The 139,997-nt window shown below is 36.6% G+C and overlaps 3 protein-coding genes and 3 pseudogenes across 3 annotated transcripts; 4 read left to right on the top strand and 2 right to left on the bottom strand.

Annotated features, from left to right (window-relative positions):
• Positions 1–21,336: 21,336 nt before the first annotated feature.
• On the bottom strand, positions 21,337–22,269 carry LOC106145537 (vomeronasal type-1 receptor 90-like). The gene has a single exon (XM_078027822.1). It carries the CDS (start codon positions 22,267–22,269, stop codon positions 21,337–21,339), a length of 933 nt encoding a protein of 310 aa, XP_077883948.1.
• A 16,879-nt stretch (positions 22,270–39,148) lies between these two features.
• LOC144368665 (uncharacterized) lies at positions 39,149–63,229 on the top strand. The gene is made up of 6 exons (XM_078027821.1): positions 39,149–39,242; positions 39,596–39,704; positions 40,346–40,514; positions 50,791–50,885; positions 61,775–61,837; positions 62,045–63,229. Exons 1-6 carry the CDS (start codon positions 39,149–39,151, stop codon positions 63,192–63,194), a joined length of 1,680 nt encoding a protein of 559 aa, XP_077883947.1. The 3' UTR covers positions 63,195–63,229.
• Positions 63,230–77,242: 14,013 nt separating this feature from the next.
• On the top strand, positions 77,243–79,425 carry LOC144368664 (transcription factor JunD-like; annotated as a pseudogene).
• A 20,951-nt stretch (positions 79,426–100,376) lies between these two features.
• Positions 100,377–101,439, bottom strand: LOC144368663 (vomeronasal type-1 receptor 90-like; annotated as a pseudogene).
• A 109-nt stretch (positions 101,440–101,548) lies between these two features.
• LOC144368317 (pre-mRNA-splicing regulator WTAP-like) lies at positions 101,549–102,330 on the top strand (annotated as a pseudogene).
• Positions 102,331–123,434: 21,104 nt separating this feature from the next.
• On the top strand, positions 123,435–124,421 carry LOC144368662 (putative vomeronasal receptor-like protein 4). The gene has a single exon (XM_078027820.1). It carries the CDS (start codon positions 123,435–123,437, stop codon positions 124,419–124,421), a length of 987 nt encoding a protein of 328 aa, XP_077883946.1.
• The last annotated feature ends 15,576 nt before the right edge of the window (positions 124,422–139,997 follow it).

Raw genomic sequence — 139,997 nt, 5'->3', positions numbered from 1 at the left:
TAAAAATTTTATTTAATATTTCTGTTCTCTGGTATTATGAGAAAACATCTTGAGATTTCTAATCATAAGTAATTCCCTGAGGCAGCAATGTCCCTCCTCCCCTAAAAATATGGGGCACAAATAAAATTTAATGTTTCTAGTATTAACATTAAAATGAAAAAAAAAAAAAAGATGGAGGGTGCAAGGTCTATAGATCTTTCAGTATCCCAGACTATGGAGTATAAAAAATAAAAAACAAACTTATTTGCAATGTTTCTTTGAGCCTAGTGGTAGGATTATGCTGTCTTTTTTTCCCTCTTTGGTATGGGGTACTATGAGAATATGAATCACAGGCATATATATATATATATATATATATATATATATATATATATATATATATATATGTGTGTGTGTGTGTGTGTGTGTGTATAGTTAGATATAGATATAAATATAGATATTTTTTTCTATAGTTCAGTACAGCCCATTAACAAAGTCAACTTTAAATTTAAATTAAAAAAATTAAATCTCTATTTCTAGGGTCAAGCCCTAGCAGAGATCTAGGGGTCCAGAAGGATAAGTGGCTTAGGTGAAAGAAGAGGAGGCAGAACTACAGTTGCAAGTTACAAGAAGCCTTCAGAAGTATCTGAAGCCATAGAGGGGCTTTTATTTTTATACCTTTTTTATAGGTATTTATTCATGTAGTTAATGGGTAGCTTCAAAGCTCCAACCTTTTTTGATTTTCATAATTTTCAAGAGTTACAATAGTTTCAGACATGTATTAATTACCTAAGATATTGAGTACATTGTTTAAAATATTTTTCTGTAATCTTTGCCAATCATGATTAAGCTCAATCACTAGGTGCTAGACTACGCAACTGGACTACATGTATCTTGACCTATTATTAATTTTAATTTTAAACATACCTATAATTATATCATTAACCTTTAACTTTAAAGCATACCTATGATTATTGGTAAGCTTTCTTACGTCTAAAGTCCCAATAAAACACACTTAAAATAGTGAAAACCAATTTTTCAAGAGCCTACTAATCTAAAGTGCCTCTAAAATATATGTATATTAATTTTATATTATTCTATTTTTAATTTCCAAGGTAATTTTCTTTTTTTTATTTATGACCTATTTAACTGATTTCTTAAAGAGTTTCTTTGATCCTTGGTGAAATACAACAATTCTTACATCTTTGTAATCTTTAACAAAAGAGCAGTTCTTCACCTTAACCCATTTGCCATTAATATTAACAATGTGTTTCCTATTTTTATCATGAATTCCTGTGTAAGGCAAAGGAGGGTCTGTTAGTGGGGGGAATGTATGTTGCACAGATTGTAGCTTTAGAATGTGGGGCTTAGTGTAAATTGTTAAGCTTTTCTCAAGAACCTTGATTTTCAATCTTTTCTTCATAAATTTCTTGAGGAATAACACTATCTGTTTGTATCCTGAGAGATATTAAAACACATCTCTGAAAGGGTAAAGTTTCTAAGCTGCAAAGCCTGAATTAAAATGTAAAAGACTAGGTATTGTTAAGTTCCTCTGCTATACCCAGAACCTGAAATTCCTGAGATAGTTAAGATAATGCCCTACTGGCCATTTAGCCTAGGGCCCTGTGCAGTTTGTCACAGGGCCCAAACCAATCAGTTTGAATGTGTACCCTGCTTAGGAGTGACCAATCACCCCCGCCCGACCTGTTCCCCCCAATGAATGTGCTAATCATGTCTCAGAGTTGTTGTTCAGTTTTGCCATGCCTCATGATGATTTGTTCTGATGTATGCAAAGCTCCTGACCCTCCCCAAAAAAGTGTACTTAAGCTCTGCTTGACCTCTGCTCTGGGCTCTGGGCTACTCTCCCTTCCTGAGTGAGCCTTGAGCCCCAGCATGCTGGTTCAATAAATCCCTTTTGCCAATTGCATGAAGCCAGTCTTTTTTGTGGTCTCTTTCTCCGAAGCTTCACTGGACCCTTACATTTGGTGTGTTGGCCAGGAAATGCGCATTGCCAGACAGGGAGACCCCAAGGGACTGCTTTAGGGGATAAGTAAGTAAGGTGCCTCTCTCTCTCTCTCTCTCTCTCTCTCTCTCTCTCTCTCCTCCTTATCCTTCTTCTCCTCTCCTCATGACCTTGTGCAAGAAGACAAGTACTTTGCATTTGAAGTCACCTGGAATGTCCTGTGTTTCCCAAATGTCTGTAGACACTAAAAGGCCCATGGTGAGGAGCATGAGGATATGAGTTAGGGCCAAGTGGGTGAGAGGGAGGTCGGTGAGCCTGGGCTTGGGCCCATAAAGACTGTGGCAATGTGAAGGCAAAGCAGAAAGGTGTTAGCTGCAATCTGAATGCCAGCCTGGGGATAGAAAGCTTTTCTTAGGGCAACATGACGGAAATGTTGGTCCATCTTCATGGGGAATCTGGGGAGCAAAACAGGGGCAGTGGAGAGCAACACCTTTTTTATTGCCATGCTTCCAGTTCTACCTTCCCTTACAATCTCTAGAATTATCATTTAACAAAACAACAAAATCTTTGTGAGTAAGGTAGGCTCTTAGACTTAATGTTAATTTCAAATCAATGGTTCGTGGTGGCTCCATGGTAGAGGGCTGGCTTAGCATGAATAAAGCTCTGGTTCCATGCAAATCACTGAAAGAGAAAAGAAAAAGTAAGTAAAAAATAAATTTAACCTTAAGCATCATGCATTCTTCTGAAGAATGATTTTGCATACCTCCCATTCATCACTTGGAAGTGATGAGATTTCATGCCTCTCTTTGAGCCTGTATACACCATGTTTGGATACGCAGAAATCAGAATCCTTCAGGAAAATAGTACCAACAAGCCTATTCCCATGATTTCTTTATTCAAGTGCAGAATTTTAAAGAATTTAGTAATTTCTGTCCTCTTCTCCCATGACCTTCATTTATCTCAAGCCCCAGCATTTATTAGCTGGGGGAATGCTTTCACTTCACATAGGTTTCAATTGATTTCATGGGCAAATATCAATCAGCTTACACTTACCTTGTAGGATTTTTGAAGTGAGTAATTAGATATGTGTCTGACACATATGAAGCACTGTAATACTGTTCATAACTTTTTCTCTCTAATCTTAGTGTGGAGTGTAAATGTGATATATTAAGGATTTCCTACCATATTTAAGAAATGCCTATGCATGATTGGTTTTCTTTGACATACTTTTATCCTTGGATTCTGTTAGTATTGTACAGTTATTTCTTCAAACTTTCAAATTACTCCATGCAATAAATATAGATGTTTTCACATTCCATATCTATTCCAGGAAAACAGGGACACAGCTGGTGGGATCTCCTTCACAGTTCTTATCCCTGTAAGTAATACCACAGTATGTTTTCATTCTCATAAGTCTTTTGTATTAGAGAAAATAGCCCTGCTATCTCCATAGTAATTGGGGATGCCTTACTATGAATGTCCTGTACAAATTATTCAGTCAGGTACTAAGAGAGGTTTAGTTGTTCAGAAGTGGGAACTGACATCAATTGTCTTCCACTTGATTTTTCAGATGTACATGGTAAACAGTACATTGAATAGCAGGACCATGACTCTAATTCTGGTATCTCACTCAATCTCATTAATCTTTAATCTCAGGACTTAAAGTTTTTGATCTGTGTGACATTGTGAAAGTAGTTATAACTCCTTCCAGAGTCTTCATATGAGCAGTGAGAATGATGGAATACATAATGTAATTTTTATTATACTCTCAAATTTTATCCAAATAACTTTATAAAGGAAGGCAGAGTTATTGAGAGTCCATATCCTTGACATAATGCTTATGAAATACAGGCAAAACACATAAACATTAATACAGAAACACAAGAGTTTTAGTCATGGCAAGGCAAAAAGAGCATCCTGGAGTGTCCCAATAAAATAGCATCAGGATGAGGCTCTTCAGATACTTTTAATTAAAAAGCTGAATCCAGGGCTGGGGTTGTGATTAGCAGGAGAGTCTTGCCTAGCATGTGCAAGACACTGAGTTTGATCCTCAGGATCACATAAAAATAAATAAGTAAAATAAAGGTATTGTATCTAACTACAATGAAAAACTTTTAAAAAAGCTGAATTCAAAGAAAAGAGGAGTTCATACTAATTTTGGCTGTTGGGATATTTACTCTCCAAATTATTTGTGTGTTTTCTAAAGTAGAACAGAAGATAGCATTGCAGAGTTAGGAGAGGAGAGAACAGAGGAGTGCTGTCACAAAAGCAGGCTCACCTTACCTGGAGACCCAGTGGAAAGCCTAGGGATATTTGTGCAGAAAGCAGCAAAATGACTTTAACCTAGAAAATAACCAGTTTTTTTAACCCCTCAGGAGGTACCAAGGGAATAGATTACATATGCACTCATATTAAATGCAATGAAAGGTTCAACTTCAAGGTAACCTATAGCCTATGCTTAGGTATCAGGACCTGTCAATTTAGCCTATCACACTGCAGTTAGAATACCAATCATCAAAAAGAATAAAGGACTGCCCCCATGAACAAGGTTGAGAACAGCTAGAACTCTTCTGGAATATTCCTTATAGAGCATTCCTTATGTGGCTCCTCTTACAGCATATTCACTCAGGCCCTGAAACACCAGGCCTTTTGTCTCCTTCATGAAATACCAACAAGTTTCCAAATTGAAGTCATGCTCCTATCAGTGGTCATATTTAGATATGTGCAAACCAGGATGTAAACATTCTGGTCTCCACTATTATGATCCAGTCACCATTTCCTTCTTCTAAATCATGAATTGCTGAAGATTTTGCTTAATTTACTTTAATGAACATGCAAATGTGAAGACTGCAGTAATTCAGTGATGGAACAAAACTAATTAGAAAGTGTTTTGTGAAGAAATTTTTCAATTCAGAATATGTTTAGTCAAGATTTGGGTGGAAGGAGTGGTGGAAAATATTTTAGAAAAGAAAAAAAATTGTCTTGAAAGATAAAAGACATTTTTCTGTAAATTATTGTAATCTGCTCTCTTTACTGTAAGAAATTCAGTGCAATTATACAAAGGAATTTGTCATTTTAATTCTAGATGCATTAATATATTTAATATAATTAAAAATTTTATTGGTTCATTTTAGTTATATAAATGTCAGTAGAATCCATTTTAATATAATTATAGAAGCATGGAATATAGCTTATTCTATTAGAAACCCATTCTTGTGGATGTACTTGATGTTAAGATTCACTGGTTTGTTCCTATATATATGCATAGGAAAGTTATGCACAATTCATTCTGCTGATTGAAAATTTTCTCAAAGTCTATTCACTTTGTTAATGATTATCATTAGTAAAGAATAACTACAGCTGGGAGAAAAGAAAAATTCTAGAAATTTTTCAATATGCCAACCCTTAGTAGAGTATTACTATATGTAGCATATAGTATAGTATGTTTTATTTTTATTATAAACTTGTTTATTCTATTATTTTCCTGTCTCCCTGCATCTTTAGGACAATTTAAAAACCATAAATGCACCTACAGTAAATATCTAGGTGCAAAACAGAGGAAGATAAAGTAATTCTGATGTAATGTATCAAGGACATTTGAAAGAATACAGTGTCTTTTTTTCATGTAAATATACACTACACATTTTTTGGAAGTTGTTACTCAAAATAAGATATATTAGAAATATTTTTTGGCAGGAGAGTCTGTGAGCTTATAAATTATCATATGAGGTTTAGAGACATTTTAAGTTCTGGAAAATAATGTAACACTAGAAATTGCTGGCCTTTAAAATTATTTTAATTTGTGAGTCTTTATGGTTAAAAAATCACTCATGTAAGATAATAATATTTGTAGTATTATAAATAATAACAATATTATGAATTTTAAAATGAGAGAATGAAAATTCAGATAAATCATACTACAAATTCAAAGAAGTGCTGTAGCACATTATTAATACATACCTGTGCCTGGATTTGAAGAAGTAAGAGGCAGACTTCAAAATGCATCCCTCCAGTGCCGGCAATGCAGTCTCTCCTTGGCCTCCTCTTTCCACAGAGCTGAGGCTTCCAAGATGAGGGTTTATGGGACAAACAGCTTTAGCTCTTCTCTCCTGTGTTGCATCTAAGTCTGACAGCACCTGTCTTGCAGTAGGCAGGGAGGGAGTCCCCAGAGGGGGAAAAAAAATACATTCTTCCATTATCAGGCAATGGTAAACAAGCATCATCTGGATGAAAACTTTTTACATGTAGCTCTCACTTTTCAAGGTCAGAGTACACTTGGGTATTATTTGCATAGAATTCATAACAAACAAGTTGAGGGGCTCTTCTACCGATGACATATAGAGTCCTGGCCTGGAATACAATAAAGTGACCAAACAAAAATAACTAATGTCATATTTACATTTTCAGATATGTCAGCTCTGAGTAATGACACCCCTATATGATGAATATGCCTCAGAGGCAGTTTTGATTTCTAAATTCCTTAAACTTGAGAAGAAAATATGGAGAGTGATGTGGGACATCTTCTCCTAGCAAGAAATCCAGGAAGGGAGCCACGGTGTGAGGTATGTAGAAAGAAGGAAGGGAAATGAGGGAAGGGAGAATTCATGACTGAGGAGTTTCTCTGGTTGGGCATGAAGACAGGTTAAAGGCCTCCTCAATGAAGGAGCCACTTTTCTCTTTATTTTGGTGATTTTTACTACCATTAATAGGTCCTCAAATTGTCCCCTATTGTAGTCCCTGTCTCCACCTCTCTCACCTAAGCCATGAAAAATACGCACCAGAATGTTGCCTTCATTAAAGACAAAATCCATCCGAGAGGCCCATGAGCCACACTTGTGTCTGGAGGTAATTTCTTCAGCTTTGGCAGATTTCAGATTAGTCACAGCATGAGGACCTTGAAGGTCAGTCACCTGGAACTCTTTCCTTGTCATTCTAGCACCCGAAATGAGAACATTTTCCTGCTAACTCTTGCTAAGAAATGTCAGGGAAGCTCCTGACTGGCCCTGATTGTGTCCACCTCTACTAAACACAGTTGTGAGGAGAGTGAGGACCTTGAGCTGGTGAGAACTGATTCACAGGCCCTGATCCCTGCTTCTAACAGCTCTAATACAGGAGCCACTGTTTATTTGTCCTTTCATGTGTATGAGCACAACTCTTTACCTCCATTACCTTGAATTCCTGTCAAACCTTGATCATTAGTAAAATGGACAGTACTCTGTTTAAAGGTCACCTGGTGGAAATGAGGCAGACTTTAAAAAAACGTTTCTCAGATAATTTTTTTTTCAATTATTAGTGTAAGATGCCGTAGTCCGGCTGCAGCAAAATAACCGAGGGGTGACAAACAACTTGTGTACATTGATACAGCAGGAGTGGGAGCCTCTTATTGTAGGACAACAGAGGTATTTATACATTTTGCACAGCTTATCTTAATCAACATAAACTAGATACAGCAGTCAACCAATAAGGAATCTCCACACTTAATGGCTCGCTGTCGTTACTTCACAAACCACTCCCTCTGGCATTTTGCCCCGTGCCATCTTGACTTGTTTACAGACCCTAACAGTAAGAAGGTCACTTGGGAGCAAATGTTAACTGCTGATACTTCACATGAATGGAATTGTAGCATAAATGATTTGCTCTTTCTGGTTTTGTTTACTTAGTTTAATATTTTTGAGATTGATGTATATTGTAGGATGTATCAGCATTGCTTGTTTTTTTTGGCACACACAAAAAACAAATTCTCAAGAAATAAAAAATTCTCAAAAATGATAATTCAGGAAGAAAGAAAACAACCCCAGATTAAGGGTCTGAGATACAAAATAAGTGGAAATTGAAGAAATTCATGAGCATGTATTGAAGATAATGATGAGGGGATAGGGAGAAAGAACACACAAGCTTCTCACTAGCCATAGAGGTTATCTTCTTGAGAAAAAAAGATGTTGATGCCTTATTATTATTATTATTATTATTATTATTATTATTATTATTATTATTATTATTATTATCTGTACAGGAAAATTAACCTGGAGAGGGTTGAACACTCAAGGGCATCACCAGCCTTTTTTTTCCTTTTGTTTTTGCCTTGGGACAGGGTCTCACCAAGTTACCTAGAGTGGCCTCAGACTGGAAAGCTGCTGCCTCACCTAATGAGTGTTTTGGCTTACAGCTGTCCTTCACATGCATGCTTGTGATAGTGGAACAATTACAGCACAGCTACTTAAGAGAAAAAGGAACAATATATCTCAAATGGAACTTCATTAAGAGAATCTTTAAGAAATAAAATGCAGGACAAAGAAGGTATACGTATTATAAAATTCTAAGATACAGAATAACAAGAAACTATAAAAATCCATGGATGTAAATCAAGACTGTCCTGCAGATATAGGGTAGAATTATACATAAGGCCTTAGTAGTGATATAGATTACTGACCTAAAACTAAATATATTATATTATATCGATTGTTTTTCATTCAGAAGGATAATTCTATAAAGTAGAGAAAATTGTCTTAATGAGAGGGGCAAAGTTGTCTTAGGCCAGTTTTGTCAGAATCTCATTTTGTTTCTCCATTTAAATTGCAAAACTTTTATTATTTGAGTGTCTGCACTGATCTGCACCAAAGGACAGATTGTGCCATAGCCATTTCCCATAGCATTGTGGATGCACACTAGAATAAGGTCATTTCTCCATGCCATAGTTTTGAACAATGACATGATTGAGTTTACACAGTACAGGAAGGCAAAGCAGCTGATGAGCATAAGAATTGTGTGAGTGGACCATTGTTCTAGAAGGTTTTTTGGGAAAACTTGGAGTTACAAAGAATAATGGACCATTGTTTTAGTGTGTGTGTGTGTGTGTTTTCTTACATATACTTAGGGTGATGATGTCCATCTCATTTCATCATCTTTTCTACCCATGTGTCCACTCCCTTCTCCTCCCAACCCTTTGCTCTATCTAAAGCTTATCTAATCCTACCATGCTCCCCCACCATCCCCATTATGAATCAGCATCCTTATATCAGAGAAGACATTCAGCATTTTTTGGGGGGGAATTGGCTAACTTCACTAATCATCATATTATCCAACTTCATCCATACTTGAAAATGCTATGAGTTTATTCTCTTTCAATGCTTAGTAATATTCCATTGTGTATATATACCACCTTTTCTTTATGCATTCATCTACTGAAGGACATCTGAATTAGTTACACAATTTAGCTTTTATGAATTGTGCAGCTATAAACAGTGATGTGGCTGTGTCCCTGTAGTATGATGTTTATAATTCCTTTGGGTATACACCAAAGAGTGGGATAGCTGGGTCAGATAAAGTTTCCATTCCCAGTTTTCCAAGGTATCTCCATACTGCTTTCTAGATTGGCTGCACCAATTTTCAGTCCCACCAGCAATTTATAAGTTTGCCTTTTCACCCACATCCTAAGCAACACTTAATGTTGTTTGTCTTTATAATAGCTGCCATTCTGACTAGAGTGAAATAAAATCTTAGAGTAGTGTAAGAAATAATAATAATAATAATAATAATAATAATAATAATAATAATAATAATAATAAAGGGTGACATAGAGACAATGAGTAAAGACAGGAAAGGGGCAGAGTGGCTGAGAGGCCAGATGCTAAGCTTTATTTATATCAACAGGTTACATTAGGTCATTAGAACCTTAACTACATTATTGTTAAGGATATCAATAAGGTTGCTTATTTTACAGCTACATTTCACAGTTATATTATGCAATGTTAGGTTTATGCAGTTCTCAAGAAAGTTCATTGTCTCAAGTTACTGTTAGGCAGGAAGATCCAGGAGCCCCACAGCTTGGTAAGACATTGTAATTACAAAGCAAGCAAGATCCTTTTTTCCAGAAGTTATGTGCCTAAGATCAAGGTCAAACCCTCTTAAAGAACACTGCTACAGCAGCCAGACATTCTGTACCTTTGCACAGAAACTTCCTAGCCAGCAATGCTACAATCACAAAATTCATTAGAAAACCTCATCTTTATTTATTTATTTTTTTTAAAGAGAGAGTGAGAGAGGAGAGAGAGAGAGAGAATTTTTAATATTTATTTTTTAGTTCTCGGCGGACCCAACATCTTTGTTGGTATGTGGTGCTGAGGATCAAACCCAGGCCGCACGCATGCCAGGGGAGCGCACTACCACTTGAGCCACATCCTCAGCCCCCAGAAAACCTCATCTTAAGCACAGAACCACTACAGCTCCCTTTTCTTGTTTCTCTTTTTTTTTTTTTTTTTGGATCTGTTAATAATTTTTAATATTTTGGATAATCTCTTCTTTTTTTTTATTGTTGGTTGTTCAAAACATTACATCTAATTTGATATATTTCACAGTTTGATTCAAAAGGGTTATGAACTCCCATTTTTACCCCGTATACAGATTGCTGAATCACATCAGTTACATCAATTACATTTCCATTGATTTACATATTGCCATTCTAGTGTCTGATGAATTCTGCTCTCTATCTTATTCTCTACTATCCCCCCTCCCCTCCCCTCCCCTCCCCTCTTCTCTCTCAACCCCCTCTACTGTAAAACACTTCTTCCACTTGTATTATTCTTTTCTTACCCCTCACTTCCTCTTGTATGTAATTTTGTATAACCCTGAGGATCACCATCCCTTTCCATGCAATTTCCCTTCTCTCTCCCTTTTCCTATTAATGTTGATCTCTCATCCCTATTAATGTTGATCTTCTTCTCCTGCTCTTCGTCCCTACTCTGTCCTTAGTTACTCCCCTTATATCAAAGAAGTCATTTGGCATTTGTTTTTTAAGGACTGGCTAGCTTCACTTAGCATAATCTGCTCTAATGCCATCCATTTCCCTCCGAATTCTATGATTTTGTCATTCCTTAATGCAGAGTAATACTCCATTGTGTATAAATGTCACATTTTTTTTATCCATTCATCTATTGAAGGGCATCTAGGTTGGTTCCACAATCTTGCTATCGTGAATTGTGCTGCTATGAACATCGATGTAGCAGTGTCCCTGTAGCATGCTCTTATTAGGTCTTTGGGGAATAGACCGAGAAGGGGAATAGCTGGGTCAAATGGTGGTTCCATTCCCAGCTTTCCAAGAAATCTCCATACTGCTTTCCAAATTGGCTGCACCAATTTGCAGTCCCACCAACAATGAACCAGTGTACCCTTTTCCCCACATCCTCGCCAACACTTGTTGTTATTTGACTTCAAAATGGCTGCCATTCTTACTGGAGTGAGATGGTATCTTAGGGTGGTTTTGATTTGCATTTCTCTGACTGCTAGTGATGTTGAGCATTTTTTCATGTACTTATTGATTGATTGTATGTCCTCCTCTGAGAAGTGTCTGTTCAGGTTCTTGGCCCATTTGTTGATTGGGTTATTTGTTGTCTTTTTGTCTAATTTTTTGAGTTCCTTGTATACTCTGGATATCAGGGCTCTATCTGAAGTGTGAGGAGTAAAGATTTGTTCCCAGGATGTAGGCTCCCTATTTACCTCTCTTATTGTTTCTTTTGCTGAGAAAAAACTTTTTAGTTTGAGTAAGTCCCATTTGTTAATTGTAGTTGTTAACTCTTGTGCTATGGGTGTCCTATTGAGGAATTTGGAGCCCGACCCCATGGTATGTAGATCATAGCCAACTTTTTCTTCTATCATACGCCGTGTCTCTGTTTTGATATCAAGCTCCTTGATCCATTTTGAGTTAACATTTGTACATGGCAAGAGAAAGAGATTCAGTTTCATTTTGATGCAAATGGATTTCCAGTTTTCCCAGCACCATTTGTTGAAGATGCTATCCTTCCTCTATTGCATGCTTTTAGCCCCTTTATCAAATATAAGATAGTTGTAGTTTTGTGGATTGGTTTCTGTGTCCTCTATTCTGTACCATTGGTCTACCCACCTGTTTTGGTACCAGTACCATGCTGTTTTTGTTACTATTGCTCTGTAGTATAGTTTGAAGTCTGGTATCGCTATCCCACCTGATTCACACTTCCTGCTTAGCATTGTCAGGAGGATATAGACAACCTAAACAGACCAATAACAATAGAGGAAATAGAAGAAACCATCAAAAGAATACCAACTAAGAAAAGCCCAGGACCGGATGGGTATACAGCAGAGTTTTACAAAACCTTTAAAGAGGAACTAACATCAATACTTTTCAAACTATTTCAGGAAATAGAAAAAGAGGGAGAACTTCCAAATTCATTCTACGAGGCCAATATCACTCTGATCCCTAAACCAGACAAAGACACTTCAAAGAAAGAAAACTACAGACCAATATCTCTAATGAACCTAGATGCAAAAATCCTCAATAAAATTTTGGCGAATCGGATTCAAAAACATACCAAAAAAAATCATACACCATGATCAAGTAGGATTCATCCCTGGGATGCAAGGCTGGTTCAATATACGGAAATTAATAAATGTTATTCACAACATCAATAGACTTAAAAATAAGAACCATATGATCATCTCAATAGATGCAGAAAAAGCATTCGACAAAGTACAGCATCCCTTTATGTTCAAAACTCTAGAAAAATTAGGGATAACAGGATCATACCTCAACATTGTAAAAGCAATCTATGATAAGCCACAGGCCAGCATCATTCTGAATGGAGAAAAATTGAAGGCATTCCCTCTAAGATCTGGTACAAGACAGGGATGCCCTCTCTCACTACTTCTGTTCAACATAGTCCTTGAAACACTGGCCAGAGCAATTAGACAGATGAAAGAAATTAAAGGCATAAAAATAGGAAAAGAAGAACTTAAATTATCACTATTTGCAGATGACATGATTCTTTACCTAGCAGACCCAAAAGGGTCTACAAAGAAACTATTAGACCTAATAAATGAATTCAGCAAAGTGGCAGGATATAAGATCAACACACATAAATCAAATGCATTCCTGTATATCAGTGACAAATCCTCTGAAATGGAAATGAGGACAACTACTCCATTCACAATATCCCCCCAAAAAATAAAATACTTGGGAATCAACCTAACAAAAGAGGTGAAAGACTTATACAATGAAAACTACAGAACCCTAAAGAAAGATATAGAAGAAGACCTTAGAAGATGGAATAATATACCCTGTTCATGGATAGGCCGAACTAACATCATCAAAATGGCGATATTACCAAAAGTTCTCTATAAGTTCAATGCAATGCCAATCAAAATCCCAACAGCATTTCTTGTAGAAATAGATAAAACAATCATGAAGTTCATATGGAATAATAAAAGACCCAGAATAGCAAACACAATCCTTTCTTGTTTCTTTAAGGCTTTTTGGATAAATAACATTTGTTTCCTTCTTAATGCTGGTGGAGGCAAAATTAGGTTAGGCTTTGACAGCAGAAACCAACACAAAACAATCCCAGTATCAGTAAACATCCACTTAGGAATAATTTTTTGACCCATGTAAAGTAACTTGGGTCAAACAATTATTAGGTAACCATGAAGTTAGCCAATCCATTAAGTCTAAACATCCATCATCTCCTCAGACCTTATCAATGATGTCTTTAAAGAAATCTAACTTCTTTGAAATAGAATTACTGTTATCACTTAAGTTAAAGCAACACATATTATTAAGCTCCTGAGATCCTTTATTATGTAAACATAAATAATCAATTGTGGCCCAATTGTTTAGAATAACTCAATAATATTGTTTTTGTTCTTTATTAAGCATTTGGATTGCCATAGAGGTAAAATTAATATTTTTTACCACAGCACAAGACCGTTTCATAGTTGTTTTGTAAGCCCTGACATCTAGTCCAGGGACACTCACTAAGGAAAATCACAAGGCTTTCAATTCTGCCTTAGAGAGAAGTTTACTGAATCATCAGTTTTCATCAAGGGGAAGAGACCTTTTATGGATGCATTATGCAGGATGCTGGCCTATAAAATCCTGTGGGGATGGTAAGAACACAGCCTGCTAAGAGGACAATGGGTACCATGAGACAATTTTGCAGGTATATGACAATTTCAGCCAAGTGAACCCAGATATTATAATGGGTTTTAGAAGTGAAGTACTCAGACTGTACTGAACTTCCACAGCTGGGGTCCAACAGCAGAACAACAATATTGTTAAGACTGAAAAATTTATAGAGTTTGTGTGAGTGTAGCACTCAAAGCAGTAACTAAGTTTTCTGGAGTATATTTTAACCCTATTTGAGCCAACAGCTATTGAGCTGAGGTTGTTAATGATTTCGTATCTCCCCAAGTCACTGGAAGTCTAGTAGCTTGGAATCCTCTTTCAGAGTGTCTTCTCTTTTGAGGAGAGTGATCCTTGTCCTTTTGTTTGGTGAAATTCTCCTCATCTACAATCAATGAAACTTGGGGATCAGGTTGTGAAGTCCCTGATGTCAACTCATAATTGGAAGGACTCACACACTCAGCTGGAATCTAAACTGGACCTGCTGGTGTAAGTATAGCAGTCAATCATTTCCCATGTGATCAGAGGCATAGGGGCTTGTATTCCTGGGTTTGGTGGAACCCTGTATTTTAAATAAAATTTTTGTAATGGCTGTTTTGGAATAAAATGTCTATCCAAAGCAGATGACAAATTGTGACTATGTTTATTGCATATAGACTGCACCAATTATAAAACAATATCTAAAACATTATTAATATGAAAGAGGCTAGATTTCTTTTATGTTTTTGTTTATAAAGGTAAGTTTTAAGAGTACAATGTACTCATTTAACCAAAGTCTGTCCAGTAGGATTATTAGGGATATTATGATTCAAAATTATATTATTTTGACTATAAAATTGTGCAAAAGCATGAGATGTATATGTGGGAGGCATTGCCCACTTTTAAATGAGCAGATTTTCCCATGGTGGCAAAACAAAGCAGTAAGTGAGAAATGCAAGTAGATAGCTTTTTAGACCTATGGGCCCCAGCCCAGGTGAACCCAGAATGAGTATCAATGGAAACATGAAGAAAGGAGTAAGGCTAAAAAGGAGGAAAATTGGTAACATTAATTTTTAAAGCATATTAGAATGTAGGCCTCATGGACTTACAGACTTCTGCATAGAGGCCCAAAAGCATATACAATAAGAAGAGTTGTTAACTAGAGCATGAGCCTGTTGTGAAGAGAGAAAACATCTTTATTAATGACTGAGCATTTGATGAAAAAATCCATGGAATTTTCTAGCCTCTGAAAATAAAGGGATTTTATAGCTTTATCTGCATGAGCGTTACCTTTCATCAAAGGTTCAGGACTTTTGGTATGGCTGAATATATGAGAGAGAAAGATAGGAGACACATGATGCTACAAAAGAGTTTAAAGGGCTAAAAAAAGAGAGATAAAAATTGGGATCCAAACAAGGCCATAACACAGCTATAAAATTATGAGGAAGAAGTTTAGTTACATATTGAGAACCTGGAGTCATGTTTAAAGTAGTAGACAACAATCTTAGTGCCGGGATAATGTAGTGAACTCAACTTGTTGTGGAGAGACTTGGGGTTGAGTATTATAGTCCATTTATCATCAATAAACACAGATATTATTTTTGTTTGTTTACCTCCATCTGTATACATTGTTATTTCATCTACAGAAGGAAGAGTAGAAATCAAGGAAGAAGGAGAATGTGTTACCTGAGATACAAAGATAGTCATCCATTATGAGATATGTGAAAATTAATAGGAGGTAAAAATGTAGTTAATACAGCTTGATAGTAGGATGAAAAGTGTAAATATTGAAGATGTGAAGGTTTTTATTAATAAGTAACATATAAAACATGAATGTCCATGTTTGTCAAAGATAAAATTTTGTTATAATCATTAGTAATTAACTGAGCATACATGTCAGCAAAAGGCAATATATCATAGCCTAAAAAATGAGGACAATATCATTAATTTAATACATATATTTTTATTACAATTAACAACTGTTGTTGTAAAAGTATAAGGTGTTTTAACAAAAATTATTAATAACAATGACATAATAAATGTGAAAAGTTGATTTACAATTATTGTTGACAACTTTTTTATTATTTTTTTTTTGTAAATCCTGTTTCAGAGAAGGAATCAAGTAAAGGAAGGAGGCAGCATCCTGTTCCTGGAAAAATGAGAGATCAGTTTGGCATCAGCTGTAATTTTTAATTTATGTATTTAAAAAACTATACTCATGAAGATTAATCCCATTTATGTAAAATTTAATTTATTTATTTTAATTATAACATAAAAACATAAGAAAAACATGACCAATCCCATTAATCATCAATTTTTAGTTGAAGAAAAGTTTTGGAAATTATAGATATTGTATCTTTGATAATTTTTAGAAATCAAGACTATTGTTTGGCCACCTAGAAAACCTCAGAGCCTTAATCTTAAAGATATTTATATATTATTTAGTTATTTGATTTCAATTTAATTATTTGAATACATTTAATTTTTAATTTTTTTTTATTTATGAGCACTCATTGTCTAAATGTGAATTTTGATATTAACTACAAAATATAGAGATATAAAGCAGGCCTGTACAATTGGAAATTCCAGGTACAGAAATCCACTAGGTATCCTGGAAACTGAATCAAAAGTTTCAGGTTAGCTGACCTTTTTGTCCTTGATACTTATTACACTTATTTCCAACATAACCATATTTATATCCTCTTGAGGATGTGTTAAAGACATTTTTGGATGTATTTGAGAGTTAATTCTGGAGAAATTAGCCTTGGGATGAAAAAAGAATGTAAAAACTTTTATAGTTAGATAAAACAAGACTGACCAGAAAAAAAATACATCAATTTATTCAAAATATTTTAAAACTTACATTGCTGTAATATTAACTTTTTTTTTTTTAAATCAGGCCAGAGTATAGTTTTAGCTCAGATAAGAGCCAGTGGAAGCTTGTGAAATTTTCTTGTAGATTTTTTAATTCACATTTTAAATATAAGGCTAGGCAAGTTAGAGATCCAGCAGAAGTTAAATGGTAAGTAAAATTGGTATAACCATTTTTTTTAATGAACACAATCCCTTTATTTTTATTTATTTATTTTTATGTGGTGCTGAGGATAGAATGCATTTATCAAAATTTCTCAGTTCACTTTCTTCTTAAAGTCTTTCTTTTAATTTACCCACATTAGAGTTCAGTCTTTGTAAAATGAATTCCATGGTTTTGAACAATGGCAGGCATTCATTTTATGCGTTCAGTACAGAAAAGTCTCTTCACTTTAAAAGTGACCTTGGTATTGTTTTGTTTGCTGTTGTTGTTTCTGGGTTTTTTGTTCATTTGTTTATGAGACCATCTTGCTGTGATGCCCTCCCTGATCTCACACTTGTGGGCTTATTGTCCTTCCTCAGCCTCCTGAGCAGTTGGGACAGCAGGCACAGTGTGCCAGGCCACATCCACTTGTTACCCAAGGGCTGCTCTTTTGTCTAATCATGAAAACCAGTCCTCTCAGGTCTGGTCTCTATTGTCTCCTCAGGAAGGGGATTTATTTTTTTTTTTTTTTTTTTTTTTTTTTTTTTTTTTTTTTTTTTTTTTTTTTTTAAGAGAGAGTGAGAGAGAGGGGGACAGAGAGAGAGAGAGAATTTTAACATTTATTTATTCTTAGTTCTTGGCGGACACAACATCTTTGTTGGTATGTGGTGCTGCTGAGGATCGAACCCGGGCCGCACGCATGCTAGGCGAGCGCGCTACCGCTTGAGCCACATCCCCAGCCCCCAGGAAGGGGATTTAAATGGAATGAAAGAAGTATCCTTTGCATCCTGATTTCTTTTATTTAGTAAAATTCATTTAAGTTTCATTTCCATTGTTGAGTTAAGGAAAAGCTACTATTTTTGTTTAATGGACATTTTATAAAAGTATATTTTCTTCTCTATAAATTTGCAAAAGAATGTGTGTATTCCTTCCAGTGTACAGTGATAGTGAAGGAAGCTGCTGTCCACACTTGCATACGTACAAGTTGTCCACCTCATGCTTTGCTGCTTTGCCAATGAGGCTTCTTTTAAAATAGACATGTTTTCTTTTCCTCTTTTTCCTTTCCTCCTCCACAACCTGTCAAGGGGGAACAAGATCATCTTTACCTATCCTAGACCAGACACCTTTGAGCACATACCCACCACAGGAACCAAGGAATTAGACTTCAGGGATGGCACCAAAAGACCTAAGAAACTGCTGTCTCCCAAATTAACAAGTGAATTAAATTCCTCTAGAGGGACTTCTTGACAGGCAGGCAGCCTTTGAAAGGCTTTTAAAAAAACTTGCCCTGCTGGGCACAGTGGCTCATGCCTGTAATCCCCTTGTCTCAGGAGGCTGAGGCAGGAGGATCAAGAGTTCAAAGTCAGCCTCAGCAAAAGTGAGGGCCTAAATAACTCAGTGAGACCCTGTTTCTAAATAAAATATAAAACAAGGCTAAAGATGGGGCTCAGTGGTCAAGGGCCCCTGAGTCCAATTCCCAATACCCGCCCCACAACAAGACAACAACAAAACAAACTCTGTTTCCTGTGATGAGCAGAATCATGTCCTGTGGGACTGGAGCCCCCTGTGCTTCTTCATTGATAGCAAAGCAATAATGTACTTGCTTTTCCTTTTTGTCAAAACCACGTCATTCTTGTTCAATTGGCATGAGGGACAAGGTGCAGCCTTCAGTAACATATACCAATTCTGTGGGCATCAGTTTACAAATAATGTGGGTAAAATTTGGAAGTGGGATTCATGGATCATATGGCAACTTTATTATGGAAAAAGAAAACCAGAGCTCTCCTGCTCAGAGACTGTATGTGGCATCCCAGCAACAATCAAGGGTCCATCCTGTGCTCTGCCACCAAGCAGTATTTGTTACTATTGTTTTGTGTGAGTGTGTGCCGTTCTGAGTGCTTATTGGGATCTTGTAGTTTTATTTTATTTTTCCAGAGACATGTGTTGTTGAGCATCTTTTCAGACACCTTCCTGCTGTCTCTAGAGCTTATTTTGTGAAGGGTCTTTTCATGTTTCCTTTCTTCTTCTCCATTTGTCATTTTCTGCAAGTTCTGTAGCACAGGAGACCATCATTTTAATTTGTTGGACATGTTTGTTAACTAAGGCATTAGTTGTTGTGCATTTTGAATATTTTATTATTTAAGAGATATACATGTGCAGCATTTTCGCAAGTTACCTGAACTAGTCCTCAATTTTCAGTTACATCTTAGGTCATAATTTTAAAGCCAAAATTACTAGATAGGAGTAATGACAATATGAGACAGTAAAATATAACACTGCAACATTTTCTACAGTTCATCTTTTGAAATATTCAGAGGCATAAAATATATCTATTCAGAAAAACAACTGATTTTTTCCTTTTTTCTGATTAAAACAATATTTTAAATCCATAATTTCCATGACACGTTATCAAGGCCAGTAATTTTCCCTGTGTTTCTCTACAATTTGTATTTGACATTTTGACTTCATGTAAAACATGTTACCCAGAAAATAAAGAAACTGTTGCCACCCAAGGCAGCATACCCTTGAAAGACTGGAGAGAACAGAGCGCTGCTTAACAGAATTCATAACAAGAGCTCCTCCTCCTTCTTCAGATAAATTTCAAGGTGGTGCACACCAGAAATCCCAGCTACTTGGGAGGTTGAGGCAAGAGAACTACAAGTTTGAGTCCAGTCTAGTTTTGCAAGGTACTAAGCAACTTGTTTCAAGATAAAAAATAAAAAGGCCTGGGGATGTGGCTTGGTGGTTAATCACTGCTGGGTTCAATCCTTGGCCAAAACAAATAAACAAATGAAAAATGATTTGTGGACTCTTGTTATGTCTCAGTGGTAGAGCATTTGCCTAGCACATGTGAGGCACTGAGTTTGATCCTCAGCACTACATTAAAGTAAATCAATTTGGGCCTGGGGATGCGGTAGCATGCTCACCTGGCATGCATGGGCCCCATGTTCGATCCTCAACACCACATCCAAACAAAGATATTGTGTCCACCGAAAACTAAAAAATAAATATTAAAAATTTTCTCTCTCTCTCTCTCTCTAAAAAAAAAATTAAAGTAAATAAATGAAATAAAGAAAATGTCTCCATATACAACTAAAAATATTAAGAAAGGTAAAGTTTTGGATCTGATTCACTAAACTGCCATAAAAGTGTTAGAATATTCTAAAAATTATATTTTGGCATCTTTAGAATCACGGCATGTAAAATTCTTTTTATTTTAGAGAATTTTTTCATAGTATTCTATTAGGTTACTGGAAACCTCATTTTAAAAACATATTATTACATATGTATTTTTATGGAGTACATTATGGTAAGTCAGTACATGGATATAAATTGTAGTAATCAGATCATAGTAATAAGGATTTTCATCTTTTCAGCTGATAATGGTTTTTAATATTTGGAATTTTATTTTAAAACACAATTTAGGTTGATTTAACTAATAGTTCTGCTACTGGGTCAGAGAAGTACCTAAAGTGATTCCTCCATCCAGTTTTTGGTGCCCCTCACTGAACTCATTCCATGTGTCCTTTGCCTGCTCTTCCCATTCCATGCTGACCACCATTCCATTCTGTTCTACTATATTTACTTACTGCTTTCTACAAAAGAGTAGGAACATGTGCTGCTTGTCTTTCAGAACCAGGCATGTTTCTCTTAACATAAAGAAAGTCAAGGGCCACTTTTTGTTATGGTAAGATGCACGTAACAAGAAATTTGCTACTTTATCCTTTTTTTTATTCCAACAGCTTTGTTTTATTTGTTTGTTTTGCATTTACATGACAGTTGGTAATATTTTGACATATTATACATTCCTGGGTTGCAACCTAATACAATTTTGGTCCCATTCTCTGGTTGAATATTTTGGTTGTTTCTAAGAGTGCAGATCAGATTTATTCCCTCAAGAATTTATTTATTTTTGTTTCCAGCTGAATAACATTTCATGGTATGCCAAGGACATGTTTTGCTTTTACATTCATATGCTTTTGGGCATTGAGGCATTTCTGACGTGGGCTACAATTAATAATGCTACTTTGAGCACTAGTGTACATACGGTAACTTGAGTCCTTACATTCAGTTCTTTTTAAAAGATCAATAAGAGGACAATTGATGAATCAGGGGTAATTTGTGACAATAAATATGTCAATATTTATTGGGAAGAATACATCTCACTTAAGCACTTATTAAAACCTGCTGTATACTCTCAATGTGTTTTCAATGACTCACCCAGGCCATGAAGGTCCCACTTCATAACAATCACTTGCTGACACCAAGCAGATATGTTGGGCCCTTGTGTTAACTCAAAAAGTAAAGAATTGACATTATATAAATTTGTTATTCACTTATTCCAAAGTAACAGATTTAACCAAACATGCATATCTCCACATTAACTTCCTCCAGAGGGCATCTATTCTAGGCTATAATTTACTGTTCATAAGCCAGTTTATTGGCATATTAAGAAAACTTATCTGTCATCACTAGTTAAGTATGCGCTATCTTCACCCACAAAGATTTCAAAAAGTTAATGATTTGTTTTTCAGTGCAGATCAGCAGCATAGGACTGGTTGTGGCATAGCCATTGGCCACCATCATATGGATATGATAATAAACTGGGTCATTGTTCCCTGTAGTTCTTGAGGAGGAGAAGATGTTGTCCAAACAGTAAATGAGCACAAATAAACTCATGAGCAGCAGGATGGTCCAGGTGGCCCTCTGCACGGGGGATGCCTTTGGAGAAGGCCTGGTGTTTTGAAGGTGCTGGACGTGTCTCCTATGCCTGCACAGGAGGGCCACCATGTACCCACTTGAGAGGGCCATTAACCCTATGAAAAAGACATCCCGGAGTACACCTAATACAGAAAATAAATGCCTGAAGAAGTAACTCATTTGAACAATTTTGCAGGGTTCAGTAATAAACACAATCACATTTGAGGTCACATTGGGAATAGCATTAGAGGACAAGGAGAAGTGAGCACTCAAGGACATATAGAAGGCCCACAGGAAAACAAGGACACACAGGGTCTGCTGTGGGGATTTATGTTTGAACTTGGCCAAGCAGGAGCTTCTGGGGCTGAGGGTGATGGCCTGGAGGATACTCAGCAGGCAGGTGGCACAAATGGAGAAGCCCCTCAGAAACCTGTGCAAGTAGATCACCAATTTACACTTGATGTTATCCCAAAAATCCTGAGAAAGAGCAACATCTGTAGCTATGTACCCCAAAATTGTCATCATCCCTATGTGGACTAGGGCCAAGAGACCAATGATCAGGTCAGTGGGCTTGAGCCTGTGCTGGAGGAGGAATGTGAAGATGTGGAAGAGAAGGAGGATGGAGTTGGCTGAGATCCCGAGGCCAACTTCGGAGAAAAATGCATTTCTTATGCCAGTATAATCATAGAGTTTGTTGGTGATATTCATCTTTTGAGCAATGAATCACATAGTACATATCTTAGGAGAAAATGAAGAAAAGACTTTATTTTGAATAGTATAACACCCATTAATTTCAGCCTCTCCTGTTACCATCAGGACATGTGTGGATTCACCCCAACACACTCTTTTCTCACTTCAGCATTCAAGTCTCTCTGACACTCTCCAGGTGCCATTTTCTTGTTATTACCAAATCATGTCTGGATTGTGTAATGATTTTAGGGCTGTCATCTTTCCTATGCATTCAGAATTATAATGTGCTACTGAAAACAGTTCTAGTTTATAACATCATCTTGAAGCCTTAGGCATAGTGCCTTAATTGGTTTCTATCTTAATCTTCTCAATTCAGCCTCAAGTCCTTTTTGAAAATTGTACAATTATTGATGCGTTTAAATGGCAGGCTTGCATAATAATAGAGAATTCCAACTCTCTCAATAAATGAATCTTGATGGAGTAGTTGTATACCTGGTTATGTTATTTGAGTTTTATCTTTAGTCTGGTTTATTACCAGACCTAATATCTTTAATACATTAACCAAGCCAACATTAACAACTACACACTGTAAGACATGTTGTTTGAATATGAATTTAAAATCTACCATTTATTTCAAGTGTGATCTTCAGCAGTCTTTGATGCTTAACTCTTATCATCTCATCTATAAATATGAGCAGGCATATTACCTGAATTCAAGAGCTATTGTGTGTGCAAAAGGGTGAAGTACCAAATGTGGAAATGTTTTTAACATATAATAACATTAAGAAATATTAACTATTATTTTTAATTATGCGATTACTCACAGGTGACTGGAAAGACATTTCAGTTTTTTAATAATAACTACCTCTGTTACTGCCTCAAATGAGTTCCATAATTTTGGAACATTTTATCACTATCTGTAGAAAATTCTTTGGTGACATTTTAAGACTGTTTTTGAATCACCAGTGTACCTATATGTCTTATATATATATTATTATTATCACCAGAATAATTTTCCTAAGTTTTCCATGTCCAGTTATCAATTATTATTAGAAATATATTCTAATTTTTTCTACTCAGTCATCTGGAATCAGCTTGGTAATTAAAGTCACAGTGAAAGTGATTCTGAGTCATTCCATTGTAAAGTTTTCATTAAAGTACAAGAAATTGAACTTAGTCTGAAAGGAGGACCTTCAAAAGAGTTCAATTTGTCATCTCCTAGAGTAAAGAACTTTCAGTTCAGAGGCCAAGCATAAACTTGAGACAGAAAATTTGATGTTGATCTGCCAATGGAATATTTCCTATACAAGGCATGTTTGGGTTTTATTTCAAGTGTCTGAAATTGTAGGTATATATTTCAAATCATTTCCAGTCATATTTTAAAAAAGTAAATATCATTAGAAAATTATGCATGTGAGGCTAAATAATTTCATGACTCTTTAGAACATGATAATGTATAAGTCATATACTAAACATGGGTGCAGTGGGGCATGACTCTAAATCCAGCAGCTTGAGAGGCTGAGAAAGGACAATTTTAAGTTAAAAGGCAGCCTAAGCAGTGGCAAGGTGCTAAGCAACTCAGTAAGACCCTATCTCTAAATAAAATACAAAATATGGCTGGAGATGTTGCTTAGTGGTTAAATTCACCTGAGTTCAATTCCCAGTACTAAGAAAAGAAAAATACTAAGAAACAACAGAAGGTAAACATTCATGCCATGTATAAATCCAAGGTTATGTACATAATTGATTAAAACTGGAATGCTCTTGTTTGTTTTAATTTTTAATTGGAATATACCCTTTGTACTTGGATATGGGGCCCAGTATTACAATTCAACATATGTATATAGTGCTTTGGGATCAAAGTGTGTCAATTTCCATCTTCCCCAAAGTTCTCATTTTTATGTTGGAAACTTGCAAACACTTCTTTGGATACTTTAAGTTTTATAAGTAACTATTAAGGACTGTAATCACCCTATTGTGCTACAAGTCCTGGGCGACTTTTCTCTCTTAACTCTTTTTGGCACCCCACAACCAGCATTTATCTCATTTTCTAATCATAGATCTAGGAAGCTTTTCTTTTCACAGCTTCTGTGTGATCAACCTTTTCAGGTCCAATGCATGAGTTTCAGCATGCAATATTTGTGGAAAATGAAAACTCTGTACTACCATTAATGAAGGACAATATTTTCTCCAAGTAATGATCAGGTAAAGTGACAAAATTTTCTGCATTCACTCATTCAGTGTTTTGGGGTTGTTCTCATAATAAGTCCAGAAGAAAGATTAGAATATACAAATAAAATGTCCATATGTTTCCAAGCTTTTCTGAATTACATTTGATCATCAGTCCTACATTGTTTTATTTTGTGACATCAATGGATATACAAATGGCATATGCTCATTCCTATAAATTGATTTCATATAAGCCAAATAATTATGGGTACTTTTATGGTATAATTTTAAATATATTTACATTATCATGTGACAAATAACTTTTAAAATGTTTTAGGCCAGGGAGAGTATTCTGAGACAGGAGATTTCCAAGTTAAAACCCAGCCACAGTAGCTTAGCAAGGCCTTAAGCAACAAGTGAGACCCTGCCTCAAGATAAAAAAAAAAATGATTGGTGTTATGGCTCAGTGTTTAACATTAATGTGAGTTCAATTACCGGTACAGAAAAAAATAAAATTGCCCTCTTTCAACAACAATAAAAGAGTGTACTATGAAACAAAACAAAACAAAAAAATGCATTATGTGACATACAGGATCTGCTTTAAAATTATTTAAACATTTGAACCTTGTAAAAAACAAGCATGAATACACTCACTGAATGAAATGTTTTTATCACCTGTGTCTCAAGGCCATTGGGTGACATTAAGTTCAGTGTTACTGAGAAATCTGCAGTCCTCCAAACAGAAATAATGAAAAGCAGGAGTGTAGAGTGCCATGAGTTTGCAATCATACTAAAAAATGCATGGATTTTTTTGTTCATTGCCTTAAAGCCAGTGGAAACTTGTTTTCTGAAAGTGAATTTCTGTATTAGTAACAGGAAAGCTTAGACTCTTTCCTGATGTCTGCATGAATTCAAGGGACACAATTTGCTGTAATCCTAAACACAATTATTCTCTCTCCATATAGTGCCCAGAGAAACCCCAGAAAAATGCTTTTCTAGTCATCCTGCTGTCTCCAGTTTTGAACCACAATCATATCAGCAAATGCTGCATGTCAAGTCTATATGATTAAAATTATGTAAGTATATCACAGTGTTAATGTAAAGAATGTTCTATTGTATTGTCCACACTGATTAGCCATTGTTGTGGGAAAGCATCCTGGGGAATGAGAACCATTCATAAAGGGGAGCTAAAGAAAATTCTGTGGCACCAACCTTCCCTTCTCTGTTCCATCTCAATCACACCTGGCTCAGCACACCTTAGGTGATCAGGGGACAGAACACAAGCTTTTTGCCATCATTGGGGTGACCGGAGAACCCCTCCTCAATAAGGGTCTTAGGGTTGATGCTGCCAATTTGGTATCTTGATGCCCTCTTGTATCAGCACTAATATTGTACTTTATGCATTTGAGAAATCAAGCTGCCCCCAGACTCGACATTCTCTGGGGAAGGATGTATAAATCACAGTGACTATAACTTGAATTTCTGAAATAGGTCACCCTTGATGAATCCAAATCTGGTAAAAGGAAGAAAAATCTAAGTAAGTAGATGAGTAGAGCACATTACACATTTTTAAAAAAGAAATGTCTACAAATTACAGAACTTTCATTTGTTAGTGCTCATAATAAAGACTTGGGGACCCTCATGGTGAAGACTCCCTTTAACATCTAGATCATGGAAGCAGTCCTGTTAGACAATGTGCAGTCAACAATACCATGGGTGGCTCCTGATACATACATGATCATACACGTTCCCTCAAACTAGTGAGAACTGCTCAGGCGGTGGATATGAGCTGGAGGTCAGGACAGAAGTGAGAGAATTACAGGAGGAGAATACCCCTCTGCAAAACTCACTTCAAGTTTGCCCTCTTAGGATGTTCAAATTCCAGGGTGAAGGATTGAAGGGAGCACACATCTGTTCTCTCCTCTACAGTGTAAGCATCATCCTGCCTCTCTCTCAGGGATGAGATGACAGAGGAATCCTTTTACTTACTCACCTCTAAAGATTGCATGAATTTTTATAATTACACAGCTCCACTTCATTGTTGCAATCTTCCCCATCCTCCCTTCTATTCATTGAGTTAAGAATGGAAAAAAGGGGGATGAAGCAGGTGAGATTAATCCTGCTTCAAGCAATTGGGTTTGGAGCTGAGGTCAACGTAGGCAGCACTTTTTACCTTGTGGCAATTCTTGTGCTGGAAATCTATGAAGAGCACATGGAGAGATGACTGGCACCTCAGGGAGGGCAAAACCATTGCCCAGCAGATGTTAGTCCTGTGAGCACATCTGTGTGAGATACAGAGACTCTAGCAACATGATGAGCAAAACCCTGCACAAGGTTTTGGCAAATGAATGGCAGCTCTTTGTGAGAAATAGATATGAGAATCATCAGTTTACTTGTGAATTGTCAGAGTTGTAAAGGACAGCCTGGGATTCACAATTAGAGCTATGGGGTTTATATTACCCCATTTTAACTTTCACCTGAGAAAAGCCACTAGAAGTGAAAGTGTTCTTTTAAACTAAAGAAATAATAATCCTCAGAGGTGCTTCTTCACAGACCCCAAGCTGTCTGTCACTACTAGAAAACCCAAGCAGTCCTGCAGAAGAGTCCTTCTCCCTGATTGATGTAGTGATGGAAGATTCCAATCCTGCTTTCCTGCTCTACAGTGTTGGCTTTCCTGTCTGATTTTACCCTTTGAGTTTTAGTAACAAGAAAACGATACAGGTTGACATTAAGGTAGTCATGCTACAGATATGAAAAAGTGAGTTTTGGAAAAAAAATCTAAAATGTAGGTACTATTATCATGGTAGGGTGGGATTTGACTGACCTAAATGTTCCTCTAAACAAAATTAGATTCAACTGTTTCCAATCTAACAGAAATTTCAAAGGGTATTCCTCTATAGTGACCAAATCATAAAGGACTCATGAACACAATTATTCTTCCTCTAAACTATTCTGAATTATATTCCTGGGTGTTTTGGAGCCAGTAATGGGAAACGACCAGCATGTTCATTTGATTTTTTTAAATATTTAATGTATATTCAAAACTTATCATCATTGCCCTTTCCTAACTGATAGAGTACAGCATAGGGGAATTTTTAATTTGTGAAATTAAATTGAATGCAAAGACATACTGAAAAAGCTTAAGTATATATATTTAATACTAGTGTGAGTTTTCCTTCTACAAAATGAGGTTTTGAACATAGTACCTCATTTCCTTCTAAAGATTTTAAAAATTAAAATGATTCAAACTTTGAAAGTCATTTGCTGATTCTCTATTTGTTTATGCACATGACAGAAGCAAACGTATAGATACTAAAATGTCCAATTAAAACTTATGGCTCTCCTGATAATATATATATATATATATATATATATATATATATATATATATATATATATACCAGTAAATAATATAAAAAGACTCTAGAATAGATAAGTTGTCACTAGATATCACTAAATTACAAAAATAAATGGAAAAATTAAAATAACTAATTTTCTCTATGAGCAATTGAGTAACTTTAGGAGTATCTAAATTGAAGAAGCAAACATTCTTAGAAGAGAATATCCACATTGCACCATGAGAACACAGTCCTCTGGGCTCAGTAGGGCTGTTGAGCTGATGTCTCCTGCAGCTACCAGACACTTCACTAAAAGGCACAGATTCCCTCCTCCCACAGCTTTTCTAGGGCCACCCAAACACTAATTCTGTACCTGAGGATACAGAGGCACTTACCCAGATGGCTGAGGCTGGGAAGGACTCAGAGCAGTTGAGAAGCTCCGAAAGAGATGTGAGGTTTTAGGAAAGGTTGTCTTTAAGTCCTGTCTCTTCAGGGATGTAATTTTAATGTCTGCAAAGGTGACAAGATCCCACTGGAGGACACAGAACTGTGGCTTCCCCAGTGGAACATGTCCCCTGTCTCATAGTTTTACTTTCTTCTCTGGTGGATAACAACAGTCCTGGGAGAGCTGGGCCCCAAACTTTTCTCTAAGTTCCCTAAACACTTCAGGAGAGAGATCTTGATTGGGTTCATGTCTCCATCACATTGAGAAGCCCAGTTACACTCATTCTGATCCTGAGGTCAAATGAGTTCAAACCATTCCACAATTGACCATGCTTCTATTTTGGGGTGATGGATTCCTGGTACCCCTCATGGTTTCCCAATGGCTCTGAGGGTCCTCTCCCTACAATGTGTGATGGGCTCTTTCCCCCTGGTTTGTTCCTACATAGAGCACCCTGTTTCTGGGTACTGCTGGTTCTGTGTGCCTTCGTTTTCTGTTAGGCACAGGGTCTCTGTTCTAATGCTTAAGTCCTTGTTCCATCAGTCTGTCATGATATATATATTTTTTTCATCACAACTTTTAGTAATTTGAGTTTTTTCTCTCTTTGTTAGCTTGGCTAAGGGTTTCTCAATTTGGTTAATTTTTTCACAAACATTTTGTTTTTCAATTTGTTGAATTTTTTGTTTCAATTTTATTGATTTCAACTCTGATTTTAATTATTTTGCCTCCTACTGCTGTTGGTGTATATTTGTTCTTTTTTTCTAGGGCTTTGAGATACAATCTTATTTTTTTTTATTTGGCTGTTTTCTATTCTTTTAATGAATGAGCTCAATGCAATAAACTTTTCTCTTAGAACTGCCTTCATAGTGTCCCAGAAATTTTTATATGTTGTATCACTATTCTCATTTCTAAGTATTTTTTAAAATTTTATCTCTGATTTCTTTTGTCATCCATTGGTCATTCAATAGTGAATTATTTACTCTCCAGGTGTTAGAGTATGTACTATTTTTATTTTACATTTGATTTCTAATTTTTTCCATTATTATGATCTGATAAAATGTAGGTAGTATCTCTAGGTTTTTTTGTTTTTCTTTTTTTCTTTTTTTTGGTATTTGCTACTGTTTGCTTTGTGGCGTAACATATGGATCCATGTGCTGCTGAGAAGAAAGTGTGTTTGCTTGTTGATGGAGGGAATATTCTATATATGTCTGTAACTCAACATATTGATTGAATTATTGATTTTTATAGTTTCTTTGTTTATTTTTTTTTGGGGAAGATCTATCCAGTGGCGAGAGAGATGTATAAAAGTCACCTAGTGTTATTGTGTTGTGTTGTGGTCTTTTTTGTTCTTGTATTTGAGAAGGGTTTGTTTGACATAGATGCCCCATTTTTTCAAACATAGATATTTTATGATTGTTATGTCTTGTTGAAGCATGAATTCCTTAAGCAGTATGAAATCTCCTTCTTTATCGCTTTTCACTAGCTTTGGTTTGAAATCCACTTTTCTGTTATGAGGATGGAAAAACCCTGCTTATTTACATGATGCATGTGAGTGGTGTGCTTTTATCAACCCTTTCAGCTTAAATCTGTGGATTTCTTTTCCTGTGTGATGAATATTTTGAAGGCAACATTGTTGGGTTTTTAAAATCCAATATGTCAGTGTATGTCTTTTTATAATTTTTTTTAGTTGTCAATAGATCTTTATTTTATTTATTTATATGTGGTGCTGAGAATCCAAACCAGAGCTTCACATATGGTAGGCACTGAGACAGAATCCCAGACACAGTCTATGTATTTTAATTGATGAGTTTAGACCATTTACATTTAGGGTTATTATTATCATATGATTTGTATTCCTGGATATTTTGGTTCATTTTTGTTTTTTAACTTGATTTGGTTTCTCTTTGACTTGCCTTTACTTTAATGTGTTTCTGCCTTTGCTAATTTTCTTTGTTGTTTTTCATTTCCTCCACCTGGAATATTTTACTGAGCATGCTCTTTAGTGTGGGCTTTCTTACTGTGAATTCTTTTAACTTTTGTTCATCATGAAAGGTTTTTTTTAAATTTCATCATCAAATTTGAAGCTTAATTTTGCTGAATATAAGAGTCTTAGTTGGCATCCTTTTTATTTTCCAGAGCTTTGTATATGTTATTCCAAAATCTCCTGGCTTTGAGGGTCTGGGTTGAAAAACCTGTTGAGATCCATATTGGTCTCCCCCTATATGTCATCTGATTCCTCTCTCATGACCTTTAAGAGTTTATTCTTATTCTGCATGCTAGGCATTTTTATTATAATGTACCTTGGTATAGATCTGTTTCAATTTTTTACATTTGGTATCCTATAAGCCTCTTGTATTTGGTTTTCCAATTCATCCTTCATGTTTTAGAAATTTTCTGATATTATCTCGTTAAAGAGATTGTGCATTCCTCTGGTTTGAAATTCTGTTCCTTCCTATATCCCAATAACTCTTAGATTTGGTCTTTTGATGCTATCCCATAATTCTTGGATGTTCTGTTCATAATTTATTAAGATCTTCACTGTGTGGTGAAGTATATAATTTTCCAGATTATATACTGTGTCTTTATTATCTGATGTTCTATCTTCCAAATTATCTAGTATGTTTGTGATGCTTTCTATGGAGTTTAGTATTTGGTTTACTGTTTCCATCATTTCAAGGATTTCTGAGTTTCTTTTTTCTTTTCAGAACCTCTATCTCTTTCTTGAAGTAACCTTTTGCTACCTGTATTTGCTCCCTTATCTCTTTGTTGGAGTGATCAATTTTTTCCTGTATTTGCTCTAAAAAATGAGGTCATTCTGAAATTTATCCATCACTTTAAGTATGTATATTATGAACTCTTTCTCTGACATTTCATTGACTGTGCTGTCCTTGGATTTTGTTATCATAGTATCCTGGTTTGTTTGGTGCACTTTGTTTCCTTGGTTTTTCATGTTGTCTATGCGTCTTCCTTTCCTGCAGTGAGGATCCTTGCAGATTATCTGTACCTCACCTTGGTGTTGGGCTTCCAGACCCTGGTGGTGTCTCATGATGGATGCTACTGCAACTACAGTGGTGGCAACAGTGGAGGTAACTCAAGAGAGCAATGGGTGACCCAAGATGAATTCAAACTCTTACAGAGATGGGGCTGAAAGTGCGGGCTTTACAGTGGCTTTGGTTGCCTGTTCTGATGCAGCTGCTCTTAGGCCCTGTCTTTCATCACAGGTGGTAGCTACTATGTGTTGAGGGCCATGTCTCCAGATGGAGGTAGGTTAGGCCTGGCATCCCAGGTGGATCAAGGGTTGGACCTGCACTTAACCTGATCCTGGATTCCCCCACACGTTAGAGCAGGTTATTTTCAGCTTGGACCTGAGCTATGGCATGTTTCTACCTGTTGGCTGCTGGGTGAATCCAGGCCACCTGGGCCAGGGCTCCCACACAGGTCAGCAAAGGTGGTCCAAGATCCAGGTTTTGTCTCCTTGGTTTTCTCCATTAATATTCTGATTTCAGTGTTGTTCAATTTTGTTTTAAATTGTATCATTCTTTTTCTGTTGCTTACTTTGGATTTAAATTGCTTTTCTTCTTCTGATTTCCTAAAGTAGGGGTTTAGACGATTGAGTTTAGATTTCCTTTTCCAAAATATACATTGAGTTCCAAAAATTTACTGTTACTGATTTTACTGTATATCACAATTTTGATAGATTACTTTTCCATTTTCTTTCAGCTAACATTCTTTCTTGATTTGTATTGCTTTATGCCTTATTCAGAAGAATAAACTCCCCAAGTGTTTCGGGGAGTTGCCCATTGTCTCTCTGCTTTCTATCTTAAGTAAATTAGGGTCCTAGAGTGAGTATCACATTATGATTTGTTTAAAGTTTTGGGTAAGGCATGTTTCATGACCTCGTCTTTTAGGATGTGGTCTGATTTGCTGGATTTTTCTTGCAAACTTGAATGTGTGTCCTGACCTTGTTGGAAGAAGTAATGTGTAAAGGTCAATTAGATCCAGTTGATTGGTGGCACTGGTGAATTTAACAGTGTCTTTACTTATGTTCTGCCTGCTGAATCTGTTCATTCCCAATGAATGGGTGTTGAAATCTCCAGTTATGATATACATAATATTGTTTCTCATTACAATTTTATCCATTTTTCACTCTTGTATATTTATATCTTTTGAGGAATGACCCCTTTGTCATTATGTGATGAGCTCTTGGTCCCCAATAATTCTCTTGCTCAAAAATATGTTTTATTGAAATTAATATAGGTACTTCCACTCTTTTAATTAATGTGAGCATTTTATGTGTCTATCCACCCCTTTACTTTTGATCAAGGTGTTATTATATTTAAAGTAATTTTATCATAAACAGCAGATAGTTTGTTCTCATTTTTCAGCACCTTATGGAAACTTCTAAATTTTAATATTTTTAGGGAAACATTGGTCAGGCTGTGAATGTAGCTCAGTGTTGGAGAACTTACTTAGCATGCATAAAATCAGGGGTCATCAATCCCCAATACCACACACATACACACATACACACAAAACATAAACATATATCTCTAAAATTCTTATAAACACTTGAATTAATATTTTCTACAGATGCTATTTTGATTTCATTGGTTTGGTATTCAATACTTTCCCTGCCTTATGTAATCTAGTTGCTCCATTTACACTATTGCATGTGTCATTTTTTTGTCAAATATTTTTGGATTATGTTTTGTAGCAGAGATTAAACCCAGGGCCACTTTACCACTATACCACATCTCCAGCCGTTTTAAGATTTTTTTTTTTAATTTGACACAGGATCTCAGCAAGTTACTTAGGCCCTTAATAAGTTGCTGAGGCTGTCCTCCACATAGTGATCCTTTTGCCTCAGCCTCCAGAGTTATTGGGATTACAGGCATGTGCCACTGCACCTGGTGCAAATACAGTTTTTTCAACTTATTTTACTAGTTGTCAAGGAATTTGAAATATATATTTATAATAAATCCTAGCCCACTTCCAGATAACCACCTATTTTAGAAGTACTGCCAGTATCTGCTGTGTTGCTATCATTCATCTTACTTAGCCAGTTAGCATTGCATCAATCAATACCATGTGGCTATTTTATTTTTATTCTGGATAAACTGATTCCTTAGTGTTTTCCCCCAATTTCACTGTAATGTACTAAGACATTGTTTTCTTTGTTCTAAATAGACTTCTTCAGATTCACATCATCAGGTTTGGTAAATTTGTCCATTATTTTCTCCTAGTATTCCCTGATTTTGGTTCCTTCCTGTGGTTTTAATGACAGATATTTCAGAATAATTAATAGGCCACTTATGTACATTTCACTTTTAAACATTTTCTTATAACTCTCTCTGAGTTTTGTTACTTTTTGACTTGCTTTGAGGTATCTTGGAGACTTATTCTGCAGTGTCTAGTCTTCCCCCAGGTCCATCATGAATTTTTACATTGCAGAAGTTACATATTTTTCTCATTGTGTTTTCATTAGATTCTGTTGAAAGTTCCATCTCTCTCCAGAAAAAAAGATAATTTTTACACATTATATCTGTATGAACTTTAATTTTTAAAATTTGTTCTTTTTAGTTATATATGGCAGTAGAGTCCATTTTGATATGTTCATACAAACATGGAGTATATCTTATTCTAATTAGGATCTCAGTCTTGTGGCTGTACATGATGTGAACTTTCACTGGTCATGTATTCATATATGAACAGAGAAAACATATGTCTTATTCATTCCACTGCCTTCCTATTTCCATTTTATTTTTACCCTCCATTCTTCTTTTTCAAAATCACTGAACTTCTATATCCCACCAATTGTGTGTTAGCACCCACATATGGGAGAGAACATTCATTCTTTGGTGTGTTGCATGTTGATGAATATTGATAATAGGTGATTTAAAAGATCGTCTTCTAATTCCAGTATCAGGGATATCAGTAATTCTCCTTATAATGATGGTACTTCATTTTGATTAGAGATCAAAGGGTCCCTCTTGGTCACATATCTAATCATTTTTCATATAAATTTTATAAGGTACATTGGAAACAGAATTTTATATTGGTTTTGCCCAAGGACAGTGCATGCTGCCTCTGATAAACTGATTCCTTAGTGTTTTCCCCCAATTTCACTGAGACATGGTTTTCTTTGTTCTACATAGAATTTTTCAGATTTCCTTCACCAGGTTTGGTAAGTTTGCACAGTTCTCCCCTGAGTACTGTTGTCCAGGAAAGAATGTACCTTAGCTTACCTCAACCACTATGCAGTAGCTCTGCCTCAAATTTTCTATAGTTTGATTCATTTTAGTATGGAGGTTTTATTAACTTTTAAAAATTAGGGCATAATGTCTATACAGATTAGTTGAGTTTATCTCAAGAAACGCATACATGCTGTTTTATTTCTTATTAAATCCTCTTTTCTTTCTTTCTTTCTTTCTTTCTTTCCTTTTGGTTCCAAGGATTGAACCAAGGGACACTTAACCACTGAGCCATATTCCCACCTCATTTTTAGTATTTTTTTTTTTTTGCTTTTGTTTTTGTTTTGAGACAGGATCTCACTGAGTTGTTCACAGACTCCCTAATTTTCTGAGGATGACTTTGAACTCACAATCTTTCTGCTTTAGCCTTCCAAGCTGTTGGGATTACAGGTGTGCACCACAATGCCCAGCTCATCATTAAATTTGATTGGCATCTTGAAACCTGAAGTTGAGAACTTGGAAATCATGGAATACAGGACCCTGTAGTACTCAAAAACCAGGTGCTCTATGGACAGTTCTTAAAGAAGAAAATGCCTGTCATACATTGCAGGGAGAGGACCCCCCTCAGAGCCACTGGGAGGGCTCAGGTGCCAGGAATCTCACCAGAGTACAGGAATTACAAAGTCTGAAATATGTTCATACTAATTTAAAGTTGCTATCAAAGTAATGAAATTGCTGTTGACTAGATGATCTGACCCTTCAGGTGTTACATGCTTTTGTGTCAGGGTAACTTAGGGGAAGTTTTGAGCACAGCTCTCCCCTGAGTACCATTGTCCAGGAAAGAATAAAGAAAAATGAAGAAACATGTAAATGTCCCACAGGAAACACCATAGTTCTCTCCCTGTAGGGAGATCTCATCACACTTATAGAGGCACTAAAATTACCTTCTTGTAGAGAAATATGCTATGCTGGTTTGTCTGGGGTCATTGCCTCTCCTGCAAGCCATCTGGTAAGTGCCTCTCTGTTCCTGATGCATATCAGGGGGAAGGCAGGGCCTGAACCAGGGGTCTCCCAGTCAGATTTCAGGTTTGGATCAGCAGCCACCTCCAATCACCATCTGCATCTCAAGGGCTGTTTTCCTTTCTCTCCATGGAAGAATATCCTTCTAGCATTCTCATTGTTTTAATTTAGTGACTTATTAAATTAGTAGTTTTTAATATAAAATGCTATTAATCAATTTAGATATGAAATCCTATAATTGCTTTCAATTATACATTCCTTTGCTGAAATATAATGACTTTTGTTCACTTAATATCAGTTCTCAAGGAACATGTTATTCTCCTTTCATTTTATAGAATTTTGCTATGAGTTTTTACTAAATATACTCAATTTTTCTTTTAGCTTCTTTGTAATCTATTAAAGCTTTTAAAAATAAGTGATCTGTAATTTGAGTTTTTAAAAAGAATTTTTAAAAATGCATGTGGTAGCTCAGTGGTAGAGCACATTTAAGAAACTGGGTTTGATTATCAGTACCATGTAAAAATAAATAAATAAAGTTAATTTAAAAAAATTTAGTTTGAAGAGAGATTCTTCATTCAAAGTACCACCTTTGAAAGAGTTTGAATATATTCATTCATACAAGATATGATCCAGCATTTTCTCACAAAAACCTTTTTTGCACTCTTACTAATTTAACAAACATTACATTAGTGGAGACACTGGTTCACATGAGCTCTCTCCGCTGGGCTATGTCTTATCAAGTGATAATGAAAGTTGGACTGTAAATACATCATAAATAAAAGAACCAACGATGGTAGAAATTTTCTTTGCCTTGTTTGAAAATGGCTTAGAATGTAATTTATCAGAATTTGGTGAGGGTGAAGGATGTCCATATATTTTTTTGACTATATATTTAAAAATACCTCTTATAATTTCATTAATAGTGGATATGTCAAACCCATTCATGAGGGTAAAATTTTAAAACAAAATTTGTATTTATTTTATTTATTGATTAATAATGTATTCAATGGAACTGAGCATAGATATAGCACTTCTTGAGCACATTCAAGGCACTGGGTTTGATCCTCAGTGCCACATAAAAATAAATAAAATAAGAATAATTTTATTCACCTGTGCTACATCCTCACACCTTTTTATTTTTTAGGCATGATCTCCTTAAATTGCCCAGGCTGGCCTCAACCTTGTGATTACACTGTTTCAGCCTCCAGAGTTGCTGGAATTACACATGTGCCCAGTTACAACAACATGTTCTCCTCTTCCCTGAACTCATGTTTTTGTGTTAGATTTTTGTTGCTGCCCACCTCCTGATAACTACTTATAAGTATTTAAGATAAATGTGCATAAATCTAGTTTTCTTGGTGATAAAACACAAAGGATATTATGGAAAAGGAAGAGGAAAGTCATTTATTGAGAACATGATGCTGTCTTTGTTGCATTATTGGGTTGATCAGAGAGACCTTCTCACAGAGGACACTTAGTATTTCTGAGTGTTGACAGTTCATGTTGTTGATAAAGCAGCTCTAGGTCTTTTGTGCTTCTTTCCTTTGCAGTAGTAATTACCCATTCTTGATAGTTTTCTTAAATTAAGTGTAAAATATTGACACTGTAGATACCCATGTGTAAGCAAGCACTCTAAACTATACTTTAAAAATATTTTACTTTACAACACAAAGTATATAAATCATAATTTTCTATGTGCATGTATGGGGAGCGAGTTTGGGGGCAAATGGATGCCATTCTTGCCTTCACATAATCCTCAGATTTTCTAGTTCATCCTCCCTGACCTTATGAATTTCACAAATGCTGTGCCCTTGATGTAGGACAGATGATTCTGGATATCTGAGGAATTTTAGGAAGCAATTTTAGTTAAGCTACGGTGGTTCAGAGGAGCTAATGCTAAAAATCTCTGGACCCATGATGTGAAAATTCTTTAAAATATTCTTTAGTCAGTGGGGTGGATACACGACAGTGGGTGGTACCTAACTTTTACTTTCATGGGCTGGACTTGTAGCTCAATGGTAGAGCAGTTGCCTAGCACATGTGAGGTTCTGGTTTTGATCCTGAGCACCACATAAAAATACATAAATAAAATAAAGTTAACTTCAATAAAAAAGTAACTCTTTGTCTCATATTTTAGGTGGGTGGACACTAGGTCTCAACAATTTGAAAATTTTGATTTTTAAAATAGATACTTCATAATAACAATTAGAAAATTTTTGGTTTCTAATATATTAATCAAGTAAATTTATCTATTTACACACTCAGATAATTAAGCTTCATACCTCAGATATACCAAGTAGAGACATCAAAAATACTCACATTATCATCCCATTCTGAGTTTTACAAGTCACAGGCTGTCATGAAGTCATAGACTGTCTTTAATCACACAGCAGCAAGTGGTCTTCTTAACCTTCCATTTATTTGTAAACAATACACACCCATTCTTTACACATCTATTACATTTAAGTTACAAAATATGTCCAGATAATATTTCAAAGGTGTAGGATCAATCAATGAGCAAAACCTTTCACATAATATCCTAAAAGAATAATATGAGATAAATCCTGCTGACAACATGAATTTTCAAGTTATTCTCATGAAATTCAGGCTTCCCTTGAAAACTATTTTGAAAAATTGAGTCTTAAAACTACATAACCTTATAAACAGGTGAGGTAGTAGCCTGTTTGAAAAATGTGTAATCTGAGGAGATAGGACTATATAATTATCAGATTTACTAAGAGACTGGAGTCCTACAAACATAAATGGATGAGCACAGACAGATGTATGCAGATGCTGCTCAAGCTGTCAGGAGGTAAGGGGGTCACTACCTGAAACCAGCAAATCTTCCTTGAGGCAGAAAAGATGATCTCCTTTCACCATGCCATGAATCCAGGAAAGTGACCCCATCAGGTGCATCCACCAGCCACCCCTGATGTTAGCTTGCATGGAGCCCCCCAAAAGACCATGAAAACTATCACTAAGCATCAATTCTCTCCAAATTTATATACCACACCTATATTAGTGAAGCTCATGCTCCAGGTATCATTATAATATCTGTATCTAATTATTAAAAGAAAGGTAGATAGATGTTCTGAACATTGTATTAGACAATCTTTTTTTTTCTGTAGAATATCAATGTTATTACAACAAGCTAAAAAAAATCTGTCATGTCTCTTCCTATCCATGCCTCATCCCACTCACACTGGGGGAGACTGCAAAGTTCAGGGGGTCAGGGGACAGGACAGATACTCTCCACACAGAGCAGAATAATATAGGGACTCGTAAAAATGACAATTCCAAATAGGAGCCGACTCACCTAATGATCCAAGTACAAAAATGTTGTCTTGCACATGTGAGAAATCCAGTTGCTTTCAGACAGACTGGAGGAAGATCAATAAGGAAATAAATCACAGGGAAAGTAACGTGGAGAAAAATCTCTAAAATAGCTCACAGTTGTAAGCCCACAACAAAAAAGAAAAAGGAAAGGCCATATGAGCAGTGATGTGAAAAAACAATATGTAAATGGAATAAAAAATTTCAGGTTCTCAGGTTGAAGGACCTTGTCATTCATGGTGAAAGCTGGCCAACCCATAGGAGAGAGAACACCGTTCACATTCCTACTAATACCTGAATCCTTAAAGCATTCACTTCAGACATTGTTTTATTTTGCAATTACTAAGACCAGAGGCAATCTTGAGCTCTATGCTGTCATCAAATTGACCAGAGATAAGTGAAAAATGTTCATGTTGGTGCTCCGGAGCCAGCACTCAGGAGAAATTGGGAGTACAATGGAAGAAAGAAAGTCCTCAGCAAATCCCCCTGTGAGTGTGGGTATGTATGGTTATGTCAGTGACCTGATGACAGGGTAAGGAAGGGAAGGGAGGAAGGAATTGTATTTTTGTCCCTGACATGAGCATAATCTGCATATTCCTCAAGATGAATGTGAGGCATGATGATTCATGACTGGCCTTTAGCCAGGTGACTTAGGTACCTGAGAGAGCACAGCTTGGCTTGATATCACTACACCATAGCAGCTGACTTCACCATGATTGCCATTAATATTGTTCTTTTTTATAAACAAAGGTAAAAATGGGGGGGAAATTCCAGGAAATGAGAGTGACCATGCACACTGGAGTGAGTTAGATCTGGAGGTACGCTGGTCAACACACCCCAACTTTTGGCAGAATTTGAGCTGGAAAAGAACAAAGGGAACCGGGGGAGACTGATGAAACTGGGGGAAACAGAAATCATCGCCAACTCAACAGCCAGTGCTATAGATGACACAGCCACAAGGTACCCACCAAAAAAATCCTCACCATAATTGGGCTTTCCAAAGTCCCCATCATAATTATAACCTATAATCTTCTCTCCTAGTCAACAAGAGCTTTACAAAGACTGTCAGCAGGATCTCTGTGGAGAGCTTATTGTTGGTCAAAGATTCCTTGGTTGTAAAGGGCAGTTTTCTCCTTGTAATAAGTAGGTCTGTAATCAAGCTTCTTATGGTGCAAAGGTTACTATTTTTGTTTTTCTTGGAAAAAAACTTGTGAAACATCTGTCTGACCTAAAATATGAGACAAAGAGTTACTTTTTTATTGAAGTTAACTTTATTTTATTTATGTATTTTTATGTGGTGCTCAGGATCAAAACCAGAACCTCACATGTGCTAGGCAACTGCTCTACCATTGAGCTACAAGTCCAGCCCATGAAAGTAAAAGTTAGGTACCACCCACTGTCGTGTATCCACCCCAATGACTAAAGAATATTTTAAAGAATTTTCACATCATGGGTCCAGAGATTTTTAGCATTAGCTCCTCTGAACCACCATAGCTTAACTAAAATTGCTTCCTAAAATTCCTCAGATATCCAGAATCATCTGTCCTACATCAAGGGCACAGCATTTGTGAAATTCATAAGGTCATGACCCTCTTGTGCAGGCATAAGAGGCCGTGCCAGCACCTTCACAATACCAGCCTGTCTCCAAAAGCATCCCCAGAACAGAGGGCCATCAGGATCATCCTGCTGCTCATGGGTCTCTTTGTGGTCATGTACTCTGGAGACTTTGCTGTCTCCCCCTCTTCTGCAATGTCATGGAACAATGATCAAGTTGGTTGTTGTGTCCAGATGCTGGTGGGCAATGGCTATGCTACACTGAGTCTTTTGGTGTTAATTAGCACCAAGAAACAAATGATGAGGTTCTTAACATCCCTGTGGGGTAAGGATGGCAAATGCTTATTTATTCAGTAGTGAATTTTTTCTTTTAATATAAATAAATATTTTCACTTTCTGTTAATTCACTGAAATTATGAAGTTCTCGTATGTCTTTTATGCATGTATTTTGTATATTGAACATCCCCAAGAGCATATTTAAATAGATACATGTCTTGCATTTTCTTTAGTTTCTCAGCAACCTGTCCCACTACCCTAGCATAACTAGGATGTGGACCTGTCCTGGGGACAGCTCAAGAGGTCAAGAAGAGCAGGAAATGCACTGGAATGATTCACCAAAAATATTTGGAGAATTATTGTGATTATACTTTTACATGTTTTATATATTTGTTAATTTGTATGTCATAGTAGGCACAGTTTCTTTGAGTTGTACCTCAAGAAAAATATTCAAAACAAATTGAAATGAAGAGATCCTAATACATTGACAAATAACTTGGTGACTATAATAACTAATTAAATACTTATGTAATATGTTCATATGTATTCATAGAATGTAAGTAACATTGTAATAATTGATGTTCAAACTGTGGCAATGTATAAAGTTTGAAAGAAACTTAAAAGTTCCATAAAGTAAAATTATGACTATCTTTGTACTCTAGTATAATTTAATAATAATATTAGCAGAGAATGACACAAGATAAGAAATTTAATTATCTATATTCATGCAAAATCTATAAGCTACTATAAAAAGCTATAGATTATATAGGTGCTTAATCATTGAGCCACATCCCAAAACATTTTAAAAATTATTTTCTTTATAGAGACAAGATCTCACTGAGTTCCTTAGGGCCTCACTAATTTGTTGAGGCTGTCTTTCATCTTGTGATCCTCATGCCTGAGCCTGATGAGTTACTGGAATTACAGGTAGATCATATTAAATAAAAAAGTTAAGCTGTCCAGTTATAGGGATGCATACCTAAAATTCACGTGACTCATGAACCTGAGGCAGGAGGATTGTGTGTTCAAAGCCACCCTGAACAAAAGTGAGCTGCTAAGCAACTTACCAAGACCTTATTTCTACATAAAAAATAACAATGTCTGGGTTTGTGGCTCAGTGGTGGAGTGCCCCTGTGTTCAATTCCCAGTATGCCCCCAAATCAATTTTTTTTTACTATTTTATATATGCTTTGTATACCATAATATTATAGTTCCAATCATTGCTATACCTTTTTAATAGCATGCTATATCTTTTTAACAGATTACAATGCTGAATATTGATATTTCCATCTAAAAATAATAAAATAATATTTGAATTTTTATTTTTATAGCAGAATATTAATAGTAACATGCAAAGCACACAGACAAAAATCAAAACTTCTCAAAAATGCTTTTTTTTAACAATCTATTATCTATGTCACATGTGTCTGAGAATCTTGTAACATGAATGATGTGAATATTTTTTTTCTGCATATTGTAGGGCAGGATAGTTAGTAAGATGGAATCCTGTTCTAACTTCTGGATAAATTAAGATAAACATTAATTTAAATATTTAGAAATATTTACAAGAATAGGTATAATCTGAAAGTCCAAATATAAAGAATTATTTAAAACTAGATTATAAAGCAAATGGAATTTTGTGTTCCCCTGTGATAGCCCAGATACTAGGTATTCACCTTTTGGGTGGGATAGATATCTGGTGCAGTGGGACAGTTCACATAAATTTCAACAGCTGATTAGATGAATAGCCCATGGGCCATGGGAAGTGGCAGGCAACTTTAAGAGGGATATTAAATACAAGAGTAGGGTGAGTGACATGTAAGAGAGGATATAGCTTGAATACACTGTCAATAAAAGTTTTCCTTAAAGCTCACTGGGATTTCAAGTTTAACTTACAAGTGACTCAAATATCTGATGTTATTGATTCAAAGCAGGAAAAAAAAAGAAAACGGAAATTTACTCTCAAGAATTACTTGGGAGAGATCCAACATGGTGGCGGGTGCAGAGAGATCAAGTCTCTGACATCTTCAGCTGCATGGGCATAGGGAGTCTTAAACCATCGAAATGCTGTTTGCTCAGGAGCACTAGGCAATGCTGAGCTGACGTGCATCTGGAGCGACAATCTGTGCCTCTCAGAAAGCACACCAAGCCTGGAGTGGCTGAATTTAGGCTCCTGTTCACCTGCATCTTGCAGAAAAACCGCTGTGAATCAGCACTAAACGATCCCGCTGAAACAACTGGTCAGCTTTTCCTGATCCTGCGGAGGTTAATGCCAACCCAGCCTCCATAGGCAGTGGCCACAGGATTGAGATGGGGCTTGGGAGAGCCTGTCAGGACCCACCCGTTGCATCAGTCACCAGGAAAAGGGAAAGAACTATTGCCATTTGCATGGGATATTACCATGGCAGAGAACTGACCTCACCAGAATGTGGCGGAAGAGTTAACTAAATTGAAACCAGCGGCAGCAGGTGTGTAACCCCCTAACCCCCCACTCCACATAGAAGGGTAACCTCAAGGGCCCCTCCCAGCTCTCCCGTGAGTGTGAGAGTCAGACCAAGGGAACAGTGGTTTGGAACCCGTAGCACGGGACTCCTGGCTACCGCTCCTACCAGTGCTGACAACTGAGGTCTCTTGCACCAGCTACCGGGGTTGTGGCTACCGGAGGGCAAGCAAAATACACTGAGGGTTCTCAGCCCCAAGCTCCACAACCTTAGGGTCTGAGGGACTGGCAAACAGGGAGAGTGTGCCCAGTCCTTCAAGAAAATAGGGCTCCTGGGAGCAGCCGACCTGGCATGTAGACAGTATTGTAGTGAGCATCACCAATGAGCGAGGCCTGGCTGGAGGAAAAGTGGGGAAGTATCTAGACATAAGAAAGGGCCCTAGGCATCAAGATTGGAGACCCGCCCAATCAGGGAGGAGGAGCTGCTGCACAGTGATTGGTTCTCGTGCATTGAGAGGAGAAGCTTGGCCCCGTGGGCACAGCTCCACTTCCTGGAAGAGAAGTTAATTGAACTCTAAGACTGCACTTTTTAATTTTTTAAATTATTATTTGTTTATTTTAATTGTTTTTTATTTTTATTTTTTATTTTAATTTTTTTGATTACTTTTAAAATTTTTCTTTTTTTCTTTTCTATTTTTTCTTTTGTCTTTTCATTTCTTTTCAAGTTCCTTATTTCCCTTTCCTTGAATTCAACCTGTTTACTCTCAATCTCCTTAGTGACTTCTTCCCTTTCCTTCTAATACCTTTCCTCCCAAGCATCACGATGCTGTTTATGTGTAATTTACTAAATGTGCATAGGTAAATGTTCTGAGGCATTATATAGTGCTACCAAGTCCCTAGCTACCCCCAAATACACCAGACCATTCTCTTGTTAATATCCCTTGACAGTAGAGCAACTTTCCAAGTTTGCCAAGAGATACCAACCTCAATACCATCACATCATTGACCTAAATATAAGTCCCAAGACCAAATCGCAGACTGCTATATGCCATCAGAATCCGTACACAGTTTAAGAAATGAATGAATGTGCATTAAAGTGCAACAAAACTCATCATCTTTAGTCATAGTCTCCCATCACAAAAGAGAGACCCCAGAGACACACAAAACCAAATAATTTTATAAAAGTAAACAGTAACTCAGCAGTCAAACAGAACAAGAAGTAACATGAGCAGCATGAAAAAGTAAGGAAGAAGAGGAGTACAAACGATGCAGGACAGCCTAAATATACAGGAGGACATAGAGGCATCAGAAAAATGATCAAATAAAGAACACAAGGAATACCTTAGACAGATGGAATGGAATCTTAAAGAAAACATGAGACAGCAAATTCAAACAGTGAAAGAACACATTGAGAATGAATTACATAAACAGATAAAAGAAGCAAATAAGCATCTTTATCAGGAGTAGAAATTATTTTAAAAAATCAATCAATAATTCTAGAAATGAAGGAAACTATAAACCCAATTAAAAACTCAAATGAGAATATCACTAACAGAGTGGACAAGTACAAGTCAGAACGTCAGATAATGAAGACAAAATATATCATCTTGAAAAGAGTCTAGCCAACTCACAAAGGATGGTAAAAAATCATGAGAAAAACATCCAAGAGATATGGGATAACATAAAAAAACCAAACTTAAGAGTCATCAGGATAGAGGAAGGTATAGAGGTTCAAACCAAGGGAATGAGTAACCTGTTGAATGAAATAATTATAGAAAACTTTCCAGATATAAAAAAAGAAATGGATGTACAAATTGTAGATGCATACAGGACACCAAGTATACAAAATCATAGTAGACCAACACATTGTTATGAAGATATCCAATATACAGAACAAAGAGAAAATATTAAAAGCTACAAGCGAAAGGAGGCAGATTTCATTCAGGGGTAAACCAATAAAGTTAACAACGAATTTTTTACTACAAATGCTGAAAGCAAGAAGATCCTGGAACAACGTATTTCAAACACTGAAAGACAATGGATGCCAACCAAAACTTTTGTATCCAGCAAAATTAAGCTTCAGGTACAATAATGAAATAAAAATCTTTCATGATAAACAAAAGTTAAAAGAATTTGCAGCCAGAAAACCAGCATTGCAAAGAATCTTCAGTAAAACTCTACATGAGGAAGAAATGAAAAACAATAACCAAAACCAACACAGGGAAGTACCTCAGTAAAGCGAGAGGGCAGGGGGAAAGCTAATCATGGAAAAACAAACCAAATTAAAATAAAACAATAAAAAGATAAATAATCAAAAATGGCTGGAAGTACAAACCGTATATCAATAGTAACTCTAAATGTTAATGGCTTAAACTCTCCAATAAAGCAAAATAGGCTGGTAATATGGATAAAAAAAAAACAAATCCAACAATATGCTCCCTCCAGGAGACACATCTGATTGGAAAAGACATACACAGGCTGAAGGTGAAAGGTTGGGAAAAAACATACCATGCACACAGTCCTCGTAAGCAAGCAGGGATGGCCATCCTCATATTGAATAAAATCAACTTCAAGACTAAGTTAATCAAAAGGGATAAGGAAGGACATTATATACAGTTAAAAGGAACAATTAACCAGCAAGACATAACAATTATCAATATTTATGCACCAAATAATGGTGCTGCAACATTCATAAAACAAACTCTCCTCAAGTTCAAGAATCATATAGACCACAACACAATAATTATGGGTGACTTAAACACAGCTCTCTCACCATTGGACAGATTCTCCAAACAAAAGTTGAATAAAGAAACTATAGAACTCAATAACACAATCAATAACCTAGATTTAACGGACATGTATAGAATATATCAACCATCATCAAGTGGATAAACTTTTTTCTCAGCAGCACATGGATCCTTCTTAAAAATAGACCAGATATTATGCCATAGGACAACCCTCAGTAAACATAAAGGGGTGGAGATAATACCATGCATTTTACATGATCATAATGGAATGAAACTGGAAATCAATGATAAAAGAAGGAAGAAAAAATCCTACATCACATGGAAAATAAAAAATATGTTACTGAATGATCAATGGGTTACAGAAGACATAAAGGAGGAAATCAAAAAATTCTTAGAGATAAATGGAAATACAGACAGAACATATCAGAATCTATGGGACACAATGAAAGCAGTTTTAAGAGGGAAATTCATCAGCTGGAGGTCATTCCTCAAAAAAGAAAAAAAAAACCAACAAATAAGTGAGCCCACTCTTCATCTCAAAGCCCTGGAAAAGGAAGAGCAAAACAACAGCAAAAGTAGAAGAAGGCAAGAAATAGTTAAAATCAGAGCTGAAATCAACAAAATTGAAACAAAAGAAACTATTGAAAAAATTGACAAAACTAAAAGTTGGTTCTTCGAAAAAATAAATAAGGTTGACAGACCCTTAGCCATGCTAACAAAGAAGAGAGAAAAGTCAAATTACTAACTATGGGATGAAAAAGGCTATATCACAACAGATGCTACATAAGACAATTAGAAATTATTTTGAAACCCTATTTTCCAATAAAATAGAAGATAGTGAAGACATCGATAAATTTCTTAAGTCATATGACTTGCCCAGAGTGAGTCAGGAGGATATGCACAAATTTGAACAGACCAATATCAATGGATGAAATAGAAGTAGCAATCAAATGACTACCAACCAAGAAAAGTCCAGGACAGGATGGCTATACAGCAGAGTTGTACAAAACCTTTAAAGAAGAATTAATACCAACACTTTTCAAGTTATTTCAGGAAATAGAAAAAGAGGGAGCTCTTCCAAATTCATTCTATGAGGCCAACATCACCCTGATTCTGAAACCAGACAAAGACACTTTAAAGAAAGAAAACTCCAGACAAATATCTCTAATGAACCTAGATGCAAATTCCTCAATAAAATTCTGGTGAATAGGATACAAAAACACATCAAAAATATTGTGCACCATGATCAAGTAGTATTCATTCCTGGGATGCAAGGATTGTTCAATATAAGGAAATCAATAAATGTTACTCACCACATCAATAGACTTAAAGATAAGAACCATATGATTACCTCGATAGATGCAGAAAAAGCATTCGACAAAGTACAGCATCCTTCTATGTTCAAAACACTAGAAAAACTAGGAATAACAGGAACTAATCTTAATATTGTAAAAGCTATCTATGCTAAGCCTCAGGCTTTCTGAATGGAGAAAAATTGAAGGCATTCCCTCTAAAATCTGGAACAAGACAGGGATGCCCTCTATCACCACTTCTATTCAATATAGTTCTCGAAATACTGGCCATAGCAATTAGACAGGCGAAAGAAGTTAAAGGAATAAAGATAGGAAAAGAAGAACTTAAATTATCACTATTTGCATATGATATAATTCTATACCTAGAAGACCCAGAAGGGTCTACAAAGAAACTACTAGAGCTAATAAATGAATTCAGCAAAGTGGCAGGATATAAAATCAACACGCATAAATCAAAGGCATTCCTGTATATCAGCGACAAAATTTCTGAAATGGAAATGAGGAAAAACACACCATTCACAATATCCTCAAAAAATAAAATAAAATACTTGGGAATCAACCTAACAAAAGAGGTGAAATATTTATACAATGAAAACTACAGAACTCTAAAGAGAGAAATAGAAGAAGATCTTAGAAGATGGAAAAATATACCCTGTTCATGGATAGGCAGAATTAACATCATCAGAATGGCGATATTACCAAAAGTACTCTATAGGTTTAATGCAATGCCAATCAAAATCCCAAAGGCATTTCTTGTAGAAATTGATAAAGCAATCATGAAGTTAACTCAAAATGGATCATGGAACTTGATATCAAATCAGAGACTCTGCATCTGATAGAAGAAAAAGTTGGCTCTGATCTACATATTGTGGGGTCAGGCTTCAAATTCCTTAATAGGACACCCATAGCACAAGAGTTAACAGCAAGAATCAACAAATGGGACTTATTTAAACTAAAAAGTTTTTTTCTCAGCAAGAGAAACAATAAGAGAGGTAAATAGGGAGCCTACATCCTGGAAACAATTTTTTACTCCTCACACTTCAGATAGAGCCCTAATATCCAGAGTATACAAAGAACTCGAAAAATTAAACAATAAGATAACAAATAACCCTATCAACAAATGGGCCAAGGACCTGAACAGACACTTCTCAGAGGAGGACATACAATCAATCAAAAAATATATGAAAAATGCTCACCTTCTCTAGCAGTCAGAGAAATGCAAATCAAAACCACCCTAAGATACCATCTCACTCCAGTAAGATTGGCAGCCATTATGAAGTCAAACAACAACAAGTGCTGGCGAGGATGTGGGGAAAAGGGTACTCTTGTACATTGCTGGTGGGACTGCAAACTAGTGCAGCCAATTTGGAAAGCAGTATGGAGATTCCTGGGAAAGCTGGGAATGGAACCACCATTTGACCCAGCTATTGCCCTTCTCGGACTATTCCCTGAAGACCTTAAAAGAGCTTATTACAGGGATACTGCCACATCGATGTTCATAGCGGCACAATTCACAATTGCTAGACTGTGGAACCAACCCAGATGCCCTTCAATAGATGAATGGATAAAAAAAATGTGGCATTTATACACCATGGAATATTACGCAGCACTAAAAAATGACAAAATCATGGATTTTGCAGGGAAATGGATGGCACTAGAGCAGATTATGCTTAGTGAAGCTAGCCAATCCCTAAAAAACAAATACCAAATGTCTTCTTTGATATAATGAGAATAACTAGGATCAGAGCAGGGAGGAAGAGCAGGAAGGAAAGATCAACATTAAACAGATACAATAGGTGGGAGGGAAAGGGAGAGAAAAGAGAAATTGCATGGTAATGGAGGGAGACGCTCATTGTCATACTAAAGCACTCATAAGAGGTTGCGAGGGGAATGGGTAAATAAACAAGGAGAGAAGTGAAATACAGTAGATGGGGTAGAGAGACAAGATGGGAGGGGAGGGGAGGGGGGATAGTAGAGGATAGGAAAGGGAGCAGAATACAACAGATACTAATAGGGCATTATGTAAAAATGTGGATATGTAACAGATGTGATTCTGCAATCTGTATTTGGGGTAAAAATGGGAGTTCATAACCAACTTGAATCTAATGTATGAAACATGATATGTCAATAGCTTTGTAATGTTTTGAACAACCAATAAAAAAAATATAAAAAAAATAAATAAAAAAATAAAAAAGTAAAAAAAAAAAAAGATATCACAGATCAGAACCTTAAACTAACTTCACCTATGTGTTTATTCACTAGTGATAATTGAGACCCATGGAAAAAGTAGTATTTTTATGCTGTCAGGGAGGCATTTAAGGTGCCAGAACCTTTCAGAATTTTTTTTTAATTTAATTTTATTTTTTTATTGGTTATTCAAAACATTAAAAAACTCTTGACATATCATTTTTCATATATTCGATTCAAGTGGGTTATGAACTTCTATTTTTACCCCAAATACAGATTGCAGAATCACATCAATTACACATCCACATTTTTACATAATGCCATATTAATAACTGTTGTATTCTGCTACCTTTCCTATCCTCTACTATCCCCCCTCCCCTCCCCTCCCATCTTCGCTCTCTACCCCATCTGTTGTAATTTAATTCTTTCTCTTGTTTTTTTTTTTCCCCTTCCCCCTCAAATTCTCTTATATGTAGTTTTGTATATCAGTGAGGGTCTCCTTCCATTTCCATGCAATTTCCCTTTTCTCTCCCTTTCCCTCTCACCTCATGTCTCTGTTTAAAGTTGATCTTTTCCTCTTGCTCTTCCTCCTTGCTCTGTTCTTAGTTGTTCTCATTATATCAAAGAAGACATTTGCTGCTTGGTATTCTCTCACTTCCTACTTTGAAATGAGCCAGGTGAGAATACAGTTTCACAGTGAGAGTGATTATCCAAATCTGGGAATGTTAAACTGATATGTCAGTTTCCTTATTAACTGAGAGATTTACAGTCTATTCACTTAATTTGCTTTTTAATTTTTTTATAACTTTTTTGCCATGTAATTCAAGTTGACCCAAGGACCTGAGTGTTTTTTAATACTTTGACAATTAAAATTTTTATTCTATTGTTTTAGAAGTGAGTTGTGATGTTGTGGTCTGAAGAAGTAAAAGTAATTTTTTAAATACAATACTTGTTTTATGGTATGTGTAAATATGAGAAGATAGACAACTTTGACCATTCAAATAAATATGTGGACTGTTGAATGTTTTCATGTATCTTTAGTGATCTCATATGGTCACTGAGGTGACCACTGTTGTATGAGTAAAATTATTACTTATAATTTTGCTATGCATGTCTCAAGTATCATTGCTTTGTTTGTGCTTCTTTTGAATATTCAGTAACTAATTGCTACTATTATTCATCCTTTGGGATTATGTTAGATGTTTTTTTCCACTTCTTTATGTCAGTGTTTTACTTCACATATGCTACTCCCTGGGTTCCATTATACCAACTTTATCCACCAATTTTGCTGCTTGTAACTAATTATTAGGGCTGGGAATATCGCTTAGTTGGTAGAGTGCTTGCCTTGCATACACAAGGCCCTGAGTTCAATCCCCAGCACCACAAAAAATTATCTTATTGAATGGATGAGGTCACTACTATATGTGAAAGACATTTTTTTTTTACTCTCAGTACATTTTTTATGAAATAAATACGATGTAATTAATCATATAGTTTATGTGATATATATTTACTCATTTTTATTTCAGGAACCATTGACATTAAGTGATGTGATCATTGATTTTTCTGAAGAGGAATGGAAATGCCTGGACCCTTCTCAGCAGACTTTATATGGAGATGTGATGTTAGAGATCTGTAGAAACCTACTCTTTATTGGTGAGCCTAAATTTAAGTCAGAATTTCTAATTCAAAACCAAGGATTATTTTGTTTTTAAACTTTGTAGAGTGTCTTATTGCAATTTCTATTCTGCATGAAAAAAGTTTTAGATTCTTATTTTTAGGGCAAAGATTAGCATTTGTTTATGTAGAAAAAAATGTTAAAGGTTTTTCTTTTTATGTTTAATTTATCTTTTCTAAGTAGTGGTCACAATGTAGAGAATGAAAATGGTTTCAAATTTTTTTTAGTGTTTTTGTCTGGAAAAAATGGGAAATAATTGTGTAGAATCTTATGGAGTATTTTCTTTTTCTTTTTTCCTAAAGAGGACAACATTAAGAAGACTTCTGTAGTTACCAAGAAAATAACAAATTGTGACACATTTCATTTTCCATCAAACATTTTTGCTCTCTCGAAGTAATCCTTGGTCACCTTTCTGTCCCCAAAGAAATAACTTTAGGATTTAAAGAGAAAACCAAAAGTAGACATGTCAAAGTGGGTAGAAATCAATGAATCAAAGAATACAGATAAGAGGTCCAAATGTCAAAGAGGAATTCACATTTTAAAATGTTAATTGATAAGCTAAAATCCAACAGAAATTAGTTTTTTCAAGCCTAGGTTTATTTCCATTGCAATCAATAAAGAGCATTCCATGCTGTATATTTACCATGCAATCAATTATTTAAGCTCCTTCTTGTCCTCCAGTAATCTCTGTACATTCAAATTAACAAAGTATTGTAGGACAGTAAAAAAAGAAGAAGAAGAAGAAGACACATAGACAAGAGGCAGGAAAGGTGGCATAATGGCAAAGAGACCAAGCTGCCAAGCTTTCTTTATATCAATAGGTTAATTTAGGTCATTGGCAACATAACTACATATTGTTTATTTTATTTCTAGGCAGGTTAGAAATTTAGCAACATATACACTTTATTCCTCAGGTATATACTAAGTTACAATGTGCAAACTTAGGAGTTTTGTGTAGCTCTCAAGAAATTCCATTGTATAAACTTACCTATATGTTGAGAGCCACAGCCAAAGGGGCCCCAGCAAACTTCCAGCTTCCAGCAAACTTCCAGCTGCCAGCTGATGATTGGCTCACAGCGGCCCCAGCAAAATCTAGCTGATTGGCTCCTCTGCGGTGATGTTCATTGGGCTATTTCCCTGACCTTCAGACTGCCAGCTGATGATTGGCTCACAGCGGCCCCAGCAACATCTAGTTGATTGGCTCCTCCACAGATCTGCTCATTGGGGGACTTCTTTGGCTCCACCCACACAACCCAGCCAATCGGCCTCAAGAGCAAGAGGATAGTGGGAGGTGGAGAGGCTGGTGTGGGGGTGAGAGGCTTGTGGGAAGCCGGTGGTGGCAGTTGGGCTCTGAGGGTTTTTTCCTGAGGAGCTGTTTTGTTTGGCATTTGTAGTTCTAAAAATAAAGTTAGTTTTTTTTGACAAGTGGCTCCTGAATTGTGCCCAGCCAGACTGCAGCACCTGTATGTAGAGTGTTTCAGGCTCATTGAAACATTGTGCTTGTTAAAAAAAAAAAAAAGAGAGAGAGAGAGAGAGTTCCTTTAATCTCAGGAGCTGTCTTCCACAGATCATGTTTGAGGCTGATAAGACTCTAGTGCAGAGCTTTTTGAGCAGAGCATTGCCATAGCAGCTTGACATCGCACATGCATTTAATTACATTACTAGTTCCTAGGGAAAATTCCAGGGCATTCTAAGGGTGGGAAACAGACTGCCTGTCACCCCTGGCCTAGGAATTTGCTCACCAGAGGAATGATTCTCTGTATATTTTCACAGTAAGAATCCCTACAAAATATTCCACAATGCCTGTGAGGATATTCATAAGCTGGCATTATTTGTTTTCAGGAGGCTCCCTTGAAAATCTGCTAATTTCCGAATACCTCTAAGTAAAACCATAATATATTAATATTATAGAAGATTTTTTAAAAATATAATTTAAATATTTATTCATTAAAAATTTTCTCATCAGAGCTTTATATGAATGCTTAAACTGGACATTCTGTGAATTTATTCTGCTATGTAATGAATAGCAGTAATTCACAATGCCTGCTCCTAGTGGTTATGTAAATATAGCTGATCAATGTGGTTTAAAGAAGAATTTTCAGGGCTTAGACTGTAGTTCAGTGGCAGAGGTCTTGCCTCACACATGTGAGGTACTGTGTTTGATCCTTAGCACTACATAAAAATAAACAGATAAAGTAAATGCATTCTGTCCACCTATAACTACAAAGTAATTAAAACAAAGATTTCTATTGTAATACAATTATTCAGAATTTTGTGGGTTACATTACTCTAATTCTTGTGTCTTTTTTGACTTTCACTCTTTAGACAGCTGCAGCGTTTTCATTAGTTTTTCTCACATCAGTGATATTGTTTTAATTTTTATATCTATATGTTATGATTAAATAGAAATTATCATAATTTGTCACTTTAGGAAAACATTAGGTGAAATTATATTGCACTTGAACCATGTGCCAATTTTCAATCAAGTTTTCTATACTTTTACTTACATGTATAAATATTACCCTCTTTTATTTATGATTTATATATAGTGCCTTGATTGTTTACCCTGTTCTTGTGCTTCTTCATGTAATGTATCTAAATTTTTTTATATATATACACACTGCAGATTGAACTCAGAATTTCTATGTATATATAAATTTTGATATATACATGTATATATACTGCAAATTGAACTCAGAGGTTCTTATAATATTTACCTTCATCATCACCCCCTTTTGACTTTTAGTTTAAAATAGACTCTTCCTAAGTGGCTAAAGCTAAAATTGTATTTCCATGCCTCAGCCTTCCAAGTAGCTAGAATTAATGGCATATTCATCATCTCTCTCTATATGAATCTATTGTTTTGTCAAGTGTAAGATTTTAGCTTTTTAAAGGTACCATAAAGATTTTTACAATTCTTTTAACTTTTATATATTTGTTAAATTTGTACTTGTGATCAAAACTGTGTAACTTTCCTGAATTTACTGTCTTATATATTTTAAATTTACTGGTCAGTAGTGTTCTTTCAAATTTTTTTGTAACATTTTTTTCTAGAAAGTTTGGATCAACTAAAAAATAAGTTCATTTTTCATCTAAACAAGTGCTCCTTTGTCACACTTTTTCATCCCTGATGCCATTCCTTTTGGTCTGTATATTTGGCTACAGTAGATATCTCTCATAAGTAGATTTACCTGGTATTTTTTTTTGTCAATTACTATTTCACTTAACACACTATACTAAAAGTTGACTGTTGTAAATATTATATAATTTCTTATCTTTGAAAAGTTTGAAAGCTTTTCATAGTTCATTCCAAATTGCCTTCATGTAATTATGTGAAATGATATTCAATTGGTCTCTATTGAATGTTGTTTTAATGAGAATAGATCTGTAAATTTATTTTAATTTTACCATCAAGTTGAGGGCTAGTTGATGTACTTTCAGTTTTCTTACTCGTGGCTTTCTCAATTACCCTCAAAATATATTGAATATTGTAGCTTTTATTATTTTTTTTATCAGGAAGCAGTTTATAAAAAATTTTAATATATGTATTTAGTTGGTGCACCCAGAATATTCCACAGAATTGTTCAAATAACTTATTTGTTTATACAAAAGTAATATTGATTGTTTGGTATTACATGGACTGCTTAGATTGTTTGGGGTGCTACAGGATTTTTTTTTCTTTTTTCTTTCTTTCTTTTCTTTTTTTTTTTTAGCAGAGGTTCTTTACAATTAAGCCACATCAACAACCCTTTTTTGGGAAGGGTACTGGGGATTGATCTCTGAGGCACTTGGACACTGAGCTACATCCCAAGCCCCCATTTTTTATTTTATTTAGAAATATGGTCTCCTTGATTTGCTTAGTACTTTTCTTTTGATGAGGCTGGCTTTGAACTCATAATCTTTCTGTCAGACTCCCAAGCTGCTTGAATTACAGATGTGTGTTACCATGTCTGGCTGGCAGCTTTTTTTGTATTTCTTTTTGTTAAGATGTCTATCTAAGTTGCTTAGGGCCTTGTTTAATCACTGAATTTGGCTTTAAACTCATATTCATAAATTTTGAATATCATTTTCACTTTTGTTTTGGAACTTATTATGTTATGTTAGAAAGCAACTTCAATATTTTAATATCTTTAACATTTGTTTTGTGCTTTTAACCTGATCTCTTTGGAATAATATTCCATACTCTATAGATTGCCTCTGTAAACCTAATTAATTTTTAATGCTTTTTGAAGTTTTTTTTTTTTTTTAATTCCATGGGTACTAATGCAATGCTATTTTTTTTTCTTTGCACTAATTGGGAATTGATGTCTCCTACTATAGCTTTGTTTCTTTCTATGATGTTTAATTTTTAGTATGTGTTTTCTTTCTATATATGAAAAATATTATTTGTGTTACAAATATATTCACTATGATTGTATTCCCAGGATTGGTCATATTTATCTTTATATAATAATCTACTTTGTCTCTTATTTATATAGTATTATAATCTTTGCAATTTTGAATGTAATATTTGTTGTATCTTTTTGATTTAGTCTTTTTGTGACCTTATATCTAAAGACAATCTTCTGTAGATTTACATCTGAAATAGTTAACATATTTTTAGGTTTAATCTTGTTAATCACATTGTGTTCTGATTAGGTTTTTTCAAAATAGTTTATTTGTACTTAAGTTACTGATGAGGAAGAACTTACTTCTGTAGTTTTCAAGTTTTGTTTATTTCTTATACTTTTTTCTACTATTAAAAAACTGCCTTAATTTGTAGTTCATAAATTTTTATAGTGATATTTCAATTTTTTCCTATTTTTTTTATCTTTGATGTTTATTTTGTCATTATTTGGAATTACATAAAAGTACTTAAAAACAGTAGAATAAATTGGAAATAACATTCTTATGTTCTTATGTGAATACATAACCAGTGTAACTCCACAAAATTTACCACCACACAAATAGGTAGTTATACTTTATGAATGTATAAAATGTGAAGATATGTTCTACTGTCAAGTATTACTATGGAAGAAATTTAAAAATTTTTTTAGTTTGCACTATGTTTCAAACTGAATTAACTTTGGTTTTGTAAGATAATCAGTGTCTTTACATGTGTTGCCATGATTTATTATTGATTTCACAACCACTTTTCTAACTTATGCTGATTAACAAAGAATTATGATAATTTTTACACTTTAGTTTTCCAAATTCTACAGTAGAATCAAATGTCTTATGTACAACAATGAAAGTAAAATAAAATATATATTTGTATATGTATATATATATATATTTTTTCACATAAGCTTTCAAATTTTTTATCATTTCTGTTGTGTAGATTTATTTTATTGGAAAGATTCCATTGATTATTTCTCTTAGAGCAGGCCAAGAAGTAAAGTCCCTTTGGAATATGTATGTATCTTAAGCCTGTATTTTTCTTAAAGTTTAAAAAATGGTATTGTTGGATAAAGTATTCTAGGTTCATATTTTCTTTTTCTTTCAACATACATACCTTTATGCTCCAATTCTTTTCTGGAAGCCTTCTTCAAAGAAATCAATGGTTAACCATAAAACAATATCATTATAATTAAAATTTATCTTTTTCTTAGTCATATCAAATTTTTTTCTTGAAGAGTTTCAAAAGTTTGATTATAAATTTATTAACTTGTGTTATTTATTTATTTATACTGGGGGTTTAACTCAGGGACCCTCAATCATTGAGCCACATCACCAGCCTATTTTGTATTTTGTTTAGAGACAGGGTCTCACCATTGCTGAGTCTGTCTTTGAACTCATAATCCTCCTGCCTTAGCCTCCCCAGATGCTGGTATTACAGTCACACACTACATTATCCAGACCTACCTGTGTCTTTTAGTTAATTCTAGCCTTTAATATATTCTTCAAATTTCTAATGGATGAGACTGTGTGTGTGTGTGTGTGTGTGTGTGTGTGTGTGTGTGTGTGTGTGTGATGTGTGTGTGTGGTGCCAGGAATTAAGCCCCACCTTTTGCATGTGAAGTAAACATTCTACCATCTGAGCTGTGTCCCCAGCCTGAGGCATTGTTTTATAAAAAATATTTTTAGTATATAATTTCTGCTTTTTCTGTTGCTATTTTTTTCTGAATTTCTTTCGATTTTCTACATTGTTATTTATTTTATTAAATATCTTTCAAGTAGTTATTTGGCATTGCTTAGTTATTTAACAACATCAACTTTTTAACTCTCAATTACTAGTGTTATATTCTTTGTTTGCTTAAGTTGATAATACCCTTTATTATAGGAGCTATTATTTTCATTGAAATTTTTATATTTAAAATCTGTTAAACTACATATTTAAAGTCATTTTGGAAAATATTTACAATTTACAAAGGAAACAAAAACAGGTCATGTGCAATGATATGCCAATGTAATTCCATATAACTGGGAAGCCAAGGCAGTAGAATGCCAGTCTGAAATAAATTTCAGCATGTTTCTGGTAGAAGTGTCTCAAAAAAAGCATAAATATAGAAGTGTCTTTGGATGTAGTTTAGTGATAGAATACTCCTCTGTTCAATCTTAAGAAACAATCCCCAAAGAGATAACAAATAAATAAGAGACATTCATTTCCTGCAACATTTGTGTCACAGGTAGACTCCAAATATTTTGAAGTAAAGAGCTGTGATTTGACATTATTGTGGTAATAGTACTCAGTTTGAATGTTGTCCTCATGTGTGGTGCTATAAATTTTTAAGATAATTTTCAAAGTTTTCACAACTTTTGTCAGTGTATTATAGTATACTCTGTATAGTTCTTGAGTAAAAGTGGCTTTGAATTATACTATTCTCTGACTATCCCCCCAACTTTATAAAATTTTATATATTTGCAGGGTATATTCACCATAGTGTAGTAAGCAGAATAACTTGCTATTTTAATTTTTTTCAGGTATGACTTTTAATCAAAACCAATAATTTTCAGGAGAGCAAGAAATAAAATGTTTTTTGCAAAACTTGATAAAGAGAAGGTATGTATAACAAGACAGGTAATGCTTAATTTTAAATAAGGAATAGAAATTGAAAGAGAAGGAAATTTTAAAAATTCTTTAAATGAAGAAAAAAACATGAAAATTATTTATACAGAAAATTACACAAAAATGTCCCAAATTTATTTATCTAAGCATTCATCAGGTTATATTATTATAAGCATCTCAAAAGATTGACTGCTCAAATGTGCCAGTTACTTTTTATTTGGTTAAGACTTTTAATTACATTATTGTGATCATAAAATTTTTACTACTTTGTATTCTGTATAAAAAAACTTACAATTAAAAATATTTTCAAATTCAAAAACATGTATCAAATTACATATATATGTGATATTTGCAAGGCATTATGAAGCTGCACCTTAACAATATCTTCAGGAAAATAAAGATTCAACCAGTTTGCTCAGCTTCAGAAATAGGCAAGTTTTTAAAATTTTATTTTATTTTTTTATTAGCTACACATGACGTTACAATGATCTTGATCTTGGCAATTCATACATTTGAATCATTGGGGTATAATTTCTCATTTTTCTAATCGTACAGATTGCAGAATCACACTGGTCATAGAGACACCTATATACATACAGCAATCATAAGGTCTGTTCTATTCTGGTGCCCTTCCTATCCTCCCTACTCCTCCCTTCCCCTCCCATCATTTCTCTCTATGCAATCTAATGTGACATACTTTTTTTTTCTTTTTCTCAACATCATACATGTATTCTGTATAACGACGAGATTCTTCTTCCATCTTCAGTGCAACTCCCCTTCTCCCTCTTTTTCCCCTCCCACCCCTGTTCCCTATTTATTGGTAGTCTTCTTCTCATGCTCTTCCTCCCTATCCCATTTTGGGTCACCCTCCTTATATCAGAGAAGACATTCGGCATTTGTTGTTTTAGGGATTGACTAACTTTACTTAGCATAATCTGCTCTAATGCCATCCATTTCCCTGAAAATGCCATGATCTTGTTATATTTTAGTGCTGAGTAATATTTTATTGTGTATAAATGCCACATTTTTTAATCCATTCATCTATTGAAGGGCATTTAGGTTGGTTCCACATTCTAACTATTGTTAATTGTGCTCTATAAACACTGATGTTGCTGTGTCCCTGTAGTATGCTCTTTTTAGGTCTTTTGGGTATAGTCTGAGAAGGGGAATAGCTGTGTCAAATGGTGGTTCCATTCCTAGCTTTCCAAGGAATCTCCATACTGCTTTCCAAATTGGCTGCACCAATTTGCAGTCCCACCAGCAATGTATGAGTGTACCTATTTCCCCACATCCTCACCAGCACTTATTGTTTGTTTGACTTCATAATGGCTGCCATTCTTATTGGAGTGAGATGGTATCTTAGAGTAGTTTTAATTTGTATTTCTCTGATTGATAAAGATGGTAAGCATTTTTTCATGTATTTGTTGATTGATTGTATATCCTCTTCTGAGTAGTGTCTGTTCAAGTCCTTGGCCCATTTGTTGATTGGGTTATCTATTTTGTTTGTTGTTTAACTTTTTCAGTTCTTTGTATACTCTAGAGATTAGAGCTCTATCTGATGTTTGAGGGGTAAACATTTGTTCCTAAGATGTAGGCTTCCTATTCACTTCACATATTATTTCTTTTGCTGAGAAAAATCTTTTTAGTTTGGATTTGTTCCATTTGTTGATTTTTGGTTTTAAGACTTGTGCTATAGATGTATTATTAAGGAATTTGGGGCCTGCCTCCATGTGATGAAGATTAGGGTCAACTTTATCTTCTATTAGATGCAGAGTCTCTGGTTTGATTCCTAGCTCCTTGATCCATTTTGAGTTGACTTTTGTGCATGGTGAGAGAAAGGGATTCAATTTCATTTTGTTGCATATGGATTTCCAGTTCTCCCAGCACCATTTGTTGAAGATGCAATCCTTTCTCCATTGCATGTTTTTAGCACCTTTGTCTAATATAAGGTAGTTGTAATTTTGTGGATTTGTCTCTGTATCCTCTATTCTGTACCATTGAACTACCAGCCTGTTTTCCTGCCAGTACCATGATGTTTTCGTTACTATTACTCTATAGTATAGTTTAAAATCTGGAATTGCGATACCACCAATTTCACTTTTCCTGCTTAGGATTTCTTTAGCTATTCTGGGTATTTTATTTTTCCAGATGAATTTCATGTTTGCTTTTTCTATTTCTGCAAGGAATGTCATTGGGATTTTGATGAGAATTACATTGAATCTGTAAAGTGCTTTTGGTAATATGGCCATTTTAATAATATTAATTCTACCAATCCATGAGCAAGGTAAATCCTTCCATCTTCTAAGGTCTTATTCTATTTCTTTCTTCAGGGATCTGTACTTTTCATTGTATAGATCTTTCACCTCTTTTGCTGGGTTGATTCCCTGGTTTTTTTTTTTTTTTTTTTTTTTTTTTTTTTTGAGGATATTGTGAATGGAGTAGTTGTCCTTATTTCCATTTCAGAGAATTTGTCACTGATATACAGAAATGCCTTTGATTTATTATTGATTTTATGTCCTGCCACTTTGCTGAATTCATTTACTAGTTCTAGAAGTTTCTTGGTTGAACGTTTTGGGTCTGCTAGGTATAGGATCATGTCATCAGCAAATCGTGCTAATTTAAGTTCTTCTTTTCCTATATTTATGCATTTAATTTCCTTTGTCTGTCTAATTGCTCTGGCTAGTGTTTCAAGAACTATGTTGAATAGAAGTGGTGAGAGAGGGTATGCCTGTCTTGTTCCAGATTTTAAAGGGAATACCTTCAATTTTTCTCCATTTAGAATGATGCTGGCCTTAGGCTTAGCATATATAGCTTTTACCATGTTGAGGTAATTTCCTGTTATCCCTAATTTTTCTAGTGTCTTGAACATAAAGGTATGCTGTATTTAGAAAAAGGCATTTTAATGAAAAAAAATCAATACAGTAATAAAATGCTTAAAAATTAATTATGTTTTAAAACTTTCAATAATCTCTACATGAGTTCACATTAGATAAAAGTCTACAGATTGATAATATAAAATTTCAGTATACTAATTTGTCTTTATTATAAAGTAATAAGGAGTTTCTATACAGTATCGAAAAATTGTCTTATCATTTAAGCCATAATATATGTAGATACTTGGAGAGAACTCTATATATATGATAAAACTTTCTTGTTTTTTTAAAGAGAGAGAGAGACAGAGAGAATTTTTCAATATTTATTTCTTAGTTTTCGGTGGACACAACATCTTTGTTTGTATGTGGTGCTGAGGATTGAACCCGGGCCGCAGGCATACTAGGTGAGTGCGCTACTGCTTGAGCCACATCCCCAGCCCTGATAAAACTTTCAATATCTATAGACATGTTTCTACCCTAGGTAATTTGCAGTACATTTGTTTTTGATGTAATACAATATTAATTCTATAAAACTCATTAAAATTTACTTCTTATTTAAATCCTAGAAAACACCCATATGATCATTTTAAAGAGCTTTACAATGGTAAAAGTGAGAAAGATTTTAACCCATGCCCAAAATTTATTTATCCAAGCATTCATAACCAAAAAACAAATTACAGATATAAGGTATGTGAAAGCACTGTTAGTAAAACTGCAAGCATTCCGGAACACCAGAGAATTAATATTGGAGGGAATCCCTAGAAGTTCACAAAAATATGTAAAAGCATTTAAAGATTCCTCAATTGTATATCAGAACAATGATAAATCCTCCATAAGTAAAGAATGTAGAAAACATTTTACTCAAAATTCATCCATTACTAAAAACCACAGGCTTTACAGTGAAGATAAACCTTACAAATATAAGAAATGGGAAAATGTCTTTAAGTGTTGTTCAAACATTTTAAAAACTACAGTAATCATAGTGTAGAGAAAATCTGGAAATATAAAGAATGTGGCAAAGCTTTTAATAAAAAATCATACCTTAGGGGTTAGGGATGTGGCTCAAGTGGTAACACGCTCACCTGGCATGCACAGGGTGCTGAGTTTGATCTTCAGCACCTTATAAAATAAAATAAAGATGTTGTGTCCCCTGAAAACTGAAAAATTAATATTAAAAAAATTCTCTCTCTCTCTCTCTCTCTCTCTCTCTCTCTCTCTCTCTCTCTCTCTCAAAAAAAAAAAAAATACCTTAGTATACACCAGAAAATTCATACCGGAGAAAAGCCATACCAAAGTAAAGAATGTGGAAAAGCTTTTAATCGAAGATCATACCTTACTCAACACAAGAGAATTCATACTTGGGAGAAACCATACAAATGTAAAGAACGTGGCAAAGCTTTTAATAAAAAATCACACCTTATTCAACACCAGAGAATTCATATTGCAGAGAAACCTTACAAATGTAAAGAATGTGACAAAGCTTCTAATCAAAAATCATGCCTTACTCAACATCAGAAAATTTATACTGGAGAAAACCCATACAAATGTAAAATATGTGGCAAAGCTTTTAGTGGAAACTCAGGACTTATTATTCACAAGCTAATTCATACTGGTGAAAAGCCATACAAATGTAAAGAATGTGGCAAAGCTTTTAATCAAAGATCATACCTTACTCAACACCAGAGAATTCATGCTGCAAAGAAACCATACAAATGTAAACAATGTGGAAAAGCCTTCAATCAAAAATCAAACCTTAATAAACACCACAAAATTCACACTGGGGAGAAGCCATACAAATGTAAAGAATGTGACAAAGCTTTTTATCAAAAGTCAAGCCTTACTAAACACCAGATAATTCATACTGGAGAAAAGCCATACAATTGTAAAGAATGTGGCAAAGCATTTAATCAAAAATCAAATCTTAGTAAACACCAGAAAATTCATACTGGGGAGAAGCCATACAAATGTAAAGAATGTGGCAAAGCTTTTAATCAAAGATTATACCTTATAAAACACCAGAGAATTCATACTAGGGAGAAACCATACAAATGTAAACAATGTGGCAAAGCTTTTAATCGAAAATCACACCTTACTCAACACCAGAGAATTCATACTGGGGAGAACCCATACAAATGTAAAGAATGTGGCAAAGCTTTTAATCAAAAATCAAACCTTACACAACACCAGAGAATTCATACTGGGGAGAACCCATACAAATGTAAAGAATGTGGCAAAGCTTTTAATCAAAAATCAAACCTTACTCAACACCAGAAAATTCATACTGGGGAGAAGCCATACAAATGTAAAGAATGTGGCAAAGCTTTTAATAAAAAATCAAGCCTTAGTAAACATCAGACATTTCATATTGGGGAGAAACCATATAAATGTCAATAATGTGGCAAAGCTTCTAATTGAAGATCATTCCTTAGTCAACCCCAGAGACTTCATATGGGAGAAAAGCCATATAAAGGCAAATACTGTGGCAAAGCTTTTAATCAAAAATCAGGCCTTATTCAACACCAGAAAATTAATACTGGTGAAAAGTTATACAAGTGTAAAGAATATGGAAAAGCTTTTTATCAAAGATCACACATTTCTCAGGACAAAATAATTCATAGTGTGGAGAAACCACACAAATGCAAAGAATGAGGCAAAGCTATTTCTATTAGGAAAAGTCTCATTGTTCACCAAAAAATTCATAATAGATGATTCAAGTGTTACCATGCAACAGATGATTCATACTTCAAACCATCCTCACATACCTATAGAGTGTAAAAGTCATTTTTTGTGGGATCATACCTTATTGGTCACTAGAAACTTCATACTGGAAGGAAAAATTACAGTTGCCCGGAGATAGTTTTGGAGAGCTGACTGCATGAAAACCCACACTTACACAACCAGCCATGACCCAGGAGCCCATGAAAGTGAGCAGGGAGTACAGTTGGAACCTTGGCCCTCTTTCCTCCTGTGAACCTCTCCAATTCACTTGCCCCTTCCTCAATCACTCTGTATTGATTGAATTAAAATAATCTTTTTTTTTTTTTTTTACAAAAGCTATGTTTTAACTTAAAGGCCACTTTTCTACCAAAGCAACACATTAATAAAACTATCTTATGACTAAAGTGTATGATCACATCAAAGTTTTTTTCCATAACCTCAGATGGATAGCATGGTCCTTTGTCAATATTTATTTATTTATTTTTGTACTATACCTGGAATTGAATTCAGGGGCACACAACCACTAAGCCACATTCCAGGCTTATTTTGTATTTCTTTAGAGACACAATTATAATGAGTTGCTTAGGGCCTCACTTTTGTTAAGGCTGGATTTGAACTTGTGATTCTTCTGCATCAGCCTCTCGAGCTACATGGATGAGAGACATGCACCACTACATCCAGAAGTCAATGTCTCTTGCTCTACAGTTAGATATAAAATTTTACTCAGGATTTGGTGTCCATAAAAACATCCAAAAGCTGTTTTTGTCATACTTCAGGTATCAGATTCTGGCTTTTAAAATGTCCTGCATGATACAATTTAGCTTTCTACATCAAATGTAGAGTTTATAAGTTTGAAACCAGATGACTGAGAAACAAAGATATTGAACAGCAAAATGCAACACATCCTGTTGTTAAATCCACACATGTAGTGGGTTAGAATGATTACACTGAATAGACATCAAGAGTCTTGTTCATGACCCCTGAGGCCCCTGAGCCTCCAGTGCGTCTGCACAAATGAGAATGAAGCACACTACCCTTCACCCACCCCTAAACATACTACATAGCATTTACTAGACAGACAAGGGGAAGCACTGTGTGTCTTTGTATCCAACGTGTGGCTCTGCTTGCATATATATGACATCAGTTTTAGAGAACACTGATCCAGTACCTGATGATACATAGCTGCCTCTTTTATTTTTCTCTTAAAAGAATACCACCACCCTGCAGACTTTACAAATCCATAATGTTGTTACATTTGGAAAAAAATAAGAATGGTTGAAAAAATGGTGTCAATGAAAAGCATTTGAACTGATGAGTCCATCCTACCAGCAACTCTTATAAGAATACCATTGTGTCACTCAGAAAAATACGGGTCCATCCCCAGCCACACTGTGAAAGCTGAGAAAGTGAAACCTTTCCCTGGACTCATCCTTGCTTGGCTCAGCCTTCAACGTGCTTCTTCCCAGGGAATGATGGTTTTGACAGTTAATAAAGTATGAGAAAATCTCTTCCACTGCAGTACTTCAGATTCTCTCAGGATTCTGGAAGACTCAGTCTTCAGCTGGGCACAGTGGTACACACTTGTCATCCAAGCAGCAGGGGATGGTGAGGAATAAGGACCACAGGTTCAAATTCATCCTCAGCAATTTCACAAGAATCTAAGCAACTTAGGAAGATCATAACTCTAAAAAAGATTTGGGGATGTGGCTCAGTGGTAGAGAGCACCTTGGTTTGATCTTATATACAAAAAAAGGGGAAAAAAAAGACAATGAGACTCAGGTTTTGTTGTAGTCAGACTCAGTATTTGCTGTGTGTCAGTCTGGACAATTGCATCATTTAAAAAGTGTTGTTTTTTTTTTTCAAATGATAATAGCTATAGTTACTGAGTGATCACCATAGTGCTATAAAGCACTGATACCTCCACTGACTTTTGCTATAACAGAAATATCTGCATGATAATCTCACAATATTAAGATGGTGCCTTTGTTGATGGTGGTTTTATTTGATAGCCTCTGGACAATAACTCTCTCACAACAAGTATGCACTAAACCCCCTGCAAGTCCCACTAACCCAGACTCTGAGCATTAGCAGACCCTGAACAGACCCCAAGTAGACACAGAGACATCCATGCAAAATCCACTGCAGGTGGAGACTAAGCTTTGTGCCTCATTGCTCAATAGTTCTCAGCCATGGCAGTGGTCACACCCAGTGGACATTGGGCCTTCTAGAGGCATTTCTGATTTTCAAGGTAGGGAATAGGATTACTAAACATCATCATGATGGGCAAGCCCCTTACCAAAAACAAGTCTTTGGTCTCTAAGTTTAACCATGCCAAGGCTTAGGAACCCTGGGTAGATCATATATTCCACACAAAAAAGAACTAGTATTTTTCTAATTTATTATTTTCTTTCCAGTGCTTTAAGCACCATTATTGTCTCCCAGTAGGTGAGGAAGGGAGGAAAGAAACAAAAGAAGGAGCAGAGGGAGACACATAACATATTATCAGAAGAAACCTAAAGCCTGAAAGCAGGAGAATTATTAATTTGGGCCTGATTGTGGTGCTACTAAACCTTTGTCAAAGAGTTCTACCATCCTTCCCGAAGCTTACCAGTCCCAGGTCAATCATCAATGTCGAGACAGATGCCTCTGCTTGAACAACAGGCAAGATTCTTCCTAAGCAGGAACCCCGTTGAGTAAGTAGTCTTTCCACCTATTCTATCCCAAGAATGCACATTGAGTCACTGAGCATTGCACCTGCATTCACACGTACACACACACACACACACGCACACACACACACACATACACACGCACACACACACACAAATATGTAGGCCATCAGAATCTGCAGCCCCATGCTGGAGCTGGTGGCCTCTGACATTATCTTGCCACCTACAAAGAAAACCTTTCACTTCTGATCCTGCACATTCCAGAGTGTTCTGTGCAGTGCTTCACTTTTCCCTTCCAAAGTGCCATCTGAGAGAATAAACCTCCAGTGAGATGCAAAGCCATGCAAATCCATGCCACTGTCCTCTTCTCTCTACCTGAGTAGTATGTCCTTGTCCCAAACATCCTGAGCTCACCCCAGAGAGGTATCACCTGGTGACAAATGGAGGATCAAAGGACAGAGGAGAGATTGTTGACTGGCATCAGAATTCTCTGCTCTGCTGGCCAAGCTTTATGCCTCACCAGAAGATACTCCATTAAAACAAGGAGTCTTGGTGCTCTGCAGTCATCCACAAGGCTGCTTAGGGTCCATGAAACATGTGACCTAGAAGATTATAAACACAAACCCTTGCCTGAGGGAGCAGAGAGCAGGCTGCTAGAAACACCTAGAGTCACTGTCTTTTTTTGTGGAAATAAACAGTATTTGTGTTACCAAGGCCTTTTTCTATTGGGACTCTCTTTCTTTGACAATGGTGCTTTGCTGACCACGAAGGAAATGACTTCTTAGACTGCCTGTGTGTGGGGGTGGATGTATGTTGAGGGCAGAGGAAGGTACTGGGGATTTAAATTAGGAGCATTCTACAGTTGTTCTACTATACCTGAACAAGATCCCTATATGTGTTTTTAAAATTTTACTGTGAGACAGAGTCTCTCTAAAATGCTCAGGCTGGCCTTAAGCTTGCAATCCACCAGTTTTAGTCCACTGAGTCACTTGGTTTACAGGTATATACCACTGCACTCAGTCATGACCTTTTGGAGAGAGCTAATTCTTAGCAATAGTTAGCCAAATCCCTAAGTTGTTCACCATGTGCAAATTAAACAATATAATTTCCATACCACCACTATCCTCCCTATTGTGCTCCTACCATCCAAGGTCAGTCTTTGTTTGATCTAATCACAGTATGTCAGGTACCAGAATACCAGGGATGGTCCATGCAACTAAAGCTAACTCAAATTATAACATATTAACCCTAAATTCACTTATGCTGTCTCATCTTTCTGCACAAATACAAGAAAGTCTCTTTCCCATGTTCTCCATCACCTTCCACATGCTCATCTCCTGACCAACCCTGAAGCTTCCCAAATGGCTCTGCACTTCTGCTTATGGAAAACTGTAGATCTCTGTGACAGTCCATGTGTTTAAGTGAGTCTCCCATACCTGATTAAAACAACCCCAAGGCACTCTTACTACAATGTCAAACATATACAGCTTCTCAAAGGGGCCAGGGCAACTGTGTCTGTAACCTGCACCCCTGGGTTTTAGTCATGGGGAGGCACCCAAGCCCTTACTTTCTGTTAAGCCCTCCCCTCTTAGTGCTGGGAAACACAAAGGGCTGCCAGAAGTGGGAGGGTAGGAGGAGCACTGCTCCTGGGATGTGGGAATTGTGCAAGCACTGTTTCTGTTGCATACAGTGTCTTCTGCCATGGATGAAAATGTGGGTTGTAAAAGAGGCACAGGAGCAGATAAAGGCCACAATAGTATGAAGTAGAGCTAGACTTGGACTCAAGAATCAAATTTGAGTTATCTTTCCACCTTCTCATTTACCATCTCAATCAATACTTTAAAGCATCAAAGAAGGCAGGCCATATGTTCTGGGTGTTCATAAAACCATAGTATACGTTTAATGAGAAGAAAATATCCTGTCTCCACTTTCCTCCTCCAGATTGGTATTATTAGGGCCTGTGACCATTGTTCTGCCACCACCAGGACTTCAGGCTGTGGAGAAATTGTCAGCCTCTCACTTATGGAGAGGAGGACCTGTAACATTCTGAAAAAAAAAAATTATTAAAATCCTATAACCATTGTTCCCTGTAGTCAGACTCTGGCTTCATATCACTTCCTGGTATCTGCAGTAAAATCTGCCTCAGTGAGGAACACTTCAGGGACTCTGATGGGAGCAACAAAGAGAAGCCAGATCCACCTGGAAAGTGCCCACCACTAGCAAAGAAAAAAAACAAAAACACACTCTTGCCATCTAGTGGTCTTATTAGGCAACTGTGGGGATCTGCACATTGTGATCCAGAATATTCATTTAAGAAAACCATGGTCCACCTAATCATGGTTATAGTGCAGTTACATGACCTTTAGAGATTTTTTTTTTAACTTTTAAAAATATATGTTTTTAGTTTTAGGTGGACACGAAATTTTTATTTTATTTCTATATGGCACTGAGGATCAAACCCAGTGCCTCATGCATGATAGGAGAACACTTTTTCACTGAGCCAAAACTTCAGCCCCCTTTAATCATCTTAAATAACATATTGGGCATTTATTTCTTCTCTGGAAGAGAAGTAAAGATCAAAACATCTACAGGGATTTGACTATTAGCTGTGGGTGGTATTGTTTAGGGTCTAAATGGGGATATTGCAACAGGATTCCCTGAAGATCTGAGCAGTTGGGTTCCATACACCCACCTCCTTGGATCTCAGGGTCTGTACACCAGGGCTGGAACTAGACAATTTTAGATGCAGGTTAGTGAGGTGTAACTTATTGAGACCATAATATTTTTTTATAAAGTAGTAAAAAAAACAAATAAAAAACCTGGTTATTGGAGGAGAGACCTAATCAGAGCATAGATTCTCAGCCCCAAGCATGTAACTAAATGGATTATGAAAATTAATATTTGTGAGCCACTCTGAGTCTCATATAGTAAGGCTGGGATGAAGGTTGAAAATACATTTTTCTATCCAGTTCTCTGGTGAAACTTATTTTTCTGGGGCCCAGTTTTTGGGACCAAGGATCAATCATACTATGACTTGGGCTAAACTACTTCTTACTAAATGATAGAGGACAGATGTGAGTGGTGGGACCCTGAGGTTCCCACTGTGCTGACCCCCACACGCTTTCCTTTTCACAAAGAAATTAACCTGCAACCCTACCTGACTTAAGTGGAGAGGGTATGTCACATTATTCATTGAACTATCTGTTATCTGCAGGAGAAAATCAGTCATGAAATAATGTCCATAAGAGAAACCCACATTACCTTGAAGAAGGGAATTTCTGTGACTCTCTCCACATATCAGATTCTGAAAACCAGGAAGATAAAGATATTTGTTTATAACTCTAAAATATTTGTTTATAACTCTGCAAGAATTATGGTTAAGAATGCAATGAGAAAAATTTAAAGCATTCCCTCTAAAATTCAAAAAAAGTAAAAGGATGCCCTTTTTTTGACACTTCTATTCAATATCCTCCTTGAAACTCTATCCAAAACAATTAGAAGAAAGAATTAAAGATAAATGAATAGAAAAAGAGGAACTTAAACTATCACTATTTGTTAATGACATGCTTCTATACTTAGAATATCCAAAAAATTTCACCTGATAACTTTCTTGACTAATAAATAAATTCAGCAAAATAGTACAATATAAAATAAACACCCATAAACCAAATGCATTTTTATATTTAAGCATAGTATAATTAGAATAATTATGAATTATTTTTTAAATGAACACAATATCTTTATTTATTTTATTTATTTTTTGTGGTACTGAGGATCCAAAGCAGTTCTTTACATGTGTGAGGCAAACACTTTACTGATGAGCTATAGACCCAGCCTCAAATAATTATGAATCATAAATAGGAATTCCTATGCTTGTATAATTTTACCAAAATAAATTCTATGTCATATTTAATTAAGGAGAACAACTAAAATAAGATAAATTTAAAAACAGTAAATAGGAACATAGAAAGAATTTGATAGCATCATAGCGTGACGATGAAATGTCTTTAGGTTTATTCCAGAATTTTCTGAATCTCTCCCCAACTGGAGTCGGCTAAAGGTGTTCAGGCCTAAAAATAATTAGGTAGAAGTTCAGGATACTTCAAGGAGTAGCAGAAGGGACTGCACACCTGCTGCATTGATATGCAGGTGAAGGGATCCAAGGGAGCAAGGAATCTCAAGGCAGCCTACATTTAACTAGGGCAGAGAGGAGCAGGATGCCTAATTATGTATTTATTTATTGGCACATATATGGAGTTATTCATAGAATTAGAAAAATCTAGGATTAGTTTTCCTGCATTCACAATGAAAGCTAAAATTCTTTTTTTTTCTTGAAAAGAGAGACCCTTGACCCTCTCTTAACAATAAGTCTTGTCTGTAATATGTGATTTTTTTCCACCCCTGATATTTGGGGAGCAAGATACAGAACTCTGTTTTGAATCAGATCTGCTCTATTTGCATCAAAACAAGCAGCTAGAGGTGGGCAGTTAGTAATGCTGTTTTTTTTGTTTTGTTTTGTTTTGATTTATTTTTGTTTTTGTAAAGTTCAGAGTATCCAGCTGCAATTATGGATGCACCTCTGGGCAGAGTATTTTTGACTTTTGTAGAAAGGCAGGTGAGCATCCAGGTCCCAAGATCCAAGTGAGTGGTGGGAGCCAGACAGAATGCCCAAGTTTGCTTTGATCTGTGCAAACTGCCATCATGTGGCCACCACAGGTATTTCTCTCAAAAAATGCCTCACCAGAGAGCAAGGGAGCCCAGGGACATCTGGGTTGTACACATGTCTGTGCTCTATGTCTCTTCTCTTCTGATCTTCTTATTCTGCCTCCAGATTAAACTCAGAAAAAAATCAAGCTCTAATGTTGCCATCCAGGTCTACTCTAGGGCACCTGCCACACCTGCTGGAAGCCTTCACCAAAGTGTGCACACATCCTTGTCAGGGTTTATTGAGGACTTAATATTTATTTTCTGTTGCTACTGTTTTTGTTTTAGCTCCTTGCCCCAGGTAGCCCATGTACCAGTCAACTTCACTAGCCTTATAGTCCTTTTATAAGATGTATTGACAACTTCCCAAGAGACTAAAAGACCACATCCATTTGTGTATTTTTATACAGATAAAAAGATAAAAATTCAGCACTCTAAAGAATGTTTTGTGGTGGTCTTATTATAGGAAGTGGCCAAGGTAATGAAACTTTGAAGGATCAACCTCAATTTCTCAGCATTAGAACCAAACAGAACTTAGAACTCTGATAACCAGGCACACATATTCCAGAGAGGGTGCATTATTCAGCTCATTTAAATGGAGATGCACAAAATAAAAATATGTTTTATGATGTATGCAAACCTTCCAAGGTTCTAGGCACAAAAATGTCCTGAGAATATTTACATGTTGTCTCAGCCTTCACACCAGGATCTATGACTATTTATCAGGAGGTATTTACAGGCAAAAGAGAGCAGTCCAGAGAAAAGCAATCCAGGCAAGTCCTTATCTTGGATCACAAGCTGGAAAGTCTTTTGACCTTCCCCTTCTCTGTGTGTGTGTGTGTGTGTTGAGGGGGGAGGTAGTAATTGTGGGCACCTGAAATGGCAGAATTAGGTTATCAGGACATGTGTGGTAGGGTGGATATTTAAATATTGGGTTCTAGTTTTTCTACTGAAATAATTATCCAAAGACCTTCTTCTGTAATCCAATGTATGAAGGCCTATGCATATATTCATCTATTTCTAATCTGTGTATAAAAATTTTCAGTGGGAGTGAGACTTCATTAAAGTTACACTAATGAAGGAGGTAAGTATATATTTTGTATTACTGTGCCATACCATAAACCTATATATCCCCATAAGGTTAGGAGCTGTGTTTTTGCATACCTTAAGAATATTATAATTAGACATGTCTTTTCTTGCAGCAGGTCAGCCTTTCAATGCTCTTGAAAGGTGATGTGATCCAATTGTATATTCATTCAGCAAGGGGGCAAGGACAATGTATGTGTGTCCAAATGGGCTGCATTAGTTTCACAGGGCTGTTGTAAGACAATGCACAGATGAGATTACACAGAAATTTATTTGTCCCAATTCTAAAATTTGTATATCAAGGTAATTTCTGGAATAAATTCCTTTGAGGTGCACTCTTTGACATGTAGATCACCACCTTCTGTCTCCATGTTTGCATGACATTTTCCTGGGCTTCTCTGTGTCCTTAGAATTTAAGTTGCTCTAAACATTAAAGTTTCAGACACAATTGATTATACTTGCTGGGACCATTTGCATATTAAGTGACCTAATTAAGACTACCAATGACTTGAAAAGAATATCCTCACTTAAGTCCTAACTCTGTCTTTAATAAAGAGCTGTTTTGAGAATAGCTTGGTTATTTTTCAGCCAGTGCCCATTTGATATTATTCTTCAGTATGTAGCATACCCTGAACCTAAAAACACTTGGGTTCTCTTTGCAGCCCATTGTTCCATTCTTCCATAGATGTTTAGGTGTCACTCTTATCCCTGAATTGTGTCTAGCTTCTAGTATTGATTTGACCAGACCTATTCTTTACTTGTACAGCTGTGGGCTTTCCCTCCTTTTTTATTGAGCTGTGTTGGATATTACTTTCTCTAATGACAAAACAGTAATTACTGCTTATTTCACTTTATTCTTTTATCTTATCATGACAGTTTTATTTACTTTTGTCTAGTAGCAGCAATCTATTACATAATTGTCACTTTGTGATTAGTTAAGCATTGTTTCAAGGTATTCTTTCCTATCTCACATTCAAAATATTTGTGTAATGCAATACAGGTTTTCTTCATTTGGAGATTTATGTGGTTAACAAGAATATTTAGTATATATTTTAAAACTAGTTATATTTAATCTAAAGACAATATTCTGAATATAAATGTGTCAAGGATGACAATTTCCAAAAGAATCATGAAATGATATAAGCTTGGGGTAAAATATATTTATGCTGCCAAGTGGCTGCACTTATGTAAAGATTTTTGAAGAATTTTTTTGTAAGTGTAAGAAGAAGCTTTTTTTTTGTTTTGTTTTGTTGTTCAAAAGAGATATTTCTAAGAAAATATGCTAAATAGAATTTAATTGGAATTGTGAAAGTAATTGTGGCATAAACTTTTTTCCTCCCCTAACTTCAAACCCATGGAATCTCCTCTTTAAGCCCAGTTTTTCATTTGTCCACCTAGGCCTACAAAAACACTGTTTTAATGTATAGACTATTTTTAAGCTTATTTAGCAAGTATTTATACTTTTGTTATTAAAACAGGAATACAAACCTAAAAAATATGTAAAAGTCATATTTAAAAATTCTAAAGTTACTAATTACCTTAGAAAATGTGATAACTGCTATCACTTTTTATTTGTTTTATGAAAAGAATTTAGATATTCACTTTATATTGATTTTAATCATAACAGATGCTTTTCAAGTTTGGGTGAAACAAAAAAAATGAAGAATCAATATCTCATTGTCTTAAGAAATTGTTAGGTTGAGAAAATGTTAGTGAGGAGTTTTATAAACCATTCTGGAAGGTACCACTCAGAGTTGTACATAAATGTTCCAGAAGTTTGCAGTATTGAACACAGTATGATAGATGAAGGTGTCAGAAGTGCTAGAGAGAAATGTGTACTAAGGATAGGGAGGTAGATTAAATTAAGTTTCTTCTTAATTATTATCAATTACAGCATAATTCATGGAGAAATAATCATTTTAACTTGATAGCAAATAAATATGTATAAATTTATTAACTTGTGATGTAGCTTCATTTATAAGATAATGCTTATTCAAGAAGTGTGAAAGGATATAAAATGAAATAACATTTAATTTCATGAGTTGTTTTCTTTTTCTTTAATTTTGCAGATTAACTCCAAAGAGTGCTTAATTTCTAATGATCTAATGAAGTAAAAATACTGTTAAGGCTTTAGCTTAGTGTACCATCAAACAAATGGTAAAACAATGTGGTGGTAGTTTTTGTTGTTGTTGTTTAAAGAGACAAAATGAGACTGATTATGAATATTTATACATCTGCAAAGCCATTTAGGTTTCTAGTTCCACCAGAGTATCTGCCTACTTATTGGCTGGCTTGGATATGAAACATTTTAGAAAGCTCTTCAGTATTTGTTCTACAAGCAGCTTTTTAATTTTTTTCATACAAATCTTCATTAATGGCACTATGAAATTAATCATCCAGGTAAGAAAGGGAATATTACACTCACTATCCATTGTATGTATGTGTGTTTGTGTGTGTGTGTGTGTGTGTGTTTTCAAATTTCATTCACAAGTGGGGTAAGAGTTTCAATTCAGTCACGGCCTCTTCCTACACCTGTTGTGCCTGGGATGTTTCAGGAGTCCTCACTAATACTGCAGGTATTTCTTTCTCTTTTCTATGCTGTGATTATTATAAGCCAATAAATAGAATAAATATATCTCAGAGATGCCAAGTGTTATCTCACTTGTAGTTGTCCATTGGGCATCTGTAGGCCTAAGTAAATAATCAGTGCTTTTGGGCAAAAGCAGCTTTTGAGTCCCTTGATATGAGGAGAATTTGTGGCCATTTAGCAGAACTTGTCCCCATGGGTATGATTATCAATAGAATATGTATGATATAACATGATGGCATGACTTGGTAATAGGAATAAATTAGTTTAACCTGATTTATTTATTTATAATTATATATTTTATAGATATTTAATATACATATATTTGTTTACTTATATATTTATAATTTTGAATATATGTATATCTCTGTCTCTCTCACACACACATAAATATGTTTATAATATTGTCTTTAAGATAAGCAGGGTTTGGGGATGAATTGGGTGAGTGTAATGGTGAAAAGACCATTGCTGAATTTTTGACTTGAGCACTCTAGGGTAGTTGCTGATACCCAATCCTGTATGGGGCAGAAAGACTACACGAGGCAGGGAAAAGAGTGCTAGTCTTGAGAATGGCTTTTGTGTTGATGTTTGTGATTTCTCCTAGATATCCCCATGAACATGTCTGAAGGTGACAGGAGAGGACTGGGAAGAAAATGGATATTTGGGAGGGAGGGGAATTTAGAAAATACTGCCATGAAACTGAGCATGACCCTGGGTGTGGGTGAAGATATACAAGTACAGGGAGCATTTCTCTTAGATGGGGCTCAGAGAAACCTATATTTAGCAATGGAGAAGAAAAGTCTATGAAGGAGACAGAGAGTGAGGGCATCCAGTTAAGGAAATAAAAACCAGGGAAATGTAATGACATGGATTTCTGGAAGAGATTATTTTAAAAAGGCAGAACTTCTTGTTCTGAAAACCACTAAAAAGAACTACAGGGTGGCAAAGATATCACATCTTATTTATTTATTAATCTGTTGAAGGATACCTAGGTTGGTTCCATAGTTTAGTTACTGTGAGTTAACCTACTCTACATTGATGTGGCCACCAGCAATGTATGAGTGTATCTTTTCTCTCACATCTGTATGAAAACTATTATTGCTTGTTTTCTTGATAATTGCCATTATAACTGCAGTGAAATTAAATATTGAAATAGCTTTGATTTGCATTTATCTATTGCTAAATATGATGGTCTTTTTTATGTTTGTTGATCAATTGTATTTCTTCTTCTGTGAAGTGTCTTGTTCACTTCTCTAGACCATTTATTGATGGGTTATTTTTCTTTTTTTGGCATTAAAGTTTATTGTATTCTTTATAAATCTTGGAGATTACTGCTCTATTTGATGTGTGTGTGATAAAGATTTATTTTCCCATTCTGTAGGCTCTCTCTTCATGTTATAGATTGTTTTCTTTGAGGAGAATAAGCTTCTTAGTTTGAATCCATCCCATTTATTGGTTCCTAATTATACTGTTTGTATTTTAGGAGTCTTCTTCAAGAATCAGGTCCTAAGCTAATATGATGAGAATGTGGACCTTTTTTTTTTTTTTTTTCTGTTAGGCACTGGGTCTCTGTTCTCTTGTCTAAGTCTTTAATCTACTTTTGAGTTGATTTTTGAGCACAGTGAGAGACAGAGGTTTAATTTCATCTTTTTACATATGGATTTCCAGTTTTCCCAGCACCAATTGTTGAATAGGTTATTTTTTTTTTCAATTTATGTTGTTGGCACCTTGGACTAGTATGGATTGGTCTACATGTCTTTGGGTACTTTTTTTTTTTTAACGATTTCTCTGTAGTATAGTTTAAGGTCTAGTATTGTGATGCCTACTGATTCATTTTGCTGAGAATTGCTTTGACTATTGTGGCTCTTCTATTTTTCAAATGAATTTCATGATTGATTTTTCTAGTTTTATGAGGAATGTCATTGGGAGTTTAAAAGGAATTGCATTGAATCTGTATAACTATTTTGTTAGATTTGCCATTTTGACCAAGATCTTTCTGCCTATCCAAGAGCATGGAACATCTTTACATCTTCTAAGATATTCAATTTCTATCTTTAGTGTTCTGTAGGTTTCATTGTAGAGGTATTTTACCTCTTTTTTTAGATTGATTCCCAAGTATTTTATTTTATTCTTCATTTTCCTTTTTTGAGGCCATTGTTAATGGCGTGGTTTCCTATTTTTTTTTTACAGTGGATTCATTGCTTGAATATAGAAATGCATTTGATTTATGGGTGTTTATTTTATATTGTGCTATTTTGCTGAATTTATTTATTAGTCAAGAAAGTTTTCAGATGATTTTTTTGGATATTCTAAATATAGACACATGTCATTGGCAAATAGTGATAGTTTGAGTTCCTCTTTTTCTATTCATTTATCTTTAATTCTTTCTTCTAATTGTTTTGGATAGAGTTTTAAGGAGGATGTTTAATAGAAGTGGCAAAAAAAAGAGCATCCTTTTACTTTTTTTTGAATTTTAGAGGGAATGCTTTAAATTTTTCTCCCTTAAGAATAATGTTTCTGGGGCTGGAGTGGCTCAGTGGTAGAACGCTTTCCTGGCATGTGTGAGGTCCTGGGTTCAATCCTCAGCACAATAAATAAATAAATAAATAAATAAATAAATAAATAAATAAATAAATAAATACCATTGACAAAAAAATATTAAAATAATAATAATAATAATGAAGCCGCCACTATCAGAGGGCCAGGTGCAGCGGAGGCGCCCTGGGTGGGCACTGGGCCCAGTGACAGGGAAGGGGGGCACAGCCCTCTGGGAGGCCGCGGTCCACTCCTTCCCACCCCCAACAGCGCAGCAGCATGGGAGGTGGAGCATTGAAACACTCTTTTATGGAAATGGGGCGGTGAGCGGCCTAGAGGTGGCGCCAGTGGCAGCAGCAGCAACTTAGTGTCCCCAGGCCATTTCTTCCCCTGTCTGCCAGACTGTGGCAGCCGACACTAAGGGGAAAAGGGGTGCGCTGAGGCTGAGCCAGAGCGAGCAGGTAATGGAGGCACCAATGGCCCCCCTGAACATAGACGGCCCCCAGCCAGGCGCCCCCCCCACACACACACACACACTGCTCACCCGACCTGGAGCTGCTCAAGCTCCCCTCTCCTGAGCTCGAACTCCTCATTATACAGTCCAATGGGCTGTTCATCACCACGCTGATGAGCATGCAGCTCCTCTTCCCCAATGTGGCGGCCAGTGAGGAGCAGGAATTCACCAAGGACTTTGTCAAGGCCCTGGAGGATTTGCACAAGGAGAACCAGCTAGGCGTGGGTGCAGTGGCTGCTGCTGCGGATGCCACAGGAGGACCCCCCTGCTATGGCATCAGGCGCAGCCCCTTCCGTGGCTGCGGCTGAGGCAGTGGTCTATGGGAACCTGAGCAGCTACTCCGGTGGCGCTGGGGATGCTGGAGGCATTGCGATGGTAGCCTTAGCCACCGAGCCAGTTCCGACGCTGCCCTCCCCCCTCGTCCCCCGCCCGGGCACTGGGGCAGCGCCTGGCCGTGCTCAAGGACTAGCCACAGAGGATGTCTGACATGCCAAACTTCGGGGAGAGCCCGGGCAGTCGCCCATCCACATGGACGCACAGGATTGCATCAAGGTGGAGCTCAAGCGGTTGCTCAACAGCATCACAGCCTTCAAGTGCCGCAACTGCAAACTGGAGCGCATCTTGCGGGCCTGGAGGAGAAAGTGAAGATGCAGAAGAGCCAGAACATGGAGCTGGCGCTGGCATCCACCGCCAGGTGGCGCAGCTCAAGCAGAAAGTCCTCAGCCACGTCAACAGGGGCTGCCAGCTGCTGCCCCTGCACCAGGCACCCGCATGTTGAACCCGAGCACCGGGCGCAAGCACGGACCCCCTTCTTGAGGGGTGGGCTCACGGGGCGGGGGTGGGCGCCCCCGACTTGGAGAGGGTGCAGCCCTGGCGACCCTCTCTGGGATGGTGCCCAGGTCTTGGAGAAGTCACAGTCCCCAGGGATATCCCCGTGGGTGCCCACCACTCAAGAGAGGGCACCCTGGACTTCGACAAGCTGGACTCCCTGCTCATGGGGTGAGACAAGTCATGACCCCCTCCCCCTATCACGCTGCCTCTGTTCCCAGTGATGCTGTCCTGTGTTGCACAAACCCAAGCGCCCAGCTGCCCCTTCCTACACATCTACACATCGCTGTGGAAGGGGGCTCTGGGAAGCAGCCTTCAGGCTGAGTTGTCTTTTACTTTTTTTTTTTTTTGCCTTTGGAAGAGAGAAGAACAGAATGTTCGATTCTGCCCTAATTATGGTTCTACTCGGGAACAAATGGTTGTGTATGCCTGTGTGTTTCCTTGTGTTGGTTTTTTTAAAGAAATGGGAAGAAGACAAAAAATACTATGCCTTTTCCTGGCTCTTGCTACCCCCTTCTGTCCTTCCAACACCCTTCCTTCCTGCCCTTTTTGTTCTTTTGTTTTTGTTTTGCTAGAAGTCCACATTCCTGTTGGTAATCCTTTGTTCACCCTCTCCCAATTTTCTGTTTTATGTAAAGTCTCCCTGTGCCAAAAAAAAAAGAAAGAAAGAAAGAAAGAATAAGTTTACCTTGTGTTTACCATAGAAAGCTTTTATATTTGATAGTGTTACGATATATTTCTACTATACATAGTTTTCTAGTGTTTTGACCATGTATTTAGTCAAATGCCTTTTCTGCATTTATTGAGATAATTTTCTGATTCTTGTCTTTACATCTATTAACTTAAAAAAATATGTTTATTGATTTCCATGTGTTGAACCAACCCTTCTTCCCTGGGACAAACCCCACTGATCATGTTAATATGATTTTGTATGTGGCTTGCCATAGTTTTATTGAAAATTATTACATCTCTGTTCCTCAGGAATACTGATCTGAAATGTTCTTTCCTTGATGTGTCTTTATCTGGTTTTTGATCAGGTTAATATTAGTTTCATAGAATGAGGTTAGAAGGTTTTGCTATTTTTTATTTCATAAAATAATTTTAGAAGAATTGATGTTCATTCTTTTTTCCACTTCTTGTAGAACTGGGCTGAGAATTCCTCTGATACTGGGTTTTTCTTAGTTGTGATAAACCCTGGCTTGGAAGAATTAATGTAGTACACTGAAGACTTCATACTTTAGAGGAGAAATGCCTACCCTAACATTAGCCTGCTTTGACAAATAGTAGTCATCAAATAACATTTTTTTAAACACTTTTTTTTTGTTTTCCCCAGAAGAAGATTTGACACCTCCAAGACTCCTTTCTTTAAACGTGTGTGTGTGTGTGTGTATTCAGGGTTTTGTCGTCACTTGGTAAAATTTCATTAAATAACACAGCCATGACTCCAATTTGTGTATTTTACTCAAGGTTTTTAGCCCACATCTTAAATTTTTGATCCATACAACACTTAAAGTAGCTACAATTTCTATCAGAGTCTCTACATGGAAGTATGAAATGATGGGATAAAATATTTTAACACTCTAACTCTCCAGTAGTTTCAAATTTATTTCTAATGGAATTTAATGTTATTCATACTCTTGACATAATGCTCCTAAAATAAATGTAAAATCCTTTGAAGTAAATAAAACATATGAGGATCAGTCAAGGGAAGTGACAGAGCCCCATGAGAGCAGGATGAAGATTATGAAATAATTCTGATTTAAAAGCTAAGTTCCATGAAATGTGGAGTCGACAGTTTTCATGTGTGTGTGTATTGGGATAATTACTACACTAAGATATTTAGGGGTTTGTAAATTAGGAGAATATAAGATAGTATCACAGTGTTAAGAAATAGGGAAATAAGAGGAACACTTTCATAAATAGTCATGCTGAATTTAGCTGGAAACCCAAATGTAAAGCCTAGAGTTGTTTTGTAGAAAGCAACAAAGTTAAGCAAATAGATCGTCAGTTCTCTTGCTACTGAGGACAAAGTAGAAATCAATACTTTACAGACATATTTTTAATAAATTCAATAAAATGCTTCATTTTGAGGAAAACTAATAAACCACGCGGTGGTAGAAGGAACTGTCAAGTTCAACTTGTTAAACTGTCTTTGACACATCTATGACCAAGAAGGAAAAAATTACTACTTCCCATGAATAAATTCAGTAATAATAGAAAGTCTTCTCAGATAAATGGCTACACTTTGAATAATGCTGAAATATTCATTAACTCTGGCACCTCTTACAGAATAGTTACCCCATGCCTGAAAGACTCATGGTACAAAAATGTAGGTACCCATGGCTTTGAGTCTTCAAGAAAAATTTCCTTTTTTCCCAAGCTTTGACCATCCTAACATCAATGTATGGATGCACATATTTGGGGCAAAGCTGTCCTCTGATGATCCAGTTACCTTTCTCCTTTAAAATTACAAAAATTTCTATAGAAAATGCCTTTTTTAACCAAACACCCAAAGCCTGTTGTCATTCATTGAATGAATTTGAATTGTCTTTGAAAAACATTTTTTCTTTATAGTTATTAATGAACAAAATCATCCTTTGATATTTGGGTGAAAAATCATTGGAAATTCCTTTGAAAGTTTATATATTTTTCAAGAAAAGATAAAATACCTTCAAATTATTATAATCTGCTTTATTACAGAAAAGTCAGTAATGTGATAGAAAATAATTTGGTTTTTATTGCTGTTGTTATGTTTTTGTTTTTGTTGTTGTTGTTGTTCCAAATAAAACAATGTAAGGCCTCTCACTAGACCCCAGATATGTATGGCTTGTTGTATAAGAAAATAAATTTTTAAAAACCCCAAACTAATGTTTCATGTGAGTGTGCATACTCTTACAATATATTTTTCAGGTTTTTCAATTGAAAACAGTTTAGAGTAATGACACCCAATATAAATGGATATGCCTCCCCTATAGCTTTATCTTCCAAATGACTAGTTTCTGAGAAGTACATATGGAGAGTGAACTGAGACATCTTCTCTTAGAAAGAAATCAAGGAAGGAATGGAGAATGAGAGATAAGAAGGAAAATAAGCAATGAAATGAGGAAGGAAGAAAGTAGACAAGAGAGAAATGAAGAAATTTGAGTAATGGTTTTTCTCATTTGGGAATGGAGACAGGTTAAAGCACCTTCTTCCTGAGGGAGCCAGTTTTTCTTCCAATTTCCCCTTTCCATTGTAGTCCATCTTCTCATCCTCTCACCCCCATCATATTGAATATTTAGCAGATACACATTGTCATTGTGAACCAATCTGTGCTTGAAGATAATTTCTTCAGCTACTGTGTAGTCCAGCTTAGCCATGAGCAGGTAGTTTAAGAGCTGTGAAAACAAAACAAACAAAAAAAGGAACCGTGGATGCCAATCATGCAGGATTTTCTCTTTCCCATTTAGAAACCAAAATGAGATGCTCTTTTCTGTTAACCTTGGCTGAGAAATGCAAGGGAAGGTCCTGACTGGCCCTGGTCATGTCCAACTCTACTAAATATTGTTGTGAGCATGATGGAACTTGATCTGGACAGAAATGACTCACAAACCCTGTTATCTGTTTCTGGTAGGTTAGCGTTAGTTAGTAACTACCATAGCCCAGCATTGCAAGATCTACATGGAAAGGATTAAGTTATAAAAAAAAAAATGGAGAAAAAGTATGGAGCTCTCAGTATCACCAAATGCCTACTATTTATCTGATCAATAGGACTGTGTTTCTCAGTAATATCACCCATAATTTATCTGCCCCTTAATGTGTATCAGCACACCTTTTTACTTGGAGTTCCTTTATTTATTTCAACCAGAGATTTGTTGAGTAGAAAAAGAAATTACTCTCATTTTAAAGGTAGCATATTGAAAGTGAGGTGAACTTAAAAAAAAATCTCAGATAATTTTCTCATGTTTAGTAAAATAAGTTTAGAACATCTTTTCCTTAGTATTCAAAGAATTACTACCTATGGAGCAGAATGATAAATAATCATTTTTTTTAATTAATGTATAAGCACCTTTTGAATGTAAGGTACTAGTTTGTTACTAAGGGCTTATAGTCACTGTTCTCTAAAAGGATAATGAAAATTGTAAAAATAGATTTTCCTTGACTTTCTTGTAAGAAAAGACCAGCAACACTTCACAGAAAAATATACAGAAAGAAAGAAAGAAAGAAAGAAAGAAAGAAAGAAAGAAAGAAAGAAAGAAAACAAGGTTGTTGGAAATATTTATTGTCACGACCCCCTTGCCCGCAAGGAAGACGCGACTCAGGAATCTTCTTTCAGCAGTTTATTCAGGCCCTTGATATTCTTCTAATGATTCTTCTACTACCCGGAATAATAATTGGATGCCCCTCCCAGCCTTAATAAAGCACCTCGAACCCCAATGCAAAGCTGCCACGTGTACCCTTCTCACAGGGTGCTAGAAAATGACACGCCAACTTTCTCTGATAAGGAGCTGGGAACATGCCAACTCTCTTTGATATGGAGTTGTCCTTCACAGACCACAAGGGAGCCAGCGCCATCATGTAATGGCGACCACAGTCCGCAGGAACGGCTCACCACAGCTCCCCCTTTTTGTTTCACTAAGACAATACAGGCGAGAGTAGAGGTCCTATCCCACTGTGCAAAAGTGGCTGCATAGTATGGGCCAGCCCCAGGGGGCGCCTTCCCCAGACCTGACACCATATCAGCCGATGCCTTTTTTCGTGGGGCGGGGCAGAGACACGTCAAACCCGCATGCAATAGGACATGCTCCCCTTGAGGTCCCTCTTCTCAATGGATCACTCAAGTGCAGTGCCTTGCCTCGCATCCTGTATCGTGACGATGGTGAGTAAGAGGGAATAGCTGAGGTTGAACTGTGGCCATGCAGAGGTACAACTACAAACAAGTTGGCAGCACCCTGAAAGAAAGGCACGGACTTTAAAGTGATAGATAAAGACCAGTGTGGAAACCCTTCTGCGTGCAATGGCAACAAGACCCGCAGAGTGCAAGGGCTTTCCAGCACTAAGAGAAAGACAAAAGAAGGACATGTCGTACCCAGTGCAATGTTATAATAACTTGGGGTGCAACGACCATGTCAAAGGCACTAGTGTAGAAACCCATCTGCGTGCAATGGTAGCAAGACCGGCAGAGTGCAAGGGCTTTCTGACACTAAGAGAATAACGAGGAAAGACATGTCAATCCCAGTGCAATGTTATAATAACTTGGGGTGCAATGACCATGTCAAAAGTTTAGTGCTTAAGATGCGCAAGCCAGACCTGTGGCGAGTTGCCAGTTTCTAAAGCTGCAAGAGCTTGTATGATCATAGCCTTATCTTGAGCACTACGAGCCTTAAGGCGACAGAGAAACCACAAACAGAGGAACATACCAAAACAACACAGTGCACCAAAAATGCCTACTCCCACCCACTCTTTAAAAAAGGAAAAAGCAGAAGATATCCAATTGGTGAATTGACCCAGAGTCACGGGATCGACACGGGTACCATTCAAGACAGCTATCTGGGTTAGTTGAGACTGGATCATGTCTTTCGCTTCCATGGACCAATTTCCAGCCAGATATCCACCAATGATGTGGGAAGCATTCCTGGAATCATTAAATCTGACAGAGGTTATACATAAATGTGCACGTTGGTCAATGCAGCCTAAAAGTACTAGGTCAGCCAATTCTTCTACCTGAGCTTGAAGAAAATCTATTCTTTGGTTGGTAGCTAAAATCCCCGACAAAATATGTTGATTAATCGCATTTTGTGATTCAAGTATAGTGGACGTTTGTTGAACAACTTGATTAATAGTGGCAGCAGTTTGTACTTGACTGGCCATGGCCACTCCGGCCGTAACTGCTGCAGCAGCAGACGCCGCCACGGCTGTCACTATAGCTGCTGTGATTCCAAAATCTCTGCGGACTCTAAGTAGCTCTACAATAGGAAATTTATCTGGATCCGCAGTGACTGGTATTGGGACAAAAGTTGGAATTTTCATAATTACTGCTACAATCCAAGAACCATTCCAACACTCAGATAAGAAACAGGTAGTATGAGAACAATCCAGCATCCCCGACGAGGTGTGATTAGCTAAAAGGAACAGGAACGGGGATTGGATACAGACCATTGCAGGAGGCAATGTGGCACTATGTAACAGAGAGTTGAACGAAACAGATGTAAGCCTATTACCTCGTTCACTCTCCTTAGTAGCGCCAGAAACATTAACCAGCCAACTTTTGGCTCCTAGTAATTGAGCCAATGCGGAAATATCGGCTGAAGCCCCCTTCTCATTGGAAATGAGCCATTGAAACCAGGACCAACCTGTTCCTGTAGAGGAGTTGGCATTGTTGTTAAAGTTATAAACATATCTCTTCAGAGGGGGGGAAAAGGAGAAACCTTTAGCAACTTGATGTTTCTCCCAAGAATGATCCTGACAAGGTGTAAATGTCGGGGGAAAACCAAAATTAGGGGTACAGTAGGGAGAGGCTTTGAAATGAGTGGCATAGCAAGTACTATTAGAAGAAGGAGGCATTGGGATTAGTACCTCGGAGATAATAGCTAAAGTAGTTATGTTTAAAACAGAGCTAGTTGTGGGGGTCCCTGAGCCTGATTGCTTCCCTGAAACTACTTGGCTCAATACAGCACTGAGAATACTCCCTGAGACTCGACTGGACCGCAATGGGTCCTCCCAGTTAGTCAAATTTTTGGTCTTAAGGCTAATACAATTAGTGTTCCCAAGACTGAAACAAAAAACTCCTGTGAGATTAACTTGAGACTGATTAAAAATATTTTCCATGTCCCCTCTAGGAGAGGTACAAGGAGCAGACATCTCACATGAGGTAGAAAAAAGAGTGGGGAGGACACTAGAATTACTATGAACTGGCATTGGCATTGGCCATGCCCGTGCCACTGCCCACCACTGCATTGGTGCCATCTGTACCGTTGGCACCAGCATCAGAGCCAGAGCACTCATCAGAATGAAGCTCCTCATCATGGGGCTGTTGTGGCACCTCCTGCTGCTGGTTAGTAGATCTCGAGACTCTTCTTGTCAGGCGTTCAGGGATCCACAGCGGCTCCGTGCGATCCTGGGGAAAAACACATACAGATCCTCGTGCCCATGTCAGCACGGGGTCAGGGCCGTTCCATTGGCCCATAAGAACATCCTTCCACTTAACATAGCCAGTCACAGAGGGCTGAGGGGACACATGTCTATCAGCCGCAGAGCGGCCATGAATATCCAAATTCAAAAAATTAATGGTAAAAAGAGCTAAGGACAGGCGTTCTTTAGGAGTGTGGTCAACTCCTATTCCCCCTTTTTGTTTTCCTAAGGTTTCTTTTAAAGTGCGGTGGGCACGTTCAACAATGCCTTGCCCTTGAGGATTGTAAGGCAACCCATGAGCAAGTTGTACTCCCATAGTAGAACAAAAGGATGTAAACTGTCTGCCAGTATAAGCAGGTCCATTATCAGTCTTAAGGGATGCAGGTGCACCCCATGCTGCCCATGCCTCTAAGCAATGAGTAATAACATTACGTGCCTTTTCTCCCGATAAAGCAGAAGCATGAATAATTCCAGAGTATGTGTCAATAGAAACATGTACATATTTGAGGTTACCAAAGTCAGGCACGTGAGTGACGTCCATTTGCCAGACGACCAATGGCTTCAATCCTCGTGGGTTTACACCATAAGTAGGGGGATGAAGAAATGTGACACAATGGGACATGGTAATACTATCTGACGAGCATCTGCTCTGGAGATGGAAAAATGTCTACGCAGCGTCATAGCATTGACATGAAAGTTGTGGTGAAACAATTTAGCTTCTTCTAAGGAGGAGGCCAAGCATACCAACTGGCTTCTAGTTGCCGAGTCAGCACAGGCATTACCCTGTGATAACGGGCCAGGAAGAGAGGTGTGAGCCCGAATGTGCATTGGATAGAAAGGGGCAGTACGGCTACGGATAAGCTGTTGAAGCTGAGTAAAGTAAGCAGACACAGTATGGGTGTCACTAATAGCTCCTACAGCCTCCAGAATTTTGAGCGCCTGCACCACATAGATGGAGTCCGAAATGAGATTGAAAGGAAAAGAACACTGTTTAAAAACTTCAATGACAATTTGCAGTTCTACCCATTGTGGATTTCCAGGAGCAAATTGATGCTGGACAGGGGGAGAGTCATTAATCACATAAGCTCCCATTCCAGACTTAGAGCCATCAGTAAAAATGTTAACAGCCCCCGGAATTGGAGTGGGTGAAGTTACTTTAGGGAAAATGATAGGATGCTCTTTAACAAAATGGACTAATGGATGAGAAGGGTAATGATTATCAATATCCCCTTGAAACGAGCAACATAGAATAGCCCAGTTGTCTAGAGTAGCACACAAAACATTAAGTTGAACTTTAGAATAGGGTATGATAAGAGAAGAAGGTGCTTGTCCAAAAAATTGAATGCTCTGTTGAATCCCTCTAAGTACTAACGCTGCAACAGCATCAGGATAGTATTCTAAAGATTTTCCTGGGGATACATGTGGGTGGATCCATAGTAAAGGCCCATCTTGCCACAGTACTCCAGTAGGCTGCCGCATAGTGGCAAGCACACATAACTGGAAAGGTTTATCACTCTGGAGCCTGCATAGAGTAGCATGTTGTATAGCTTCTTCTACTTTTATAAGGGCCGCTCTGGCCTCTTTAGTGAGGGTATGAGGGGAAGTAAGATCTGGATCACCCTTAAGAATAGCATACAAAGGCTGGAGCACGATATTAGGAATATGTAAATAACCTCTGATCCAATTAATATCTCCCAACAGTTTTTGAAAATCATTTAGAGTTTGGAGATCTTGAGTTCTTATAGTAACTTTTTGTGGTTTTAATATGTCATATCCAATCGTCGCTCCCAAATACTGAATAGAATCCCCTGTTTGAACCTTCTCAGGTGCAATATGTAATCCATACTGAGCTAACAACTTCACCAGGTCTTTATAGGCCTCATAAACTGACTGTTGTAATTTGGCTGCCAATAATACATCATCCATATAATGAATAATCTTAATGGAAGGATATTGTTGTCTGAGAGGTGCGAGTGCCTTCCCTACATACATCTGGCAAATCGTAGGACTGTTAGACATTCCCTGTGGTAAAACAACCCACTCAAACCTTTGATCTGGTTCCTCGTGATTACACGAGGGAAGGGTGAAGGCAAAACGCTGTGAGTCCTTAGGATGCAAAGGAATAGAAAAGAAACAGTCTTTAATGTCAATAGCAATGATATGCCAGCCCTGAGGAACAGAGGAAAGCAGCGGCAGCCTGAAAAACCCCTGCCATACGGAGGCGGATCGGGAGGCTGTCCGTTCTTGAGCCCTTGCTTATCTCTGTTCCCTGTACCTAAACTCCCTAGCTGCCGAGACAGCGTCTCCAGCTCCTCCTCTTCATTATCTTCTACCTCTGACCCACTTTCGCATGGGGGCGTGCGCAGCACACTGAGATCTGGATACAGTCTCCTCCCGTTCTCCACGCCCCGCACACTCCCCTCTTCCTGAGACACTTCACTCTCTGTTGTTTCTGATTTTTCCTCATGTAATTGTTCTAAAACCTCCTGCCCTTTAACAAGCGCTTCTTGGCATCTGCCATCCGTAAGACAACTACGGACCATCTTCCAGAGGGGTATCACCCCGCCCTCTAGCATGCCCTGCTCACGAGCAAAGTCAAGGTCTTTGCCTAATTTATCCCAGCTGGGTGTAGTGAGGCTGCCTGAAAATGCAAACCACGGTGCAGCTGTATCTACTCTCTGTAAAAATTTTTCCAAGGTGCGATGCTTCACCTCCAGTCCCTTGGAACGTAAAAGGCCATCGAGGGCCAGAAGGAGTGGACTTGAAGTCACAGCTCCCATAACGCAACACAAGAAAACACAGAAATCGAAAGTGAAAGTACACAAAACAAAACGAACATACACAGAAAACAAAAACGAAAATACAGAGTGCAATTGCTATGAGATGTAATGCCCTCTCTTTTTACAGAGGAGCAGGTACCTTTTAATGCTCCCTCTTTATGTATAGAGGAGCCTCCGCTTTTTAACAGCGGGTCCCACCTTACCTGGGACTTACTGGCGCGCCTCCCTGACTGCTGAAAGTTCTGGTTCCTGGGTGTTTCTTTGTTTCTTTTTTCCCGGGTTTCGGCACCACTTGTCACGACCCCCTTGCCCGCAAGGAAGACGCGACTCAGGAATCTTCTTTCAGCAGTTTATTCAGGCCCTTGATATTCTTCTAATGATTCTTCTACTACCCGGAATAATAATTGGATGCCCCTCCCAGCCTTAATAAAGCACCTCGAACCCCAATGCAAAGCTGCCACGTGTACCCTTCTCACAGGGTGCTAGAAAATGACACGCCAACTTTCTCTGATAAGGAGCTGGGAACATGCCAACTCTCTTTGATATGGAGTTGTCCTTCACAGACCACAAGGGAGCCAGCGCCATCATGTAATGGCGACCACAGTCCGCAGGAACGGCTCACCACAATTTATTCTCATACAAATTATACTTTTGAGGGCCAGTCCTAAGGCAGGGCATGTTTGAGGCTAGGAAAATCACCAAGCCTTCTCTCATTGTTTTAATGAACAGACTTTATTTTAAGGAGAGTTATAGATTTACAGGAAAATGAAGCACCTAGTACCATGTTCCCATATGACTTCCCTTATTCAGAGTTTCCACTATTTTTTCTTTGTATATTACTGAGAAACATTTGATGTAAGCACAAAATGAAAATATTTTGCCAATAGTGATGATATTAAATAATTATTAATGACAATAAATAGTTTAATTATTTACTAAAACACCAATTTTACATTTTTTTAAAGCATTGACAAAGAATAACGTCAATTTTCACCATGATGGCATCTTACAGAGTAGATTCACCACGCCAGAAGTCCTTGTTCTTACCTCTTTAGCATCTCTAATCCCCCTGATTTCTTGGCAATGTTTAACATTTTTAAGTTTTCCAGAAAGTCATAAATTTGGAATCCCACAAATATGGCATTTCAGACAATATATTTTTTCTGGCAATATGTTTTTATGATGCTTCCATGTGTTTTCGTGTTTGATAGTAAATTTTATTTTATTTTAAAATTTTGAATGACCCTCCAGTGTATGGATGTATCACAGTGTTTACATTAATAACAGGTAAATAACTACTGAAGTCTCTCTTAGCTGCTTCCTGTTCTTGGCAATCATGAATGAAGTAGCTATAGACATTTGTATGTGGGTTTTGTGTGGACATAGTTTTCAATTCCGTTGAATTAATACTAAGAAATATAATTAGTGGGCCATATTAATTGTATATTGTGATTTTTAAGAAGCTACCCAAACTGTCTTCCAGAGTGGCTATCGAATTTTGTTATCCCAACAGCAACGTATGAGAGTTCTTCTTGTTCCCCATCTTTGCTAGCTCTTGATATTGTCAGGTTTGAAATTTTATAAATTTTTATAGGTGTGTTTAGTTTGTAATTCCTTAATGACATATAATATTCAGCCATCTTTTCCTATGCTTTCCAAAGATACTTTTTTTTTAGAACATGTTTATTTCTTTCATTCAAATTTAAAACAATTTTACTAGGGTAATACTAAAATACAATAAACTATACATATATAATTCACACTTTGTCATGATTGGACATACCAGTGTAACAGTGAGGGGGGAGGGCAGCGTCGGAACAGGCTCGGTGGCTAAGGCTACCATCGCAATGCCTCCAACTTATATTCCTGCCAATAATGTAAAAAGATCACAATTTATCTACCATTTTCTCAACAGTCATCATCTTTAGTTTTGCTTGTTTGTTTGTTTTTTAGCATAATAAGTATGAAATGATGTCACATTATGGGATTTCTTTATTGGTTTATTGACAAATAGGGTTCCCGTTGGTTGGCGAAGTGCAGGAGGAGGGATTTCCCGGGGAGCTATTTCCTGCTGGGGGTTCCTGCAGGAGCCTCGTAGCTGGTCGGGAGGATTCCCCAGGAGCCTGTGTGAGGTTTTTCCTGCAGTTAAAAAATAAAGTTTGTTCCTGCTTCAGTGGCTCGTGATTTGTGCCCAGCCAGACTGCGGCAAAGTGCCCCTATTTTCAATCCTTCGTACTAAAAAATAAAATTAAAAGTAGAATTAATGTGTTCCTGCAATCCACCTTCTCAGCAGATGTACAAATGCGCGAGAACGCAAAAGTAGCGGCAGAGGCAGATAATGCCTCGCCTGTCAATCAATACTGTTGGCAAAATGCCCAGGAGCCATACAGACTCGGCTGTGGCTATAAAGAGTTATTTAACCACTGTCCGTCTGTGTACATAAGGTATTTGGGTATTTTGGCTCTTGTTAATCTGTCTTAAACAGGGAGTTCTAATATCTCATAGGGATACTGATTTTAGTTCATTTGTACATCTGCTGAGAAGGTGGATTGCAGGAACACATTAATTCTACTTTTAATTTTATTTTTTAGTACCAAGGATTGAAAACAGGGCACTTAACCACTGAGCCACATTACTAGCCCCTTTTAGTTTTTATTTTGATATGGCATCTCATTAAGATGCTTAAGGTTTCTCTTAGTTTCTGAGGCTGGCCTCCATCTTGCAATCATACTGCCTCATTCTCCTGAGCTGCTGGGATTACAACTGTGTACCACCATGCCTGGCCCACTTTATTTTTTAATGCCAGTTTCATACTGATTTTCCTACATGCTGTACCAACTTATTGACAAATTAAAATTGTATTTATTGGGTAGAAGATAAGGTTAAAATTTGTGAAGATAATATGTAATGATTAAATAAGGGTTATGATATATTACTTTTAGTTTTGTTTTTCATTTCCTTGATGAGTAATTGATAGCATTTTATTACTATTTGGGCCATTTATATGCCTTCTTTGTGATAAATGTCTAATCAGGTCCTTTGCCCAATTTTATGGAAAAAAAACTAATTTATTCATGAGTTCATTTCTTCAATACTTATTTCTGAGATCCCCAGTCAGGGAAAAGCAAAGGAAAATATGAAAAAAAAATGTAGACGAGGAATAAATTCTTATTTAAGGAACAAAAGTAAACACTAAGATAAAAAAGGAGTGGATTACAAGAACACCTTTCTCAACACTGGGTCTACATATAAACCATGAGATTTTCTCTTAAGAAAAAGAACATAGCCAAAGCTAGTGGTGTGTGTGTGTGTGTGTGTGTGTGTGTGTGTGTGTGTGTGTGTATGCTTTTGTTTGGTACTGGGGATTGAACCCAGGGACACTTAACCATTGAATTACATTCCCAACCAAGTACTTTTTATTTTGAGACAGAGTCTCAAAAAGTAGCTCAGTGTGGCTTCTAACTTGGAATCCTCCTGTCTCAGCCTCCAGAAGTGATGGATTTACAGGTGTGCACTACCACATGTGGCTGAATCCACCACCTTAGGGTGGTGATTTGGCTCTGTCTGTGATCTTTTCAGCTGTCCCTGACCAACAAGGTAGGCTTTTGAGAATTTGAGAATTAACAGGAGAATAATTAGTATTTAAAAAGCACTTAGTTTTTTTTTTTAGCATTTTACACATATGGATGCATTTATTCTAGATGATAACACAATAAATTTATAACAATAGGTAATACTTAGGTTAATTACCCTGGTTACATTTTAACAATGAGAAAACTGAGACTAGGGAAATGAAGTACTTTTCTCAAGATCAAATGCATAATGATTTCCATGGATCATCTGCTATCTGTCTTTGCCCATTTTCAAATAAGTTATTAGGTTACTGCCATTAAGTTCTAGAAACTTCTTATGTATTCTGAATGTATTATTATTGTTATTTTTACTAATAGTAATAAACTAGCATTTTATTACTATTTGGGTCATTTATTTGCCTTCTTTGTGATAAATGATATATATTATTATTATTTGCAGTACCAGGATTTAACCCAGGATTGCTCTACCAGTGAGCCAAATCCCCAATCTTTAAAAAAAATACTAGATATTTTTAGTTGTATTTGTACACAATATGTTTATTTTACTTTTATGTGGTAATGAGGATTGAACCCAGCACCCTGCACATGCTAGGTGAGCACTGTACCATACCACTGAGCAACAACCCCAGTCCTCCCCCAAGTCTTTTTTAATTCTTATTTTGAGACATGATCTTGCTAAGTTGCTGATGCTGGTCTTGAACCTCTTGACAAAGATTCTAAAGTCACTGGAAATACAAGTACACCAACATAGCTCTTTTCTTTCTTTTTAAAACTTTTTCTTAGATTAAAAAAATTGGATTGAGTTGAGGGTGAATCAGTGATAGAGGGATTGCCTAGCATGTGCATAACTCTTGTTTTGAGCCCCAGTACTAAATAAACAAATATATGAATGCAATATAAAAAATAAAATAAATTTTGGATTGACAGATGATATTGACAACTATTTATGGTGTGCAGTGTAATATTTTGATACATGGATATATTTTGTCATTATAAAATCAGAGTAATTAGTATATCTAACACATTGTGGGTGAAAGGATAAAGAGAGATTGGTAAATGTATCTACTATATTTTCTTCTAGGAGTGTTGTAGATTCAGGTGCCACATTTCAATCGTTAATCTTTTCTGAATTTGTTGGTTAGAATTATGTTAGATAAAATTTTAATTTCTTCTGTATGTGGATATAAATTTTCCCTAGCACTGTCTGTTGAGTAGACTAAAAGAAGTATAAAAGGCTTAACTTTCCTATTATACATTCTTGGCATCTTGTGAAAGAGTGGTTGTGTATGTATGAGCACATTTTTGCATTTTTCCTTCGGTTTCATTAGTCTGAATGTTTATTCTTATTCCAGAATCACAATGTTTTATTTACTATATGCATTGAATACATGTTGCAGCCAGGAAGTGTAATATCTTCTGCTTTGTTCTATAGAAGCCTTCAAGGCCTGATCACTTCTTAGAAGACCCACCTCCTAATACTATTATATTGTGAATACCTTAAATGTGGAGAGGAAACATTCAAATACTAGTTGGGTGATATTAGCTTTATATAGAGATTAGGATTGTTTTTCTATTTCTGAAAATTATCCTACTAGAATTTTTATGGGAATTTTATTGAATCTGTAGACTGCTGTGAGTAGTGTGGATATTTTAACCTATTGTTTCTATTAATCCATAAACACAGGATGTTTACCCAATTATTTGTAACTGCTTTAATTTCTCTCAACATAATATAATATAGTTTTCAGTGTTAAAGTCTTCCACTTCCTTTGTTAAGTTTATTTCTATGCATTTGATTATTTTTCATGCTTAATTTTTTCATATTTAAAACATTTAGTATTTGGATTTGAACACTGGGATGCTTTACCACTGAGCAACATCTGGAGTTTTTTTCTTAATTTATATTTTTATTATGGAAAGTACATGACATATGAGCAATATTCTTTAAAAAAATATTTATTTTTTAGCTTTAGGCAGACACAATATCTTTATTTTAGTTTTATGTGGTGCTGAGGAATTAACCAAGTGCTGCACACATGTCAGGTGAGTGTGCTACTCACTTGAGCCACATCCCTAGCCCATACATATGAGTAATACTTTTAACATTTAGTGCATTCATTTTACTATGGAATTGCAACCATCAACCATTCCCAGTGCCTTTGTTTCTTTCAAACTCTAACTCTATCTAATAAAACAAATTTACCATTGTCTTTTTTTCTGAGTCCTTCAAACCTGCCAGTCTATCTTCTTACACTATAAATGAGAAGAATCTAACTCTACTTTCTCAAATTAGATTATGACAATATTTTTTCTTTTGCAACATATTTTTCTTAATACAGGGTCTTGCAGTTTCTTCTGTGGTGAATGGTGTGCCACGATTTTTTATTTGCTATTGAAAGCCAAAAAATTCCAGGCCAGATTTTGATTCTAGATTCATCTACTTATGCATATTGTGTTGTTTTTAACATTGGCTATTGTAAATAATGCTAGTATGAGCATAGGTATACAAGTCATTTTTTTAATTTTTTTCTGCTGTACACAGAGAAGTACAGTTAATGGATCATATTTTAATTTATGGTGATAAATGTTACCATATTTTATTAGGCAAAATACGGATCACTGAGACTATTAACTTATAAAAGTATTGTACACTTTTATGTGTATACCAGAATGGGTAACCCAAGCTATGAATTTGAGAACAACCTCTCAGGTATCCCTTGCTGAAATCAAGCAGAAATGTAGCAATTTTATGCCATCTTATAGGTAAATGGCTAAATTATCTATTACATATTTTCCATCTATGTGTATCAAAGTAAATCAGTTTATATTATAAAACTATAAAACCATGTATTAATTTCTTTAACCTAGAATGCACATACAATTTTTCATAAATATAAAACTGTTCAAAGTCTCATTAACACAACCAGTCCATCACTCAAAGTTAAACACTTAGTATACTCCTCTATAATGATTTTAAAGAGTTCATAAGTTGTTTCTCAGTACTGATTACCAATAAAGGACTGATTGGGGCATAGCCACATAGCCACAATGTCCTGGATACCATGACCTAATGGGTCATTGTTTTGTAAAATTATTGAGGAGGAGACCATGCAGTCCAAACAGTACATGAACACAAAGAAACCCATAAGCAGTCGAATGGTCTGGGTGGCTCTTTGTTCAGGGGATGCAGCTGAAGACAGGTTGTTAAACTGAAGGTGCTGGTACTGCCTTTTATGCCTGCACAAGAGGGTCACCATAGGATTATCCACATGAGAAGACCATGAGCCGTATAAAAGACATGTCACTGAATATGCCCAATGTAAAATAAAATAAAATAAAATAAATGCCTGAGCAAGCAACTCATGAGTAAAATTGTGCAGGATTGAGTAATAAATATAACACCATGCATGTTTACTGTGGAGTTGTCAACAGTAGAGATTGAGTAGTAAGCACTCAAGGACATGTAGAAAACCCACAGGAAAACCAGGGAACATAGGCTCTGATGTGGGGACATATTTTGAAAATTTGCAAAGCAAGAACTTCTGGGGCTGAGGGTAATGACTTGGAGGAGACTCAGCAATTGTCCACAGATGCATGGGTTTATGTTTGGATTATGTCCCATTTCCATTGGTGTATGTGTGTGTCCTTCTGCAAGTACCATATTGTTTTGATTACTATAACTTTATAGTAAGTTTGGAGATCAGAAAGTATGATTTCTCTAACTTTCTTTCAAAAACATTTTATTTGTGGTATTTGTGGCCCTTTGCCATTTGGTTTGAATTTGATGATCAGCTTTGTCATTTCTTCAAAAAAAAAGTGCAATTGGGATTTTGATAGAGACAACATTGGATCTGTAGAACAGCAGAGGTAAAAGAGGGAATACCTCTCCTGTTCTGGATATGAGAGCAAACAGTTTTAATATTTCCCTTTTTAGAATAATGTTAGCTGTGGTTTTTTCATAAACCTGCTTTATGTTTTTGAGAAGGTTCCCTTTTTTCCCTAGTTTTTGTAATTCTTAAGAAAAAATGAACAAGTCTTTAATTTTGTCAAATGCCTTTTTCATATCAACTGAAATTATCATTGATATTTTTATTTTCTGTGTTAATATGATGTATTAGATTTACTGATTTTTTTATGTTGTACCACCCTTGCATTCATAAGACAATTTTTTTGACATATTTTTTATCCCTCAAAGTCAATAGTTTATTTTAGTCTTGGTTTTGAATATTCTATGGGTTTTGACCAATATATAATAATGTTACCAATGTCTTTGGTATCAGAAAAATATAGACTTATGGAATAAATCAGGAAATATGCCCTACTCTTTTAAGCTTTGGAAAAGATTGATAAGCATTTGTATTAATTTTTCAAAAGTTTAATAGGCTTCACCAGTAAACCCACAAAATAATGGACTGTCTTGGGGACTTTTTGAAAATTTATTTGATCTCTTCAATTCTTATATATTCAAATTTTTCATATTTTTTTATATTTTAGAAATTAATGGGGATTAAACCCAGAGGTACTTCATCACGGAGCTACATCCACATGAAATTAAACAAGAAACATCAAAGAGATAACATATCATTCTTTATCTTCACCCTCCTGAGAGGCTGGAATTCCAAATGTGCACTCCATTATATGACTCATTTTTTTTTCGTATCTTCTAAAAGTCAGCCTTGCCCTTTATCTCAGACACAAAGCTCCTGGGAATACAAAAACTCTCTTGTTAGACAACCACAATGTTTTACAAAGGTCCACTATGCCTGAAGCTGTCCACGTAACAGTAACTTTAAACAATAGTCTTTCTTTAGAGCTACACTAAACTTCTGACATAGCACATTGCAAGTATAGTATCTATCTGAGGAATAGGCTGCATGGTGTTGCTAACTCTTTAACCTGCCTAATGACACAGGAAGAATAACATACTACAGATGCCAATGCCCTAATGAAATCTATTGATATAAACAAAGATGGCAGATTGGACAAGGATCAATTCTGCCATTCTGCCTCTGCACCTTGATTTATCTCCTTTTAATTTTTTCCCAGTTAACTAATTTATTGCATGCAATATTTCTCAGTCTTCCCTCATTGATTACCCTTTTTATTTCTGTAAACCTGGTGGTGATGTCTTAATTTTTATTTCTGATTTCAATTGATTTGCATCTCTCTTTTTGTTCCAGGGTATTTAGGTAAAATTTCATCAAGTTTTCTTCTATTTTGCTGACATTTTCTTAGAGGAAAGAGAACTCAGCCCTGACTGGTTCTAATCACAGGAATCGGAAATATTTTCTGGTTTGTGTTCTTCCATGGTATGGAAACTTAACTGGATTCTGGTTTTCTCATGAAAGAATCTTAGTCTATAAATTATGATGTCATTATATTTGTGGGGTGTGGACCTACACTTTTTCTTCTTCCTACTGACACCATTCACTAGTTCTGTTTTGTAACAGAAACCAAGACCTGGGCACTATGTGTCACTACTCTGGACCACCTTTACAAGAACTGGGTGCCATGTCTGTATATATACTCATTGTAATATTTACACACTTGCGTCTTTGTTTCTGGATTTATTCACATGTATCATCATCATGCTACACAAGTTCATGTTGATGTCTCTGACCATGATGCAGTGCAGCAAGTCTCAGTCTAGAATTAAGACTACACAGCCCTGTGTCCACTTACCACCATATACATATTTGTTTTATTCTAAGAGCTGTTTATGAATTCTTAATCAATGCTTCTGTAACAAGCTTGCTTATCTATTAGGACACAGTGTTGGTGTACATGACCTCAGATGTTATCTATGGTCTTATGGTTTTCAGCTCAAACAGCACTTGTCAGAGTTCCTCAGCTCACCTCCATTTTAAAGCTTTTCTTTTTATTTTCCCACATTAGAGTTCAGGTTTTTTTTTTTTTGTAAAATGAATTCCATTATTTTGAAAAGTGGCAAGCATCCATTTATGTGTTATTCCAGCATAGTGCAAAAAGTTTCTTCACCTTGAAAGTGGCCTCAGTATTTTGTTGTTGTTGCTGGTTGTTCTTATTGTCTTTTTTTTTTTTTAACAGAGTCTTGGCTGTGATGCCCAGCCTGGTCTCACTATTGTGGGCTTATGCTGTCCTGCCTCAGTCTCCTGAGAAGCTGGCTGCAGGCACAGGATGCCAGGCCACATTCACTTTTTATTAAAGGGCTACACTTTGGTCCAACTCTGAAAATCAGTAGCCCCAAGTCTATTCTATATTGTCTCCTTCTCAGGAGGGTCATATAAATGGCATAAAAGAAAGACCCTTGGCATCCTGGCTTATTTTACTCAGTAAACTGCATTTAAGTTTCATTTTTATTGTTGAGCTTATCAATAGGTTACTCTTTTCTGATGAATAAATATTTCTTGGAAATTACATTTGCTTCTCCACTAATTTGCAAAAGAATGTCTGTATTCTTTCCAATTTATGGTGTTAGTGAATAGAGCTGCTATCAATAGTTACATATATAGTAGTGGTCTACCTCAGGCTTGAATAGAGCCCTTGCGAATCTGCCACTAGGCCTTTTTTTAAATGGACATGTTTTCTTTTCCTCATCTCCCTTTCCTCCTCCTTATTTTTGGGGGCTAAGAAAAAAGTATTCTTTTCCCCTCCCAGACCCAAACAGCCTTGAGCACATACCCACCACAGGAACCAAGTCACTCAGCCTTCATGAATGGCTGTCTCCCAAATTACCAAGGGGATTGCAGTTCTCCTACAAGGAATATCTGGCAGGCAGTGTTTGAATAGCTTCTACAAAAACAAACAAACAAACTACAACAACAACAAATTTTTTCTACCAGGCACTGTGGCTCATGCCTATAATCCCAGAGTCTTGGAGGCTGAGGCATGAGTATCTTGAGTTCAAATCCAGACTCAGAAAAAGCAAGGTGCTGTGCAATTCAGTGAGACTTTTTCTCTAAATAAAAATACAAAATTGGTTTGGGATGGGGCTCAGTGGTGACAGCCCCTGAGTGCAATCACCAGTATAAAAAACAACAAAGCAAAATAAAACAAGACAAAATAAAATAACAAAAACAAAAACTTGTTCCCTGTAATGAGCAGAATTACAGCCTCTGGAACTGGTGTACACTGTGCATCTTTTTTTTTTTTTTTTTTTTTTTTTTTTTTTACAAAGGCAATAATATACCTGCTTTTCCTTTTTCTCAAAACCATGTCCTCTTAATTTAATTGTCATTAGGGACAAGATCCAAGTCATCAGCAACATACACCATTTCTGTGGGCATAAGTTTAGAAGTAATGTGGGTAAAATCTGTGAGTGTGATTGCTGGATCAGATGGTAACTTTATTAAGGATAAAAAATGCTTTTCCCCTAGAAGATGCATTAAAACTGTTAGAAAATTATACAAATCATATTCTGGCATCTTTATAATCATGAGATATAAAATTATTTATATTTCAGTGAGTTTTTATAGCTGTAATAAAGTTACCAAAAACTCCTTTTAAAGATATATATTTATGCATTTTGATGTGGGACATTATGGTAATTCAGTACATGTACATAAGTTGTAATAATCAAATCATAGTAATAAATGTCTTCACCTCTTCAGCTGTTAATTGTCTTTATATATTGTGAATTTTATTTTGAAACAGACTTAAGGTTGTTTTAACGAACCCTACTGTGCAGTAGAAGCACTCAAACTGATTCCTCTGTTCTCTTCTTGGAGTCTTTCACTGAAATCTTTCCATCTGTCCCTTCCCTGCTATCAAATAAGAAATCCTCAATGACACCTTTCCTCATGTCCTGGTAATTTAAAATCTATTTTTTGTCTTATTGTGTTTCTAAGCTCAGTTCTACCTTCTACATTAAAGGTTTATGAATTATGGTCTCATGCAATTTTTGATGTTCTTGTTCAGGATGAATAATATCCCATAATATGCTAAGGCCATGTTTTGCTTATACTTTCCTATGCTTTTGGACACTGAGTTACTTCCATCATGGGTTATTGATAATAATGCTATTGTGAGAACTGGTTTATATATGATATCTTAAATCCCTACATTCCATTCTTTTAACAGATCAGTAAAAGAACAATTGGTGGTTCCGGTAGTAATTCATGGCAGTAAATATTGACATATTTAGTTGGGAAAAATACAGCTCATTTAGAGCACTTACTAAAACATAATAAATACTTTCCATATGTTTATAGTGGCTAATGCACACCTTCCTCATAAGAATCTTTTGCTGACACCAGGCAGATATGTGGGACTCTTGTGTTATCTCAAAGAGGTAAAGCATTGACATTTCTGTGAAACATTTGTTATTCACATGTCTAACAGATTTAACAAAAAATGCCTATCTCCATATTCACATAATCCAGAGATCATCTATTGTATGACATGATTTATTATTTGGAAGCCAGTGTATTGGCACATTAGGAGAACTTATGTATCATCAGTACTTAAATTTTTGCTATCTTAACCAAAATGATTTTAAGAAGATAAAAATTCATTTTTCAGTGCAGATTAGCAGCAAAGGACTGGCTGTGGCATAGCCATTGGCCACCATCATCTGGACATTAAAGCAACCATGGTCATCTTTCCCATATAGATCCTGAGGAGGAGAAGTTGCTGTCCAAAGAGTACATGAGCACAAAGAAACTCATGAGTAACAGGATGGTCCAGGTGGCCCTCTGTATAGGGGATGCTTTTGGAGAAAGGCTGGTGCTTTAAAGGTGCTGGAAGTGCCTCTGGTGTCTACACAAGAGAGCCACCATGTACACACTTGAGAGGGCCATGGGTCCTATAAGAAAGACATCCTGGAATACACCTAATACAGAAAATAAATGCCTGAGGAAGTAACTCATGGGTAAAATTGTTCAGGATTGAGTAATAAACACATGGCCATGTGAGGTCACATTGGGAATGGCAGTAGAAGACAATGAGAAGTGAGCACTCAAGGACATGTAGAAGGCCCACAGAAAAACAAGGACACACAGGGTCTGCTGTGGGGATTTATGTTTGAACTTGGCCAAGCAGGAGCTTCTGGGGCTAAGGGTGATGGCCTGGAGGACATTCAGCAGGCAGGTGGCACAAATGGAGAAGCCCCTCAGAAACCTGTAAAAGTAGATAACTGATTGATACTTGATGTCATCCCCCAAATCCTGAGACACAAAGACACTTGTAGCTATGTACCCTAAAAGTATCATTATCCCTATGTGGATTAGGGTCAAGAGACTTATGATCAAGTCAGTGGGCTTTAGCCTGTGCTGGATGAGGAATGTGAAGATGTGGAAGAGAAGGAGGATAGAGTTGGCTAAGATCTCAAATAGTTTTTCAGAGAAAAATGCATTTCTTATGGTTAAAAAAAAATCATATAATTAGTTGGTCTTTTTCATCTTTTGGGCAATGAATCACAGAGTATATATCTTCAGAGGCAATGAAGAAAAAGTATTTATTTAAATAATATCACCAGGAGCCCTGGCAGCCACAGGGGCCCGCTGCACTCCAGGAAAGGCCAAGGAGTGGTGCACCATTAGGACTCCAGGCCCCCTCGGGCCAGGGGGATGGCCAGCCTCTCTTGTCTTTTCTGTCCAGGGGGGACTCACCCCAGGCAGGCTGCTGCAGCTGCAGCCAGGAGGCAACTCCTGGGATTCAAGATGACCAAGGAAGAACCTCTTCCAAAAAAGGTTCGGCTGAGTGAAACAGACTTCAAAGTTATGGCAAGAGATGAGTTAATTCTAAAATGGAAACAATATGAAGCTCACTTTCAAGCTTTGGAGGGCAAGTACACAGATCTTAACTCAAATGACGAAATTGGTTTAAGGGAGTCTGAAGAAAAACTAAAGCAACAGCAGCAGGAATCTGCACGCAGGGAAACATCCTTGTAATGCAACTAGCAACTAAGGAACAAGAGATGCAAGAGTGAACTACTCAAATTTAGTACCTTAAGCAAATCCAGCAGCGGAGTGTTGCCCAACTGAGATCAACAATGGTAGACCCAGCAATCAACTTGTTTTTTCCTAAAAATGAAAGGCGAACTGGAACAGACTAAAGACAAACTGGAACAAGCCCCAAGTGAACTGAGTGCCTGGAAGTTTACGCCTGACAGGTAAACAAATCATACTCCCCAGTCAAGATTTTCCTGACAGTCCCACTGCAAGAAAGCTGGTGGGACAACCAAGTACTCGTTTTTACACCAAGACTCAGACTTTTTGAGCCAAAAAAAAAAAAAAAAAATCCAACCAACCAAACAAACAAAGGAAAACATATTCTTATACCGTGCAGCTTGTAATGATTAATGTAAAACTTACCAGATGAACCTTGTGTTTCATCTTTTTTTTCTTCCCCTTCCCCTTGCTTCTGAGGCCTGATGTCATCGGACTATTCCGAAGAAGAGGCCACCTCCGAAAAATTCCCCTTCTAGAACATGTGGACACTTGAGAAATGTTTCTGTTTGAAGAAAATAGAGGGAGAAACAGAAGTCTTAAGTCTGTGGCACACTGTGTCTTCAGACAGTTTGGAGGACTGAAAACCTAGAGTTTTAAAAATCATGAATTGAACATGTAAAATTCCAGTAAAATGTGAAAACGGAATATACATCGCTCTTAGCTTTGAACATAATGAGTTAGAGACACTGTGTATCAGTTTTGCCAATAAGACTGTGGACTTCATGATTGTTGTTTAACTTCTGGGTCAAAACGCAAATGAGGTGATATTGCCTTTAAAGGTTTTTCTGCTGAGAACCGACTTATAATAGTCATGAGAAAATCAAATAATAGCTGTCAGTACAAGTAGACCATATATTTAACCACCTAGCTTAGGGCTCTCCCTTACATAATGGAGCCTTAAATCAATGTGGTTTTCATCAATGGTTTGTTCTTCGAATGGTTTTAAAAGCTGCAGACAACAGAGGACTGTGCAGACATGAAGGTGTGGTATTGAACTTCAGGTTTAAACTGTGTGAAGCATTATGAAAGTTAATGTCACAATTAAATTGTATAAGGACATTGGCTGTGATGAGACTCACTGCATTATTTTTTCCCATTAGTGAACTTTATGAATCTCCATCCCATTCAGCAAGCATATGTTAAAAGAACATTGTCACTGGTGTTAATGGGGGAATGTGTTACTTCGTTGTATTGGCACTTTTTATATTACACTCTTGATATTAAATTAAATGTGCCTTGGGAAAATAAATAAATAAATAAATAAATAAATAAATAAATAAATAAATAAATAATATCACCTTCATGAATCTCAGCCTATCCTATTACCATTATAAAATGTGTGGATTCACCTCAACACACCCTTTTCCCACTTCAGCACTCAAAATTTTCTGACATCTGTGTCATTTTTTTCTATTATTACCAAATCAGGTCTGAATTGCATAACAATTGTTGAGTTCCCACTGTACATCAGCTTTCCTATCCATTCAGAACTACTATATATTATTCAAAAATTTTCTCCATTATTATCTTATCTTGAAGTCTTCTGGAGTAGTGTCTTATTGGTTTTTCATCTGTCTCTCCTCAATGAAGTCCCAAGTGCATACTGAAAATGCTCAGTTTTGGTGAATTCAAATGGGAGGATTGCATAATAGTAGAGAATACCATCTCTCTCAAGAAATTAATCTCAATAGAGTAGTTTTAAACTATAATATATTATTTTGGTGCAATCTTTATACTGGTTTATTACCAGACCTAACATCTTTAATACATCAACTGAGCCAACATTGAGAATTACCCACTGAATGACAAATTGTTTGAATTTGTATACATTATCTTCCTTTGATTTCAAATGTTACCTTGAGTCATCCTTGATGGTGAATTGTGATCATCTCATCTATGAAATATGGGCAGTCCTATTACGTGAATTCTAGAGGTATTGTGTGAGCAAGAAGATGAAGTACCAAATATAGAAGTGTTTCTGACATATAATGACTTCTAGAAATATTGGCCAATGCGTTTTAATTAATGCAGTTCCTTATTTATATGACTTGGGATATGTAATTCATTATTAATTTTAATAATGTCTATCTCTGTGGCTACCTAAAGATTTTTCCATAATGTTAGAACATTTTAAAAATGTGTGTAGAAAGATCTTGATGGCATTTTAGGACTGTATTTGAATCCCAGGATAGCTATGCATCTGACATACCTGTTACTCTCACCACCAGAATAACTATAATAAGTGAGCCAATTCCAGCTACCAAATATTAGGAGGAACATATTCTAATGTTTTCTATTGATTAAACTGTAATTAGTATGATAACTAAAGTCACATTTAAAAATAGATTCCAAGTTATTTTGTTATAAGGTTCTCATTTAAAAAATCATTTGAACCAAGCCTGAATTTTGGACCTTCAAAAAGTCTGGATTATCATCTCCACGAAGTAAACAATTTTTCAGTTCAGATCCCTAAGCATAAACTTGATAGAGAAAATTTGTTGTTGATCTATCAGTGGAAGTTTTTCTATACAAGGCATGTTTGTGCTTTAATTTAAGTGTCTGAAATAGTAGTAGGTGTGTATTTTAAATCATTTCCAGCCATATATTGAAAAATAACAGTTATCACAAAATCATGCATGTGTGGCCAAATGGCTTTGTAGTACATCTAGATCTATATATGACCCAAGATAAAAGAGAAAGCAGAAATAAAAAATATTTATGAACATGAGCTATCATTTAAAAATCTGTAGAAACTAGGTTAAAACATCAAAGTGCTGATTCTTTATTTTAATATTTAATTGGACTCTGCTATTTGTACTTAGATATGAGACCTAGCATTATAATCCAAGATGTGTGTAGAGTGTATTGTGATAAAATCAGGGCAATTTCCATCTTCTCAATTTGTTATCATTTTTATGTTGGAAACCTGCAAACTCTTCTCTGGTTATTTTGAATTTTATAAGTCATCATTATAGCCTCATCACTCTATTTGCTATAAAACTTTGCTCTGTTAAAAGTTTTTTTTGCAGTCCCTACCCACCATCTATCTAAATCTTTTTCTTATTATTCATATAAAAAGTCTTTGTGTTCTTGGCTTCTGCGTGATAAACTTTTTCAGGTTCAAGGCATGAGTGCCAACATGCACTATTTGTGGAAAATTGAAACCCTATAACACCACTACAAAAAGACAATGTTTCTACCAAGTAATGATCAGGTAAAATAAAATTTTTTCCATTCACTCATTCAAGGTTTTGGAGTTGTCTCCCATGATAAGTCCAGAAAAAAGAAAGTTGTGAATCTAATATCTATATGTGTCCCAGCTTTTATGGGGAATATTGGATCACTAGAATAGAGCTGTCTTATTTTGTGACATCTATGTACATATAAATGGCATTTGCCCATTTTTACAAATTTGTTTTAAATAAGTCAAGTATCTATGGGCACTTTATAGTATAAGTTTAAATGGATCCATAATAATATATAATGTATAACTTCTAAAAATTGTTCTAGGCCAGGCACAGGAGTCTGAGACAGTAGTATCACCAGTTAAACCCAATCTCAGTAATGTAGCATAGTTCTAAGCAAATTTGTTAGAACCTGCCTCAAAATAAAAAATTAAAAAAAAATATTTGGGTACGTTTCTCAGTTTTTAACTCTAGCCCTGGATTTAAACCCTTATACCAAAACAAAACAAAAAAAATGTTTTTAAATTGTCTTTTTCCATAAACAACAAAAAATGTATTATGAAACAAAACCAAAAAAAAAATGCATTCAATCACATCATTCCTGTAACATAGAGGACCTGCTTTAATTCATTTCAGACATTTGATCCTTATAAAAACCAAGTAATATAACACTAATTGAATGAAATATTTTAATCACCTGTGTCTCAATACCTTTAGATGACATTAAGTTCAGTGTGATCAAATATCTGCAGTTATGCAAAGAAGAGTAATGAAAATCAGGAGTGTCCCATGCCATGTGTTTGCAATCATATTTAGAAATTCATGGGTTTGTTTGTTCATTTCCTTAAAATCAGTGGAAAATTGTTTTTTAAAAGTGAATTTCTGTATTAGAAACAGAAAAATCTTTGACTGTTTCCTGATGTATGCATTTAATATACAATTTTTAAAAACATTTTTGGTTTTTCGTTTAGTTGGACACATACCTTTATTTTATTTTTATGAGGTTGTGAGGATGAAATCCAGCACCCCGTATGTGCTAAGCAAGTGCTCTACCACTGAGCCTCTATCCCAGGCCCAACAATTTGATATATTGTTAAACATAACAATTCTTTCTCCATGTAGTGCCTAGAAAAAACCAAGAAAGTACTTTTCCAATCATCCTATTATCTCCAGTTTTGAACCACAAAAAATCATATCAGTAAATGCTGCACATCCAGTATATATGGTTAAAATTATGTAAATATATGTTACTAGAATTGTAAAGCAAGTTCTATAGTATGTCCATGCTAATGTACAATGGTTGTTAGAAAGCATCAGAGTATCCCGGGGAATGGGAACAATTCATAAATGTGACCTAAGAGAAATCCCATGGCATGTCCCTTCCCAGCTGTGATCCATCACCCTCCAGCCTGGAACATCACATCCTAGGAGAACAGGGGACAGAGCCTGAGCTCTCTGCCATTAGTCAGGCAATCTGAGAAACAGTACTCAAATGAGGGTCTTAGAGGTGATGCCAAATTGGCCCTCTTGAGCTGCTCCCAAACTTGATATTCTGTGTTTAAGGATGTGTAAACCACAGTGAATCAAACATGAATTTCTGAAATAGGTCACATCTGAAGAATCCACATCTGGTAAGAGGAAGGAAAGGCTAAGTGAGTAAATGAGAAAAAAAAGATCACACATGAAAAAAAAAAAAAAAGAAATATCCAAAAATTTTAGAACTTTCATTTGTTAGAGCTCATAGTGAAGACTGAGGACCCCTCAGGGTTAAAACTCTCTTTAATATTTGGATCAGGTAAGCAGTCATGTTAGACAGTATGCCAATCTGCAATCACCAAATCCTGGGTAGCTGTATGATGCATGCAGCATCATGCATGTTCCCTCATACTAGTGAGAACTGCTCAGGAAGTAGTGGCCATGAGCTGGAGGTCAGGACAGAAGGAGAGAGAATTACAGGAGGAGGACACCCTGCTGAAGACTGCACTGCAAGTTTGGGGTCTTAGGACCTTCATGGTGGGCAGATTTCAGGGTGAAGGTGTGAAGGGAGCACACATCTGTTCTGTCCTCTGCAGTGTGAGCATCATCTTGCTTCACTCTTTGAAATGAGATGGCAGATAAATAATATTTACACACCACTTATTTATATGTGTGCAGACTCATATGCTTTGGACTGTCATCACAAACCTCAGCTTCACCACTGATGCCAAATCCTCCCATTCTCCCCTTCTATTCACTAAGGTAAAAATTGCAAAAGTATCTAGGAGGTGTTACCGGTCCTGCTTCCTGCAAGTGGGTTTGGAGCTGAGGTCCACGTAGGCAACACTATTACCTTGTGGCACTACTTGTGCTGGAAATCTATGATGAGCACAAGGAGAGATGCCCGGCTCCTCAGAGAAGGCAAAACCATCATCGCCCAGCAGAAGTCAATCCTGTGGGCACATCTGCTGTGAGATACACAAATTCCAGCAATATAATGAGCAGAATCCTGAACAAGCCTTCAGCAACGAGTGGCAGCTATTTGTGAGAAATAGAGGTGAGAATTATCAGTTGCTTTTTGTAAATTGTCAGGGTTGTAGAGTACAGCTCAGGATTCAAACTTACAGCAATGATATTTACATTACCACTATTTTAAATTTCTCTTGAGAAAAGCCACTAGGACAGAAAGTGTTCTTTTAATGTCAAGAAACAGGAAGCCCTAGAGGTGCTTCTTCAAGGACCCCAAAATATCAATACTAGAAAACCCAAGCAGTCTTGAAGGAGAGTCCTTCTCCCTGAATGATGTAGGGATGAAAGATTCAAGTCCTGCTTTCCTGATCAACAGGAACTGTTTTTCTGTCTCATTTAATTCTTTGTGTCTTAGTGACAAGAGAAAAGAAAGGTTCACATTTATTTATTCATGCTAAAGACACAAAAAACTATGTTTGGGGAAAAAAATCTAAATATTAGGTACTGTTACCAGGGCAGAATGGGATTCAACTGAGCTAAGATGTTCCTCTAAACAAAATCAGATTTAGACATTTCCAATATGATAGCAATTGAAAAGAAAGGTATTTTTTAGTAACTAAAAAAAGGACTAATGAACACAAATATTCTTTCACCAAATATTGTGAATTATGTTCTTGAGTGTTTTGGAGCCATGGATGGAAAACTACCAGCATGTTCATTTGAGTTTCTTAAAATGCTAAATTTACTTCCAAACCTTATCATCATGGTTCTATTTCATGGTTGTTTTTTTTTTTTTGCTGTGAAATTAAATTGGATTCAAAGACTACATGAGAAATTACACATAAAGAGTTTATAGAAATATTAGATTCCCCTTTATGAAATGAGGTTTGGAACATAGAACCCCATTTTCTTCTAAAGATTTTTAAATGTATAATTATTTTTATTATAGAAGGTGCTTATATCAATAGTAGTTCTATTTGAATTATGAGGATGACAGTAGAAAAATTATAAATAATAAAATGTTAATTTAAAACTTATGTTTTCCCTGATACTATGTATACAAATAAATATTATTTAAATCTCTAGATGACATACTGCATGCAAGTCATGTCACTAGATCTCATTAAATTAAAATAAATTAAAAACCTAAAATCACTTGATATTTCTTATGAAGAAAATTACAAACTTTAGGAAAATCTAATTTAAAGAACCAAACATTGTTAGAAGAAAATATTCTCATTGCACCATACTGAGCACAGTCCTCTGGGCTCAATACAACTGTTATAGCTGATGTCTCCATGGCAGCTACTAGAAATCTCACTACTAGGCTCCAGAACTCTCCTTCCACAGCCTTTTTTGGACCCACCTGCACTCTGATTGTGCACCTGAAGACACAGAGGCACTCATCCAGAATGCTGAGGAAAGGAGAACTCTTTGCAGCTGAGAAGAGCTTAAACTGTTTGAACTCCTTGAGTTTTAAGGAACAGACATCTTTAAGCTCTGTCTCTGCAGGAGTGTAGTTTTAATGTCTGTAGAACAGTGACAAGATCCCATTGGAGAACACAGAAGTGTGGCTTCCCCAGCGGAACATGACCCTGTCTCTAAATTTTACTTTATTCCCTGTTGGAATAAAGGGAGAGCAATCTAGGAAGATCTGAGGTCTAAACTTTTCTCTAAGTTCCCTGGACACGCACATCTGGAGAAGGATCTTGATTGGAATCATGTCCCCATATTTTTGACAACTCCAGTTAATGCCACAGTCCAGCTGCAGCAAATCCATCAAAGGTAAATGGAAGACAGCGTAAGGGGAAAATGTGTGTTTTTTTTTAAATATATATGTTTATTTTCATTGTAAATGGACCTTTATTTTATTTATATGTGGTACTGAGACTCGAACCCAGGGCCTCACACATGCTAGGAAAGTGCTCTACCACTGAGCCACAACCCCAACCCCAAGGGGAAAATGATTTGAAGTTAATGTTTGAGTCTCCAGATCCAGTTGCACCTGAATTTAGATCTATTCCAGGGCTTCCAAACATGAGTTATCCAGTTCCCATTTTTTCTTAAGCTAATGTGAATGGGTTATCTGACTCTTAGGACCACATGTCCTGAATAGACTGATACAATACTCTTAGTATGTAAGGCTCCACCTTCAAATTAATGAGAAGAAACACAAATTAATATAGTACAATGGACAAAATCTGTGATTAGAAACCCAATGAAGAAATACAAATGCAGGATGGTTCTGGAGCTCTGATCCAAGGGCTCCAAGCTCTCTGCAGTGTAGGCCTAGTGATGTTTTTATCTATGCCTCCTGAGGTAGGTCTCCCTACTGCTAAGATAGTTAGGGTCTAGAAAATATCTGGGTGCACGGGTGGCTTTTTTTATGATAGCTTCTACTTTATTATATGGACATCTTCTCTGGTTCTCTGAAATAACCTTCCTTAAATATACAGTTGGGGAAAAGGAGAAGTCACTAATAGTGTATTGTTCTGAAATATCAAGGACCTGGCAAAGGGCTCCCCTGTTGCTTGGCTTCTGCGCACACTGCCCAGGTGTGGTCCTGAGTGTTCTACAGGAGGGGACAGGTCATTGGCTGGCTCTTGTGTCTTTTCGGCCCTCCCATGTGGCCCGGCACAGAACCTGTAATGAAGCTACTGGCTTCTTCAGGCATTTTTTTCCTTCCTTAATGCATGACTTCTTTGGAACAGAATCAATTATAGTTCTACATTATTCCATCTTTACAAATTGGCTGTGGGATGGTGCTTCCTCGGTGTTGAAGACAGTCCCTGATGATGTATAGCCAAGGAAGTGTGGCAGCCCTGTGCCTGCAGCACAGATGGGGACTGTGACAAGTCAGTGTGAGTGTGCAAGAACCCACCTGTGCTCAGCACTGTGGAGGACTCAAGATGAAGAAGGAAGATTATCATCGTTCCCCAAAGTTTTCGGTTTAGTTTGGGAGGCACGGTGAGGAGGGAAGCAATGACAGCCAGGGCTGCACCACCGAGGGGCTGGGGTTGAAGAGTGGACAGCACAGATTTTATTTTAGAAGTGATCAGAGCACAGCATATTTGGATACTTGTTCCTTTGAGATAGGAAGGGAGAAATTTAAGGTCAATGGAGATATACAGTCAGCCCTCCATATCCTGGGATTCCATGTCTCTGAGTTCAATCAACTGCAGATCAAAAATATTCAGAAAAATATTGTGTCTACTGAACAGGTCTGAACTTTTCATTGTCATTGTTGCCTACACAGTACAGTATGACATTATTCACATAGCATTCACTTTGTATTGAATAGTATAATTAATCAAAAAGTATTCAGATGTGCCTGGAGCCTGGCATGGTGGTCACACCAGTGATCCCATCAACTGGGGAAGCTGAGTCAGGAGGGTCATTTACAAGCCAGCTGAGTCATTTCCAAGCCAGCCTGGGCAACTTAGGGACACCCTGTCTCTAAAAATAAGCAAAATAACTGGGGGATGACAAACAACTTGTGTACATTGATACAGCAGGAGTGGGAGCGGTTTATTGTAGGACAGGAGGGGTATATATACATTACACATAGCTTATCTTAATTAACATAAACTAGATACAGCAGTTAACCAATAAGGAATCTCCACACTCAATGGCTCACTGGTGTTACTTCTCAGAACACTAACTCTGGCAAAATGCCAGGCGCCATCTTGACTTGTTTACAGACCCTAACAAGTTACTCTCATTCTGATTCTAATTAGTCCAAACCCATTCCATAATTTACAATGCCTCCACTTTGGGCAGGGTATTCCTGGAACTTCCTATGGTTTCCCAGTTGCTCTGGGGGTTCTCTTCCCACAAGGTGTGACAGGTGTCTCCTCCCTAGTTTGTTCTTACATGGAGCACCTGATTTTGGGGTAGTGTTGGTTCTGTACATCATCACTTCCAAATTGGCAGTATTGAGTTTTGAGCTCTAAGTAAAACATTAAAATCCATCTGAAATGAAATAGAAAATGAAAAATTAGTGGCAGAGATAAAGATCAGAGGTTGAGGAGATCACAGGCAGATTGAACATAGAACTGAGGCAGAGCCCAAGCTGGGAGTTTTCTCTAAGGAACCTACCTGATCAGCTTCATTAATGAAGGAAGAGGAGAGGACTACACTTTATCTGAGAGAAACCATGTGAAATTAGGCTCTGTTTCCAGTGTATTTTGTATGAAGTCATATAAAGCATTGAAGACAAATTGGAGCCCTGTGACTTGGAGTCAAAAGAGAGTACAATCATTTCAAGTAGATCCACTGATGCATCAGGTATTGGAATCAGAAGAAACTTTTTTATCATAACCATTAAAAATATGTGAAGAGTTAACGCAGGTATGATAACAAATGGAAAATTAAGTTATTTCTAAAGAGAATTGGAAAGCTGAACTAAGTGGAAATCTGTAAAATGAACACTGTAACCTGTACAGGCTCAAATTCCACATGGTTGACCCTGGGCTCATTTGGAAACTGCAGAAGAAATTTACAACAAATGCCAAAGCTTGAGACTTCCAAAACCAGGTGAGAGGAAGATATAAAATAGGAGAAGATCCTAAATAGTTGAGCAAGCATTTTAGCATCTGTGCAATTAGACAAGACATATCTGGGAAGAAGGAGGCTCAGGGCTTCATGTACTGTGCAGAGTTTATCCCCACATGCAGCCCCCAATCTTTTCTAGGCTCTACCTTACTCCATGATATAACATGGCCCATTGATCACCAAGGTGCCTCCTGGAATCCTGTCTCTCTAACCTCTGGGAAGCTTCTGGAGTAAGCCAGGGGAAAGAGTTGGCCAGTGTACTCCAAAATTTTTTTTTTTGTGTGTGTGGAGACATGATGAGCTCTTTGGAGAGGTATTAAGGTGTAGACACACACCCTGTACTGTTGTGGACTTGCTGTATGCCTTTGGACAAGGGAGTTCAATCTTTTTGTCTACATTTCCTTGATTTTTAATAGAAAAGTGACTCTAATTGTCAGAATTAGGCACAAAAACACTGATATGTGGGCTGTGGTGCTGACCAATTTAATAAGAAACTCTGGACAGTAGGTCTCAAACATGGGATTTATAAAAGCTTTCAAGGATATTCTCATATGTAGTGAATAGTAAATAATAAATGTTAGTGGACCAAGGTCTGGAGTGGATCAGGATGTATTTGAATTATGGCTTTTAATATATTTATAGAGCCTTGAATAGACTGTAAGCTCTCAGAGCCTCTGTTTACTCATCTGTATTATATGACAGATGCCACTTCCTTCCCAAGGTTATGAGGAAAACTAAATGAAGTCATAGATAGCAGGCACTTGGTTCACATGGTTGCTCACTAAGCCAGGAGAGAACTGGCCTTTCTCTTTTTGCTTTACTGATGGACACCCAGCAGTAGATACATGCCTGCCCCAGAGTTGGCACTTCAAAGAGATATAAGTAAGTATTATCAAAATGACTATACTACCAAAAGAAGTAAAAGATATGTAAGTAAGTAAGTGTAGCTGAAATTTTCATAAATATTTTCATCACATAAATATGATGATTTAACATTCGTTACTGTGAAGAGAGTTACTTCCTTTTTATGGCTCTAAAACTACATTTCCAATTAAAAAAAAAAACTAGAAGTAGAGGCAGCACTTCCAAACTCATTCCATGAGGCCAATATCATCCTGATCCCAAAACCAGAAAAAGACACATCAAAGAAAGAACTTCAGACCAATAACTCTAATGAACATAGTTGCAAAAATTCTCAATAAAATTCTGGCAAATTGAATACAAAAATACATCAAAAAGATCGTGCACCATGATCAAGGGGGATTCATCCCAGGGATGCAAGGGTGGTTCAACATAGGATATTCAATAAATGCAAATCATTACATGAATAGACTCAAAGATAGGAATCATATGATTATCTCAATAGATGCATTAAAAGCATTTGACAAAAGACAGCACTCCTTTATGTTCAAAAGACTAGAAAACTTAGGGATGATAGGAACATGTCTCAACATTTTAAAAGCTATCTATGTTAAACCCTGGGCCAACATAATTCTAAATGAAGAAAACTTGAAGGCATTCTCTCTTAAAATTGGAACGCCCTCTTTCACTACTTCTATTCAACATAGTTCTTGAAACACTACCCAAAGCAATTAGATGAAAGAAATTAATAAGGTATGCATAGGAAAAGAAGAACTCAAATTAGCACTAATTGTTTATGATATGATTCTATTGTCTAGAAGACCCAAAATGTTTTACCCAAAAAACTTCTAAAACTAGTAAATAAATTCAGCAGAATAGCAGGATATAAAATCAACCCCCATAAATCCGAGGCATTTCTGTATATCACTGACAAATCCTCTGAAAGGGAAGCAAGGAAAACTAATGCATTTACAATAGGTTTAAAAAATACTTTCAAATAAACTTAACAAAAGAGTTGAAAGACCTATACAATGAAAACAACAGAACCCTAAAGAAAGAAATCAAAGATGACCTTAGAAGATGAAAAGATCTACCTTGCCCTTGGATAGGCAAAATTAATATTATCAAAATGACTATACTACCAAACACATTATATAGATTGAATGCAATTTCAATCAAAATCCTGATGATGTTACTCAGAAATAGAAAAAGTAGTCATGAAAATCATCTGGAAAAATAAGGCACACAGAATAGCTAAAGCAATCCTCAGTAAGAAGAGTGAAGCAGGAGGCATCACTAGACCAGACCTTAAACTATACTACAGAGCAACAGTAACAAAAACAGCATGTTATTGACACCAAAATAGACCAGTAGTCCAATGGTACAGAATAGAGGACACAGAGACAAATCCACAAAATTCCAATTATCTTAATTAGACAAAGGTCCCAAAAACATACACTGAAGAAAAGACAGCCTCTTCAACAAATGGTGCTAGGGAAACTAGAAATCCATATGCAACAAAATGAAATTAAACTCTATCTCTCCCCATCCACAAAACTCAACCAATTTTCATTTATTTATTTATTTCTTTATTTATTTTTTAATATTTATTTTTTTGTTGAACACAATACCTTTTATTTTATTTGTTTATTTTCATGTGGTGCTGAGGATCGATCCCAGGACCTCACACATGCTTAGGCAAGTGCTCTACCACAGAGCCACAACTCCAGCCCTCATTTTTATTTTTTATTTTGAGACAGGGTTTCACTAAGTTGCTTAGGGGCTTGCTAAGTTGCTAAGGTTGACCTAGAATTTGTAATTCTTCTGTCTTGAGAATGTTATGTCTGACATGTTATATGCATGTGACACCATGCCAGACTGGTTGTGCAATTTTGGGGGTTCAAAACTAAAGCCTCTGTGTCTTAGGTGGTGTTCATTGACACATAGGTACACAAAGGCTAGAAAGTGCATATGATCTTGGGAAGAAGTAAAAAGGGCACCACACACAAAGTTAAGAGAACATCAGAGAAGTCAGGAAGCTGGGTACAGGGCTCACAGGGGCAATTGGGTCCATTGGAAAGTTGTTTGAGTCTCTGTTAGGAACATGGGTGAAAGGACATGGTGCATAAAGAGGGTACCCAAGACCTAGCCTAAGGCATCCTCCCTGAACAAGTGGGAAAGTGTTTCTGGGTGGCAGGTGGGTGAGGCCAGCCACAGGCAGAACTGCTGCACATAGTTGTGGTAGGGGATGAAAGAATCTGCCTCTTAATCAGATGTGGCACTGTGTCTTACACACCTTAGGGTCTTGGTAGTCACTGAAGTGGGGAAATGCACCACCCCACCCTTGAGGCCCTACACTAAGCTGCTTCTAAGCCACCTTCCCTGAGGGAGACCTCACCTTCTTCTGTCACTGTGTAACCCAAAGGACTGTGCTGCCCAGAGGCCCCAGTGGTAGATCTGTCCTAATGGAGAGCTAGCAGGTGGGATGTTCGTAACAAGTGATAGTGGTCTGAGTCACATGGCAGTACTGATGGAACAGACAAGTATCTTCTTGTGGCCAGAAGGGGGGGAGGCCAAATTGGGGATGACAACATCTTGGGTGAAGACACTGAGGCTGCTGATTCTGGGAAGGGCCCACCGGGTCCTCTGCAGTTAATAACCACAGGCTGAGCACTGGACCTGCCCCAGCCATGGCTGTCTATCAACAGCCCTTGCCAGATCCACACTGAAGGAGCTTCCCAGTATTCTAGATCTTTCCTTTGCTCATGTTGCATCCCTGCCTGAAACACCTTCTCCACCAAACCATCACTTTCAACACACACTGGAAATTGGGAAGACTCACCCTGTTTCCCAGTTGGCAGAGGCCCAGAGAAGTCAATCAAGTGAGGAGTCTAAGGTCACACAGCCTTTTGGGAGTCATTCAGGATCTTTTTGGGGCTCTCATGGGTGTGTGGTCACGCCCTTCGGGGAACCAACTGCCAGCAACCAAGAGTGAGGTTTGTCATCCACTGGTGACTTGCAACCCCAGTCAGGACTCAGGCCACCGTGTCACCATGAAGGGAGCAAAAATCGACAGTACACAAGAGTGACATCTACACTGAGAAAGGCAAATATATAAAGAGAGATTTCCGGTAGGCATGATATAATCCCTGGATCTAATTATGAGTGAATGTCTACTTCTTGGTAGGGGAGGCAGTCAATTTCCATGGATGCTGAAACCTGGTGGAGCTGGAGTTTGGTGACTGATGGCATGCACATGGGTAGGCTGGACATGAGTCACATGACAGTACTGATGGAACAGACAACATCTCCTTGAGGCCCAAAGGTGAGGGAGTCCAAGCTGGGGGTGCCAACATCTTGGGATGCAGTGCCTCTCACCGGTCTGGGATGTGCCCTGAGTCTCAGAGGAGGCATTCATGGACCCTTGAAGACCCACATGTACCAATATCACGTCAGTACTCACATGCTCAGAGTACTTAGTATGACCAACACTTGTATCCCATCCACAGGCCCCTGGGCTATCCCTCTGCTCCCAAATGCTCTCACCCTTTGCCCCTTCTCACATGGTACCTGCATCCCACCACCACAACACACATGAAAGAACAATAGCTCAACTTGACCATCCCTGCCCATCCCTTCAATAGCCCACCAGGGGTCATTCAGATCCAGGGTCCATCCTTACTAGCAGCCCACACTGTCAGCCCTCGAGACCTTGCACTGGCTCTGCTACACAACCATCCCATCATAGCTGGTTACTTGGGCTAAGCTCTAGACAACCCTTTTTTGTTCCATGAGGCCTGAACTATCCCTGGGAGTCATTCAGGATCTTTCTTGAGCTCTCATGGGTATTTTGTCAGGCCCTTTGGGGAACTAACTGCCAGTGACCAAGGGTGAGGTTTGTTAGCTACTGGTGACTTGCAGCCCCACATTTTAAAAAAATGTGTTGCCAGCATTTCAAAATGACAGTGTTAAGGCTGGAGTTGAAGTTCAGTGATAGAGCATGTGCTTAACATGTGTGTGGCTCCAGATTCCATCCCCAGCACCTAAATAAATAAAACACAAAGTAGCCAGGTGCAATGGCACATTCCTGTAATCCAAGCTGCTGCTGAGGCTGAAGCAGGAAGACCCCATGTTTGAGGACAGCACCAGCAACTTAGGCCCTAAGCAACTCAGTGAGTCCCTGTCTCTAATAAATTAAAAGGTCTAGAGATGTTGCTCAGTTGTTAAGCACACCTGGGTTCAGTCCCTGGAACCGAAAATAGAACAAAACTAATAAACAAAAAGCCCCCAAACAAACTACATTCTCCAATATCCTTTGCAGACAGGAGTAGCTACGATTATGCACTGGCCAATGAGATGTCAGTGCAAGCCACTGGGCCTCTAGCTCTTAGTTTTTTCTTTCTCCCCTTCCCCTATTAGCTGTCTTGAGAAGACAAAATAGGAATGCAAAATAGGGAGGGTCTGGGGCCTATTGGCATGCTTGGATAACCATAGAAGCCCAGACTACTCAGTTCAGAGCATTTTTCTTTTCAAGTGAAAGGAAGAAATTTCAGTATTTGGCAGGTGTTTTTTTCTTTTTTTTTCTTTTTTTTCCTAGTAGAGAGAAAAGAGATGCATTGGATTTCCTTCTTGTTGACTCTCTTATTCAGATTCCTTAGGTTCAGGAACAATCTAGGCCAACAGAACCAGGAACCTGTGTCACCAGTTCCTTTCTCAGGTCTCTTGGGAAGGTAGACTGTACAGGAAACCTGTACAGTCCCTAATCTGAGCCCTTGGGCAACCTGAGCCCTGAGTCCTGTCCAGAATACTTCACCCTTCCCAGAAGGTTCACAGAGGGAGATTCTCTTTACTCTTGATGTCAACACTCAAGTCCCAAATCTCAAGGCCCCAATGACTCTCCTGAGTACTGTATCCACAACAGGCAGAGGCTGGTCCAAATCTGAATTGCTGCCCTGATTGACCACTTGGAAAGTGACTTTGAGAAAGCCTTGTTCCCATGTATAAAGCGAGGCTGTGCCAACTGAAGACTTGAATCCAAATGAACAATAGGAAGAAGGAAGAAAGGAAGTAGGCAGGGTCCCAGGATGGGAGGTGTGCATAATCATGTAGATTAAAGACTGCTTTTCTCAATGCTTCTCCAGCCAAACAGCCATTCACAATGCTGTACCCATGTTGGGAGCCTTGTGTTGGTTTGGTGATTCTAACAAATGCACCACAGTGAAGAAGGATGTAAATAGTAGGAGACACTTACTCTTAGGTCAGGCATGAATTCTTTTCATTTCTTTCTCATTTTCTGTCCTTTTACCTTGAGAGATCATTAGTCCTCATGAGTGATACAGATGCCTCTGTACTGAGAATTAATATCACAGCACTAAAGCCCTTTCTTCTGTTTGCCATGTTTCCTTTGAGGTTTTCATGGTGTCTTCCTACCAGCAGGTCAACCAAATCCACTCTTATAATACTCACTTTCATTATGAAGACGAGTGGAAAAAAGACCTTAGATAGGAAATTAGTACCTTGAATGCCCAAGGAAGCTCACACACCCTTACATCCCTAAACTGAGAATCTGTCTGTTTCCTAACAAGTGACTCCTTCATATTAAAACAAAAATTTATCTAGTGGTATTTTACTCCACCTGTTTTCAGGAAATAGTGTTCTAAAATGAATTTTTCATAGTCCACCTCACTTCTCTCATGTTACCCATTAAATGAGAACACTTTACCTGTCAAACTTTGGTGGGAATTCAGCAAGTGAACTCATGCAAAGTGGAAAAGGGTGCACATTGTAGGATAAATACACAAAGCTCATATTGTCAGGAGACAGAGTTCTCAGTGAGCACAGCAGTATATATTTGGCTTGCCCAATGTAACAGGAAAATCATTCTCTTTTGTAATTCTAAAACTGGGAAGGAGCAAGTCCTAATCCAAATTTCTCACACCAACTTGCTCATGGCTAAGCTCAAATTTACAACTCCCAGCTTAGTTGGGACCAGAAATGTTCCATGAGGACTGTGTATTTAAACCTGAGAATAGATCCAGTCCATATCCAAGCATGGCTCAGGTGATAGGTATATATTTCCTTCTCTCAACAAAGGGATTTGTTTATTTTGGTACCAGGGATTGAATCCAGGGGTGCTTAACCAAAAAGGCACATTCCCAAGCCTTTTTTAAAAATTTAATTATTATTATATTTTTATTTTGAGAAAAGGTCTCTTTCAGTTGCTTAGGGTCTTGCTAAGTTGCTGTGGTTGGTTCTAAACTTGTGATCTTCCTGACTCAGTTTCCTAACTCACTGGATTTACTGTCTCAAAGTATGTAGAAATCAAATTTGAGAGGCAAATTTATTGATATCTGAATGTCATGGTTATGAGGTTTTTTTTCCAGCACACAGACCTGAGAAATCCATCTTCCTAATTTATATTTCTTCATATCTGACAATCTAGTTTTCATAATTTGTCCTTTTTTGCCAGGCTGTACCCCATATGTATCCATTTTAGTGAGCTAAGATATGTTTTCTATGATTGGTACCCATCAAAACCCAAGGTCACTTGCTTTGGAAAATGAGAGCTACACATGCAAAAAGTTTTCATCCAGATGGGGCTTGTTTACCATTGTCTGAGAATGGAAGTAGTAGTTTTTTCTTTTCCTTTGAGGATGCCTTCTCTAATTCTGCAAGACAGATGCTGTCAGACTTCAGATGCAAGCAACAAAATTAGGAGTCTATTGAGAGATGAGCTTAAGATATCTGCTCCATATAACCTCATCTTGGAAGCCATAGCTCAAAATCTAAGTGGAAGAGAAGGAAGGGGAAGCTCCTAGGTAGGAACTGGAGGAATGCATTGTTACATCTGACTCTTGCCACACCATAACCAGGACACAGGTACTTTTCCTAATGTGCTACAGGACCTCTTTAAATTTAAGTCAGGTAGTAATTTTGTAATATATAGGATTTTATTTTATTTTATTATAAAAATTTGTTATATGTATTATCTTACATGATAATACATATACATTATTTTAAAGTGTAAGGACTCATGAGGAATAATAATTCAAAGTCCAATAATTTTTATCTTTACATAAATTTATAGAACTTAAAATGTTTCAAATCTTCATATATTTGTTGACAATTCATATTTCTTCTTATGTGATGTGCCTGCTCACTTCTTTGCCTATTTATTAATTGGGCTATCTGTTTTTTTTATATTTTTATTTCTTTGTATGTCCTGATGATTAGTGCTCTCTCTCTGAGGTGCAGGTTGAAAATATTTTCTTCAATTCTCTAGGCTCTCTCTTCACATCTTGCTTGTTTTCTTTTCTGTAAAGAAACTTTCTAATTTGATGCCATCCCATGAAATTACTCTTTTTTCTTTTTTTGGTTGGAGGAGTAGGGGTTAGTGTGGATTAAACTCAGGGACACACAACCACTTATTCACATCCACAGCACCATTTTGTATTTAATTTGAGAAAGGGTATTAATTCTTTTTTTAAAAAAGTATTGTTAAAGAAGTCAGTTGGAGATTTGAGCCTAAATTTTCATGTAGTAGGTGCAATTTCTCAGGTCTAATGCTTAGATCATTGATCCACATTGAATTAAATTTTTATCAGCATGGGAGATAGGAGTCTAATTTTATTTTTTTACACATTGATTTCCAGTTTTTCCAGCACCTTTTTTTTTTTTTGAAAAGAGTATCTTTTCTTCAATGTATGTTTATGGTGCCTTTGTCTTGTATGAGATCACTGCATTTCTGTGGTTTTCTTCTCTTTATCTTCTTTTCTGTACCATTTGTCTTCAAGCCTGTTTTGGTGCCAATATCATGCTGTTCTGTTACTACAGCTCTATAATATAAGTTAAGGTCTTGTATGGTGATGCCTCCTGTTTTCCTTTTCTTGCTGAGGATTGCTTTGTCTATTCTGGGTCTCTTATTATTCCAAGTGAATTTCATGACTGCTTTTTCTGTTTCTATAAGAACAACATTAGAACCTTAATGGGAATTACACTGAATATGTGCGATGTTTTGGTCATATGACCATTTTGATCATATTAATTTTGCCTATCCAACAACATGGGAGACTTTTCCATCTTCTAAGGTCTTTTTCAATTTATCTCTTTATGTGATGTAGATTTCATGGTGGAGGACATTCTCCTCTTTTGTTTGATTGATTCACAAATATTTTATTTTCTTTGAGGCTATTGTGACTGAAATCGTTTTCCTAATTTCTCTTTCAGTTGATTCATTCCTGATGTATAAGAACACAATTAATTTGTGGGTGTTAATTTCATATTCTGCCACTATGCAGGATATGTGTTCAATAAGTTTTCTGGTAGAATTTTTGGATCTTCTGATTATAGTAACATGTCATCTGTAAATGGTGATAGTTTGTGTTTTTATTTTCCTATTTATATCCCTTAATATTTCTTTTGTGTAACTGCTCTGGCTAGAGTTTTCAGGACTATGTTGAATAGAAGTGGTGAAAGGAGACATCATTCTCTTGTTTCTACCTTTATACAGCATGCTTTTAATTTTTAATTTAATTGATGTTGACCTTGGGTTTACCATATAGCTTTTATAAAGTTCATGTATGTTCCTACTGTCCCTAGTTTTTCTAGTGTTTTGAACAGGAATGGATGCTGTAATTAGTCAAGTGTGTGTGTGTGTGTGTGTGTGTGTGTGTATGTGTGGTGTTTTTGCATCTATTGATATAATCATGTGGTTCTTGTCTGTAAGTGAATTAACATGCCGCATTATGTTTATTGATTTCTGTATGTTGAACCAACCTCGCATCCCTGGGATGAACCCCACATGAATCTGGTGCACTAGGTTTTAATATGTTTTTGAAGGTGATTTTCCAGGAATTTATAAATAATTTTTTTCATGCATGTTTATTAGGAATATTAATCAGAATTTTTCCTTGGTGTGTCTTTGTCTCCTTTTGGTATCAGGGTGACTCTAGATTTTTAGAGTGAGTTTTAAAGAGTTACCTCCTTTTCTATTTTATGGGATGATTTGAGGAGGACTGGTGATATTTATTTCTCAAGGTCTGGTAGACTTCGCCAAGAATCCCTCTGGTCCAGGTCTTTTATTCTTGGTAGGCTTTTGGTGCTTGAGTTTGACCTGTTTTAATTTTCCATGTCCTCCTGATTCTATTTGGGTAGGTCATGTGTCTCTAGAAATTTGTTGGTGTTGTCAAGATTTTATGTTTTATTAGAGTGTGAATTTTCAAAATAAGATCTGGGCATAATCTATATTTCATAGTGTTCATTGTGATCTTTCCATTTTCATCACTGATACAAAACACCTAACAAAAATGGAAAAATATACTGTGGCATTTCTAAGCAGACATAAAAATTGAGAAGGAGGCCCCATCATCTCTCTACATGTTCCCCTGGAAGAAAATTGGAATGTGGAAACATCTATGTTCATTGTATGTAGAAATTTTAAAATGAGAAGAAAATAATGTCCAATACTACAGGACTTAAGAATCAAATTTTTGCCAAAGGAGGCCAATCTTACATGGGCATTTTTTACCTATACTAAGAAATCTTTAAAATATTGCATTTACTCTTCCACAACAAGATTAGAGACAAATAACAAAACAATAATGAATGATTTTATTGTGCTTTATATATATCAAGCACATATTTAATTACTCACTCCAACAATACCAGAAGGAAAGTACTAACCTGACCCACACTAACGGATGACATACACTGAGGCAGAAATCATTAGGTATGATGACAGTATCCTCACAGTAAATTGTGGGAACTGAATTAAATGAAGGCCAAGTCCAAGGAGAAAAAAATATTACTAAACTCTTTGCAATTCTACACTTGAATGAAGAAACGATGGGAATAGGCATATTGACATTATTTTCCTGGAGATTATATATATATAATTTCATTGTAGATGGACACAATACTTTTATTTACTTATTTTTGTTTGGGGGCCAATACTAACCCCAGTGCCCCTGTGGCTAGGCAATCACTATATCACTATACCACAGAGCTAAACCCCAGGTCAAGACTCCTGTTTCTGCTTATCTTAACTTTATATCAACAGGTTGTGGAAAATGTTTTTATATAAGCAGCAATATACTTCAGATCAAAGCCAAATACAATAGCATCTTCATCTTTAAGAAACCTGCAGGGAAGATAGAAAGTCTGACCACTAAATCACATAATTTATGCTGCTAAGGAAAACCTGAGGTATACAGGTTCAATGACAAGAGTAAGATCTGAGCACTTCCATGAAATAAGAGGGACTGTACAAAATCATTCCTCAGAAGAATTACAAATGCTTGAGATAAAATTTATTTTTAATTCATATTTTATTTACTTTTTCCTATTCTAGTGTTTGGGTTAAAGCTAGGTCTCCATTCATGGTAGGCCAGTGCTCTATCTTGAAACCACAAACCAGCCCTTAACTTGAAATTAAGGTGAAGAATAAGACACTGTCTTTTTTACAAAGATAGTTGTTGTTAGTCACGATTCTAGACATTGTAAAGGTGGCAGATGGAAGGGAAGTATGTCAATGAAACGATGTTGCTGTCAAATGCTCCTGTTTTTCTTCCCAGGATACTGATGGACCAACATTTCATTTATGTTGTCATAAGAAATGCCTTCTATCCCCAGGCTGGCATTGGGATCTCAGCAAATACCTTTCTGCTTTGCCTCCACACTGCTGCTGTCCTTGTGGGTAACAAGCCCAGGCTCACTGACATCCCTGTCACCCACCTGGCTCTAACACACATCCTCATGCTCCTCACCATGGGCCTTTTGGTATCTGCAGACATTTGGGAAACAGAGGACATTCCAGGTGACTTCAAATGCAAAGTGCTTGCCTTCCTAAACAGGGTCATGAGGGGACTCTCCATCTGCACCACCTGTGTCCTGAGTGTGCTTCAGGCCATCACCATTAGTCCCAGTGGCTCCTGGTTGGCCCACTTTAAACTGAAATCCACAAAACCCATTGTGGGGCTATTTATCTTCTTATGGGCCCTCACCATGTCTCTCTCCAGCAACCTGCTCCTCTGCATTGTGGCCACTCCTAATAAGACCCATCCTGGTCTTCTGTTTCTCACTGAGCGCTGTTCCTTTCTGCTCATGAGCTACAGGAGCAGGACCTTGTTTCTTGCTTTCATGGCATTCAGAGATCTCCTATTTCTGGGTCTTATGGTTCTTTCCAGTGCATACATGATAATTTTCTTGCATAGACATAAACAACGATCCAAGTCTCTCCATAGCCCTCATTTTTCTCCAAGAAGTTCCCCAGAACAAAGAGCCACTCACATCATCCTGTTGCTCATCAGCTGCTTTGAGATTCTGTACTGTGTGGACTGCATCATCTCCCTTTTCACAGGCACAGTGTGTACCAGTGACCCCATCCTGCTTGGTCTCCAAACGCTCTTAGCCAATGGCTATGGCACAATCAGTCCTTTGGTGCTGATCAGTGGTGACACTCAAATAATTAAAAGTCTAAAAACTAAATGGAGAAACAAAGGTCAGTTTCTGCCTAAACTAATCTAAAGCAAAGTTGACACATTCCTTATTTTTTTCTCTAATTCATAACATTTCTCCTCTGACAAAAAACCCATTAAGGTAGGATTAAAATAGTATCTTAAAACAAATTAAATAGTTATCAAGTACTTCAGTATTCACACAAGGACAGAGATGAAAACCCAAATGTCCATCAAGGGAAGAATGGATAAACAAATGTGTATGTATTTGTATGTTTACTTGCCTGAGTAAGCACAGGTACATATAGATATATTCATGTAAGAAAATATACAACTATATATAGCATCAAGATGTATGTTTAAATATTACTCTTCCATAAAAATGAAGTATTGACACAGGCTGCAACATGAATGAACCTCAAAAATGATAAGTGAAGTAAATAAAATCAAACATGATAATTCACATGTGCTTTAACTACATTCATATGATGTATCCAACAACTGGAAATCTTAGAATAAGAAAGGAGAAATGTGATTGCCAGGACCTTGGAGGGCATGAGAGTCAGTATCTGCTTATCAGATACTTGGTTTTCTTCCAGGCAGGGATTAAATGTTTGAATCAAGGTGAATGGGGTAATTGTACCACAACATTGTAAATGTAACTACATCACACATTATATACTGGTCTCTCTTTGTGAGAATTCAACCTCAATAAAATAAAAATGAAAAATAATCCTGAAAACACTAAAGTCTCTTCAACTATAGCTCAAGGTGACAGAAAGGAACCAATGAAATCAGACATGACTTTCTTAGCTCTGTATTTGAATACATGACGAGGGTAACTTCACATCATGTTCAACCACAAGAATAGAATCCTCATTAGAATAAATTATACTCCAAGCATGTATAATTTGCCAAAATATATTCTACTGTCACATATATCTAAAAATAACAGTAAAATAAAAAGAAAGGAACTATGGAGTTACAGACTCTCACATGCACTTTGCATCACCAACCAAAACATGCATTGTAGCACTGAATTCAAGAAATTGAGAGCCTCAACTGTGTCAGGCACAATTCCTGGTTCAGTATTTACTTTGTCCTCACCTTTCCAGGATTCTGAGTCCTGGTTGGAAGAATTCTAATCTTAAAGATGCATAAACAAAGCCTGAGAGAGAACTAATTGTTCCAAAATCACCTGCCATGCAGTCTAAGGCTCTGATGATTGCATTGTGTGAATTCCAGTTTACTATGTAACTGTCACAAAAATAAAGTCAGTTGTTGGGGGCTGCCCTGAGCATGAGCTAAGCACCTTCCCCCTCAGCCTTGGGTAATGGGGGTACTAGACGGGCATCGCATGCCACACACTGTGCAAAGCTAGGGGCCTTTACCTCCACTTGGCAAGGAAGTGCCTGAGGTCTGGGCTTGAGCTTTAACCAATGGGATGGGGCAACACCTCTTTTGAAACACTATCCTCTGCCTTATTTGGGTGGAATATTCTATTGCATGTCTTTTCCTTCACAAATAGTGGGTTTCCGGGTGCACCCTCTGTCTCTTACTCTCTTGCCTTGTGACATGGAGGAGGACCCCTGAGGTCATAGATTTGACCAAAATCCCTGCTTTGTGAAAATAGTACATCTGTGTTTCTGTGGTCTTTTCATTGCCACCCTAAGCCCCATAGATTGATCTCAATTCCATTGCCGGAAAGGCATGTGGGCAATAGGTAGCACATGGAACAGAGACCACTTGCCTCCTGGACTTAAGGTACCTACTGGGTGTGGCTTTCTCTCCCATCCAAAAAGAGTGCTTATATTTTCAGAGTATTGTGGATTGGTTCTTGAAAGTACCAGGAGAGAGAAAAGTGAGTTCGATGTTAAAAAATAATTAAATATGTGGAATTCTTTGTCTTCAGAGAGAGTCATCTATTTCAAGATTCTGAAGACAATAATTAGGAAAAAAAAATCCAAAGGGTCCAGCTCATTCAGTTTTTTGAAATAATTAGGACACTTGCCTATGATTTTGTGAGGAGGAATCAGCTGATTTACATACTTGGGAGAGGCTCTGTAGGAGACTATTTGAAGGTTGCATTTCAGCCTATGATCGAGAACATATAGAAGTTGTGGACAGCAACAGAAATGTGTTTACATTTGGACCAAGATCTCGGCCAGTGGTCATCAGAAAACTTACACATTGGACTTAGAGATGCAGCCAGAAGCATAGGACCTGGCAAGAAGCCTTGCCCAGCTCCAAGAAGGATTTCTCTATCTGTAGCTAATGTGGTGTACCAAAGGCAGGAAGAAAGACTAAGGGCAGAACAAAGTCATGCCCAATTTGTAACTGATAAAGCTCAGAGGGAAAGCCTTGGGGCAAAATCTTTACCTGTCCCATTGTTAGCAGACCAGAGTTGAGCAAGCCAATTACAGTAGCAGGAGGAAAATTCATTGACCTGGATGCAGGCTAGGCATGGAAATAGCCCAGATCAAATTTCAATGAGATGAAAGGGAAAGTCTGTACCAGGAGATTCAGAGGAGGAGGCTAAGTCAGAGGAGGAGTCTGGGTTGAAAGTGAACATCAGGGGCTGGGGATGTGGCTCAGGCGGTAGCGCGCTCGCCTGGCATGCGTGTGGCCCAGGTTCCATCCTCAGCACCACATATCAACAAAGATGTTGTGTCTGCCGAGAACTAAAAAATAAATAAATAAATATTAAAAAAAAAAAAAAGAAAGTGAACATCAGCAATTTACATTTAAATAGTCCTTCCCAAACTATTGGGGGTTCCTCCTCTCCCTTAAGGGAGACTTGGGCTTGATTTATTTGCATTGACAATCACAATCTTTACTCCACTCCAAGGTGGTCTCAGGACCACCTTACAGGAAGGAGAAGCTATTGCAGGATTTAAACTCTTTCCAATTTTTTAAAACATTTTTTAAGTTGTTGATAGACCTTTATTTTATTTATTTTCTTGCAGTGCTGAGAATTGAACCCAGAGCCTCACAGATGCCAGGTAAGTGGCTAGAAGTGAGCCCTAGCACCTGACCAAACTCTTTCCAATTTGTGAACAGAGCAAAACCAACAAGTGTGAATTCATGCTGCTGTTCCTTTTAATACGTTAAAGGAATTAAAATTTGCCCATTCCATGAAGGGCCCCAATTTGCCTTTTGTTCAAATTCTTATCGAATTGATCTGTAGTGAGGCTCTGCCTCCCCATGACTGTGTCACACTAGCTAAAGAATGTCTTTCTGGAGGTAATTACTTACTGTGGAGATCCTAATTGGATGGAAATCTGCACTAAGCAGGCAGAAAGTAACTGGAGACATGGGACTGATATTATGGCAGAGATAATAACTGGGTCAGGACAATTTACTGATTTGGAACAGCAGTCAATAATGAGAACAGATCCCCTCCACATTCAAAAAGGACTCAAGTGACAGGTGGTGGAGAACACCAACATGAGGACTCCTGGAGTAACAAGACTGACTGACAGAAGTAATAAACACTACCATGGAGAAATTAGTGGCACACTCAGGAAGGAGGCCCTTTATCTCTCTTCCAGCCCCACTGGTAGAAGTTTCATTTGTCATAGAATTTCTTGTTTCTTTTATCATTTTATTTTCTCCATCTTTCTTTTTTTAATTAATTATTTTTTAATTTTAGTTGGACTCAAATACATTTTGTTTTATTTATTTTATTTTCATGCAGTGCTGAGAATTGAACCCAGCACCTCACATGTGCTAGGCGAGCACTCTACTGGTGAGCCACAACCCCAGCCCCTCCTCCATTTTTCTTATCTCCCAATGTCACCCCCTTTCTTTCCAGTACAGGAAGTACTGGTTCACTTTTATGTATTTTCCTTTTCACCACCAAGAAAGTTGGATATCACATCTCATATGGATCTATCTATCTGTCTATCTATCTATCTATCTATCTATCTATCTATCTATCTATCTATTTATCTATCTATCTATCTATCTATCTATCTATCTATCTAATTATCTATCTATCTATCTATCTATCTATGTATGTATCTAGATAGATAGATAGATAGATAAAGATAGATAGATAGATTATAATGCTCATAAGATGGAGTATTTATTTATCAACTCTCCTGATCAATTCAAACATAAATATTTCTAATGCCTTTACCAGGTATGCAGCATAAGGATCTTCTACTCTCATGGGGTAAATGACACATGGTTGTGAGTATTATCTTCATATTGAATGTTAAGTGCATTAATTAAATAAAGCAATATTTAAGGCATTATAAATAAGAAAACTTAGATCCCTCTCTTTTGTTTCAAGAGGCATGTCTTCAGGGTATGATGTGTTTATTTAAACAAGGCTTGTCTGGTAGGATTTTGAGAATTTCCATGGGTTAAAATTATATTTAAATGAGTATAATATTGTTACAAAGCACAGGATGTATATGCAGGAGTGTTATCTGTTTTTTAGTGAGCAGGTTTGCACATAGTGGCAAAGCAGATTAATAAATGAGAAATGTGAGCAAATACTTTTCAGATCTATGGGCACTATCCCAAATAAACTCAGAATTCATATCAATAGAAACATGGAGAAAGGAATAGGATGAAAGGGAGGAAAATGAGTTATGTCATTTGTCATAGTGCATTAGAATGTAGGTCACATGAATTTGTGTTTTTCCATGTAGGAGCCCCAAAGGGTGTACAGTGAGAACAGTTATTAACAATGGCATGAGCCTGTTGGAAATAAATAGAAAACATCTTCGTTAGTGATCAAGCATTTTGGTGAAAAATCCTCGAGATTCTACAGCAAATGAAAATTAAGGATAAAAAGATCTCACAGCTGCATCTGCATGAGTGTTACCTTAAGTCAGAGGTCCAGAAATTGTAATGTGGCTGCATATATGAGCAAAGAAGATACAGGGTTTATGATGCAGTAAGAGTTTGAAGAGTTAAAAAAAGAGTTGGTAAATTAGAATCCAATGAGAGAATAATACAGATAAAGAAATGAGGAAAAAGTTTAGCTACAAATTGATAATCTGTAATAATGTTTAAAATAGTTGAAAATAATTTCAGCACCAAGAAAATGGCAGCCAATTCACTTCAATGTGGGAAAATTTGTGGGAAAATTTGAGGCAGGATATAATATTTAGTCCATTTTTAACATTAATAAAAACAGATATCATCCCCCTTTGTTTCCCTTTATCTATATACATTGTAAACCAATTTCAAGAGGAATGGTATAAATCAAGAAAGAGACAGAATGTGTAACCTGCATAACAAAGAAAATTTCCCATCATGAGGCATGTGAAAAGAAATTAGTGTTGAAAAATTTGTTAATATGGCTTGATGATAGGAGGACAACTGTAAGTATTGATGATGTAGTTTTTTCATATGTAAGATATAAAACATGAATGTCAATACTTGTTAAGAATAAAATTTTAATGTTGTCAGCAGCAATTAATTGTGGATATATGTCATCAAAGTGCAAAATATTACGGCCTGAGAAATGAGGAGAGTATAACTATAACTATAACTATATGTATATACATATAGTTATATTACAAGATATATATATATATAGTAATAGCTACTTACAATCATATATATATATATATATATATATATATTTGATTGTAAGTAGCTATTACAGCTGCAAAGGCATAATGTTATCCAGTAATAACTTTGCCAATGATAATGGCACATTTGATACAGGAAGTCAATCCACCATTACTGTTTAGAGTTTTTGTTAAGGTTTGTAGAGCCTGTTATAGAGAAGCAGTCATATAAAGTGTGGAGGCAGGGTTCTATTATTTGTTGAATAACTGAAAAAAAGGAGAGAGCAGTTGTGTGTCAGCTGTAATTTCTAATTTATTTATTTAAGAAACCTATTGTGAAGATAAATCCTATTTATGTTAAATTTAATTTACTTATTTTCATTGTAAACTAAAAATATCAGAAAAATATAATTACCAGTATTAATCATCCCTTTTCGCTTTTTTTTAAGAGAGAGTGAGAAGAGAGAGAGAGAAAGAGAGAGAGAGTGAGACTTTTTAATACTTATTCTTTAGTTTTCGTTGGACACAACATCTTTCTTTGTATGTGATGCTGAGGATCGAACCTGCGCCGCATGCATGCCAGGCGAGCGCGCTACCACTTGAGCCACATCCCCAGCCCATCTCTTTTCTCTTAAAGAAAAGATGGATATTTTATTACATGATATACATTTTTTAAGAAATTAAGACTTCCTTGTCTGGCCACCTAAAAAAAAGTTTTTGAGTTTGAATTTTAAATACATTTATATTTTTATTTAATTATTTATTGAATTGAATTGTTTGGATCCTTTTACTTATTTAAATTTTAATTGGTGAGTGCTCATTTGTTTAAATGTCAACTTGATACCAAGTATGTAATATATAGACCTAGAATAGGCCTGTATAATTGTAAATGCCATGTATAAAATCCAGTAGCCATGATGGACACTGAAATCAAAGGTTTCAGATAGCTGGCTGTTTGTACCTGAGGATTGTCAGACTCATTTCCAATATCACCATGTTTATATCCCCCTAAAGATTTTAAAAGAAATTTTTGAATGTATTTGAGTTAACTCTGGAGAAACTGACCTCTGGACAAAGTCATAAAATAAAAATCTTTATAGTTAGATAAAATAAGACTTAACTTATGTTGAATATTAAAAAAATGCATGAGGGGCTGGGGATGTGGCTCAAGGGTAGCGCGCTCGCCTGGCATGCGTGCGGCCCTGGTTCGATCCTCAGCACCACATACCAACAAAGATGTTGTGTCCGCCGAAAACTAAAAAAAAAAAAAAAAAAAAAAAAAAAATGCATGGACACAATCTTAACATTTTTATCAGGTCAGAGTGTACTTTTAGCTTACATAAGTTAGTGTATACATCTAAACAATGTTGAAGCCTATGAAATTCCCAGAACACAAATTTTGAAAAAGAAAGCTTGTACATTTAGAATCATTTTAATTTTGTTATTCTGTACTGTAACTTTAGGGAGGAACTAGTTAAGAAAGCTGACTGAAAACAGATAGGATAGCCAACCAAGTAGTTTGGATTTAAAAGGGACGGACACTCACTTTTCTTGTTTGTTTGTTTTAACTAGAATGTGAGAGGGTGAAGTGCTGGGGACAAAATTAGAACAAATTGTATTCCATGCAATTGTGATAAGATCAAAGTGTAGCCTAATGATGGACATAACTACAAAGAATCAAAAATGGTTAGCAAACACAAAAATGTAAAAAAGGGTATGATTTAGCAGTCTGTGTTATCAATTAAAATATTTCACAATTTAAAAAAAATGTCCTAGGGGTGCATGGAGATAAGGAAATAGTAGAATAAACTTGAGTTTTGAATGCAGTAAAATATAAAATGTTTTAATAATTGACATTACTATAGTGATATTAGTATACACGGCCCAGGGACATTTATCTGGTGAAAGTTAATATCTCTTCATTTTGGAAAACACTGTTCTTTAATACTTGTCATATTTCTGTAAGTGTCTGCTTCATCTGTAAGATGAGTTCTTCTCTATTAATGCCAATCATTGAGAAAGGACATAGAATTTAACATCAAAATGTTCCAGAGTTAGTCATTCTTTGATTTAACTTCACTGAATTTTCTATTCTAAAAAAAATTTCCCAGAGATGCAAAGAGAGAAAACTGAAAAATTTTCAATTTTTGATGAAATAAACATTATTTTGTTCATGGCTTAGCAGAGTAATGCTATTATACATAAATATAGGCCCACTGATCTGGCTACAGGTTATATCCCCTATGTTAAAAATCATTGTTCCTTGATCCAGAAAATGTCTAGAATTGTCACCTTCTCCCAGTTGATCTACCAGCTTTATTCTTTACTAATGCACAATCATTAGGAAGATACATAAAATTTAAAACAAGAATTTTTGCATAAATAGCAATTTCTTAAAAAGCAAGATTTATTTTGCTTATGTTAAATTTATTTGAATCCTCTAGAAATAAAACAAAGTTCTTTTTTTGTATTCTCACTGAAATTTCTGCAGCAAATAACAGCAATTTAAAATAGCCTAGAAGAAAAATATTTCATCTTTAATCAAAAATATACAATATTTTAAAGCATTTTTTGCTGATCTTGTCACCCAAATCTTTATTAATGATGTTCATAATTGAAAATAATCTTCATAAAATTATTTTCCAATGACAGTTTTTATGCAGTCACTGAATAATCACAGAATTCACATTTGCACATTCATTAAGGTACATTACTATAAACTTTAGGAATTTGTATAATTTTGAAGAAAAAGAAATAGTAATTAGACTGCAATAGTAGAGATGTTTTCCATTCTGAATCCCAAATGTTTGAAGCCAGGTATGAAAGCAGGATGAAAGATGCTTGTGAAATACGGCCCAATTTCCTGAAGGAGACTCAAAGTCTTAGACATCCACTACTCATCACTCGGGTATATTTCAGGGTCTGAATGAATGTGCTGGTAAATGTTTCTGAGCTAAGGAATATTCCAGTATCTTCCAAAAAGTATCAATTCAAATTGAAGACTTGCAGTTTTAGGTAAACTTGGTCATAGCAGACATTTATTTCTCTTCTTTGGTGACAAATGTACCAACTAGAATATGACAGGTTGAATTTGATGGGTCCTATTATCAATGCCTGAATTTTAGGTTTGAAATACTTGATGTACCCTGAAATTGCAAGTGTTGTTGCATTTACAAAGTGTGTGTGTGTCTATGTGTGTTGTGTGTGTGTTTATGACCATTTTCTTTCTTTTATCTGCTGAAAGGCAAGCAAAGAGATAGACTAGATGAGTAAAGTTCCACCTTAGTTGGGCATGACTGTGACAATTGTTTCAGGAACTCAGGAGTCAAAGGCGGGAGAATGCCAAGATCAGGACCAATCTCGGCAAATTAGTGATGTCCTAAGACATGATAGTGAGAAACTGTCCAAAATTTAAGATAACAAGAACTGGGGGTTGGGGATATAATAAAACATTCCCAGGTCCAATCACCAGTCCCTCCTGCAAAAAAAATTCCACTGTTTTGCTTTCTACAAACCATTCTTAGGCTGGATTTTCAGCTAATTTCAGCAAGTATTTTATGAGAATACTCTTCCTGTTTGTTAATCACTTAAAAATCTAATGTTGCCTTTTGATTTTCTTCTTCAAAAAACACATACATATGTTGGGGTAGGAATTATCCCAATGCCATGATAAAAATGCTAGCTCTAAATTTTATAGGATTCAGCTTTTTACTCCAAATATATCTCTTGCATTCCACCCTATTCTCATGGTATCTGTGCATTCTGGACATGGGCTCTGTGGCTTCCCTGGGCTGGGTCTCTTGTGTTTCTCTGTATTTATTTCTATGCCCACTCTCTTCATTTCATATGCATTATGTTGGGATTATTGCCTTTCATTAGATAGTTATTTTCATAAATTGGAGCATATAAATCATTTATTACATAATTCTTACTATTAATATAAGTGCCCAGAATTAAGTTACTACCATTTTCTCAGTGTTTAATAGATCAAAAACTTTAAGACACAGATTAAAGAGATTGAAGAAAATGCCTGCATAGGAGCCAGGGCCCTGCTCTTCAGTGGGACATTGACCATGTACCCACAGAACTGTGGATCATATGAGAGACTAACTGAAGGCCACTTGACATCAGTTCCTACTGCTGAGCATCTAAACATCTGTCAGAATTTAACTGAACAAGTTTCATGGGACATTTTGTGTAAAGGATGCCCCACCATCATTAACCTGGTTAGACTATTTTCTCTTATACACAGGTCTGAGAAAATTAAGATAGAAACTGAAATTTCTTAGTGCTCATCCATGAGAATGAGGTCATACCAGCTGTCTGCCTGTTTTTCTAGAGTGTTTATCAATATGAAAACATTTAAATATATTGCTGGGAGTAATTTAAAAATGAGGGGAGAAAAGTTAGTATACTATCAATATGCAAGCATTAAAGTTTGGTAGACTTTTATACTCTAAGGTATGAAATTTTTAATATACTAAATTAAGTCTCCCCAAACACGTTGAGATAGTGGTAAAAATACAAGAATAATTAAAATTATTTAGTGCTTCAAATATATTAACCATTATTTAATTATGTACACCAACAATGCCAGTAGAAATGTTCTATCTTGGGACTGTTTTTACTCAGGGTATAAACTGAGATGAAATTAATTATGTAAGGGAACAGGGCTCACCATTATAGTAAGTGGTGTGGCATGAGTTAACTGAAGTCATCTGGGTGAAGGAACACAACTAGAAAATTTTCCACAATTCTGAACTTCTATAAAGAAACCATGATATTGAGCATCGTGAGAGTATTTATTTCCCTGGCAGATTCCAATTTCCACTAGTCCATCCTTTACACCAACAATCGTTCATGGGAAATTTCTATGCAGCAGCAGTATTTCAGATACTTTATTCCAAAGATAAATAAGACAACATCTCCACTTTTAAGAACTCTTCAGGAAGAAATTAAAAGTAAGTGATTATAACATGATGGAATTTATAACCTAAAGGAAAGCATAGTATGTCTTCTAGGTTGAGAAAAAGAGTAATGAATTTCATCTGAGTTTATATCCTGAGTAAAAGCAGTACCAAGATAGAACATTTCTACTAGCATTGTTGGTGTGAACAAATTTTACAAATCCATGAGGTGAGTGGAAAATATACCAAAACATTGATCTGAAGGAATAAGTGTGCATAAGGTAAAATTAACTAATGAATTTTTATTTATTATTTTCCTTTCCAATGCCTGGGGTGCAACAAAACTTTCCTGTAGGCCAAGCCAGCACTCTACCACTGAGCCACACACCATCCCTTCAACTTAAATTGACAATGGAAGAAATACTCACTCCTATTTACTAGAAACTTTTGTAGTAGCTAATGCTTCTAAATACAGTAAAAGGTGATAAAATGACAGCAAGTATTTTATAAGAATACTTGAAATGAAATGAAAATACTACTTCTGTCAAACACGTCTGGTTTTCTTTCCAGAAACATATTTGTTTCAACCTTCAATGTCCTCGTGAAGATGAAACAACATTCCACATTCAGTGCCATAAGAAATGCCTTTTATCCTCAAGCTGGCATTGGAATCTCAGCAAACACCTTTCTGCTATGTCTGAACATTGCTGCTGTCCTTGTGGGCACCAAGCCCAGGCTCACCGACCTCCCCATCACCCACTTGGCTCTAACACACATCCTCATGCTCCTCACCATGGGCCTTCTGATATCTAGAGTCATTTGGGAAACACAGGACATTTCAGTTGACCTCAACTGCAAAGTGCTTGTCTTCCTGCACAAAGTCATGAGGGGACTCTCCATCTGCACCACCTGTGTCCTGAATGTGCTTCAGGCCATCATCATCAGCCCCCATGGCTCCTGGTTGGCCCACTTCAAATTTAAACCCCCAAATCACATCCGGTAGCTCTTTCTGTTCTTGTGTGTCTTTTCCATGCTCATTTCTAGCAACCAGCTTCTGTGTACTGTGGCCACAACCAATAAGACTGATTTTCTGTTTGTCACTCACTGCTGTTCCTTTATACCAATTTACAGGGATATCTTTCTCACCTTGATGGCACTCAGAGATGTCTTCTTTGTGAGCCTCATGGTTCTCTCCAGTGGATACATGATCATTCTCTTGTACAGACATAAACAGTGGACCATGACTCTTCATAGTTCTGGTTTCTCCCCAAAGACCTCCCCACAACAAAGGGCCACTCATACTATCCTGCAGCTCACCAGCTGCTTTGCCATTCTGCACTGTGCAGATTTCTTTATTTCATTATTCATAGGCATGACATGGACCAATAACCCTGTCCTGGTGTGTCTCCACATGCTTGTGGCCAATGGCTGTGGCTCAGTCAGTCCTTTGATGCTGATCAGTGCTGACACTCAAATAATAAAAGTAATGCAAACCAAATGCAAGAACAAAGGTCAGTTTCTGACAAAACTGATCTAAGGCAGCTTTACCACACTCATTAAAACAATTTCCTATATTTTATAGATTTGTCTCTCAGAATGAAAAAAATTTAATGAATATATCAAAATTTTGTCAGGTAATGTAACCTATTTAATTATTAAGAATCTTATGTATAACTTTACCTTATATTTGCATGAGTTTCTTGATTTACATCTATAGATTTTTAGTTTAATGTTACTTTCTGTCACATATATTAATTATATGCATATTTTTTGTGAATTTTATTTCTTAAGTTTTTTAAATGAAGTTGTATTTTTAATTTGTTCTTTTTTTGTGGTGCTGGGGATTAGAACCCAGAGCCTTGTGACTGCAAGGCAAGCACTCTATCCACTGAGCTATATCCCCAGCCCTTAATTTTATTCTTTTAAGTTGTACATGATAATGAAATTTATTTTGACATTGTTATAAAAGCATAGAATACAGTTTGTTCTAATTCAGTCCTAAGTACTTTCCTTTCCCTCCCATCTTCCCATCACCTCATTCATTTTCTCTACTTATTTAGTTTTTAAAATTCATGTCTTGTGGATTTATATGATAGTGATATTAACTGTGGTATATATGTATGAAATTTAGTTCAGATACATTCCAGTGTCTTTCCCTATCCCATCTCCCCTCTCTTCCTTTCATTTTTATCTACTCCACTGATATTTCTTCTGTTGTTTTTTCTACATTGTCCCTCATTCTGTGTAAATATAGCTGTGTTGTATTCTTTTTTTGAAATTATTCTAGCAACCAGGCAACACATTTCAACTTTGCAAAAATGTAAAAATCCAAATGCTTATCAAGCAAAGAATGTATAAACAAATGTGGTGTGTACATGCATATGTATTTAATTATATATAAATGTATAAATAGACCCATGTGTGTGTGTGTGTGTATATATATATATATATATATATATATATATATATATTTGTAATTTATACATGTATATGGTAGAATAACAATCTGACATAAAAAGGAATAAAATTCTGATATATACTACAACATTGATAGAGCTCCAAAGTATTAAGCTAATTAAAATCAAACACACAAAAATCACAGATTGGGGGCTGGGGTTGTGGCTCAGTGTTAGATCACTTCCTTACATGCATGAGGCACTGAGTTTTATCCTGACTTTTATCCTCAACATAAAAATAAATAAATGAAATAAAGGCATTACATTCATCTACAACTATTTTTTTTAAATCACAGATTGTATAACTCCATTAAAATGAAACATCCAGAATATGAACATGCAGAAGGAGAAGGTGGAAAGGTTGTCAGCAGGGCTTCAATTATATAGGATATAAACTCTAGGAGATAGGAAGGCACTGTGGAGCCACACATTCCCAATTGTATTCTGGACAAACAACTTAAGTGTTGGTTATGATACTGACTTCCAAAAACTGAGAACCTACTATGTGCCAGGGATGATTCTTTCTAAACTTTGATTCTAACATTCCCAGTGGTCTTGTGTCTTTGTTGGTGGAATCCTGATTTTATGATAAACAAGCTAAGAGCAGGTGATGAATGGATAGTCCCAGGGTCACCCACCATGGAGACCTGGACTCCAATTGCTGATTTGACTGAGGTTCATACTACAATTTCATCTATGAAAATAAAACTCCAGTAAGTGGTCATTTCTGGGTAGAGGAGGAGGTAAGAGGGAAGGATTACAAAACTTCACCAAGAAATCTTTCACATGTGCTATAATTAGGTTGTAGCTAGCAATTATCAGTAAAACACATAGCAAGAACCAAAGTGTTCTTTAAATTACTTTTAGTATTTTCTTTAAACTACTTTCAAAGTGGATGAAAAAGCAATTGGTCACAGTGAATTTATAGAAAAAAAAAAACAGAAACAAAGGGGATAACTGGGGAAATACATCAACAAAGAAGAAATAAAGGGACTAATCCTTGACCATGTCCATTGAGGTTGATTGTGGAGCTAAGAGTTATAGCTAGAGATGCTTCTATTTGGGAAGGAGGATTGCTTTAATTGCTCAGACACAACAAAATAACTTCTGACTGGACACTGACCCCTATGCTCACATTAACATAATTGTCTTGTAGGTCAACTCCTCCCAATAGAATGGCCACCATGACAGTTCCAGAGAAGACCAACTAAAGTAAAAAAAAAAAAAAAAAAAAAAAAAAAACTATACCAACTGATGTAAAGGATGAGTTGAACAAAGATTGCTGAAGAAAGGTACCAAATGGTAATATATTTTGAGACACCACTTGGAGATGACACACTCACTCCTGCAAGAGCTCTCTGAAGCCTTACTTTGCTTTTACTTTATTTTCACTTCAACATACATTTTTTCCTGTCACTTATAATAAAGTTCTCTTGCATGGCTTTTCATATGAAAGTTTCTTTCATTGAAAGAAAAGAACAGAGGTTTGAAGTTTTCTCTCTCTGGTGTCCTATGATAGCAGTGTCTTTAGAGACTCCAGAACTTGGGTGCACTTAACTATTAAGAAAGCATACATTGGAACAAAGCTGGTTGCAGTAGCAACAGAGGTGCTTGTCCCCAAAAGAAGGGAGGGAAAACACAGAGAAACAGAATAAGCAGATTAGCAACAGAAAAACCTTGAATTTAGCTGATCTGGAAGCTAATCCAAGTGGTGTTTAAAGGGTGTGCTCTGTATTTTTCAACTGGCCAGCTGAGGTTGAAGCCATTTTGTAGAGGCCACACTATAGCTCATCCAGGGGAAGCCAGGAGATCATAGAGAATATGGCCAGCCTTGACAGAGGGCTACTGATTGGCCTAGGGTATATCTAGCAGAGCATGATTGAAACAGGCACAGAGAAGATTGTACCCAGGGGGATTCAAGTAAAAAAAATAAAACAGAGCTCAACTTGCTTTTCATTTGAGTTCTTCATGTGGAAGATGAAGAGGCTTGAAAATCTCAACAGGTGGATATTAATACACTCAAATACTAAGCCTTGGAAGTCTGTGTTTATGAGCAGCAGAGGGTATAGTGGATTAGCTTCTCTGCACCATGATTAGAAGTCTTTGAATGTTCCTGACAGAGACCCCCAACAGTGAGGCCCTGTGGGTGTGTTGATCTAATCTCTCCAGAGCAGATACCAACCAACAAACAATTTAAGCCTGATTGCACCTAAGCCCACACCTGAAACTCCCCTTGAACAACTCTGCAGCAGACTTTCTAATAACCACCACCTGCTACATCTCTTCTACATTCTCTAACATCACTTTTTAAATACTGTCAACTTAATTCTACCTCACTATCATATTTTATTTTCTCTTAATGAACTGAATTCTTAAAATTTCTTTTGTAGTTGTAGATGACAGATGTATTTTATTTGTTTATTTTTATGAGGTTCTAAGGATCAAATCTAGTGTCTCACATATGCTAGGCAAGTACTGTGCTACGAGCTACACTATCAGCCCATGAATTGAATTTTTACCATCTTTTAGAACTAATAGATTTATAAAACTCTTGCACCCATCATTCATATAGCTGCATTTTTTATTGGTGTGAGTGACAGAGTTGAAACCTGATGTTTTTTGTAATACCAGATCTAGTTCATTACCACTTACTAATTTTGCAGGTAATTGCTGACCCAAACATTGCTATGGTTTGTGCTAATGTTGTTGATGTCATAATAAGAACTTGCTATTTTATTAATGCAGTCTATTG

The sequence above is a fragment of the Ictidomys tridecemlineatus genome, chromosome 11 (assembly GCF_052094955.1).
Source record: "Ictidomys tridecemlineatus isolate mIctTri1 chromosome 11, mIctTri1.hap1, whole genome shotgun sequence".
Taxonomy (NCBI): domain Eukaryota; kingdom Metazoa; phylum Chordata; class Mammalia; order Rodentia; family Sciuridae; genus Ictidomys; species Ictidomys tridecemlineatus.
The sequence above is the reverse complement of the archived record's forward strand: the minus strand, read 5'-3'. Positions and strand labels throughout refer to the sequence as shown.

Excerpts from the sequence above, each read along its gene's own strand:
- LOC106145537 (XM_078027822.1), bottom strand. The coding sequence starts at position 22,269 with ATGAATATCACCAACAAACTCTATGATTATACTGGCATAAGAAATGCA.
- LOC144368662 (XM_078027820.1), top strand. The coding sequence starts at position 123,435 with ATGTTGCTGTCAAATGCTCCTGTTTTTCTTCCCAGGATACTGATGGAC.
- LOC144368665 (XM_078027821.1), top strand. The coding sequence starts at position 39,149 with ATGTTCATGTTGGTGCTCCGGAGCCAGCACTCAGGAGAAATTGGGAGT. Across the intron at positions 39,243-39,595 it reads AAATCCCCCTGTGAGTGTGG|AATTTGAGCTGGAAAAGAAC; the intron begins GTATGTATGGTT and ends AACTTTTGGCAG. Across the intron at positions 40,515-50,790 it reads TGTCATGGAACAATGATCAA|GAACCATTGACATTAAGTGA; the intron begins GTTGGTTGTTGT and ends TTTTTATTTCAG.